Genomic DNA, 144,179 nt, shown 5'->3' with positions numbered 1-144,179 from the left:
TCACGTTCTGGAGAAAGCTGCAGAAAGAGATGAAAACATACTTATACTTTAGACCATATTTTAGTATGAATATGTGAATGAAAAAGTTTAACGTTGCTACACCATGAACAATACATATAGGACATTGAATGGGCCCTAATAATGGCAATCTAGCAATAGAATTTAAAAAGTTATAGCCCTGCAAAGAAGGGGAACTTCTCCATGTTAAATAGAGCTGGCAAGGGATGGTATATCATGAATTTAACCTCGGCAGTTAAAGTGATAATCAGGTATTTTTAATGATAATTTTTACATTATTACATCATTATTGTTATTATTAACAATATTATTATGATGGTTGTATCAACCCTAAATCTGAGTTAGGGGGGGGGAATGCAATGCAGACAAACGGCTGCATACAGTGCGACCATTTCACTCACATTTGCCCATTCATTTTTGGACACATCACACACCATCGGTGTGTGTACTGTACGTGTGCTGTCATAGCTCCACCTACAGGCCTAATGGAGAACACCAGGAGAACACCAGGATGTGAATGGAGGGTGAATGTGAGGTATATCGTGTAAATAAGTTTTGATTGATCGCAAGACTACACTGTAAAAAAAGTATCATAATAAGTTACCAGAACTTAAAAATATTGAGTTCAGTTACTGTTTTCAGTTTTCAATCCATAATAAGTTAACAGAAAAATAAGTACACAACCACATTATTTCAACCTAATAAAACTATGTTTATTGTCATTGTTTTAAGAACACAAGTTGACTTGGTAATACTCACATTTTGAGTAAAAAAAATGGCTTTTAACATGTGCAATGTTCAATGAAATAGAAAAATAAATAATAAAATGTGTTGATTAATCCCACTGGTCACAATGGTGACCGTAATAATGTTTTTGTTATAAGGCTCTGCAAATGTTACTGAATGATGTAGCAATGTATTTCCATCTAAATTTAAATAATAAACAAATAAAGGGTCTCAATTAAATGTGGTAGTAAAAAGAACCTGTGGGAGGATTTCAACAAGATAAATGCGACAACAGTGCAAAATATTTCACTATAATATTTCAAAGCAAAAAAATATATATATATATATATATTTTTTTTTTACTGCTGCCCCCTGTGCCTATGAAAATGCCCCCGCCTAGGGTTGCCTACCCCTGCTTTATAGTATTGCTATCTGTCCATTCTCATTGTCAATTGAGACCATAAACCGTCCCTTCAAAATGGCTTAAAGAAATAATTTTTTCATCAATACGTTCTCATTTTATAGCGTCTTGAATATAATTTTATAGCGTCTTGAATATAAGCGTTATACGGGATTTGGTCTAGTATATTTCCTGGAAGGCTGGATAAAGGGCTAATAGCTACTAACGTTATATCCAATGGCATTTCGGTTATACAGAAGCTACAGTTAAAACTCAAACTGCATATGATCGGTACGATCCTCAAGCATGAATGCATGAAAGGGGGGGGGGGGGGGGGGGGGGGGGCGGGGGACGTCGTTTCGGATGATTGATTACCATATATAATTTTTCTTTTTTATCAATTTTTTTTATTATTACTTACATGAAACAAGACAACACATTAATCACAATCACAATACACATAACTTCACAGGAAAATAACAAAAACAATAATAATACAGAATATAACAATTTATAAATTATAAAGACAAAAAGAAAAGAAAACAGAGTTCAACCTTTTTAAATTTTAAATTCAAAATTCCAGGGGTACTATCTAATAGATGACCAACTAGCTAAATAGCTGCCCCCCAATAAAATCCCTAGTTAAATTCAAGACATCACAAAAGACAAGACAGACAAGACATTTCCTCCTCCCCCTCCCACGAGACCGCCGAACAAGCACCCCAACCCTGCTCAGCCGCACACGGCGGTCCTGACCTTCTCAGCTGCTGCGAACCATAGGTCAATCCCAGCCTGCCCCACCCCAATCACCCGCGCCGTGGATATCTCAAGATAAATCACATCCAACAGTGTTAGGGACCAGTTAATCACTGTGAGCTTCTCAGGCTCCTTCCATCTCATTGCTATTAGCTTCTTCGCCGCTGTGACGCCCGCTAGGACAACCCTTTTCAGTTGTACGGACGCGGGTAGTGTTGTTATATCGTTCAGGAGTAGCGTAACAGCTGTGAATGGGATAGTTAAGCCACACAGATCTGAAAGTTTGTCCGCTATTGACCTCCAGAAGCGGGCCACTGGTGGGCAATCCCAATACATATGCATATAAGTGCCAGTGGCCTTTTGAGAGCACAAAGTGCACCGAGAGTCGGTTATCAGTCCCATAGCAAATAGCTTCCTAGGTGTAAGATAGGTCCTATGAATATAATTAAAATTAATTTGCTGGTGATTGGGGTTGCGGGAAGACAATGCCACATTTGCCCAAACATCATCCCAGTCAAACTCGGGGTCCAACTCCGGGATATCCACACGCCAGATTGTATCCAATGATAAATTTTTATACGTGGACTGAATTAAGAGCGTATAAAAGTCTGAGACAAACCCTCTGGAGGTCGTCCTGTCCACTATGAGCCTGAGGAAGGGGTGTGGTTGCAAAGCTTGAGCCCACGGCACGCCATGCGCCCTCAGCGCTGACCTTAGTTGAAGGTAAAGAAAGAAGGACTCGCCGGGAAAATCATAAAATTCTCTTAAGTCCTATCATAAATATCCTCCAGAGTATGAACCCCCCTCCTTTGCCATTGAGGAATATTAACCGGCTTGTGCCCAACAAGTAATTGCTGGTTATTAAAAATTGGAGAGTCCAGGTGCCATGGGCATTTAACCCCACACGACTTCTGTACATTACGCCACGTCTGGATCACGTGAGTTATGATCGGTCCATACCTCAGTCGGCATTTCGAAATAGGGACAGTGGAGTACACCACATCCTGCAATCTTAGCGGTGAGACCGCCGCCGCTTCTAAGGAGCGCCAAGATACAGCATCTACAGGGTCTAGCCAGCACATCAGAGGTCTCAGTGAAAAGGACCAGAAATAAAGCTTAAAATCAGGGATTGCGAGGCCCCCATCTTGTTTCCTACGTTGAGTAGTAGCTCTTTTGATTCTCGGGCGTTTGTTATTCCAGATAAACTTAGATACCATCGATTGTACCTTGCGCCAGTGGTCTATTGGAGGGGGCAGGGGGAGCATTGAGCTAACAAAATTTATCCTAGGCAGGACGTTCATTTTGATTATGGAAGCTCGGGCTTGTAAGGAGTTAGGAAGGGACGACCATCTGTCTAGATCCTGGCGTATTTTATCATAAGTACCCGTGAAGTTGTACTTAGTAGTTTGACTCAGCGTGGGGAATATCTCTATGCCTAAGTATTTAAAATGTTCCACTATGGGGATATCAGCTGGTAGTCGCACTGCCTTGGCCAGCTCATTAAGAGGTAGGCAGGCTGATTTGTTCCAGTTAATCTTAAAGCCTGACAATTTACCAAAGTCGTCGATTATTCCCAATAATTTTGTGGCCGACCGGGAAGGGTCATCCATAAAAATCAGTAGGTCATCCGCATAGAGAGCAATTTTGTGTGGTGTATTATTGATCATTATGGGGACGATGTCCTCCGATTGCCTAATAAATTGGGCCAATGGTTCGAGGGAAAGCGCGAATAGTCCTGGGCTCAGAGGACAACCCTGTCTAGAAGATCTGGAGACTGGGAAAAGTTTTTGCCTGTCAGTATCATTGCCGACGGCGAGGCATACAGGACTTTAATCATATGAATAAAATTCTTTCCAAGACCCATGACCTCAAGTACCTTCCACAGGTATGACCATTCTAGTCTGTCAAACGCCTTCATGGCATCCAAAGACAGAACTGTGGACGGAGCTGTATTGTCTTTACTGTTATCGACTACATGCAACAGCCTCCTAAGATTATCTGCAGCCAGGCGCCCCGGGATAAAACCAGTTTGATCGCAGTGTACCAATACCGTCATAAATCTCTGCAGGCGGCGGGCCAGCACCTTGGCAAACACTTTTAAATCGGCCCGAGAAGACTCAAGGGCCTATAGCTACCACAATCATTGGGATCTTTGTCCTTCTTGAGAAGTAAAGAAATCAATGCCATGTTGACATCTCTTGAGAACTCCCCTTGTTCGATAGCGTAATTGATCATATCGAGCATCAATGGACCCAGTTGGTCCCAGAAAGCTAAATACACCTCGGGTGGAATACCATCCCAGCCTGGTGCCTTACCCCTCTGCATTTCAGCAATCGTCTCCCTTAGTTCCATAAGAGTGATCGGTTTCCCCAGTTCCTTAGCCTCTTCCTCAGAAATGTGGGGTATCTAAAGCCCGCCAATGAACGATTCAAATTTAGAGTCGTCGAGATTAACCTCTGAGCTATATAACTGTGAGTAAAACTCTTTAAAAGTGTCGTTGATCTTTTTCGAATCAGTAGTGACTGTACCCTGTCGCGTCTTGATCGAGGGGATATCCGAGAAATGATCATTCGAGCGTATTTTCATTGCCAATAGATGGCTAGGCCTGGAGCCGTGAAAGTAGTAATTTTGCCTTGTCCTATGTATCAAGAACTCAGACTGTTGTTTAAGTATGGAGTTTCTTTCTTTCTTGACTATCTTACGGATTACCATATATAATATATACCATATATAAATATATGTCTAGACAACACATCTGTGAAAGAGCTGGCCAAAATACTTCCAACACTCATCAGACCGGGCATAACAAAAATTGTCATTCACTCTGGATCGTTTGACATCCTGCGAAAGAAGAGGGGCACAGAGACATTGAAAGAGGATTTCACACGTTTAATGAACACACTAGACAAACATCAGTCTGTGTACTGTGGTGGATTTTTGACGTCTCCAGGGATGGTTAAATGAAATACAGAGACAAGAGATTGGCCTTAAATCAGAGTGCAAACCACCAGGTTCTCCACGGACATCCAGCAGCCTAAAACAGTGTCACACTGCGAATTAGGCATTCTGAAATAATCAAACAGGAGCAGAAAGAGACAGCCGGATTACTCAGATTAACAATACAATACAGGTTTATTGGAAAAGAAAATATATACAGTACGCCCATACGGACGGACTTTCAGTCTGTCAGAGTGTATATTCACAGGTCTGTCAGAGTGAAAGTGAAGACAAAGCAATATTGTAATGGCTTAACACAGTGAGATAGAGACGCCTCCTTCGATGCATTCTTGGGAGGCTCCAAAAAGGGCTTCTAGCCGGCGCTGACCTTGACAAACTTATCAGGCCAGATGAATGGGTGCCCTGTCTTTAAACAGAAATCATGACTTCACAAAGAGAGAAGGGGGAGGAGGAGGTGGAGGGGGGGGGGAGGAGGAGGAGGAGGGGGTGGAGGAGGAGGAGGAGGAGGAGGAGGAGGAGGATGTGAAATTACCCTTCACAGTACATAGACACTGATGTGTTCATCAGTGGACCAATTGCATGCTTTCGCAGAGGACAAGAAGCCTTTAGTCGACTCCTAAATTTTTATTCATGGTTAGGGTCTGCCTGTCTCATACACGGCCTGAAATTCATTGACAATTTCAATGTTTTCTGGAATAACCCAGAACGCTTTCAAAGAAATGGCTTCTTCCAAAATCGCTTAGGTTCGAGGCTTCTAGCAGCAAACATGCGTCATGCCTTAACACTTTGAGAGCCAGTCCGTGTTTTCCTTTTTACCCCCTTGAATGCCCAAATCCACTCCAATGTTAACGTTAATATCGCCTAATCTATGTTTTAAATTATGTGTCTAATCTGCCCGTCGCTTATCAAAGACTCATTTTCCAGTCAACATTGTCAAAGCAGATTGTTTTTTTATCGCTTCATTTCCGTTTGATAGCATTTTGAAAATCACTCGTTTTCGCGGAAACAAACACACATTATATGATAATCGCCTTTTACTGGAATATTCTAGAACGTTGTCATTTGTCGGCCTATTTATGAATCGTTTTCAAATAAACGCTAGATAATCAATAGTATATGTGTGCGCACGCACGCTCATGCCGCGCGCTGATAATCGCTGCTCTTATTTCCTGATGGCTTTTACAGTCAAAACAGCCATATCACATATAGTGGAAACGCTTATATATCCGTGAAAACGAGTCTGATTATCCTAAGACTGATAACATAGATTCCTTACCTGAGATCAGATGGTATCCAAATGGATTATTCCAATTCCTGATCACCATTAGAAAAAATCGATCATTGTATTGATCAACCGTGTATACAGTAGAACACATAATCCCTGCTGCTCTTCAGGCTCCGGAGTGATGCCGGTCGATGCCGGCTGCGTGAGTGAGACGTAAAATGTGGAGTCAGAAATCCTTTCTCCCATTCACTTTCATTGAGTCCAATCCAAAAGGGTGATTTACCATCTGGGAGACGATAGGGGGCGCTTTTTTCACATCTGAGCGCCTGGGGTGACTGGATCTCCAACGGTAGGCTTGCTTAATGCAATATGATTTCAGATCGCTAATAAAAAAAACGAATAAAACGAATATTCTCGTGAGTGGGCATTCAACCCGGGGGGTAATAACACGAGAAAACTCGTGGGTGGCGTTCAAAGTATGAATGGCCTCCAAGGATATCAAACTCATACCAGCACGAGAGATAATCACGTAGGACACAATCTCGCCACAAGGTGCAGCAGCAGCACAAGGCGTCTCCCCCCCCCCCCCCCCCCCCCCCATATCACACAAGGCCATCTCGTCTGATCAAATGTCCCCGAAAGCACTAGAGTACAGTACAGTATAGTACAACCACTATGCCATCTCTCAAAACATACCGGTAATCATAACCAGCCAATGGCATGGTAAAAACTATACACCATCAATGCGTTTACCGGCTATTAACCTCAGGGCCATCAAGGTCAAGCCAAAGCAGACCTCCTCTAAAGAAGTCCAACTAATAAAATTAGCCCTCCTAAATGTCAGATCACTGAATAATAGTAGAGACATGGCTAAATAATGACACAGCTACATCAATAATGATAGAAGCTTGTCAACCAGACTATAATTTTCTTCAAATACCCAGAAAAAATAGGAGGAGGAGTTGCAGCAATTTTCTCCTCAAAACTCTTGTTTAGAATCACAGAACTAGGCGAGTTCATGTCGATGGAATATCTTGCCATTGAGCTCAAAACAGAATCAACCATTATCGTCACAATATACCGCCCGCCCAGACACTCACCAATATTTATACAGGAGCTCTCTGAACTGATTTCACTATGTGTTACCGGATATGATAAGGTGATCCTAAATGGAGACTTGAACATCCATTTTAATAATAAAACAGACTCCAAAACTATAGAACTAAAAAATCTACTGGATAGCTTTGACCTAACACAGCATATAACAAATGCAACTCACAGGCTTGGGAATCCATTAGACTTAGTTATAACAACAACTGGGCTAAGCATAACAAATATCTCAATAACTGAATTACCTCTCTCCGACCATCACTGTATATTTTTTGATACTCAAATAACCCTTACTAAAACAAAAAAATAAATAATAGTTCAAAAGAGGCTCCTAAACGACAAGGCTGAATCCAAGTTCATTGATCTTATCAGACTACATGAATCACACAATCATGACAGCTCTCTAAATGAAATGGTAGAAAATCTCAATGATGCACTGTCATCTATATTAAATTCTGTCGCCCCACTAAAAACGAAAAAGAAGAAAACCAGAGCCTCGCCCTGGTTGAACTATAATACGGTCAACAAAGAAAAAAGGAAATGTCGTGCAGCGGAGCGAAAATGGAGAAAAACAAAAACCACCATATGCTGTGATATATACAAAGGTGCTTTAACTGCTTATAATAAAACCATCCGCTTAGCAAGGAAAGACTACTTCTCTAAACTCATTACAGAAAATGCTGGAAACTCCAGAATCCTTTTTTCCACTATTAATGTACTACTCAACACTGCCCCTACACCTCCCCAGTCATCAACGGTTAAGTGTGAAGAACTTGCACTATTCTTTAACAACAAAATAACCTTGATCAGGGCCAGCATTACTCATGATGGAAATAAAGCTGATTGCAGCAAACCGCGCAATGTAACCATGAGAAAATTCACATGCATCACATTAGATGTACTCTGCAAAACTGTCTCAGAATCTAAGGTCGCTTTCACATATAGTTTTGGTGGACTCGGTGCGGTTCTGGGGGTGAAGTTGCAACATTGTTGCATTCTTCATTTGGTTCGCCTGCGTTCACATAGAGAAATCTGTCAGCGGACCGAGACCTTCTGAACAATGTCACGCGGTCGAAAAGGGCGCTTGTCTATTGGACAGTGGAAATGTGTGTGTGGCTGCAAGCCTGTGTGCGCGCGCGCGTGTGTGTGTCTGTGTGTGCTGTCTGCGAGCCGTCCAGATCAGCGGAGCGAGTTTTGACATGGCATTGATCCATTGTTCTATTGAAGCACATTACCACCATCCTCTCGCTAAACAACTTTAATAATAATATAATAATAATAATAGTATTGACGTGGCATTGATCCATTATATGCCGTGCGCCTCGGTAATAATAATAAGCCGCGTGTTTCTTCCTTCTTCCCAAGATGCACAGTTAGATATATAGATATATAGATAGATAGAGAGATTAGATGCAGTGTGCTTGTTTTGCAGTGAGTGCTGCAAGCAGTGGTAATAATAATCACTTCCTATATTTGGTCCGCGTTTGGTCCGCTGAAGCCGAACCGAGACCTACGTTTTCAGGCGGACTAGAGTTTGCCTGCTTGGTCCGCGGACCGAGTTCGACGCGCATTCACACAGACCCGAAAAACCGGACTATCGAATTCTGGTCCGAAAGTCCGGACCAAACAGCCCCTGTGTGAAAGCGACCCAACTCCTCCACCTCAGACATTGACCCTATACCTACAGCTTTCTTCAAACGGGTGTTTAACACTTTGGCGACCGGCGGGGCTCTGCGATTTAGGCCTCAGAGGACAGCGGATTGTAAACAAACCGATGTACTTTCTAAGAGCTTTATATATCATTTATAGTATTGCTATCTGTCCATTCTCATTGTCACTTGAGTGCATAAACCGTGCCTTCCTAATGGCTTAAAGAAAATAAAAATCCATCGGTTGGTTGTCATTTTATAGTGTCGTGAATATAAGGTATATTGCGCGTTTAGTCTAGGCTTTTCTGCAGGAGGCTGCAAAATAGGCTAAACGTTGGCGCCGTTATATCAAACGCCATTTCTGCTATGAATGAAATAAAAAAACTGCGTAGCATCCGGACTATTACAGAGCATCTATGGATGAAATGGGGGCTGCGGGGAACGCCGATTACTATTATTGATTAGCAATACAGTGTGCGTTCAATATAGCATTTTCATTGACCGATCACGTTACGTTATAAAACAATGTCCAATCCAGCTGTAGTTTGGGGTAATATTATCCTACCGTCAGGCCATGTGATAGCCGGCAGCATTTCCTCACCAGTCACTCTCTTCGGTTCAAATAACAAACTCAGCAAGACCGACGGCTTCTCAGTTACAGTGGGTGACAATATTGTCACAAGGAAAGAAGATATTACCTACCTGGGTTCCATCCTAGAGGCAAATCTTTCCTGTGACAAAATGGCATCCAATGTAATAAAAAAAGTCAACCAACGAACTCGATTCTTGTACCGGATCTCCTCACTGGTAAACAAGAATACCCTGAAGACTCTAGCAGGAGCACTCATTCAAGGGTACTACGACTATGCTTGCACCTCATGGTACCAAAGCACCTCAAAGGCGCTAAAAACAAAATTACAAACATCTCAAAACAAACTGGTCAGACTACTGCTTGACCTTACTCCTAGAACCCACCTCACCCCTGCCCACTTTGACAACCTAGGATGGCTTAGAGTAGACGACAGAGTACAGCAACTTGCAATGGGCCTGGTCTACAAGATACACTACACGATCCAAGGTACCCATGTACATGACAAAATACTTCCCAAAGGTCAGTGAATACCACAATCACAACACCAGAGGGAGCTCCACAAATCATGTTAAACCCAGATTCGGCTCAAACAAGGGACTAAACACGTTTCGCAATTATGCCACATCAATGTGGAACGCCCTACCCAAAGCTGTAAAGGAATGTGAATCACTACCCACTTTCAAAAACACTCTCAAAAAACACCTAAGGGAGACTGCAACTCGAAACTGGCCCCTGTAAATGTCCGAACACAACCCCCTCCAATGTACAGTAAATTACCAAGTATGGTCTTGTCAATAATCCAATGTACAGTTTTGTTTGTACAGTTGTACAGTGTCCCCCCACCCCCCCCCCTCCTACCCAACCCCCCCCCCCCCCACTCCTACCCACCCCCCACCCACCCAACCACCTCCAATGTACAGTCCCCCCCACCCCCACCTACCCAATCCAATGTACAGTTTCTACGTCAAATGTATATACTATTTTTTTTTTTTTTTTACTCTTTTTGTATCACAAACAGTACTGTAATTGCAAATCTGGTATGTCATAAATGTATAGATGTAGCAGTACTGTCTATCTGTATGTCATGTATGTCATATATGTTACGATGAATTGAAAATGGGGGACCCTGATGTAAACAAGACGAAAGTCTTTCTCTGGTCTGCATCCCCTTAACAATTGTATGTATTGAGCTGTACTGTACCCATTCTGCAATCTGTTAATAAAGTTTTCAATCAATCAATCAATCATCGGATTCTGGTAGATCGATATGCACATTGGCTAATCATAAATCCCATTATTCCACGCTGAAAAAACGCTCAGCAAGCTGATCCAAGATGGAGGATGTTCGGCTGGGATCAAGGATCTATGATCCGCCCACAGAACTGTACTTGTATTTTTTTTTTATTCACATAATGATACTGCAGTGGAGCGATGGCGCCCCTAAGCGGGTCTGGCCGGTACTGCATGTTTCGAAAATCAAATATGTGAAAAGATGCTGGTAGTGGATCGGGTACCTAAGAAGCGTTATAAATATGGAATAAAACAATAACAACTCGTCACGTATATACTCGTGGCTCTGGTCCACAACGCTCTTTTTCGAAACACGTATATACTCGTTCTCGGACGCCATAGTGTTAATAGTGTTTCAAGCCCCGTGCTAGATATCATAAAAACTTCCCTTAGAACTGGTATTTTCCAGATGCCTTTAAAACAGCAGTTGTAAAACCATTACTAAAAAAAACCTAACTTGGATAGTAATGAAATGGCAAATTATCGTCCAATATCCAACCTACCATTCATGAGTAAAGTACTTGAAAAGATAGTTTCAGTTCAAATAATTTTTTTTTTTTTTTTGCGATCTGAAATCATTGCATCACGCGAGCCTACCCTAGCCTACCCAAGGGCCGCCGGCGATCAGATGTGAAAAAAGCGCCCCCTATCGTCTCCCAGATGGTAAATCACCCTTTTGGAATGGACTCAATGAAAATGGATGGGGGAAAAAAATATTCCAGTCCACATTTCACTTCTCACCCATGCAGCCGGAGTACTGAGTTCATTCAGGGGGCTCTGAGCCCTGCGGATCATGAGTTCTACTGTATACACTAGATCTATACACTTATCGATTTTTTCGAATGGTCATCAGGAATTGGAATATACCAGTTGGATACCATCTGATGTCAGGTAAGGAATCTATGTTATCAGTGTTAGGATAATCAGACTCGTTTTGATGAAGATATAAGCTTTTTTGTGATATGTGCTCCAGCGGTTTCACTGTAAAATCGACGAGGAAATGAAAGCAGCTATTATCAGCGCGCGCCTCGAACGTGCGTGCACGTATACTATTGATCATCTAGCGTTTATTTGAAAACGATTCATAAATAGGCCGACAAATATCAACGTTCTGGAATATTCCAGTAAAAGGCAATTATCACAGAATGGGCTGTTTTTCACCTCAAAACGGGTGCTTTTCAAAATGCTCTCAAACGGAAATGAAGCGATAAAAAACCAATCTGCCTTGACAACACTGACTGGAAAATGATTCTTTGATAAGCGACGGGCAGATTAGACACATAATTTAAAACATAGATTAGGCGATATTAACGTTAACATTGGCGCCGATGGTGGCATTCTAGCACTAAGTCGTGCGCCCCCTGGTAGCACTGTGTTAACATGAAACTAGACAAACAATACACTAACAGTAATAATCAATGATAAACACAGGACAATGCCAGAAATAATAATAACAATAATGACAGTCCAGTAATGAAATCAAAATTAATGTAGATTAAAAGACATAAAAATAATAAATACAATACATGTGCTCTTGCTCGCTCTTCTTTCCTTCCCCTCCCCCCCCCCCCTCAGGACCCCCACTTGGACTATACATCCACTATTTCATTTAACATCAGAAAATTAGAAGTTTATATGCTTCCCTTTATCTTCTCCATTATAAATAAATTCCTTTCTTGAAGAAAACAACATCTTAGAAGAATTTCAGTCGGGATTCAGAAAAAATCATAGCACTGAAACTGCCCTCACCAAAATAATCAGTGACCTCAGGCTAAACTCTGACGAGAATAAGATCTCCATCCTTATCCTGCTAGATCTCAGTGCAGCATTTGATACAATCGATCACGATATTCTAATCGATCGTCTTGAAAACCATGTCGGTTTCTCAGAACATGTGCTAGGCTGGTTTAAAACATACATCAGAGGGAGGAAATTCTATGTTAACACTTTCTTCGCCAGGCTTATGTACATCATTATACCCCTCTCTGCCAGCTCTATTTGTCTATGGGGAAGTTCCCCTTCTTTGCAAGGCTATAACTTTTTAAATTGTATTGCTAAATTGACATTACTATGGCCCATTCAACGTCAATTATCTATCGTTCAGGACGTAGGAACGTTATACTTTTTCATTCACATATTCATACTAAAATACGGTCTAAAGTATAAATATGTTTTTATCGTTTTCTGCAGCTTTCTCCAGAACGTGATTTATAGCCCTAAATGCATTATATTGATGATCAAATACAGTTTGATAGCGATCTGCGCGAGATAAAAAATGTCAAATGGACATGCTTCTAGAAGTTACTACTTATCATCTGATGTTGACCGGATGGGGGGGGGGGGGGGGGGGGGGGTCGTTTATAATTTCGTGGCCAACGTTAGATGATTCATCTAGTGTGGGTGATATGATCATTAGAGCAGTTTATATCGAACACGTTAAAAAAACCCGCTGAAACTCACCGTAGCTTCCTTGTAGCGTTGGGCGATGAGCAAAAATATTCCTATTATGGGATGTTGAAATATGCGATCCATCTCCAGGTTTTATAATAGTATATACGTCCAAATCATGTTGTTTATCGAGTTATTGGTAACGGATTGCTATCCATTGTGTCTAGCTCGAGTCCCGGGACTATTAGCGAGTGATCGGACCGAATTGGAATGAGCACCAGCTTCCGTTTCCGGTTTCCGGTTTGGGTGATCCGCCGATCGGCCACCAGATGGCGCTCTTGAACCGTTGGAGAGTTGAGAGGGGATCAACAGTAGATCTCAAGTCTCCGGGGGAGAAATGATTGCGATCACAGATTTTTGAAATATTGATCTCAATGACGTGTTACGGCGCATTGGCAGAATTAGCATGGAGGGGAATGACGAGTTTAGGCGTCCTTGGCAGAGAAAGTGTTAAACTAGGAGATCACATGTCTGATATATACGACAACAACTATGGAGTTGCACAAGGGAGTTGCTTAGGTCCTTTACTCTTCTCCCTTTACATGTTACCGCTGGGTGATATCATCAGAGAACATAATGTAGATTTCCATAGCTATGCGGATGATACACAATTGTACATATTTGCTGAACCAAATGATACAGCGATTAGCTCCATTACAGACTGCTTACTGGCAATAAATATGAGTAAGAACTTCCTGAAACTAAACGAGAAAAAAACCGAAATTCTAATTATCGGCCCCAAAACTAAAAAAGAAACATTAATAAAGAACTTGGGAGGACTAACCCCTTGGATAAAATCTGAGGTCACTAGTGTCGGGGGGGGGAGGGTCATCATAGATTCAGAACTGAACTTCAATTCTCATATTAGCAAAGTGACGAAAACATCGTTCTTCCATCTCAGAAATATAGCAAAAGTACGACCATTTATTAATCAGAACGATGCTGAGAAGCTAATTCATGCATTCATATCTAGCCGGTTAGACTACTGTAATGCACTTTTCACAGGTCTCCCTAAGAAAACCACAGAGAGGCTTCAGCTAATCCAAAACTCAGCAGCCCGACTGCTAACTAGAACCAAAAGGAGAGAGCACATTAGTCCAGTCTTAGCTGCTTTACACTGGCTTCCTGTAACATTTAGAATTGACTTTAAGGTCCTTCTCCTTACATACAAAGCTCTAAATGGACAGAGACCTAGCTACATCGCCAACACTAATAAATTACACACCATCAAGAACACTGCGATCATCAGCTGCTGGACTACTAGAGGCTCCCAGAAACAGTCAAAAGAGGATCGGTAATGCAGCCTTTATCAACTATGCCCCGAAACTGTGGAACAAACTACCCCAAAACATCAGAGAAGCCAACTCGCTAGACATCTTTAAACGAAATATTTTAAGATAGATATCTGCTACCACCTAGTGGCAAGGGGAAATATTATTATAGAAACATCAGGGATATCCTGACACAAATTGTACTTACCTGCACTATTCTTACCCTGCCTACTTGTATACACTGCCCATCAAATTCATGTGTCGGTTATCACACTTTTTACTTCTTACTGATGACTATTTTTAAACGGAATCATTTTAAACTATTTTTATTATTTGTATTACTGAATCAAACTGTAAACAGAGAGCCTATTGGGATGCTAGATCCTAATGTGAAACACTGTGCTGTTGTATGTTAAATACTAGGGATGCCCCGATCACGTTTTTTGCCACCGATACCGATCACCGATCGTTGTGAGCCATATCGGCCGATACCGATTGTTTTTGATTAAAAAGAAATTAAAAATTATTTTATATAAAAAGTTTTTTTTTTTTTTTTATAAAATATATATATTATATAATTAGACTTGTACTTGTATTATCTGCGAGACATCGCCACCACGTTTAAGTCAAAATGCTCGCTATCTGCAAACAGCTCCACTGTCTGTGTGTACTCTAGTAGCCTCCAGCTCCAAAAAGGATTCTCCGGCGCTGCAGCGGGACCCTATTGGTAACTTACTGTGCTTTGGTCATTTCACATTCAGCAAGCCCTCAGCTCGAATACACATTAAATCAATGTTATAAGACATTGATATCAAGAGCTATCTGTAGCTACTGCTAGCCGGCTAGATGACGTTAAGACAGAACTTTAGTTAAATGGGACATTTCGTTTTGAACAGTAAACTAACGTCAGCTAACGCAAGCTAACGGAGGTATGAACATGGACTACTAGACTTTCTGGATCATTTGTTGATATCAGGAGCTATCGGTAGCTAGCCGGCTAAATACCGTTAGACAATGCCTACTAAACGTGAATAGTTGACTGGGTAATTTTGTTTAAACAGTAACGATAGCTAGGTAGCTAACGTTAGCGCAGGTCGAATGCACTACAGACTCGAGCAGGGGAGCCTCCTCTCAGTCCTCAGTGTTTACAAACTCTACACAGGGCGGGCGGGGCTAGGGAGGAGGAGCAGCGGCAGTTTGCAGGTCGTGTGTGTCTGAGACAGACAGCGAGTGAGAGCTTTGCTTGATCGGTTTCCGCTATCGGCGAATATGACTCATTATCGGAATTCACAGATTGCATATTTATACTGAGTATCGGCCGATAACGATCGGTGGCCGATCGATCGGGGCATCCCTATTAAATACCCTGTTGTATGTCCGTTCTATTTTATAATTTTTAGACTATTTTTAAACTGAATCATTTTAAACAATTTTTATTATTTGTATTACTGAAACTGTAAACAGAGAGCCTATTGGGATGCTAGATCCTAATGTGAAACACTGTGATTTACCATACCTTGCTACCTGTCTACCTTTTTTATGCTCGCTTATGTCTGTATTTTTTTACTATTGTGAAGCACTTTGAACTGCAACCTCTGTATGAAAAGTGCTATACAAATAAAGTTATTATAATTATTATTATTACCAATAACTGTGTTAGTCTCAGTAGCCACATACGCTGATCGGCTGGTTGAGTATCATAACAAGCCCTGATCAGCATGTAATTTACGGGAAAAAGATCTTACCATGAGCCGGTTGGATCCCCCAGACCATTTCCCAGTTATCGATCGCCATCTGGTAGATCGATATGTCCATTGGCTGATGATATATTCCCTTACTGCACACTGAAATCCGCGATCCAAAAGGTATTCCGTGCAACAGGCTATAGAAATCGCTTCAGGTGAGTAGAAAACTACATTGGAAATCCAGAAAAAAAAAAGACAACTTATGCCACAGGGAACACTGCATTATCGATACAGCGCCCCTAAGAGGATCTGGCCGGTAATGCACTTTTTCGAATTCAAAGAGTAGGGTACATCTGCAGTGCCGCTCTGCGACCTTGAATAGGTTATTAAAATGGAATAAAAGACAAAACAACCTTGCCACGGACATATCAACCGGTGGATTCGAAACACGGATATATACGTTGTTGGGCGGGAATGTGTTAACAGGTACGTTGTGACAAGGGAGCAGCTTTATCAACTCAGAGAAACTGGGATGTCTTGGACATCAATTGCTGTGTGCCTCGGCGTGAGCAGCAGAAGACGACTAGAATTTGGAATGATGGAGAATTTTGACCAAATCACCAACAAACAGCTGGATGTGTTGATCAGGTCCATTATAATTCAAACACCAAATGCTGGTGGAACACTTGTCGAATGTCCGGTACAGCATACAAATCCCAGTTGTTTTCAACTTGAATTATTATATTATTATAATTATTATTATTGTTTGTGAGTTGTAAGTTGTGAGTTTGAATAAGACTATCCATCATCACAATGAAGTAAATGTATCACTATACTTTACATTTGAGAGGAAAACAACTATATTCTCTCTATTCGAAACTGGCCCCTACAAATGTCCTAACCTAGTTGTACAGTAAATGACCAAGTAAGGCTTTGTCAGTATTCCAATGTACAGTGTAAAATGTGTGTGTGTCCCCTACCCAACCCCCCCCCCCCCCCCCATTGAATGACGTGACTCAGGCCTTCAAATCAGGATGGACTAATTTACTGGAGCAGGAAATTATCTGAGCTGAATCAGAGCAATCCGCCAATATGGTATTTAGAGACTAAAACACATTGATACTAACTCCTATTACTATAATACAATGCTAGAGACTGAAAAATGACATTTATAGTACATGTCCCCTTTAACACATTGACGACCACGGCTTGCAGTGTAATATATGGCTGGAGGACAACGCTTTGTCAACAAACCGATGTACTTTCTAACAGCTATATATATTTACATTTACATTTAGCAATACTTTGCTATCTGTCCATTCTCATTGTCACTTGAGTGGATAAACCGTGCCTTCATAATGGCTTAAAGAAAATAAAAATCCATCGGTTGGTTGTCATTTTATAGCGCCGTGAATATAAGGTTTATCGCAGTTTTCGCCTAGTCTTTTTTCTGGGGTGCTAGATAATAGGCTAAAGGCTAGTCACGTTATATCAAACGCCATTTCTGCTGTATATATACGAATGAAATAAAACAAACTGCGTAGCATCCGGACTATTACAGAGCATCTATGGATGAAATGGGGGCGGCGGGGAACGCCGATTACTATTATTGATTAGCAATACAGTGTGCGTTCAATATACCATTTTCACTGATCGATCACGTTGCGTTTTAAAACAATGTCCAATCCAGCTGTAATTTGGGGGAATAGTATCCTACCGTCAGGCCATGTGATCGCCGGCAGCATTTCGTCATTAGTCATCGGAATCTGGTAGATCGATATGTCCATTGGCTAATCATAAATCCCATTATTCCAGGCTGAAATATGCGTTCGGTAACGGGATCAAAGATGGAGTATGTTCGGCTTGGATTTTTTCAATCGCCCTCAATGATACTGCAGTGGAGCGATGGCGCCCCTAAGCGGATCTGGCCGATATTGCATGTTTCGAAAATCAAATATGTGGGTAGGTCCTGCAATTCGATCGCGGACGTTAATAGCGTTATTAATATGGAATAAAACAATAACAACTCGCCACGAGTGGTCCTCAACGGGTGGAATCGAAACACAAGTTAACTCGTGGCTGGTCCCTATAGTGTTAACACTTTGGGAGCCAGCCGTGTTTTCCTTTTTACCCCCTTGAATGCCCAAACCCACTCCAATGTTAACTTAATATCGCCTAATCTATGTTTTAAATTATGGCTATGTGTCTAATCTGCCCGTCGCTTATCAAAGACTCATTTTACAGTCAACATTGTCAAGGCAGATTGTTTTTTTATCGCTTCATTTACGTTTGATAGCATTTTGAAAATCACTCATTTTCGCGGAAAAAACAACCCATTCTATGATAATCGTCTTTTACTGGAATATTCCAGAACGGTGTCATTTGTCTGCCTATTTATGAATCGTTTTCAAATAAACGCTAGATGATCGATAGTATATGTGTGCGCACGCTCGTGCCGCACGCTGATAATCGCTGCTCTTATTTCCTGATGGCTTTTACAGTCAAAACAGCTATATCACATATAGGGGAAACGCTTATATATCCGTCAAAACGAGTCTGATTATCCTAAGACTGATAACATAGATTCCTTACCTGAGGTCAGATGGTATCCAAATGGTTTATTCCAATTTCCGATCGCCATTCGAAAAAATCGCTCATTTGATTGATCCATCGTGTATACAGTAAAACACATATTCGCCGCGGCACCAAGGCTCCAGAATGAACTCTGGTAGACCCCGGTTACATCAGTGAGAAGTAAAATGTGGAGTCAGAAATCCTTTCTCCCATTCACTTTCATTGAGTCCAATCCAAAAGGGTGATTTACCATCTGGGAGACGATAGGGGGCGCTTTTTTCACATCTGAGCGCCGGCGGTGCCTGGATCTCCAACGGTAGGCTCGCTTGATGCAATATGATTTCAGATCGCTAAAAAAATCTCGTGATGGCCATTCAACGGTCGGGGGGTAAACCCGAGAAAAGCCGTGAGTGGCATTCAAAGTGTTAAAAATTGTGTTTATTGAGCCGTACTGTATTGTACCCATTCTGCAATCTGTTAATAAAATGTTCAATCAATCAATCAATCGCTGGCGCTGAATGAGTTAACCCTTTATCTGCCAGGGATTATTCTGATCTTAATCCACTGTCTGCCAGTACTGTAAGTCTATGGAGATGTTCCCCTTCTTTGCAGGGCTATAACTTTTTAAATTATATTGCTAAATTGACATTACTATGGCCCATTCAACGTCCAGTATCTATCGTTTAGGATGTAGCAACGTTCTACTTTTTCATTCACATATTCATACTAAAATACGGTCTAAAGTATAAATATGTTTTTATCGTTTTCTGCAGCATTCTGCAGAACGTGATTTATAGCCACAAATAAATTAGATCATCAAATGTAGTTTGATACCGATTGACGTCAGATAATTCAATTGTACAAGGTCCTAAGCGTCATGCCTCATCATCTGCTGGTGACCGGAGGGGGGGGGGGGGGGGGGGGGGGGTTTATAAGTCCGTGGCCGACGTTAAATCATTTATGTAGTATGGGCGATACATAGATCACAGCAGTTTATATGGATCATAATATTCAAACACGCTGAAACTTACCGCAGCTTCCTCTCTGACCGTTGGGTGGTCAGCGTGGAGCAGAAAGTTCGCGATTATGGGATGTTGATATATGCAATCCATTTCCAGGTTGTGTAATAATATATACGTCCAAATCATGTTGTTTATCGAGTTATTGGCAACGGATCGCTGTCCAGTGTGTCGAGCTGGAGTCCCGCTAACGATAGCGAGTGCCCGGACCGAATATGGATGAGCACCACTTCCGGCGCGTCACTTCCTGTTTGGGCGGCGTGTATCACTTCCGCAACGGATTTAGTCGGATTTCGGTTTCCGGGTTGGCCTGATTGGCCACTACGCCCACGTGACCCTACGCTAGCATACCCCCCTTACGCCTGAGAGCCACACACAGCTAGCGCTAACAGCACTATTGCTCCGTGATCATAGCCATCCATCTCTAAAGCTAACCACTAGTTGGCCGGCATGAGTGCCCGATTTGGGGTGGTTCTCTCTTTGTGTGCCTTTGTCCTTGCGGGTGTTCTGCCGGAGGAGCTTGTGGACGCGACAATAGTGGTGGTTGTAGGGTGTTTGAGCTTGTAGTGTTAGTTAGCTCATAGCTATCGTTAGCTTCTAACGGTGTATACACAATATGTACAACGACACAATGATCAAACACCTTATAAATACTATTGTCATGTCCATAAGTTCCCTGGCAGAATACTTGTGAGGACGCGGGTATACAAGGAGGAGAGAACCATTTTAAATCGGGTATTCATGCTGGCTAACAAGCTGGGTGTCGGGATGTTGTTAGCACTTGAGCTTGTAGCGTTAGTTAGCTCATAGCTATCGTTAGCTTCTAAACGGTGTATACACAATATGTACAACGACACAATGATCAAACACCTTATAAATACTATTGTCATGTCCATAAGTTCCCTGGCAGAATACTTGTGAGGATGCGGGTATACAAGGAGGAGAGAAGCACAACAATAGCTACCAAGCTAAGCTACGTTAGCTTCTAACGGTGTATACACAATATGTACAACGACACAATGATTTACATTATTACATATGGTAACGTGGTTGTGGCTTTTACAAATAGTGGTTAGCTTTAGAGATGGATGGCTATGATCACGGAGCAATAGTGCTGTTAGGTGCAAACAGATACAGCTTCATTCACCACTCGGCTAGTAGTAGCAAGGCTCTCTGCCTGCCGGCTGCCACTAGCTGTGTGTGACTCTCAGGCGTAAGCGGGGTAAGGGGGGCGTGCTAGCGTAGGGTCACGCGGGCGTAGTGGCCAATCAGGCCAACCCGGAAACCGAAATCCGACTAAATCCGTTGCAGAAGTGATACACGCGTTTGGGCGATCCGCCGATCGGCCACCAGATGGCGCTCTTGAACAGTTGGAGAGTTGAGAGGAGATCAACAGGAGATCTCAAGTCTCCGTGGGTGAAATATGATTGCCATCACAGATTTTTGAAATATTGATCTCAAAGACACTGTAGGCGCCGTAATGGAGGTCTCTTTATTATGATTCAGTATTCTAGTTTTGTTGTATTATTAGTTGTACTGTCACTTTAGGTGGTGGGCGTGCTCACGGGGGTGTGGCGCTAATGGGAGCGTCTTATGGAATTTCATTCACCTTTTCACGTTGACAGTTCACAGAGGTTGACAGCTCACGGAGAGAGGGGGTGAGAGTTAGGAGAGCATATTTTCTTTTGACCGCAATAACGCAATACCGCAAAGTGCAAATCGTATTTTGTTTGTCTCATGATGAAGCGAAAGAATAAATGCCTTAAAAGTATTTCCTGGAGGGGAGCTCCAGTAGCTCACCACGTACCGCGAGCGCTATTTCAGCGCCGTGAACAACCGTGCTCGTCACGGATCTGGGGCTTAGCGAGTTCGAATCCCGACTGCAGCCGTGCCTTTCCCAGAGTGTCTTCCCCCCCATCTGAACCCTTTCAGCCTGTTTCTGTCGGTCATCCTTGACCAGTATAAATGTGTTAAACACATAAAAAAAGAGCCAGGGGAATGGCCAAAGTTTAAAAAAAAAAAAAAAGTATTTCCTGGACGTGGAACGGAGTTATTTCATGTCGCGCGTCAATTGTTTGAACTCCATCGCTCAGCCCCTCGGCACTATCTGTCTATGACAGTCTACTGCCGCAACATAGTCAAAAGAAAATTAAGCAAGCAAACAAAAGCGTTGATAAAAGGAAATCAACAATATTGACATTACGGATTCCTCAAGTTGCCTCGGGGCGCTGATCTTGAGGGCATCACTGAGACGCTTGGATCATCGCTGCATTGGAGGAGCGCGCCATCACTTCTGAATGCCTGACACGCAGACCAGCAATAAGAAGCTAAGTAAATTGTTTTATTCAACTGTGAAGCCTTTCGTGTTAAAGAACACAGTGTGAATTAGTTACTTTACTTGTCCATTGGGGATCGGTTTGTTGACTGGCTGCGTCGTCTTGCGCTCATGGACGTTGCGCGGCCTAAGCGGCAGCTAATTGATTGATGGATTGATTGTTCATTAAAGAGGACTGTGGATTATTGAATAATTGCACCTGAGCACATTGAAAAATGGCATCGGGAGGATCAATTGTTGATACTAATGGCTCATCAAAAACGGATGGGAAGAAAAGAGAAATTAAACTCACTGCCAAAGGCATGGCCTATAAATTGGAGACACTTCATAGTGAACGTCACGCAAATGTTCGCAAAATGAAAGGTCTTATGAAGGTATTAAAGCAGCTTATGGACGATAACGACAATGCTTCACAGGTGCAGTCTGAATTGGACAATTTGAACCAAATGGTTGAAGATACCACTCTGTTACACAAATCCGTAATCTCTTTAATTTCTGAAGAGGAACATGAAAAGCAAAACGAATGGTTTGAAACAATATTAAAATGCAAAAAGGGATTCATGGATGATGTAAGGCAGTGGCTTTCTGAAACTGGGAGACAAAAATACAGTACAAGTGCCAATGTTTGTGTACATTCCCCCATACCTGTAACACAGCAAGTAACTCCTGTTGAAATACCTGATGAACACTGTGATGTAATTAAAGCTGATGATGATGAAATCAAACCAAGTGACAGTGTGTCAAATTCTGGAAGCAGAGGTTCAGCCTATCGAAGCTCCGTTGGGCCTAGGTCTAACATCTCAACCACGTCTTCTGCACGCAAAGCTGAATCTGACATGGCCGCTCTAATTGCAAAACAAAGGCTATTAAAAGATAAGCACGCAATAGAGCAAGAGGAAGAAGAAGAAGAGGAGCTGCTAAGGAAGAAAAGGGTACAATTAAGAACGCAGGAAGAAGAGCAAGAGGAACAGCTAAGGAAGCAAAAGGAGCAAAGAAGGAAAGAGGAAGAAGAGCAAGAGGAACAGCTAAGGAAGCAAAAGGAGCAAAGAAGGAAAGAGGAAGAAGAGCAAGAGGAACAGCTAAGGAAGAAAAAGGAGGAACTAAGAAAGAAGAAGGAGCAACTTGAACTTGACATGGAAATAGCCTCAGCAGCGGCTAAAGTCAATGTGCTAAGAGGCTCTGGAGGATCTCGTATTTCAACTAATATGTCTGTTGTATCTGATGGCATGAGCTCTTATTTCCGAAGAGGACAAATGAATGTTCAGACACTCAGTACTGAAGCACAAACCGCTACAACCACAGATCAGAATCTACAACCACAACCCGAATTGTCAAGACACACAGGGGTCAAGGGACAAAGGACGTTACAGTGCCCTCAAGCACAGCCACGGATTCAGCACCAAAGCGTTCACCCTGCACCACAACAAGCAATCAGCAGCAGCAACATAATCACTGTTTTAGAGAAACAGAATGAAATAACAGCTTTGCTAGTCCAACAACAGTCTCTTTCATTCTTGCCTAAAAGAGACATTCAAATTTACGATGGTGACCCTTTACATTTTCACACCTTCATAAAGTCATTCGAGCACAGCATTGAACAGAAGACTGACAACCATATGGACTGCCTGTACTTCCTTGAACAGTTCACTAGGGGGCAGCCTCGTGAGCTTGTCAGAAGCTGTCAGCATATGGCTCATGACCGAGGGTATGTGAAAGCTAAGGCTTTGCTACATGAGCACTTTGGGAATGGGCATAGAATTGCTTCTGCCTACATGGGAAAGGCTCTTTCATGGCCACCAATAAAATCAGAAGACGTCAGAGCTCTGCAAGCATACAGTCTCTTTTTGAGAGGATGCTGCAACGCCATGGAAGAAGTGGAAATGATGTACGAGTTGGACATGTCTGCCAACATGCTAGCCATCATTAGAAAATTACCTTACAAGCACAGGGACATATGGAGAACTGTGGCCTGTGACCTGCAGGAAAGGCGTGGCCATAGAGCTAGATTTCCTGACATTGTTGACTTCGTTGAACGACAGGTGAAAATTGCAAGTGATCCAGTGTTTGGCAATATACAGGACACACCATCAGCAGCAGCACCTAAGGATGTGAGGAAGTCCAGCAATCAACCATATACAAGGGCAAAGGAAAGTAGCTATGCTACCACCATTGCAACAATTGAAAGGAAAGAGGAACCTGGAACAAAGATGGAGAGAAGTTCATCTGGTACAAGGTCTTGTTGGTTCTGTGGAGGTGGACACACATTGGATATGTGCTTTCTATTGGAAAGGAAGGCGCATAGCGAGAAGATTGACTTCTTGAGGGATCATAATTTGTGTTTTGGCTGTTTGTGCATTGGGCACATAAGTAAAGAATGTAGGCAACGCCTCTATTGCAAAATATGCAATCTCAGACACCCTAGCATACTTCACATCTACCAAAGAGAGAAAGGAACAGATCAAAGGCCAGCCAAAAGAGAATCGGAGACAGCAATGGGCAGTGCTCCGATCTCTGTACAATCCAGTGGTCTTACAGGGGCCGGTGAGCAGGACTGTACACTCTCTTAGTCTATAGTACCAGTACAGGTCAAATCTAAAAAGGGACATGTTACAATGATTACCTATGCCTTCCTGGATCCCGGTAGCTCAGCATCTTTCTGCACTGAGCGGCTGATGAACAAGCTGAACGTCACCGGAAGAAGAACAAGCATTCTCCTTCGGACTATGGGCCAGGAGAAAGTGGTTAGAAGCCACGTTGTTTCTGATCTGGAAGTGGCTGCACTAGACAGTGACTTGTTTTGTGAGCTGCCTGACATTTACACACAGGAAAGCATGCCAGTCCACAGAGGCAACATTCCAAGACAGAAAGACCTTCAAAGATGGCCTCACTTGGAACATGTTTACATTCCTGAGATTGACTCTGGGATAGACCTGTTGATAGGAACCAACGTTCCCAAGGCATTGGAGCCATGGCAAGTTGTTCGGAGTGTGGACAAGGGTCCATACGCAGTCAAGACTGTGTTAGGTTGGACTGTGAACGGACCCCTCAGAGGAAGTGGAAATAATGAAACAACTTGTGGACAGCCAGATATCACAGTCAACAGGATCTCAGTTGCGAGCCTTGATGAACTATGGAGGCGGCAGCTAACGGTTGACTTCCCTGAATGCAGTCAGGATGAGCAGACAGGGTTGTCAAGAGAAGACTGTCACTTCATGGAGTGCGTTACAAAGTCTGCTAAATTGATGAACGGCCATTACAGTATTGGCTTACCTTTGAGGGAAAAGGATGTAAAGATGCCAAACAACAGGAAAGTGGCAGAACAGCGTACCCTAAGCCTCAAAAGGAGATTTGATAAAGATGCTTTATTTCATGCCGATTACACTGCCTTCATGAATGACATAATTTCCAAGGGCTACGCAGAGGAGGTGCCGGCTGAGGATCTGGAACGCAGCGACTCCAAGGTATGGTACATACCACACCATGGTGTATACCACCCAAAAAAGAAAAGGATCAGGGTCGTATTCGACTGTGGAGCAACATTCCAGGGAACAACGTTGAATGCACAGCTCCTACAGGGACCAGATCTTACCAGCACACTGATTGGAGTCATGACCCGATTCAGAAAGGAGCCTGTTGTACTCATGGCAGACATTGAGGCCATGTTTCACCAGGTCAAAGTACCAGCTGAGGATGCAGATCTATTGAGGTTCCTCTGGTGGCCGAATGGAGACCACAATCAGAACCTTGTAGAGCACAGAATGGTCGCACATTTATTCTGAGCTACATCCTCGCCAAGCTGTGCAAACTTTGCCCTCAGGAAGTGTGCAGAAGATCAACGGGAGCAATTCAGCCCTGAAGTAATTGACACTGTTCTGCACAACTTCTATGTTGATGATTGCCTTGTATCAGTGGCTTCTGATGAGGAAGCAGTAGCACTCTATCAAAACCTTCGTGCCCTTTGTGCTAAAGGGGGCTTTCAGCTCACAAAATGGATCAGCAACAGACGGACAGTGTTGGCTGCTATACCCACCCAAGATAGAGGGAAGGAAGTGAAAGATCTGGACTTGGACACAGACGCACTCCCCATGGAGAGAGCACTTGGCGTGCAGTGGTGCGTTCAGTCTGACACCTTTAAGTTCAAGATCATGATCAAAGACAGACCCTTAACCAGAAGAGGGATCCTCTCCACAGTCAGTTCAATTTATGACCCCTTAGGAATCTTGGCACCCGTGGTCTTATCCGCCAAAAAGATCCTTCAGGAGTTGTGCAGGAAAGAACTTGGCTGGGATGATGCTATACCAGCTTCAGCCGCACAGGAGTGGACATGTTGGCTGAAGGATCTCCATCTGCTTGAGGATTTTAAAGTTGACAGATGCCTGAAACCGCTGGATTTCGGGGAAGTGACCTCTGCTCAGTTACACCACTTTGCAGATGCAAGCGAAAATGGCTATGGAACAGTGACTTACCTGTTATTGCATAACGGCCGCAGACAAACACACTGTGCTTTCATAATGGGGAAAGCCAGAGTGGCCCCACTGAAAACGATCACTATCCCTCGCATGGAGCTGACTGCAGCCACGGTTGCAGGTCGTATGGACAAGATGTGGAGGAAGGAGCTGCAAATGCCACTTCAGGACTCAATCTTTTGGACAGATAGTACTTCGGTACTGAAGTACATCAGGAATGAGACCTCCAGGTTTCGAACTTTCATAGCCAACAGGGTTTCAGAGATACTCAATGTATCAAAACAGTCTCAATGGAACTATGTGAACACCTCAAGCAATCCCGCAGATTCAGCCTCCAGGGGACTCAAAGTGGAGTCGTTTCTGAAAGATGACACCTGGTTGTCTGGGCCTCCGTTTCTCATTGGGCCTGAAGAGGACTGGCCTGTAAGCCCAGATGACTCTGGAAGTATCTCCTCAGATGACCCTGAGGTCAAGATAAGTTTGATGGTGAATGCCGTGCAGGCCGAAGAGGAGATTGATTCAGTAACCCGCTTGATTAATCACTTCTCCTCTTGGATTCATCTGAAGAAGATTGTTGGTTGGCTCCTTAAGTTTAAGAGCCTGCTACTGTGTCTTAGTAGGAAGAGGAAGCAATTAAACGAGACTCTTGCCCAGTCTGGCTTGGATAAAGTCCAACAGGAAAGAGAGATGAAGAAAGAAATGCAGAGTATCAAGACTCATGCCGTCAGTGAATCTCTCTCAATTGAGGAACTCAGGGGAGCAGAGATGGAGATTATCCGCTTCTGTCAAAGGAAGAGGTTTCCAGATGAGTTCAACAGCTTACGAAGAGGAGACACTGTGAGAAGGACAAGCCACATCTACAAGCTCAATCCATTTCTTGAAGACAGTGTTCTGAGAGTTGGAGGACGACTTAGTAGATCATGTATGCCTGAAGAGTCTAAGCATCCTGCCATATTGGCAAAAGATCTTCATATTTCGGATCTCATTCTTCGGCACATACATCAAGAAGTGGGACATGGTGGTCGTAACCACATGTTATCTAACCTGCGCCAAAGATATTGGATCCCTGGTGCTAGCGCAGCTATAAGGAAAGTCCTGTCTAAGTGTGTTGCTTGTCGGCGACTGCATGCAGCTCCAGGGCGCCAGCAGATGGCAGACTTACCGCTGGACAGAGTTTCTCCAGATGAACCTCCATTCACTCGTGTAGGAGTTGATTATTTTGGACCCTTCGAAGTTAAGCGAGGAAGGAGTGTAGTGAAGAAGTATGGAGTTCTCTTCACATGTTTATCCATAAGAGCCATCCACATTGAAGTGGCATCATCATTGGATACAGACTCCTTTATCAATGCTCTTCGACGCTTCATAGCAAGACGTGGACAAGTCCTGGAATTACGCTCAGACAACGGAACCAACTTTGTTGGAGCTGAGCGTCAGTTGAAGGAGGCAATGGAACATTGGAATCTTGCTCAAATTAACAACACTCTCCTTCAGAAAGGCATCAAGTGGGTTTTCAATCCCCCTACTGGATCACATCATGGAGGAGTATGGGAGAGACTGATAAGGTCTGTGAGGAAGGTCCTGAACTCTTGCCTGAAGGTGCAAAACCTCGATGAAGAAGGTCTTCACACAGTCCTTTGCGAAACAGAAGCTATCATCAACAGCCGTCCCATCACTAAAGCATCTACTGACCCAAACGATTTGGAAGCCCTTACTCCTAACCACCTTCTGCTGCTTAAAACCGTGCCATCTTTGCCACCAGGACAGTTTCAGAAGGAGGATATATATGCTCGTCGCAGATGGAAACAAGTGCAGTATATTTCTAACTTATTCTGGAAAAGATGGGTCAAGGAATACCTACCTCTACTGCAGGAACGTCAGAAGTGGTCAAGTGTCGAGCGCAACTTCATTGTTGGCGATATTGTGCTCATAATTGATGACTCGGCACCTCGCAACTCATGGCTTACAGGAAGGATTGTGAAAGCTATCCCAGATAGAAGAGGACTTGTCCGTCAAGTACAGATAAAGACGAAGACCAGCTATCTGGACAGGCCTATCACCAAGGTTTGCCTTCTACAGGAAGCGGAAGAGCCATGAGGACATCAGATGTTCATATTCATTGAACCCCATAGACTGACACATAGATACACACCCATAGACTGATACATAGACATACACCCATAGACTGATGCATAGATATACACCCATAGACTGATACATGGAGACGTGCACCCATAGACTGACACATGGAGATATACACTCATAAACTGACTTTGCCACTTTGGATTACAGTTTTTTGTTTTTTCTGACTTGACTGACCTAGCGATCATAAAGATCCCTCCTTAAGGCTATGTGCTAGTAACCTCTGGCCCTAGGATACGATTAAGAAAGAAGAAAAGGACATTTGCGAGAAAATTATAAAAAAAAATCGAAAAAAAAGAAAAACTTGTCAATAATTGTGCCTTATATTTAATGTTTTTCTTATATGCTCCTACATAATTTACAATTGTGTAGTTATTACATGTGAATAATTAGGGGCCGGTAACCAAAGAAGCTATTGTTTGAGTAATTAGGGGCCGGTAACGAAAAATAACTATTGTTTGAATAATTTAATGTTTTTTCTTGTAGGCACCTACATATTTTACAATTGTGTAATTATTATATTTGAATAATTAGGGGCCGGCATGTAGGCGCCGTAATGGAGGTCTCTTTATTATGATTCAGTATTCTAGTTTTGTTGTATTATTAGTTGTACTGTCACTTTAGGTGGTGGGCGTGCTCACGGGGGTGTGGCGCTAATGGGAGCGTCTTATGGAATTTCATTCACCTTTTCACGTTGACAGTTCACAGAGGTTGACAGCTCACGGAGAGAGGGGGTGAGAGTTAGGAGAGCATATTTTCTTTTGACCGCAATAACGCAATACCGGAAAAGGATTCATCGATATGATTAAAGTATTATACAAAGACCCATCGGCCATGATTACAACAGGCACAATCATCTCCCAAATATTTCCGGTATCACGCTCTGCCAGACAGGGTTGTCCTCTTAGTCCCGGACTGTTCAATCTATCATTAGAGCCTTTAGCACAATATATAAGACAATCCCAATCCATAGAACCAATCGTAATCAAGGGCACACAACAAAAAATTTGTTTATATGCGGACGATGTAATATTGTTCATGCAAAACCCCAACACCACATTGCCTCATCTGCTCAAGTTGATTGAGGACTTTGGTGATTTATCGGGATTTAAGATAAATTGGCCGAAGTCGGCTTTCCTTCCACTTAACACCCCTGCAAAAAAAGATACAACCCTCCCAGGACAGATACCGATGGTAAAACATTTCAGATGCTTGGGAGTGGAAATATTCCCTACCATAAGACAAACGGTGAAGCACAACTACACAAAAATCCAAAACAAAATCAAAGACGACCTTGATAGATGGGCAAAACTTAAAAACACAGTACAAGCACGGATATCAATAGTTAAGATGGATGTACTACCTAAAATCAACTTCTTCAGTTCAATGCTACCGTTACCCCCTCCAGAGGGTTACTGGAAAAGATTACACTCCTCCACATACAAATTTATTTGGAATAACAAACCACGTATAAAAAGATCCACCGCACAGAGAAATAAAGCAGATGGTGGCATGGCATTTCCAGATTTTTTCCTATATTTTAAGGCGTACACATTAAGTCCATTGACAACATGGTTTGACTCCCAAGCATTAGCATCCTGGAGAAAAATAGAAGAAAACATAGTAGCCCCACATAGACTGAAGGACATAGCATACACTAAACTACCAATCAAGCACTGTGAACGAAAATTTGGCCCCATAATTACTCATGCGATCCGGATATGGCGTGAATCACAAAAAAAAAATCCTAACCCACAAAAATGGCACAATCATACTCCCTTATTCAATAACAATGCACTCTTAATTGGTAAACGACCTATAAGATTCCCTATATGGGAAGAGCATGGCATACACTCATTAGGGGATGTTTTTAACAAACAAGGTTTTTGTAGTGATAAAGAAATACGCAAAAAATTTAATCTCACCAAGTCCACATGGCTTTTTCACAAACAGTTAGAGCTATGTTTGAAGTCTCACGGTGTTCCATTAGACAGACCAATTGAACACCACAGATACCACAAATTCTTCTACGCAAGAGAGACATCGAGAGGTTTTGTTTCAGAATTTTATCATCAATTACTAACGTCCTCGTATGAAACCCTCCAACTTGACTCTGTCTGGAGGAGGGATATACCAGACCTGGGAAATGACTTTGATTGGCAAGGAGCCTGGGCAAATGTCCGACTTACATCAAGGAACCCGGATCATCAACAAATCAATCTTAACTATATTCACAGGACATACTTGACTCCTATAAGACTGTGCCGAATGGGGCTTAAACAAGATTCCAAATGCACCCAATGTACAAATGGGGACGAAGGGACATTTATGCACATGTATTGGGACTGCTCACCAGTTAAGGCATTCTGGAAAGATGTGACCCAACAAATATCAAAACTCGTATCTTGGAATATACCTGTACACCCCTCTGTATTACTATTGAATGATGTTTTTGAGTTTGCAGTGAATCCACAGCTAAAGAGATTGGTTTTATCGGGTATCACAGTAGCCAAGAAGCTGATCGCATCACGCTGGTTTCAACTGGAAAAAATGTGCCGTAAAGTTTGGTTTCTTACATATCTCGATGTAATTTACCATGAAATATCTACAGCAAGAATTCTGGGTCTCAATCAATCCAAAATGTCAATGTGGTTAGAAGTGGTGGAGAGAATAAAAGCTAGCTTATAATGGTAGTGTCTGGTTAGGTGCGAGGGATAGTGGAGGTACTTCTCAAGGTGGGGTCCGGGAGGGGGGGGTTCGAGCTGAGCATATGTATGTAGGTTTTTTTAGATAACAGGTATTAGGGGTATATCTTATATAAGACAACTAACTAAAATGTGATCTCATTGGATGTGCCCTGACAATGCTTGTATATCTTATCGTGTGTTGTCATGTTTGTTTATATGTTTGTTTAAAAAATAATAAAAAAATAAAATACAATAACGCAATACCGCAAAGTGCAAATCGTATTTTGTTTGTCTCATGATGAAGCGAAAGAATAAATGCCTTAAAAGTATTTCCTGGACGTGGAACGGAGTTATTTCATGTCGCGCGTCAATTGTTTGAACTCCATCGCTCAGCCCCTCGGCACTATCTGTCTATGACAGTCTACTGCCGCAACAGACACCTTACGGCGTCTTTGGCAGATTACGCATGGCGGAGAATGACGTGGTAACACGTCATTGGCGAATAAGGGGTTAACAGGATGTTACACCCCTCCCCCACACCCCACAAACAACAAGAGCGTTGCTCCCCTCCCCCCACAAACATCACAACCACACAGAGAGGGGCAGAGGAGATAAACGTTATTAAATGAGAATCAAAAGGAAACACAAAGTTGAATAACGCTGAATAATGCAAGAGTACAAGCAGTACTCGATCAGGGAACTCTCATCTGCAGGGGTCAGATAGGTGCATAGTACAAGCAGTAGTCCATCAGGGAACTTTCATCTTCAGGGGTCAGATAGGTGCATAGTACAAGCAGTAGTCCACCAGGGAACCTTCATCTTCAGGGGTCAGATAGGTGCAGAATACAAGCAGTACTCCACCAGGGAACTCTCATCTGCTCAGCTTCTTCAACCAGGCCATCAGAGTCTTGAACACTAAACTCTCCACACACAAGCACACATGAGCACACACACAACACATATACTGTATACGCTCACACACTAACAGTCACTTTAGCACGAACACACACACACACACACCTGCTGCACACGCTCACACTCAACGGTCACTTTACACAATGAAAAGGTCACGCAGGACCTTAGCATGTCTTTTACCATGCTTTTTGTAAACTTTATGTACATTATACCTGTTATGTCTTATTCTTATTACTTGTATTATTGCACAAATGTCTTATTCTTATTACTTGTATTATTGCACAATCGCTGCGGGCATGACCACCCGCATTTCACTGTATGCTTGTATGCCGTGACAAATAAAACTCTTGACTTGACTTGCAGGGATCAGATAAGATAATGCCTACTGTGGAATACTGTATGAATACTGTAAGCTAGAGACGCAACTATGAACATTTGAACAATGTGTTGCAGGAGGTCTCTCCCCCAGCTGCGCCTAGAACATTAACAACATTATTGACTATTGATACATGACACGATGCAGCTGGGGATACTCGAATATGCCGAGAGGAGATCTGGCGATTGGCTGTCAGTCAGCCCTGGGCACCTACCCCCCAACCCTTTACCCGTTTTTCCATAGGTGCGTGATGAGGCCATGGAGATGCACATGGGCTTTGTAATGGAAGCCCACAGTTAAGATGACAGTCCTTCCTTCCGGTGGAGACTCCGAACCCGAGTGCGCAGACCTACTACGACGGTGGCTTCAGTTGCATCCTCCAACCTCGTCCTCTACTCTTCCACCGCTTCCTCCATGGCGAGCGCAAGCAGGGTTCCCACGGTACCTGGAAAACATTGAAAATATGGGATTAATTTTTTCATTTTCCAGGTATGGAAAGGCATGGAAACTGAGCAAAAGTGACCAATTACATGGAAATAGAAACAGTTGTCCTGGAAAATTTTATTGGATGATGTGTAATAAAATTTAACTATTGAGCACAGAATTAACATGAGTTTATAAAAACCCTTTACATGTGAACAGCTTTTACTGTAGATAGAAATGGATGATCCCATGTTGTAGAGCATGCTCTTGGCATCCTATATGGTATATTGGATGTTGGAATTTGATGCAGGCAACTTGGTGAGCCAAGGGAGCCTTGGCATCTACAGTGAAACTTGAGTGAAAGTTCTTATGCAAGTTTATCCTCAAATGTAAGTAGCTGTGTTTTAACTGTGTGGTAAACCTGGGTTTATCAACATTAGTTAGTAAGCAGTGCAATCTTGCTAACTAGCTAGCCAACGTTAGCTCTCATAACGAGCCAGGTACAGTAGCTAGCCAACGTTAGCTCTCATAACGAGCCAGTTAGCCAGCGCCAGGTACAGTAGCTACCAACGTTAGCTCTCATAACGAGGCAGTTAGCCAGCGCCAGGTACACTAGCTACCAACGTTAGCTCTCATAACGAGCCAGTTAGCCAGCGCCAGGTACAGTAGCTAGCCAACGTTAGCTCTCATAACGAGCCAGTTAGCCAGCGCCAGGTACAGTAGCTAGCCAACGTTAGCTCTCATAACGAGCCAGTTAGCCAGCGCCAGGTACAGTAGCTAGCCAACGTTAGCTCTCATAACGAGCCAGTTAGCCAGCACCAGGTACAGTAGCTAGCCAATGTTAGCTCTCATAACGAGCCAATTAGCCAGCACCAGGTACAGTAGCTACCAACGTTAGCTCTCATAACGAGTCAGTTAGCCAGCGCCGGGTACAGTAGCTACCAACGTTAGCTCTCATAACGAGCCAGTTAGCCAGCGCCAGGTACAGTAGCTAGCCAACGTTAGCTCTCATAACGAGCCAGTTAGCCACCGCCAGGTACAGTAGCTAGCCAACGTTAGCTCTCATAACGAGCCAGTTAGCCAGCGCCAGGTACAGTAGCTAGCCAACATTAGCTCTCATAACGAGCCAGTTAGCCACCGCCAGGTACAGTAGCTAGCCAACGTTAGCTCTCATAACGAGCCAGTTAGCCAGCGCCAGGTACAGTAGCTAGCCAACATTAGCTCTCATAACGAGCCAGTTAGCCAGCGCCAGGTACAGTAGCTAGCCAACGTTAGCTCTCATAACGAGCCAGTTAGCCAGCGCCAGGTACAGTAGCTACCAACATTAGCTCTCATAACGATAGCCAGTTAGCCAGAGCCGGGTACAGTAGCTAGCCAACGTTAGCTCTCATAACGAGCCAGTTAGCCAGCGCCAGGTACAGTAGCTACCAATGTTAGCTCTCATAACGAGCCAGTTAGCCAGCGCCAGGTACAGTAGCTAGCCAACGTTAGCTCTCATAACGAGCCAGTTAGCCAGCGCCAGGTACAGTAGCTACCAATGTTAGCTCTCATAACGAGGCAGTTAGCCAGCGCCAGGTACACTAGCTACCAACGTTAGCTCTCATAACGAGCCAGTTAGCCAGCGCCAGGTACAGTAGCTAGCCAACGTTAGCTCTCATAACGAGCCAGTTAGCCAGCGCCAGGTACAGTAGCTAGCCAACGTTAGCTCTCATAACGAGCCAGTTAGCCAGCGCCAGGTACAGTAGCTAGCCAACGTTAGCTCTCATAACGAGCCAGTTAGCCAGCGCCGGGTACAGTAGCTACCAACGTTAGCGCTCATAACGAGCCAGTTAGCCAGCGCCAGTTACAGTAGCTAGCCAACGTTAGCTCTCATAACGAGCCAGTTAGCCACCGCCAGGTACAGTAGCTAGCCAACGTTAGCTCTCATAACGAGCCAGTTAGCCAGCGCCAGGTACAGTAGCTAGCCAACGTTAGCTTTCATAACGAGCCAGTTAGCCAGCACCAGGTACAGTAGCTAGCCAACGTTAGCTCTCATAACGAGCCAGTTAGCCAGCGCCAGGTACAGTAGCTACCAACGTTAGCTCTCATAACGATAGCCAGTTAGCCAGCGCCGGGTACAGTAGCTAGCCAACGTTAGCTCTCATAACGAGCCAGTTAGTCAGCGCCAGGTACAGTAGCTACCAACGTTAGCTCTCATAACGAGCCAGTTAGCCAGCGCCAGGTACAGTAGCTAGCCAATGTTAGCTCTCATAACGAGCCAGTTAGCCAGCGCCAGGTACAGTAGCTACCAACGTTGGCTCTCATAACGATAACCAGTTTGATTTACAAAAGCTTTTACAGAGTAAGAGTAGTAGGGGTGAAACGATGCAACTTCACAACGATTAATTTTGATTACGATTACGAGAGGAGTTGAGAAGAGTAGGAAGAGAAGACAGGAGCGGACACGAGGGGAGGTGTGGAGAGAAGAGGACAGGATGAGAGAGGAGAGGAGTGGAAGAGAGAACATATATCAATCCCAGTGCTCATGTGTTCCAGTTCAATAAATTGTTGTTCATCTACAGCTTGTTGCATTATTTCATGCATTGATATTATCAATAAGACATAATCTCTAAGCATTTACAAATCTAGTCTTGACTGGCACATCTTTTAAATCAAGTAAGTAGTCAAGTGTCCTAGGGGGTTGTGTGTGTGTGAGGGGAGGGGGCGCGGATGGGGGCGGAACACTTCAGGGGCCTATAGATCATCACTTAATATGGTACCTGGAAAATCAGGAGGTAGTATGGAAAAAAATGTCAAGGCAAGCGTGGGAACCCTGGCAAGGGCTACTGAGCCTGGGGTCCCTCAACCTACCATGTTACCTGGGGTCCCTCAACCTACCATGTTACCTGGGGTCCCTTAACCTACCATGTCACCTGGGGTCCCTCAACCTACCATGTCACCTGGGGTCCCTCAACCTACCATGTCACCTGGGGTCCATCAACCTACCATGTTACATGGGGTCCCTCAACCTACCATGTTACATGGGGTCCCTCAACCTACCATGTCACCTGGGGTCCCTCAACCTATCATGTTACCTCGCTGTGTTTGGTTGGATGATATACTGGAAACAGCAAACCACTGATAGCAATTTTCATTCTTGGTGTAATTCAATGGAATCGGCCAGACGTGGAAAGAGCCAACGGAGAACTCATCTGAGCTTTATTTAAATTTGTATGCACGCTTGCGCCTGGGAATTTAGTTAGGTCAATGGGACAGTGTTGACCCCAGCTAGCTTCATGGGCAGTGGCAAGCATTGTTCACTGTTATATTGTTTGTGTGTGCATGCTGCTGTGTAACCACAGGCATTAGATTGTATGCATGTTTAACACTGTGACGATTATAAGCGTAAATCTAAATTCTAAATTCCTTTTGTGTGCAACATTTGGGCATCCACGTGTACGACTGGGTTTATGATTTTTGCTTTGCTTGTTTTCCAATTGGTTATGATTTAGCAGCTTTCCCGGTTTGTTTTTTATTATTAATCCAAATTTTCAAGCCCGGCATACATCTGACTGGCTGCTGCGGTCACATGGGTCCATCAGAGCTGCACTGCGTTCAGGTCACCAGAAAGCGGCTTCTCTTATTAGATTTCCTACCCCTAAATTCCCCATTGTTTTATTTTGAATTGTATTAGAATTTCCAAATAAATATTTACCTCTGTTACACTTCCTACCTTCATCTGTTGTCCTGCTGTGTTACTGTGTTGGGAATTGAAACTAACCGAATCCAGGTTGATTGCCTCCACCTGTACAGTAACATAAGAAAAATCATAATAGAAAGTTAAGAGTTTTTTGAAGGATTCACTAACAAAGCTTATTAATTTAATTCCTTGTCAGTTCACTTATACAAAAACAAAGACTGAAATGTATATATATATATATATGTTCAGAGGGTCTCCATTTATTCAACTCAACAACACAGACAACAGTCTGAGTCTCCTAATATCCATAATTATATTTAGTCCAACACTTCAACTTCGGGGACAGAGGCTCATCCAGCCAGGGCGGGCACATGTGACTCAGTGGGCAGGCCTGGACCCACAATGCCCGTCCATGCTGCTGGGACTGTGCATCACTGGCAGCCCCAGGTTAGAGGAAGGCATTTCCAGGTAAAACCAGCCCCCATGCAGTGGTTTCAGCCAGCACACCAATCCTCCCTGCTAGCCGAACGTCTGTAATGCAACTTAATCCGCTATGGCCCAGAAAGGCATTTTCCCATAGATAGCCCATAGAAAAGCCATAGCTCTTAAAGATTTAAGAAGATACATTCAACATGGAATATGTCGTCTAATAACTTTGTTAATTATGTACTTTTTTTTTTATCATGAAGACGCTATTCTATTCAGACTATGGATTTACTCCGTTTACAAACTGGATTATTATGCGGATTACCCATTTTTCTGCCATAGAATATGTGCTGGCCCTAGAGACTAAAGACGTGACTGTGTAATGGTGCAAATGAACAGCTGTAAGGAATATTAACTAATCAAGGGGGAGACCTAACCTGAGATGCATGCTTTTTGTCGTGTTGTGGAATGTTCATATTCCACAATCTCTTTTTTTTTTTATCCACTTTTTTCTCCCATTTTCTATATTTTCTCCCATCCCAATTTCGTATCATCCAATTCAACCCTCCCCTGTCACGGACGCTGTTTCTTGCCTCCCACAAGCCGGCTGCAATGTGGACTAAGTCATACATAGCACAAGTCCCCTCCGGTACTTGAGGTAACAGCAGTCGCATCTTTTCACCTGCGCAGCTCGATCTCTCAGTGGCGAGGAGTAACGCGTGGGAGGCTCACGCTGCCCCCGACACTTCCTGATTCTACTGCGCAGGCGCACCAACCGACCTGTAGGAGTCGCTGTCCACAACGCCCGATCCCCACCCATCAGTTTCCCACCCCCTAATACGGCCAATGTGTATTAGTACGGACGACCAGCTAAACTGAAAGCAAATGTGGAGCGCTGGGCTCGAACTGACGAGCCCAGCGTCTCCAGCATTTCGTGGCGAGCGCCTTGCCCACTACGCCACGTAGCCGCCCCCATATTCCACAATCTCATAGCAATACTAATTAACAACATTCGTCTACGGGCACTCAAGCAACATTCACGCAATGCTAGCTTTGTTGCCTTGTAGTCTGAACACCCAGTAAGCCCATCCGTATGACAACCTCAGGCTGTACAACCTGGGCTAGATGTTTTATGATACAGTTCACCTGAATGAATGAATGTATAATGGGCCTGACCTTTGAATGTACAACATTTTAATTAAGTGGTTGATTTGCATGTAGTCCTAGGCTACTGTGGAAACCAACAAGTTAAAAAAATAACAACGTGAAAATCCAACCATATCAACTGTAGTTGGTCAATGCAAACATTTCACTCCACATAATTAGCATAATTCCCTGTATTTTCTTGCACAGCACATAGGAGGCTATAGCAAAAAGGCATTGCAGAAAGTGCAACCTCTCACCCACAGAAATAATGACTGGAGCACGGACATCAACAGTTATCCCTCTCCGGAACAACAGGAGTTTGGAATGAACTTAATCACTGAAGGTCATTTTTGAGGTAATGATTCTAGAAACTTGAGTATGGTATTCATTTTGTAATTAGACAAAGGTCATTAGCTTTGCTCCTATTCTTTGATTGCACCGCCAATGTCAAACAGATGGCCCAGGTTCTCAGTAAATGTTTACAATCATCCACCAGGGGGTGCTGCCCACCCTGCTTACCGTATGCCCTTTTTGGAAGAGAGGCTGGGAGATTTAGTGAGAACATCTGGAGTGAGCCTGAACTACTGGCACTTGAATCTGGCCTTGGTCTCTACTCTTATCTCAGAGTTGGACCACAATAGCAACACATGTGTTTGTGTTAAATTTTATATTTCCAGCCTATACAAATCATTTCTAAGAATTGGACTATAAACCACAAGATAATGCAGCCTGTCTGTGGCTCTGTCATGCATTATAACCTGGAGAAGAAGCCCTGCTGAGCATCATCACTATATCATTATTTTAATAGATCACAATGTTTATACAGTAGTCTTGTATCTCAGAGCAAGTTTCCCTTTGGACTTGGTCTTAACTCGACCCAGACTTGGTCTTGAACTTGACTAAGATGGTCTCTTGACTACAGGCTTGGGTTAAACATTACATTTTGTGGATTAACAGTTTCTACAATAACACACCCTGCCACTTGGTGGCAGTATAGACCACGGGGAAGCATTAACAACAAAGTGGTTCAAATTCCACCTAGCAACAGGGCTACTGCTTGTTCATTCACACACCTACATAGTTACACGTGATCCACGTTCACATGGACAAACAATTCATCACAAGTACAAGCAAGATAGCTCAGGCATAACTGGCTACATGTGTGCATAGGCTGATGATACCCCCCACACACGCAAAGTCGCATTCATGTACAAACACACACACACACACAGGGTATACAAATGCACACATAAACAAACAATGAAATTTGCACATGTAAAAACATCAGCATTATAGAGTGAGAGAGCCAGTAATGGTGCCTAGTGAGCTGTGTCTGTCTGTGTGACACCAAGGCTCTGTCATGCGGCCCAGTCAGCCCACATAAAGCCACTTTCAATGTGAATGGAGACGCTTTGAGTTGGCTTTCAGACCACGGTCAGAGTCAATGCAACAGGCTCCAATAGTGGAGTTACACACCCCCTCCCTCATCTCTCTCTCTCCAACGTCTCTCTCTCTCTCCCTCATCTCTCCCTCGTCTCTCTCTCATCTCTCTCTCTTGTCTCTCTCTCACCTCCCTTCTCTTTTTCTCTTCTTTGTCTTCCTCATATTCTCTGTCTCTTCCACCGTCTTCCTCTTCCAAACAAACAGGCCGGACTCTGTTTATTTGTCTCATTTGAGAAAACAAACCCTGAGATCCTGGTTGCGACGCAAAAAATCAATTGGCTGTGCGAGTCTCCAGACTGCATGCAGCAAACTGCCCCTGAATAAAGGCCCTGTGTGGGGACTGTCTTTTTATAGCTGCCTCTTTACAAAATAAAACTCATCTTTGGGGAGAGAGAGAAAAAAAAGAGGAGTGCAACCTTGTTCTCCTTAAAACCTTCATTGGAATCGTGTCAAGGGACTTTTTTCATTTAAAAGCATGTGACTAGTTTCGTGGTACTTTTCAATACACAATGTCCACCCCTTATTCACAGTCCCGACCTGACCTGACCTCATTTACAACAACCCAACTTCAATGTTTTTTGATAACCCCTAAGGGAGTAAATAATAGTTATGTTACGTTGAATAGAATCTCTTTTTTTGCTGGACAAATACACACAGACATCTTCTCATAGTTTTTGGCCCAGAATCCCACAAGACCCTACAGGCCCTGCGCAGAACTGAACTTTGTCGAGATAATCAAATCTGTCAGGACCCTAAAACTCCCCCCATCGCCGTAGGAAACGGACTAATTACTCCTGATCAATTAAGAGGCCTAGTTTTCCAGTTTGCGTGCGTGCTGGTGGGTGACAGCCTTATAAACTATAGAGACCGACTTCCCCCAGACTTCCTGGGCCCTTTAATTAACTCTTTGATCTGGGTGGTGCGTAGCGAGCTCGGGCCAGAGGGGGCTCCTAGGGCCAAGGAAAGGATGGGACGGTGGAACGTAGCACACACACACAGCACACCGTGGCAAGGAAAGGAGAGGAAAAGTAAAACGCTGACATCCTCTCTTTTTTGTATTTCAAAAAGAAATTCCTATCCACTTTCGTTCACTTTGAAAATATGTTTTGACGTTAACCTTCGTTTATCGAACCACGGGAGAATGTTTTTTTTTTTTTTTATATTATTTTTGTGGCGTTTTATCGCTTTATTTCTACTGGGCAGTCCAGCAGGGAGAGACAGAGGAGGAATGGGAGACAGAGTGGGGAGAAGACATTCGGCAAATAACGACGGGTTCGGGAGTCGAACCCGGGTCGGCCGTGTCGCGGCTGAGCGCGCTATGTGGTTCGCCACTGGGGCGCCCCAGGAGAATGTTTAAAGGTGCCATAGATAAACATTTGATGTAGAGTAATCATTCAAAAATATATATATAATAATAATAATAATACATCCACAGAGCTTTTAGAAATGTGCAGAACAACGTGAGGTGATGATGTGTTTATGAGTTGTGCGCCGGGGTCTCGCGGACACACAGACACGCACACACACGCAATCTGCTAAAGTGACACTGAACAGACTTCTTAGATGTTGTGTGTTGAGGACCAGACATGGAGGAAAGAGGATCTGAAGGGAACGGGGGGTTTAGGTGGAAGGGGGCAGCAGATCTGGCAGATTTTAAAAGGAGCAGTAAGCTGACTTTGTTGGCTGGAATTTGCAGCACCATGGAACGACTTAATAACAATGCGTGAAGCAATGAAAATTACACACACAGCTCCTGCTCCAAAGGAAAAATTAATTGCTCTCTTGGAGAAGTTTCTTCATCCAAACACACACACACACACACACACACACACACACACACACACACACACACACACACACACACACAGAGGAAGCACATTCAACCAAGCGCACATACAAGAACACACACCTCACAGAGTCAAGAACACACACACACACACACACATGCACAGGCACAGAGGAAGCACGTTCAACCAAGCGCACATACAAGAACACACACATCACAGAGTCAAGCACACATGCACAGGCAGGCAGAGGAAGTACATTCAGCCAAGTGCACGCACAAGAACACACACATCACAGACTCAAACACACACACAGACTCACTCTCACATACACATACACAGGTGCACATGGAACCTTGGCTGCTGGCTGAACCAGGCCTACAGTAAGTACTAAGCAACTTGGAGGAAGTGCAATCGTGTGTGTGTGTGTGTGCACATACTCATGTGTGCGAGTGTGTGTGTTAGTCTGAACCTGCAGCTCTCCTGTGCTGTGCACTGGAAAGAAGAATAGAGCCTGGGCCACATTCCAGCCCTGCCTCCCTGGGCGAGAGACAGCATTCAGCATTCCACTGGCTGCCTGTCAGGCCAGGTGCATTCCAGAACACACACACACACACACACACACACACACACACACACACACACACACACACACACACACACACACACACACACACAGACAGACAGACAGACAGACAGACAGACAGACAGACAGACAGACAGACAGACAGACAGACAGACAGACAGACAGACAGACAGACAGACAGACAGACAGACAGACAGACAGACACAGACACACACACACAGACAGACAGACAGACAGACAGACAGACAGAAGAGACAGACAGACAGACAGACAGACAGACAGACAGACAGACAGACAGACAGACAGACAGACAGACAGACAGACACACACACACACACACATAGTATATATACACATGCACACTCCCATGCGGGCACATAGACACACACCATGCCATACATACATGTATGTTTATGCTCTATCACACCTGGAGCATGTACAGGCATGAACGTCTACACAAGCGTTTACAGGTGATCATTGCACCCATGTGCACTAACATATACGTTCATGAAGAACACTAAAAGGCAACATAAAAAGCACAATATTCTGAAACATACCTCATAAAGCATCTCATACACCCACCTACCTACATCCATATAGAGAATACACACCCCAACATGCTATCCTACTCCTATGAAAACACAAAACATATGTAGGATTAGGAAGCTAAGCAAAAAAAGGCTTGTGTGTGCTGCTGAGTTGTTTGAAAAGACTGTCTCTTCAATTCATGTATGATTCAGTAATTTTTAATGCATGGATTTCCCAGTTTGGAGGAGGCTGAGCTATTTAAAGAGCAGGGGTTGAATACATGGTGAATGTACAGCCAGCCTCTTTTTGAAGTTCTTACGGCGCTGAGATGCACTGTGAGTCACACAGGACAGTGTGGACGGGGGTGGAGAGAGAGAGAGTGTTTGTGTCGCTCCATCCGGGTCCTTTCTTTTATCACCAGATTTGCTTAGTTTCTGAGCCCGATGGGAATCGGATAGAAAAGGCCAGGTATCTCTCTCCCATCCTCTCCTCTCCTCTCCTCTCCTCTCCTCTCCTCTCCTCTCCTCTCCTCTCCTCTCCTCTCCTCTCCTCTCCTCTCCTCTCCTCTCCTCTCCTCTCCTCTCCTCTCCCATCCTCTCCTTTCCCATCCTCTCCTCTCCTCTCGTCAATGTTCTCTGATCTCCCTGTACTTTTATGGATAAACACATCAACAGTCTGGAGAGCTTGATGGCACTCATCTCTTCTCAAGGTTGAGGCAGATAAGAAGCAGGGGTAAAAAGGGGGAATGGGGGGTGGAGAAATAGATGGATGGGAGGAGAGAGAGGGAGAAAGAGAGAGCGAGAGCGAACTCATTTTAATCCTCCCCTCATGCAGAGCCAGTTGTATCTGCAGACTTGGTCGAATGTAAAAAAGCCACAACAGCCCCCTGGAACAAAAGCTCCATTCAGTGTGAACGCGCTGCTTCCCTTCCACACCGCTCTGCCATCGGACACAGAGAGAAAAGGCTGCTGGTTACATGCTCTTTGACAGGCATGGGACTCCATGCTTGAGAAGCCCTGAATCAGTCCCATTATTCTGTGGCATGCGGGACTCCCTATACCTTTTCCCTTACCGTTCCGCTCACTTCCTCCTGTTCCTGCCCTCCACCCTCCCCACTATCCTTATCCTCCTTCCTCCTCCTCCTTGCGTTCTTCCCCTCCCACCATTCCCGTTCATGTCTGCTGGTAGCGCCAGCCAACTCCCGCCCTGCTCCCACACACCCCTCAGCCCACTACTCATCCATTTCCATGTGGCCACTTTTCATCAGTGAAGTGCTTCCCTGGCCCCTCCACCCCCACCCCCACCTACTCCCTTTGCCACTCACTGAATGGATGCGGCGTTAGGGAGAGAGAGAGAGAGAGAGAGAGAGACACACACATGAACTAGCTCTCCTTCCTTCCGCCAGAAAAGAAATCACCCCTTTAGCTGCCACAACAGTGGTACGTTCCGCAGCGAAGACTGTAGAAGTTGAGAGAGCACATTGTTTGTAATCTGGCATCGCAGGGGTCACTTCCTGACTCGTGTGTCCGCTCCCTGAGCCCCGCGCCGATCCCCTTCTTCTCCTCCACCCAATCCCCCCAACTCCCTGTCTGTCCATCCATTGGCCAGGCGGCCCGGGGCTTTCGGACAGACCCTGTTCTTCATCTTTTGTGTAGGAAAAGCTCCAACATCTGAAAACAATCAAATAATCTGGGCACAATGCGCCTCTTTATGGAGGGGTGCTGGTGGTTCCCAGATGAGCGGGGAGGATTAAGGGGAGATGGAGGAGGCTGGAGGGGGAAGAGGCCTGGTGGATGTGGGGGTGGGAGGGGGGTGGGTGGGTACACAGCTGAATTGGGGAGGGCTCCATATTGTCACTGGGTTTTCATGGCAGAACATGTGTGTGTGTAGGCGGCTCTAGTAGAGGGATGCTTTGGAAACAGGAAAAATATCTGAATTCTCTCTTAAAGAGTAAGAGGGGGTAGTCATGTCTGACTCTGTGCTTTTCGGTCAGCGATTCCTCGTCATTCGATGCAGAATGGAAACGTCTTTAGGTCACACACTGAAAATGTATCCTTTTCTTTCTTTTCTTTCTCTCTTAAATTCAGTCAGCGGTGGTCCAGTTGCTTCGACAAATACATGGGAGTACAGTACAGTTAGTGTTCCCTTATGATATAATAATTACAAGTCGGAGGAAGAGGCCTGATGTTGAGTAATGTATTAGTGGATTGACTAGCCATGTTGGTCAATCAATTTGTCTCAACGGTGACAGAGAGTACAGTTATAAGGTGACGCAATGAGTATGTGTATTTGGCCTTATTCAAAGAGAATTACTTAAATGAATACTGAAAAGCAGGATCAAGAATGACTGTAATCGGGAAAAAAATATATATATATATATCTGTTTCCATCCTCGACTCTCTTACTCATCCATTTCACACTCTTGATACATGAAAACACACGTCTTCGCACCACACACACCACGTAAACTCCTTCTTCCCCTCTGTCTCGTTCTGCTCTCTGTCATCCCCATGAGAATGGTAAACAGTCATCTGTAACTTCCTCTCCAACATATTCATTAATCCCCCCCTATCCTGTGGGGCTGGGTGATGATTACAGGGAAGCCGACTGAAGCCGCCCCAAATAAACACCCCTCAGGCAGCATCAAGGGCCTGTCCACCTCAACCCTAAACAGGGCTCCTCCGGCTGGGCTCAGGTTTCAATCAAGCCCACACGTTACACACACACAAACAACAGGAAGTAACCCAGTCCAGAGCAGAGAGAAAAGGCCAACTGTGGCTGAAACAATTTTTTTTTTTTTTTCCTATTTTTTCTATCTTGAAACATCAGTACGAATTTACTGTACGGTAACTCTCAGGGCGTTGACTGTGATCTCTGTGAGAGTTTTTTTTCTTTCTTTTTTACCTCGTCACACAGCGAATACATTTCCATGGTAGAGTGAATTACTGTCTTTTCCCTTATTAAGCTTTATAACAGCCAATATACACATTATATAAACTATTGAAAGGCTTCCCTTCATCTGCCATTAACTTTTGTAATGTAGAATCTCTGAAACGAGTTTAACATCTTAGAGCGAAAGCTCTGTACATGACTTGTCGTTCTCTGAGTGGAAAATGAAAACACCCAAGTGTGCTTTAAGGAGGCTCACATAGTTAACATTCTGTCCGTTTCGACCAGCTGAGGCGATCACAGAGAAGTGTGTTTCTCCCAAGAGCTTCACAGCCACCATGACCTTCCATCTGAACCAACATCCTTATGCACGGTCACAAGACCAGGCTGTCTCTCTCCCAAGCATGTCACACTTTACTCGTCTAGTTATCCCCATCTGTCTCTCTTCTGAGTCATTCCTGGACTCCCCAAAAAAAGAAAAAGAAACCTCATGCTGCTTCGGATGACATCAAGGTGAACCAGTATTCCAGGAAAGTTTTCAAAAGAATAACATAGTACGTTTAGTTATATATACAGTATATTTATTCCCACCGCATATATACCTATCCTCACCTGTCTGTACTTACCTGCACATAGTCCTTTACTAAATCTATATCTGTACATATCCTACTCTTACTAGTTACACTGGTGGCCAGTAGTAATCATACTGTCTCTATTTATATAATACAACTCTGTACGTACATCTGATTAGCACTACACTCAGTAGTACTAATTTGTATATTTTGTACCCAGTTTAACCATCTATACATTGTATATTGCTGTTGCACTTTATTGCTACATTTGCACTCTGGTTGGATGCCAAACTTATTTTCGTTGTACTGTACTAATAAATTTGAATCTTATCTAATCTAATATATACAGTACCGTAGGTCGTAGGCACACAACAGAGAGAGAGAGAGAGAGACAGAGACAGCACACACAGCACATACTCCAAACATGCCTAAAGGGCTGCACACTTCCTCTCCCTCCAGCCGCTACACCTTTCCAGCCTGCCACCCTGCAATTAGCATGCCTAACAGTCGCAGGCTTCCGAGGCCGGGCAACACACTAATCATAGGTCTGCATTGTTGTGTTCAGCTGCCAGGCCTTCAAAATCAGCACCTCTTGTTCAAGCCCCACCTCTTGGCCCAGATGGCCTAAAAAAGTCCCTCTCTGACTGCATTGTCCCGCGGGCCTCGCCAGGCAAGCCTTCTCAAGATGAGTGTCTTCTCCGCTGACTCCTCAGGTGTTTATTTAAAGAATGGATAGAAATGATGTTTCACGGTTATGCTTGCCGAGGAGAATGAGAGAAAAGGCCCTACCTGAATGTGGTTTTTAAAACCAAATAGTTGAGAAAAGGGGAGGTATGTAAAACAAATAAAAGGCAGAGGATCCTCAGATTAGATTATTTACAGAGGGCTGTCATCAGTCATCTGCCGTGTCTCTCGCTGGGCGCCCCACGGTCTCTGCAGACTGTATGGCTGCAGCTACACAGACATTGAATTTCCTCTCCATAATGGCTGTACAAAGAGAAGCCTTCACTTCCCTTCTCTTGTGACCGGAGGTTGCCTGTTCTGCTGGGAGCCTGTGATCAGATCACCTGCATTTTGAGGTCATCACCTGACTGTAGTCATGGTCCAATCTAAGGAAATAGGTCCTCCTATAGCTATAGCTTTGAATGAGATGTGACTGGAGCGGCGATGTTTCCTTTTTGTCCTTGGGAAGGACTTGTTTGTCCATCCTCATTCTGTCTTTATGGAAAAACATTCATTTGTTTTCACTGAATCTTTCCTTCACGCATTATGCTAATATTTATGTTGTTTGGTATGACTTGCAAAGTCAAATCTCGAGTCCCAAGTCAGTCAAACTCAAAATGTTATTTTGCTCTGTGCCAAGTTAAGTCTCAATTAAGTTGCTCAATTTGTGACTTCAGCACTGTATAAGTAATTTCACTTGAATTCCCACTCCTGGATGGGGGTTGAGTTGAATAGAACAAATGTCTAATGGTGGAATTTTGGCAAAACCGTAATTTTAGCTTGTTTATGATCATAAAGAGAACAGTGATGACCCTGACTGAGCTTAGTGAAGGAAGTCAAGGAGGCTAAACATCCTGTTGTCTTGTGCTTTACTACATGTATGGTGTGTGTGTGTGGGTGTGCGCGTGCAAGCGTGCAGTTGTGTGTGTGGTTGTGTGAAAAACACAGGAAATGCACTCAACTATCCATATTTGTGAGATGAGAAGGCAGGCTGACTTCCTGAACTCTGAATACTCCAAAGGATAGAAGCATGTTAGTGGGAAAGTTCAAAGATGGTCATTGTTTTTCTGCTCAATTTGAAACAAGGGGCACTTTATTTGGACTCATAAGCTTAATCATGAGGATAGTAAACTCTTTAAAAAAATGAAGGAGAAGAGACTAGTGGCCCACAGCTTTTTGGGTAAAGTTACTTCATTAATCTCAGTAAGACTTGTTAAGAAACATAGGCTTTTTTTTTTATTAAATAAGGATGCACAATTTTTTTAAGAAGTATAACTGTGAGATCCACTTTTTTGATGAAATGGGAATAGGAAATGCACCTTTGCTCTAAGGCAGCCGTTAAAGTCCATTGCATCAGAGGACAGGGCTATATATTCATTGTTCCCCGATTGTGCCACACTGATAAGCCCCACCTCCCATTGTCAGAGCAGAAAGAAAATCTAATCAAACACCTGAGGAGCTTTACAAAGTGTGAATATGGTGAGGGTCATGCATGTAGGGCTATCTATACACACAAACACAGAGGGGTGTTTTATATGGCTGCAATATAAGGCTGTGGCACAAGCAGTGAAATACAAAGAAACTTCTCACACAACATACTGTCACTATGACAACCGAGCAGAATCATTTAGCCCGATGTCTCGCCATTCCACACAGCACAGAAATCCAATAGCGTTTAAGTCTTACGCAACCAACCCATGGATCCGTTCTGCGTGCATGGCATTTAACACATCCTGTCAAGAGTGAACAAGATTCACAGCTATTGCTATGGATCTTCCTGCTAACTTGTCAATTGGTTGTTATTTTTTTGGGGGGGGGGGTGTCTGCCCAGTTCAATCTACATAATATGGAATATAGCTTAGTTTACATTTGCTAGGGGCTACTGTAAAATTCATCCAGCAACTGAACAGAGACATCTGTGTGTGTGTGTGTGTGTGTGTGTGTGGGGGGGGGGGGCTGTTAGTAATCACGTCCAGACCTGTTTATTTTCTACCTATTTTTTAACTACTCAAAATCAAGGTTAGGCTATTCCTATCCTTCCAATCACACCTAAATATTTAGTAAAATATTATTTCTACTATACCTATACCATATTCTACCCTATCAGCAACCTTACATGATAACTAGTAATCACGTTTTTTTTTATTTTTTTTTTTTAATCTTTTTCCCCCTCCTTTTTCCTCCGATTTTCTCCCATCCCAATGTTAGTCGTTATGCCAATTCCCAATCCCCTTCCTGATCGCTGCGCATTTACCCCCCACAGTCGGTCTGGGAGAGTGGAGGCTATCACGTGCTTCCTCCGACACACGTCTAGCCAATCAACCGCTTCTTTTTTTTCACCTGGCAGCGCGGACTCTCACTGAGAGGGTGTAACGTGTGGAAGGATCACACTACCCCCCTTAGATCCTATCCGCGCTGAGCAGGCGCCCCGACCGAACTGTAGGAGTCGCTGTTTACAACGACCCGGACCCACCCCGCCAGCTTTTTCCCACCCTCTAATACTGCCAATTGTATTAGTGTGAACGGCCAGCCAAGCTGGTGACAACGCCGGAGCTGTGAGCTGGATTCGAACAGGCGAATCCAGCGTCTCCGGCGTTTGGTGACGAACGCAATCTCCGCTACGCCACCTGACCGCCCCAGTAATCACGTTTTCTGAATTGAATTATGCATTTCATGGTGTGCATATATATATATTTAAAAAAAATTATAATAATTAAAAAAAAATCATAATCTTTAGCATTCATACTTTTTTTTTTAGGTAAGCCCCATTGCCACATTGGCCACGCCAGTGCGTAGGCATTGTATAGCTGACCAATGCATGAAAAGCCGACAGCAATACAAATGTAACCTCGGCCTTTGCTACATAAATCATGAAGAGGAATCTGATGTAATTCCACGTGCTACACCAGTCAGGCAGTAAGGCATGTATAGTGTTGAGCTGTTGACCCACCATTTCACATCTGAATAAAAGAAATACAATGAGGTAGTTCACGTTTGTAAAGCTGCATAATGAAAGTAAACAACGCAATTTATTAATGGTGGTGTGTCTCTCTCTCTCTCACACACATACACACAGTCACGCACGCACACACACACGCACACGCGCACACACACATTCACACTGACTGAATCCTTCCTCTAGATTATGTTCTACTTTGCGTGCTATCACACAGACGCTTCCCTCTTCAATGTATCAATGCGTGATTGAAGGGAAACTTCTTTTGGGAAGTGCAGGGACTACTTTAGATCAACTTAGGAGGGGGAACAATCCACGTTTGCACCGTAATGCCCCAGTGCAGTGCGAAATTATAGACAATACATCACCGTTCATGTGAATATGACAAATTTTACGAGTGTGGAAATGATTTTGACGTAACCATTTTGTGTTTTCGCTAAACTCGCGGAAGGATCTCGTTTTCTCTTGCGAGAGGGGTCGACACATCCGCCCAGTTTTCCGACGTTTCATTGCCCCCGAGTTGAAAATGGAGTTCGATTAAAAAGCAGATGTCCAACAACTTCTCTTGGGGGACATTTTAACACTACGCTCCGCTCCCTTTTCACATCTCAATATCAATATTGAAATCCGCTGGAACATTCTCCCCGCGTTTGATGGCTTTTTACCGCAAGATACTCGGGACACGTTGACGGAGCTTTTCAAGTGTCGTCCTGACTGTGGACCCGAAGTTGTGGAGAATGGATGCTCGACACAGCCAGCCATAAATAACCTGCCAAACGTTGTGTACACTTTGTACATTCTCTAAGGATCCGTACGTGTTTCTGAATACCCGGGATTCGCGTCGCTGAAGGGGGATGATGCAGATGTGCAATTTGTTGTGGTCGGATTTTACTTCCAGGGGAGATAAACTGAACCATCGCTTGTCATTCCTCCTCTTGATTTAGTCCCAGCAGCGAGCTAGTCGAGGCTACAGCTACTGGGGTTCCAGAGCTCCCGTTGTAAAGACCGTTTACTTTGTTTAAAATCCAAGTTAGGGTTGATTTTTTGATGTGAAAGAAGAAACATGGTGATATTTGTGGTCACTGCGTCGTCGATGCTATTGCTAGGCTTTGGATCCCCGTGAGAGAAAATGAGCGAAGATCCGACAAATCCAAACAACGAGTGAGTTACTTTCTGCTCCATTCTGCTCCATTCTCATCAAATGCTGCAATGATATCATGTGTATCAACGCTGTACATGGTGCTCTGTGTGCATCGCTGCTTTCCACCTCTTATTCGAGATCAAGTCAAGAAACCTGCACAAATCGACCAAACAAACCCGATACTACACCGCTATAGTCAGTGTGTAGTATCTGTGTTTTGTTTAGACTATTTGTGGAGGTTTCTGAATGACCTGATAAGAATAGAAATACAATCTGACAGGCCCATACTAAAATGTGCTTTGGTTATGTATTCATTGTCCTTTTGCTTAATACAAATGTAGCTACATTTCATAGATCTGCTATACTTTGATTTGATGGAAAAGTAGTTAAACTAGTTAATGCTATTCGAAACAGTTACATTGATTCTGCTGAATTATCTATTCTACAAAAGGACACTTGTGTCCCAGAGATATTGCTGTACATGTTGTATTCAAAATGTTCTTGTTATTAAGGCCATGGCCTCTCATTCATTCATAGCTAACAATTTGTATCGATAATTTTATATGCACACACGCTCAGTACTTTATGTACAAATAGCGTTATCTTGACATTTTAGATCCGTATTAAAATAAACAATTTACCATGATATCCGGTTGAATAACGTGATATAATTCTGGGGGAAATATGTATTACGTTTGAATCGTTCTTAAATGTAAATGTGCTTTCAGGCTGATCGCTGCAATGTCAGCTTCCAAAGGCTGAAGATGCCATATTTTTTTCTCAATCACACTCATTTGCATATCACAATCTCCATTCATAAAAATGTTAAAAAAGGGCACGCCGACATCCAAATATGTCGACCCTGTACGCGGAAGGCAACGCAGATGTAATTGCAATCTATACGTGTGGTGTTTGGTGCACGTTTCACTCGTGTTCGCGGTGAAATGGTATTGTTTTAATGGGCTGATCCCTCTGCGTGCGCGCTTGTTGACAGTCAGTGAGAAATATCTGCTCGGGAGGTGCTGCGGTCACGTGATCCCCTCCATTCATAAAGTACCTGCCTGCCCATTCACAGCACAGCACTGTTTCGCATTGCACTGACGATCACACAAAGATCATATTCTCATTGAATAGAATGGAGAAAACCGATCCAGTTAATTGTTAACTTGAAATAAATTACATTGTTTTGTTGGCAATCCAAACATGACTTGCCTTAGGCCTAGTCTGTATATATATTATTTAGGTTTATATATATATTTGAGGAAGTGATATGCGTTTATAAACGTTCACACATGTCTCATGTCATGGTTTAATGTCCGAAACACCCTTGTCCTTTTCTCTGTTGCATTATCTGGAGCACATAGCGTTGATTGCTTTTAATGCAGGGACACTTTGTCCTAGCATTTTACAGTCTGTCATTTTACATAACATACCTCCACATCAGCTGCAGATCCACAGTGTGTGTGTGTGTAGGCTGTATGGTGCTCTCCTTCAAGACTAGGCCTACATGATGACAGCAGCTAAGATGGCTAACATTATGATAAAAATATCCTGGCTACGGTTTCACCGCCTCTTTGCGTATATTGTATGAATCATATACTTGGAGTGAATAGAAGACCAAGCATGGCCAGAGCTATTACCTATTTTGAATAGCTTGTGTCTGATGGTGACAAAGGCAGTCAGTCACAAAGGATCCAGTTATTTTGATGGTCCTTGACTGGACGCCATTTTGACTCCTCAGATTTGATGTGACACCTGTAGGGAGGGTGGGCGTGGGCCTATCAGTCTTTTTTTTATTGGATGAAGAACGTTAGTGTTTCTTAAACGTTGAGCTACTCTGTCTGCCTGACATCACCATCAGAGATCTGGAGCCATTTTCTAATTTTCCTTTTTCATTATGAAATCTCCAGCTTTTTTGTTTTGCAATTAGGTCCACTAAGTGTAATCATATTTAATACGTTACACTTGTGAGAAATCACGAGAAGTATCCTTTTCTGTTTCACCAAAGAAAATAGTTTGTATTTGCCTGGGCTTAATATTTAGTTATTCCACATTCATAGACATATCATGAAATGTATTTGTCACTTAAGTAGCATCTGTCACAAGATAACCCTTAAGTGGTTTGTCCTAATTGATAGGTGGTTAAGCCAAGTCCGTGTGCACACAGCACGCCCTGCTCCGAGAACATGCAGCGTGGCCATTGCAAGCTTATAACTGTACCACATCCGGACATCCATGGCAGACCGAATCGGTATGAAAGAAAATGTGGTTATAACTTTGAATTGGGTGTATACAGAGTATCACAAATAACCAAACATTAAGCTTGTCTGAACATTTCTGAGTTATGCAGTGATGTGGTTATCAGAAAAGTAGACAGACTATCTTTTATGCGCGAGGAATGGCTCCGTTCATCGTCGTTTCCATGGACACAGTGAATAAACAAGGCCGCACAGATGCTGTGAAATTTAATTATTTAACTTTTTTCAACTCATTTTTGGTTCTTATTTATAAAAGAGACATATTGGGGCGGGGGAGGAAACAATAATATAATATTATTCATTCAATATGTTAAAGGGAAATAATACGAGGTATAGGAATCGCAGGTTAGTTTACTTGCTCTTTGGGTCGATGTGTTCGACTGTGGAACGTCGTCCAACTCTGCGTAGGAGTGCAGTGTGTTGGTGTGAGGAGTGTGGTGTGATGTAAGCCTAATGGTAGTTTTGAAAAACAAGCAGTATGATCATGCAGAGACACAAGTGAGTGTTTGATTTATTGGGGGATATGCACTCTGCTGTATTTCAGTAAATTTTTCTCTTCTGGCATTTGTCTCAGCAAGTGCAAAGTAGTCTGTTGCCATTTGTCTCAGTGTGTTTGGATGTTTTGCAGTGTGAGCACCACCAGTGTGTTTTGTTGTTTTGCAGTGTGAGCACCAGTGTGTTTTGTTGTTTTGCGGTGTAAGCCCCAGTGTGTTTTGTTCTTTTGTAGTGTGAGTGAGCACCAGTCCACCAAGTGAAAGTGTCAGTAGCCTCAATGTACTTTGTAGGACTGTCCTCAACAATAAATTAAAATTCTTGGTTGACTAATATAATAGTCATAGGACTTTGTTGTCTCTGCTAATTGATTAGCCTAATCAATAGGTTTGATTGACAAATCTGTAAAGAGTTGTGTTTCCCACATGCAATCATCCGGTAGGAGGACCCATCTAAATCATTTTTCAGAAAATAGCCAATCAATTCTGCATGGACACCCCCCCTCATAACAAAACGACTAACAAAGTCACAAGTCAACTAAGACCAACCCAACTGATCAATCGACTGAGAGAGGGTAGGCCTAGGCCTAGAGCTTTTCAATAAAGATGATTCTGGTTCACATTTTGATTCTGAAGCTTGTGTTATTACATTTGTTCCTACATCACAGCTTTTATATTCTCAAATATAATTCAGGTTACTGTTACTTCAGGGCCCCCTCTCAATCGTCCAAGTAATTACAAATTGGACATGAAGCCTTGCCTAATTAGTCATTATAAGCCTACAGAGTGACTTGGCTTAAAATTGCTATGAGGCCTCATACATTTAGTTGATAAAGGTTGATTGCCTCCATAGTTCATTCATTAAGGCTAGGTCCCTCTATTTTAAACTACTGTAGTACTCTTGTATTGTCGGCTGCCAGTCAGGTGATTTTTCTCTCTTTCTCTCTCTCTTTCTTTCTCTCTCTTTCTCTGTCCTCTTCCTATCTACGTGATTGATTTGACAGCTCAGCGTTTTGTCTGCCAATCTGGGTGTTGTGATCTTATCACCTAAGGGCTGTTTTGTTCACTCCTCATTCCTCCTGGTGAGCTTCCCAAACACATTCCACCCAAACAACCCCCATCCTGTCCTGAAACGACAAAAGGGGAGAGACAGCTACTTCAGCTGTTATTAAAGACGAGTGCTTTACAGCTCAGATAATTGCCTGTGTCCTGTCCTATGGCCCTTATGTTAGGCTAAATCATTTCCTGGACCTCTTTTATGGATAGTGTTTATTATTATTATTATTATAATTTTTTGCCAATTGTTGAACATGACCAAAACAAATATTGGCTTTATTGCTGCACTTAGTACATATCTTTAGGCGTATGTTATCTTGTCAAAGCCTGCCGAGCCAAGTTTGGCTTCTGTATTCCTTTTGGGGGAATTGTTACTTGCAACGGTAATGGCCTGTGTGGACTGTATTGGAATTTCTGTTATCTAATTTCGGACGGCGTGTTTTTGAATGAAGTCGCAGTAATAGACAACCCGTTTGATTGTAGGCAAAGCATGGTCTTTATGTTAGTTGCAATTTATTCACAAACTTTTGGTGTATAATGAGGTACGGGGGCTTGGATTCAGATCTGAATAAATTTGTACTGACGTCGCTTAACCGTAGATCTTGTGGAGAGACCTAACATTTCACAGTCTCTCCACAATGAACATTTACCGCACTGGCTTTCCCTTCAGACATTCACAGTGATGACAATTAGACTATGCAGGATGATATCAGTTGCATAATCGTTGAAATCACTTTGTGTACAGACACTTTATGATCCGGCGTCTGTTTGTCCTATTTAGAGGCCGGCGTATTGTTCTGCAGGACGAGTGACAATAACGCTCTATATAACCCGACGTCTCGGGACAGCCTGTAACCGTGGACATGGCCAGCGAGCCCGACAGGCCCCTGTTATGAATGTGGTGGACTGTTCCATTCTCATCGCCAGATTTGGACCTGGATCCTGTGTATTTTAAACCCGAGCCAATTCCCTCTAGTAATTTTCATTTCCTCTTCAAGTATTTTAGGACCAGACACAAACTGGCGAAAATGTCAACCACATGCAGTGGTGTAGTCTAGCTTTCTGCTGGGGGTACACTGTGACTATTGGGGGCGGGGCGTGGCCCAAGCAGCATTGGGGGTGTGGCCTAAGCCAGGTAGGGCGGCAGCCGCGGCACTATTTCTGACAGAAAGCCAGGGAGACTTATCCCTTTTGTCTAATCATAATAATAATAATAATAATAATAATAATAATAGATATATAATAATATATGCATCCACACATAACTGAGAGTCTGAGAGCATTCAGTAACGGGTATATGAAAGCCAATTACATTTACAGCTTTTACAGCTGGGGGAGATTGAAATGCAGAGAGTATACATAATCTTTTACATTTAGCAAATGTACCCAGTGTACCCCTAGACTACACTACTGAGCCAGTGCTTAGAGCGTGTTCCTATCCATTTATCTCATTCCTAAGGCGATGGGGTGGTAGTGTGAGGCCCCGCTCTGCCCCGCCGGGCCGTGTGTATGCAGGCTATTAGACCCAGGGTAGAACCTTCCCCGGTTCCCCCCTCTTCTATCTCACCACCAGATAGCGTGTCTCTTTTTTTTTTTTTTTTTTCTCTTCCTCGAGGAGGGCCTCTGATGTTGTTCATGGACCGTATCTCAATGCCTCTAAGAAGTGCTTTTAGCAGTAAGTGTCTGAATTGTGGATATTGTTTTCAGTCGTGCTGCATGCGGGAGCATGAAGGCTGGGCCTTGTGGAGCTCTAGGCTGCTGCAGCTGGGCTGAGACGGGTCTTTCCTGCGAGCCCACAGACATAAAAGGGCACAGATGTAAATCCTAAACCTTGTGTCTTTGATTGAGTTTCCAAACTCTTTGAAAAACAGGAAGGGTTTTTGTGTGTCCGTGTGCACGCTTGTGCTTCTTTTCTCTGGGAACCCTTGTCATGCGGGTTTGTTTTCTATAAAAGCTAGGCCCCGGACGGCCGGACCGCTACATCAGTGGATTTACGTAAATGACAACTTTGTCTTATTAAAAAGGGAACCATTTTATAAGCCAGACTTTTCATCCAGCAAAGTAAATAACCTATTAGATGTAAAAAGGCTTATCTGTGCTCAGTCGTTTTGATCTGACTGGTGGAATATCTTTTAGAACTTGAATAAAAAAATTAGGGATGCATCGATATGGAAATTTGCCACCGATACCGATTGTTCAACTAACACAATCGGCCGAACCGATATTTGTGGCACATTTTTCTTTTTAAATATTTTTTAATTTAAATTTTTTTTGTAATATATATATATATATATTTTTTATGAAACTACTGTATATTTGTCTTACAAATTGTGCTCACCGATATGAACATAGGCCTCTTTACTTACTTAAAAAAAGGAAACATCAAGAAATAGCACTATCTCTCTCCCAGTATGTTCTGCAGGGCTGCAGCTAGATACTTGTTCTCCCAGCATGGTCTACCTGCTGGGCTGCAGCTAGATACTATTGTCTCAACCAATGAAATTTTGATTGACAGTCGATTCTGCCAATTACGTCACACCGCTTGCACCCGCCTCTGCTGTTACCACCAATCGGCAAGCGCGTATACATTTTTTACTTCTGCTTTTGTCCGCCATTGATTTTGACGAGAGAGGTTTTCTAGAACAACACGTTTAGCTTTTAGCTCCGCAGGATGACTTAAATGAGGCATAATGATTTTACTGCAACTAATGTTATAATAAAACAAAGCCTTTCTATACATGTGTCTGATTGAAAACGTTATTAACAGATTGCAGAATGGGTAAAACTCGGGCTCTGTGAGCAACGGAAGGAACTGAGCTAGTATGAACACGTGCTTGCTACGTTCGGGTAAATAATATGCTGATGTTATTGAACGTGTAACACTAACTATATAACGTTAATGCCACAAAACGAATGCCTTGTTAATCATAAGTAGTAACTTTGATGCAGTAGCGTGTGTGTGTGGGGGGACTGGGGACGCCGTTGTGCAGGTCGCGAGTGAACTTTTTTTTGTCTTGACGCTACACAAATTGATGGATATTTATCGGCTACTGCCATCGGCACATTCGAGTTTATCGGCCGATAGGCCGATTGCAGTCAACAAGGCACTTATCGGCCGATACCGATACCCGACCGATACATCTGTGCACCCCTACCAAAAATCGTATCGGTTGGAACTTGGAAAATGCTTCATCGTTACTCCTGAGTTGTAGAGTTGGGCCCTGGACAGACTCAGAGGACAAGCCAGTGTAGCTTTGCTGGTTTAAAAAGTGAACTTGACTGACTGACTCTGAAGACAAGCCAGTGTAGCTTTGCTGGTTTAAAAAGTGAACTTGACTGACTGACTCTGAAGACAAGCCAGTGTAACTTTGCTGGTTTGCCATGCCTTTCTGTTTTACAGCTCACCAGAATGTGGTGGTGACGATGCTGATGAGGATGATGATGTTACTGTTTCGCCAGCTTTGTGATGATGTGGGCTTTCTCAACAACGGGGCCACACTGTGATAGTTTACAACTTGTTTCATAGCTGTTTCTCTTAACAGCCACAACGGACCGTCATCATGGTTTGGTGGTCTCTTCTTTCCAGTGTGCTCCCGAGATGTTTGGATGGTTTCTCCCACAGACGACCCCCACCCCCTCCAAGTCCCACCAGTCTCAGAGTCTCTGCAGTAACTATGACGATTAGAAGCCGGGTCCCTGGAGACTACTTTCACATCAAAGCAGACCAGAGACGCCGCAGCAGTCCAAATTTGCGGTTCCTCTTTTTTTTTCTTTTTTTTTGTAATGGCAAGCGCAAGGTTTTAATTTTCTAAATGCTTGTGGTTCAAATTAAGATCATCTCAATATGTGACTCTGATTGATGTTTGAGAATAGTTTTTCTGCTTTTGATAAGTGGGGGGGTTCTCTTTTTTTAAATTTGTGTGATTTATCGCGGCGCTGCCCGGAACGTTGTCGTTGTGGGCTGCGGGGCCCAAGCCGGTAATGGAGGGGTTGGTTAGCTTCGGCGCGAGGCAGAAAATCAATGTTACAAAAATTTTGTCTCGAGAGCAGGCGGGTGTGACATTCATGATACTGGTCAAAGGGCTCATCTTTGATTTGGGCTTCTAGCTGTTGTCAATGATGGATGCTAACAGAAAAGTGTCCTGCTAATTCCTCTCTGTTGGCTTGTATTTCCTATAGAGGGAGCTGGTTATGTCGAAGGAGAAGGGGAGATTGGCTGTGTGGGGCGCAGCAGTAGAGCAGGCTGGCTTTTCTCTTTTTTTCTGAGTGTGGTGGTAGCTAAGCTGAATGTTCTTGTGAGAGAGATGACTCACTTGTCAGCCCGAGGTGTTGAGGGGAGATACAGCAAATTTCTATTTCACTTCTCTTTCTGTAGCCGACATATTGGTTTTCACTGTGGCTTTAATACAGCAGCTTGTGATGTCGGCTCTCTTTAGCGTTTCCTGTCTGCCTTTTTTCCCACGAGCGGAATTAGCACCTGACAGACAGAGCTCCGTCAGAGCGGTCTCTTGGTGTGGCCCTTCATGACGGTCTCTTGGTGTGGCCCTTCAGGAGGGTGTCTTGGTGTGGCCCTTCAGGAGGGTCTCTTGGTGTGGCCCTTCAGGAGGGTCTCTTGGTGTGGCCCTTCAGGAGGGTGTCTTGGTGTGGCCCTTCAGGAGGGTGTCTTGGTGTGGCCCTTCAGGAGAGTGTCTTGGTGTGGCCCTTCAGGAGGGTTTCTTGGTGTGGCCCTTCAGGAGGGTCTCTTGGTGTGGCCCTTCAGGATGGTGTCTTGGTGTGGCCCTTCAGGAGGGTGTCTTGGTGTGGCCCTTCAGGAGGGTCTCTTGGTGTGGCCCTTGAGGATGGTCTCTTGGTGTGGCCCTTCAGGATGGTCTCTTGGTGTGGCCCTTCATGACGGTCTCTTGGTGTGGCCCTTCAGGAGGGTGTCTTGGTGTGGCCCTTCAGGAGGGTCTCTTGGTGTGGCCCTTGAGGATGGTCTCTTGGTGTGGCCCTTCAGGATGGTCTCTTGGTGTGGCCCTTCAGGAGGGTCTCTTGGTGTGGCCCTTGAGGATTGTCTCTTGGTGTGGCCCTTCAGGACGGTCTCTTGGTGTGGCCCTTCATGATGGTCTCTTGGTGTGGCCCTTCAGGATGGTCTCTTGGTGTGGCCCTTCATGGCGGTCTCTTGGTGTGGCCCTTCAGGATGGTCTCTTGGTGTGGCCCTTCAGGACGGTCTCTTGGTGTGGCCCTTCATGGCGGTCTCTTGGTGTGGCCCTTCAGGATGGTCTCTTGGTGTGGCCCTTCAGGACGGTCTCTTGGTGTGGCCCTTCATGACGGTCTCTTGGTGTGGCCCTTCAGGATGGTGTCTTGGTGTGGCCCTTCAGGAGGGTCTCTTGGTGTGGCCCTTGAGGATTGTCTCTTGGTGTGGCCCTTCAGGACGGTCTCTTGGTGTGGCCCTTCAGGATGGTCTCTTGGTGTGGCCCTTCAGGATGGTCTCTTGGTGTGGCCCTTCATGGCGGTCTCTTGGTGTGGCCCTTCAGGATGGTCTCTTGGTGTGGCCCTTCAGGACGGTCTCTTGGTGTGGCCCTTCATGGCGGTCTCTTGGTGTGGCCCTTCAGGATGGTCTCTTGGTGTGGCCCTTCATGATGGTCTCTTGGTGTGGCCCTTCAGGATGGTCTCTTGGTGTGGCCCTTCATGATGGTCTCTTGGTGTGGCCCTTCAGGACGGTCTCTTGGTGTGGCCCTTCATGACGGTCTCTTGGTGTGGCCCTTCATGGCGGTCTCTTGGTGTGGCCCTTCAGGACGGTCTCTTGGTGTGGCCCTTCAGGACGGTCTCTTGGTGTGGCCCTTCAGGATGGTCTCTTGGTGTGGCCCTTCATGGCGGTCTCTTGGTGTGGCCCTTCAGGACGGTCTCTTGGTGTGGCCCTTCAGGACGGTCTCTTGGTGTGGCCCTTCAGGACGGTCTCTTGGTGTGGCCCTTCATGACGTTCTCTTGGTGTGGCCCTTCATGACGGTCTCTTGGGATGGCCCTTCATGACGGTCTCTTGGGGTGGCCCTTCTGTTTTCGTCTGCACTGCGTCCATGTTAGGTCATCGTCTGTGTTTTGTTTCTGTTGTGTCTGTATCCTTGAGTTTGCCTCTAGGTTATTGAAGGGATTTGAACCGTGGCTAATTGGCCAGCTAGTTTGCACCGCGCAGATTAGATGCACTGTCGGAATCAACTGTCGAGTTCATGGTATTTATTTCCTCCAATGAGGCACAAACTAGGGATGTCCCGATCACGTTTTTTTGCTCCCGATCCGATTCCGATCATGTGATTTTGAGTATCTACCGATACCGATATTTCCCGATCCGATAATTTTCTTTTTCTTTTTCTTTTATATATTCTTTTTTAATTCAACAAACATGACCATGTTCACGTCTTAAACTCATACTGAGGCCTTAGTTTTGGTTTTAAATTGCATATCATCATTCATTTATTTATTGTCACACAGAGCAGAAGAATTTTGCCAAAACAAACCAATAGTATCCAGCTGCAGAACGGCAGACCAGCCACACTCTCAGACCCAAACGCATTTCCTTTGATTTAATTATACATCAAATGATTTATGAAGTTAACTTTTCACCTGGATAACGTCAACATTCAGGGTGAATGTAATGTGAGAAATTGGGATAAAAAGAAAAATGTAATTTGGGTCTGAGAGTGTGGCTGGTCTGCCGTTCTGCAGCTGGATACTATTGGTTTGTTTTGGCAAAATTCTTCTGCTCTGTGTGACAATAAATAAATTAATGATGATATGCAATTTAAAACCAAAACTAAGGCCTCAGTATGAGTTTAAGACGTGAACATGGTCATGTTTGTTGAATAAAAAAAAGATTTTTTTTTGCCGATCGCGTGATCGGATCGGGACATCCCTAGCACAAACGCATCATAGAAATGTCAAGGCTGTTGCTTCGAATTACTAGCTATTCTTTCTGTTAACACATTGTGCGCCATAAACGGCGTAAGTCGTTATTGCCCGCCATGCGTTGAACGCCAACAACTGCGTAAATCGTTTTTGGGATCAATATTTCATTTTTTCCGCCATGGCATTCATAATTCATCCAGCCTCCCTCCGGACTGCAGCGGCACCCTGTCTGAGATTGCAACGCCTCAATACCACCGCCTGGTGGATGGTCGGGCGAGTTACACTCACGCTAAACTGGAAGTGGCGATCGGTGCATCAAGGAAATTCCTCCGGCAGTAATATCTTGTTACGTGGGTCCAGACAAACACTCGAGTGCATTTGGATCGCTTTCGAAACGCAATAATCAATATGATTTCGCCGTTTATTGCGCCATACAAACCGGAAATGGATCTAGGAGATCGGCATCAAATAATTGGGATCTTTTTCCTCCAGTCTCATCGGCGAACGGTAAGAGGACACTAACGTTATTTTCAGCCCGATTGTCCATTTCTTTGCTTGCAATCAGTCTGATCAATATATCAACCCATACTAAATAAAGCCGTTACTGACGATCAAGGAATTATAAACGACCCCCCCCCCTTTCCTTCACGCATGATGAAGCATAATGTATACCGATCATATACATTTGAATTTTTTAATATAGCGTGTATAGGAAAGAAACGCCAATCGATAATCTATCATATAACCTATAACTAGCGTTTTTGGAATTACAGCAAAAAAGCTTAAAAACATACTTATATTCTAGACTGTATTAACACAACAATGTATGAATGAAAAAATATAACGTTCCCACATCCGGAACGATAGATAATCGATGTTGAATGGGCCATAGTAATGCAGATATAGCTATAATATTTAAAAAGTTATAGCCCTGCAAAGAAGGTAAACATCTATAGGCTTACATCGTTCCGGATGTGGGAACGTTATATTTTTTCATTCATACATTGTTGTGTTAATACCGTTGAATATAAGTATGTTTATAAGCTTTTCTGCTGTAATTCCAAAAACGCTAGTTATAGGCCCAAACTCATATGATAGATTATCGAGTGCCGTTTCTTTCCTATACACGCTATATTAAAAAATTCAAATGTATATGATCGGTATACATTATGCTTCATCATGCGTGGAGGAAAGGGGGGACGTGGATCGTCTATAATTCCTTTATCGTCAGTAATGGCTTTATGTAGTATGGGTTGATATATTGATCAGACTGTTTGCAAACAAAGAAACGCACAATCGGGCTGAAAATAACGTTACTGTCCTCTTACCGTTCGCCGATGAGACTGGAAGAAAAAGATCCCAATTATTTGACGCCGATCGCCTAGATCCATTTCCGGTTTGTATGGCGCAATAAACGCCGAAATCATATCGATTATTGCGTTATGGAAGCGATCCAAATGCACGCCAGTGTTTGTCTGTAGTCCCGTAGCAAGATATTACTGCCGGAGGGATTTCCTCGACGCACCGATCACAACTTCCGGTTTAAGAGTGTAACTTGCCCGACCATCCACCAGGCGGCGGTATTGAGGCGTTGCAATCTCATTCAGGGTCCCGCTGCAGTCCCGGAGGTTGGGTGGATGAATTATGAATGCCATGGTGAAAAAATTGAATATTGATTTCAAAAACGGCTTTCGCCGTTCTTGGCGTTCAACGCATGGCAGGCAAACACGTCGTAAGTTGTTTTTGGCGACCAATGTGTTAAGGTTTGGCTTATTTATATATATATTTAGATTATTTACTATTTGTTCGCCTCTATAGGCCTATTTAGAGAACAGTGGATGTACGACTAATAATTCCCTTTTTAAATGGGTAGCCTAAAATCGATTTGCACTTTTTTGATTTTGATTTGATAAATTCCACAGTCATTGCCGCTGGACACATCATAGAACCACACACAGGCCCACAGTATGAACTCAAAGGCCTAAGACTATTGTATTTGAAGTCAGGCTGAGGCTGTTTTAGAGAAAGCGTGATGTATTTTATCTTTGATAGCAGCTGTGGAGCAGAATGGAAGGTAACCAGACGTTTCAAGCGAGAGTGAGTCACCACCCGAGTAGCAGTTTTTTTTTCTTTTTTTCCCTCCCTCCCTCTCTCTCTCTCTCTCTCTCTCCTTTGCTAGCGGTTCCTTTCCTCTCCAAGGATAATCTATAGAATCCGATTGGGTTTAAGTAGCTTGTGTTTATTTTCTCAATGATTCTTTAATGATTTTCTACACACAAAATCCTAGAACCCAAAGTGGTCTAGCGGAGCCTGACGGAGCTCGACGGGCCTTTCCTCTGGTTTTGATACGGGGGGGGGGGGGATGGAAAGAGGAGGGAGGGGGGGGCTTTTCTCCCCTTTCTGATGCTAATGAAAAGAGGAATGGTTTTCCAGCCTTTAGCTTGCAGAGTGTGTCCTCCTGCAGCATGCTCCACTGCCTGGACATTGTGAGAGCACAAAACTCCCAGCCCGGGATCCAATAACGTGAAATTTCTGCAGAGAAGCGGCCATTGTGTAGAGAGAGGCAGCCGGGGGGGGATAGGGAGGGAGGGAGGGAGGGAGGGTGACTTGGCGAGCACCCAGGCTCAGGCCACATCCTTTCTCTTCTACTCTCCCCCTCCGCCCCCCCCCCCCCCCCCCCCCCCCCCCCCCCCCTCCTGTCTTTCTTTCGCTCCCCCCTCCCCTCCCTCCCCTGTCCTCCCCTCAGGGTCTGGAAGCCTGGGGCAGAGGCAGGAGCAAGGCATGATGGCATGCTGGAGCCCAGTGAGCTCCAGGCCGGTGCAGCAGACAGGACACTTTGTCAGCTCAGGAAATGGTTGTCCCAGGATCCCCCTTCACCACCACACACTGGAGCAGCCTGCCTCAGGGCCCCGAGCCTGCCTGGCCTGGCCCGCACGTGCTCCCGTTACCCCCACCCCTCTCTTTCCCTTGCTCTCTCTGTTTCTCTCCTCTGTTTCGGCCTCTCTCTGTCAATCTGTCTCTGTTTCTCTCGTCTCCTATGTGTTTCTATCTCTCCTCTTCACATACAGCCTGTTACCATGTGCGTTGACCGCATCTGCGGCGCGGCGCGCTTGTGCGCTTCACTTTTCCGTGTATTTACGTTATATTTATCTCTATAACCTAGCTTATGATTCCAGTGGTGGTGTCAAAACGGCATGGCCTTAAGCGTTTAAAGCGATTATGAATTCCTTGATGAAATCACGCCAGATGTTGTCAAAATTCCTCCGAAGCGAGAATACTGACAGATGCAGGCTAAAGTCTTGTCTGTGTGTGTCCTTTTTCTGAATAGAGAGAACCATGTTTAAATCCGGATGAGAGCTGTCGACTGTCACCCCAGCCCCCCCCCCCCTCCTCGTCCTCTCTCTCACCCCTCCCTCCTTTTTTTTCTCTCCTGCTTTTGGTCGGAAATGAAGTCAGTCATCCAGCAGAATAACTTGGAATAATTTGGAATGGGGGCTCCTCTCCCTCTCGCTCGCTCTCTCTGTCTGTCTGTCTGTCTGTCTCTCTCCTCTCTCTCTCTCTCTCTCTCTCTCTCTCTCTCTCTCTCTCTGTCTCTCCCTCGCTTGTGGGCCCAGGCCAGCTGATCTGCTTCCGTTCTCAATTGTGTGTCCAGTGGACTGTGTGCTCCCAGCAAGGGGCGTGGAGACCACCCTTTGTCTCCATAGACCAGGGAGGGGCAACTGGCGGCCCGCGGGCCGCATGCGGCCCTCACCGACGTTCCATGCGGCCCCAGGCCAATATTAAAAAAAAAATAAAAAAAATTATAATATTTTTTTATTTTTTTATTTTTTTTATTTTTTTATTTTTTTATTTTTTTGTATTGTATTCGACTAAGAAGAGTTGGCAGTCAACTATGACTCCTTTCGATCGATTAGTCGACTATTTGACTAATAGGGGTCAGCCCTAGTGTGCACATATTCAACGCTGTTGAAAGTGCCGTGCAGCAATATGGGGGTTTTGATAAACTGTCGGCTGTTGTTACCGATGGATTCGCCGGGCTTCTAAGGCAGAGTGGCGTTGAGTGTCCAATGCTGCACTGCATTATACATCAGGTAAGTTCGCTAACATAATTTCCATCTATTGTGCGTCACTATAATGACCAATGCGAGTCGAGTGTAGTCAAATTATATGCGAGAGTCGTTAAATCGTTTTTCTTTTTTTTTATCTGATATAGGAGGCTCTCTGTGCCAAGAAGCTTGAATACAGCCAAGTTATGGATTTGGTTACCAAGGTTACCAATCTAATTCGTGGAGGCAACAGGTCACTAAACCATAGAAAGTTTGTCTCCTTTTTGGAAGAGATGGACACTGATTATGGCGACTTGCAGCTACACACAGAAATCCGATGGCTGAGCCGTCGGAAAGTACAGGAGTGACATTGAAACACTGCAAATGCAATTCAATGATCGGTTTGAAGATTTCAACGGCATGCAGTCACGGATAGCGCTGTTTGCCGGCCCCCTCACCGCTACGGTGTCAGAGCAGCCCCCACCGTTGCAGCTTGAACTGTGCAAGCTACAGTCAGATCCTTTTTTTCAAGCAAAGAGAAATGAGAGGGGAATTTCGTTTTGGAAACTGCTACCTGAGCCCCGCTTCCCACTCCTCAGGGACTTTGCCCTCTCTATGGCCAGTATGTTTGGGAGCACATACATACGTGAGAGCAATTTCTCAAACATGAAGCACATCAAGTCAAAGGAGAGAAACAGGCTGTCGGATGAAACATTATTTCATCTGATACAGATTGCATGCACAAACATTGAAGTTGACATTCCTGCTATTGTGCGCCAAATGGAGAGACCACAAGTGTCTCATTAAAGACAGGGGGGGGAGGAGATGATGAAGAGGTGTAGAGAGGGGGAAGGAGATGATGAAGAGGTGTAGAGAGGGGGGGGAGAGATGATGAAGAGGTGTAGAGAGGGGGGGGGGATGATGGAGAGGTGTAGAGAGGGGACCATTATTATTATTATTATTATAACCATTATTGACCCACTGTGGGGCGAGGGTGAATGTCATGCCAGTTTGATTAAGGGTCAATGGGAGGCATGTAGTATTGCACTTTACTTTACTTGCACTTTACTTGTTTACTTTTGTAGTGTTCAGATAACACTAATAACACAAACACAAAGCAGCATTCCTGCTGCATTTCACTACAACAGTAAATCAAAAGTGCAATAATAAATGATTTTGTTAAATGTATAAACTTGTATCCTGCTACTAAACAAAACATTCCTGAGTGCTTCATATCCATAACATGCATTTCAGTGTTATAATGTTTTGTTTAGTAGCAGGATAAAAGTTTATACATTTAACAAAATAATTTATTATTGCACTTTTGATTTACTGTTGTAGTGAAATGCAGCAGGAATGCTGCTTTGTGTTTGTTGAGCAGTGGGCTTTAAAGTGGAAATGAAGCAGTGAGCATAAATACATATTCATAGCATCACATTAGTATTTAGATAAGCCACAGAAGAAGTCACGTTATAAAAATAAGCAGTTTCTAAGAAAAAACGATTTGTTGTGTACATTTCTGAAGCATTTAGCATTATGGGCGCGGCCATTTTGTTGCTGACGTCATACCGTGGCTTGGGTGTATACACTCTGGTTAGCTGCCTATATTGAATGGGTCGGTCAGCAAATAAAATGTTGCCTACAAAACAACGGGACCGCGGTGGTTCTGTTTGTATTGCTCCTGGCTGTTCAAACTAATTTTACCATGTGAGAGAGAGGAAAGTTGGTTAATTTCCACAAACTACCAGTGAAAAAAACAGTGTTGTTGACATGTTGGCTCGGGCTGCCTGCACCCAGACGGCGCGACCAGCCTGTTGTACAGGGAAGGAGGATCTGCAGCGAACACTTCATTGCCTCGGATTATGTTGTTGGGGTGGGATGTTTGTCCAGAAGACCACTAATCAGCTGAAGCCGGACGCGGTTCCCTCGGTCTTCGACAGACAGACCGGCGTTAGCTCTCGGGAGCTAGTTGGCACCAGCCGGGGCCAGGCGTTAGCTCTCGCTAGCTAGCGTTAGCAACCGGAGCGTCGCGGAGCATTCAGCCTGCTGGCTACACAGCTTGTGTAGCCAGCAGGCTGAATGCTCCGCGACGCTGGTTGAAGTGGGTCTAGGTAGCCAGCAGGCTGAATGCTCCGCGCTGGTTGAAGTGGGTCTAGGTAGCCAGCAGGCTGAATGCTCCGCGACGCTCCGGTTGCTAACGCTAGCTAGCGAGAGCTAACGCCTGGCCCCGGCTGGTGCCAACTAGCTCCCGAGAGCTAACGCCGGTCTGTCTATCGAAGACCGAGGGAACCGCGTCCGGCTTCAGCTGATTAGTGGTCTTCTGGACAAACATCCCACCCCAACAACATAATCCGAGGCAATGAAGTGTTCGCTGCAGATCCTCCTTCCCTGTACAACAGGCTGGTCGCGCCGTCTGGGTGCAGGCAGCCCGAGCCAACATGTCAACAACACTGTTTTTTTCACTGGTAGTTTGTGGAAATTAACCAACTTTCCTCTCTCTCACATGGTAAAATTAGTTTGAACAGCCAGGAGCAATACAAACAGAACCACCGCGGTCCCGTTGTTTTGTAGGCAACATTTTATTTGCTGACCGACCCATTCAATATAGGCAGCTAACCAGAGTGTATACACCCAAGCCACGGTATGACGTCAGCAACAAAATGGCGGCGCCCATGTTGAAAACAGGGATATTATATTATATTTTTCAGACAAATAAGATAGATTTCACATTTGATTATAGAACCCTGTCTTACACAAGGTACACAACAAACAAACTAGGATCACATTGCTCACTGCTTCATTTCCACTTTAAGTTCATACATTTATTTTATTAGAAGATATACAAAGATAATTGATCATTTTTGTATATATTTGGGGTTACAGCAATACTTTTAAATTCAGCTGTTTATAAATTCATAAAGTTGAAATTGCATTACTAAATGCATTTGAAATGGAATAAAAACAAAGTTACAACAAATTATAATTGTTTATATACCTTATTTATCACATCTGTGACTATTATGGGCTATTTGAGTGATGGGGTACTACTGGCGGGACTGCCGATAAACAATGCGGCCCCCCAGATTGATTGTGGACATTTTGTGGCCCTCACCATATACAAAGTTGCCCACCCCTGCCATAGACCATCCCGCTATGGACTGTGTGGGTGTGCGTGCGCGTATGTGTGCACATGTGTATGTGTGTTCTTTTTTATCTGTGTGTGTTTAGCAGGTTGTATCTTTTTGGATAACTTGGTGGAGGAGTCGTTCGCCCCAAGAGAGGAAAGAATGTGAATCCTAGCGAGAGGAGGGGCAGACAGGACTGTGTGTCCAGCAGAGCAGGACAGATCGTCAAGTTGATTCTGTTCAGAGCCATTTCGTTTTTTGTTGTCATAGTTGGCAGAATGTCGTGTGTGTGTGTGTGTGTGTGTGTGTGTGTGTGTGTGTGTGTGTGTGTGTGTGTGTGTGTGTGTGTGTGTGTGTGTGTGTGTGTGTGTGTGTGTGTGTGTGTGTGTGTGTGTGTGTGTGTGTGTGTGTGTGTGTGTGTGTGTGTGTGTGTGTGTGTGTGTGTGTGTGTGTGTGTGTGTGTGTGTGTGTGTGTGTGTGTGTGTGTGTGTGTGTGTGGACTCATAGGGCCACATTTATAAAAAATAATCATAATAATTTTAAAACCTTCTCTTGGTTTTGTACTTACTTTCTACCAAATCCAAGCCACAATTATCATGTATACTAAGTCACCTTGATCAGAGGTTTAGCCTATATTAAATCTCTCCCGATTCTCTGTGATGCAGTGAAAACCTGAACTAATTTCTCATCATTACCCAAACTATGCCACGTAAGTAGGGGTGTCACCGTCCCGCCACCTCACGGTATGGACGTCGCGGTTCGGTGTGGATTCACACGATGAATACATGTAGCTTTGTTTAGTTATTCTGGTCCTGGTTTAATGTGCATTTATCACCACCAGATGGTACTAAGTGATCATAACACATGTCTGAGAGGCGTGATTTTTTTTCCGTAGCCGCAGTTTGCGAAGACGCTCTCTGATTGGCTAGCCCGCGTACAGCAAAGGCCCTCTCTGATTGGTTTAGCTCCGAAGGGCTCTGGGATAGAAATGTCCGCCTTGTACATATATATTCTCTGCTTGGAAGTGGTTATGCTTTGGCCCTCTTTCGAAGTGGGTTATGCTTAGAGTTTGGAATCGGGGCTGGTGGTCCATCGCCCTGCTCTAAAGATAAACTCTAAACATAACCCACTTCGAAAGAGGGCCAAAGCATAACCACTTCGAAGCAGAGAATATATATGTACAAGGCGGAAGAGCCCTTCGGAGCTAAACCAATCAGAGAGGGTCTTCGCTGTACGTGGGCTAGCCAATCAGAGAGCGGCAAACTGCGGCTACGAAAAAAAATCACGAGTCTGAGAGTGCGACCCTGGTCAGGAGTTGGAAGTGTCAAAATGTACGCAACAAAATAGCATCCGTAAAAACGATCAATCATTATCATACTAACGTTATAGTTCAAAACAGTCAAAGTTATCTTTGCGTCTGTTCTTATGCTACATGCAACAAGATGCAAAAATGCAAAGCTGGTAATTTTGGATCATTAGCGTTATTATGTCATGAGCAAGAACATGTCATAAAATGTGGATTTATTTTTTAGTACTAACTTTCTTGGCAAGGATTAGATGGAATATGTGTCACGGTCAGGTAGCACCACAGAGAAGGTAAGACACAAAGTTTTGTTTTGACAACTTGTAATAAGCAACCTTGAAAACGGTGCAGTTTGGATCTGTTGTCTCAAAGGGACGACAAGGTTCTGGTCCGTTATATCTCATGCGTGGGTTCGGAGCTCAGCTGTCTTTAAAATCGCTACATGAGTAGTCATACAAATGTTTAAATATTCTCACTTCTTCTGATCATCTTTATTGTAATTGGTTCATGGTACAAATTCAATGTAACTATCAAATTCAATGTAACAATCAATATCGATAACGTTAGCTAGCTATTTTTGGATCTCGATGGCTAATTTTAGATATTGTTAGCATCCTGATGTGCTAATCACCGGAGTCCAGCACAGAAAAAGGGGGCAACAACTATGAACTACTAACCCGCTGCTTTTAAGCCTCTAGATACCATGGCAGACGGGGCCAAAACCATTGTGTATGTTCACTGTTATGTTTACTGCTTAATACACTACAGGGCGAGGCTTTACCAACTATCTCATGAGGGACCACTATATGACACTAGGTGGAACTAAGTATAACTTGCACTACTGTCTGTTCAAAAGAAATGTAAATAAAAAACTCGTACCGAACCGTGGCTTCTGTGTACCGTTACACCCCTACATATGAGGTATGATTTTCTATTCTATATTCTTCAAAATGACCGTACGGCAAAATCTAGGACCAAATCAAAGGACATTTTGATGAACAAGGCCCATTGTGCTTTGCAGCAGAGTTTGTGTATAACTTGGGCACCCAGTAAGTAAATGTGGACTTGTGTATTGCAACTTAAAACCCTGTAAGCATCCTCTTTTTCTCCCTGCATTTCTCTTTTTTATTTAGAAAGGGTTTGACATGGGTATGAGATTAGTTGCACAAATACACACACACACACACACACAGACTCACTTCCTCTTGACTGGCCCCCCTCCCTGTGAGCGTCATGGCTGCTGGCATGTGTGTGTGACGGTGGGTCTTTGGGGTCAGGCCCTGGTCATTGTGGCCTGGTCATGGCTGAGCGACGCCACCGCCTGCCTTCTGTTGGCCCCCAGGGACCCCTGCCTGACTGACAGCCCCTCCTGCACCCAGCACCCGCTGCCTTTATTGGGGGCCGTTGAGGGGTACAACAGTGGCAATATCGCCTTCTTTACTGCCCATAACTGCAGCTTTTGTGTGTGTGTGTGTGGGGGGAGAGGTTCTGGTGTCGGGCTACATTTTACTTCTGTGGTGGTTTTTTAAGGTGGAACCAGGAAGGGCGCTGGGAGGTCGCCGGGAGGAAGCTAGTCATGGTCGTTGTTTCTGATTTTCTTCCCAGGACCAGCTGTCCTTTACTAGGCCAGGGGACAGGATGCAGGAGACGCAACTGTCCTCGAGTAAAAGACCAAATGTATTCATCATAAAACATGCCCTGACCTAGCCCCCCACCGTCAGTCTTGTTTGCAAGTTATCTGTGTCTATTGCTCTGTCTACACTGCAGAGTAAGCCTTCGTCCTACTGCTGCTTCTTGTTTGCCTAGCCAGATGTTTGCTCTTGTGTGTAAAAAGCTGTTTTCTTTTCTTAATAAAGGCACCACCAAGAAGGATTGCCACCTATGATTAGGGCGACCAAGAGATGAGAAATCTCACTGCGTTTGAGTGTTTGTGTGCGTGTCCTACAGCCGGGTTTGAATTAGGCCAACAGTGTTTTTTTTTTATTTTTTTTAAACGGCAGTCTGTTTTGTTGGTTGATCTATTTTGGAGTTATTTACCATGGTCATCAATCTTCGGAAGGAACTTTGGTCAACTATTACCAGGAAGCCAGGATATCTGGCCTCGTAAGGCCTGGATGTGTACAAAAATACCCTTTAGGTTTAATGCTTGATGGCTCAGATGGATTAATTGCTAACCAGAAACCTGGGCATTGAGGTTTGCTAAGGGCGTTGACGATAGGAGAGCAAAGGTTGCCTATCGGGAGTCGGCTTGGATTTAGACCTGTGAGACGGTAGGCCTGGACGTAGACCTGAGAGAGTATAAACCTAAATTTAGACCTGAGAGATGGTAGGCCTAGATTTAGACCTGAGAGACAATAGGGTTGATATAAATGGTGGTGACAGTACATTGATTTGGATCGATACATTGACTCAAAAGGCAGAAAGCCAATTCAACCAATTCACTGAACTGATCGTTAACAGAGTAAAAATTATTTGAACGCTTATTTGCTTTCCCTTTTTGTCCAGATTTGTAGGAATCGGGTTTTCGGGTTGTTCAGGTGTTGAGCATAGCTTAATAGTGGTATTCTTTTTTAGCCAATAAGACCCTTTGGGGGCATTTAACTGTAGCCTGTTACGGTATATCTTAGGAATCGGACCACCAAGTCTTTTGAATTAGACCTATTCTATCACCTACACCGGCCTGCCTCTCGGTTACACGGTGACAGTTTGGCCCACATAAAGTAAGAACATTCTAACTAAATATTCCAAGCCCTGTGTGATGTCATCACCGTTACCAATCCCAGATGTTGACCGGAGTGCAACGTTGTGTCACAGGAAAAGACATATCACGGTCAAGTCAACCCCCTCTACTTCTCTCGTTCTCTCCCACGTCTTCCTGGTTCTTTAATATGTTACCAGGAGGAGGACCTGTGAAGTGCTGCCCTCAGCACACCTTGACCTGGTCGTTTCCGGTGGCCCAGTGGAATGTCTCGTTATCTAATCTCGGGGCAGCATCAGACCGGGGGTGGAGGGAGGGAGGAGTGGACCTATCTCAAGCCCCACCGCCCTCTTTTCTTGATCCTCCAATCGTAACGGTTTCTTCCCTCAGACAAGTTCATTGAGGATCGAGTAAAAGAGGGCAGGGCTTAGAGAGAGAGAGAGAGAGAGCATTTTAAGAAAGGAACAAGGGTTTAGTCGGGGTTTAGTAGGATATACAGACCCTTTTCACTGTTTGTAAACAATGATTGCGTTTTGGCCAAAGTCTCCGGGGGACAGTCTGGTTGGAACCGTGTCACGTCTGTGTCTGACGTGCGTTTGGGTTACCCAGTCAAATGCTTTCATCCCAAAAGGTCCCCGGAGGACATGTGGAAAGACAGCAGACTGCTAATTCTAGTCCAACCAGGTATGCAAGGACATTAGACACTACAGAGACCTGACCCAGCTCTGACGCTCAGTGTAGCAGAGAACCAGAGCCGTGTTGGTGACTAGAACTACATTCAGCGACTTCGGGTCCTTGAGAAGCGCTATATAAATAAAGTGAATTATTATTATTACATTGCACGTTTTGAGAGATAATTCCTAGATTCCAATGCCCCAATAGATGCGCATACATATTTTGGACACTGAAGCAGAGTTTTGCCTTCAGGGCGACGCTGAGGGTTTGTGGCCTAGTTGAAAGCCACCTGCTCTGGGGTAAAGGTTAGGAGCCGGTGCCTGAGCTCGGCCACGTGGTCACTCACCCACCGGTCAGGGTTAAACATACACGAGGCCTGGATCGGTCACAAATAGTAGCGTATATATACTCTGTTACTTCATGCACAACAAACACTACGTTGAGCCTCTCTGGTCGTTGGCGGTACCTTTTTTTTGGGTTGCTACTTGCTAGTATTTACGCTTGCTCTCTTTTCATTTTTAAATGTACTCTAAACTCTCTCTCCTTCCGCATCTAAGAGTCGCACCAAATTAAATGGATTGTTTTGGCATCGAAGCCGGCAGAGGTTTGTGATGTGTTGTGCATTTGTTTGTTGTATTAGCATATAGATTGACAAGAAATCAAATGTCTAATGCATGTGACATCTTGCAGATTATAGGGTTGACGATAGCCGGTTAAGATTAGCTTAGTGGTACGCCACGGAGCTGACTACCAGTGTCCTACTCACTCTCTCCAAGCTACTTGCCGTCATCAAACGGCCTCATTGTGGGCTAACGTTTCATGTCTGTGGTTGCGGTGGTCTCTTTCTCATAACAGGCAAACTTTGACGAGCTAAAGAGCAACAAATGTCACTGATTAATATGGTCTCTAATGGAATCCCCGCCCTGTCCCCTCCCTCCCTCTCCAGTGACAGTTATGCGCGTGTGAGAGCAGTGGTCATGACTCGGGACGACTCCAGCGGCGGGTGGCTCCCCCTGGGGGGCGGAGGCCTTAGCTGTGTGACCGTCTATAAGGTCAGCCGGGCGGAGGACAGCGTCAGCACCCACAGTGGAGGCAGCAGCAGCCCCTGCAGCCCCAGCCCCAGCCCCAGCCCCACCAACGTGGAGTTCCTCATCAAGGGGGAGCGGCTCAAAGACAAGTCGGTAAGGAACACACGCTCTCACTTGGTATGTTTTCTTTATTACAGTAGAGGAGACAGATCCCAGGTCAGCACAGGTACACACGGCTCCGGAGAGTCGGGGGGGTCTTAATTAGGGATGCACTGATCCGAGTACCTATCCGATCTATTGCTTTTAATGAACAGTATAGACTTGAACCGTCATTTTGTTGTCATTGATTGGACAAAGATTATTGAGATGTAATACATTGTCCCCATTGGAGAGAGTTAACGTGTCAAAAATGCAGCAAATCAAGTAACTTTGCTTTGATTTCTGGCACGTTAGACGTGTTTCTTGGTATCTTATTTTAGTATTCTCCCAAATTCTCAGATACCCATATTCTATTTTAGCCTGGTATCGGACCAATATCCAATTCCAGTGTCTGTATCGGTGCATCCCTAGTCTTAATCACTAAACCCCGTTCCTGGGAACGCATACTCTTCTCATTTTAATCGAATCTAGGTTACCTATGTAAGGAAGTGAGCGGCACGCCAGACACGTAACTAAGTCGATTCATTTTCTTGCTTCCTTGCTCACTCAACCTAGTTCTCTCTCTTTCTCTCTCTCTCTCTCTCTCTCTCTCTCTCTCTCTCTCTCTCTCTCACATTCTTTCTTCAACACGCACATGAGACACACACACTGGAGAGATGCTGCATTCTGTGGGATGAGATCACAGTGAGCCCCCCCTTCCCAGCCCTCTCTCTCTGCCTCACACACACACACACACACACACACACACACACACACACACACACACACACACACACACACACACACAGGAAGTGATCGTTTGGCTTCCCTCCATGGTGCAGGTATCTGAAAATAGGAGCGAGCTGCGTGACGCTGTGATGCACGATGACATCATCAGGGAGAAGGGCAGATTGCTCAGGAGAAGGGCAGATTGCTCAGGAGCGGGGAATGTGGGAAGAGGGACGTGGGAAACATGCAGAGAGATGGGAAGTGGCTGAAGGAATGACTTGGAATTGGAGTTCTGGGAATTCACGCTCTTATTTGGTTTTTCATCCTGTATTGGATGGATTTGGAAGGTGAAGACGTTAAAGGATGAATTCTACAAATTGTGACACGAGCATCAATTTTCAAATGAATCGGGATTCGATGGCGTGGTTTCAACTTTGAATCATGAATCATTTGCTTGCTAAATCCCACAGATCACCAGCATTAGCCAACCAGAAACTCAACACAATATACAGGCTTTTGTTAACATGAATGTCAATAACTAAAGAATAGAATAATAAACTGATAATCTGTCGAATTGCGTAGAAAGCCGGGATGAAAATCCAAAATTGGTTTTAAATGTTTGGTTTTGAATTGTGACCTTGAGAATGGAATTAAATAAAGATCCCCACCCGTACTATCAAGTGGAATCTAAAGGGTTGGGATTCTTATAATGCGTTCTCAAGCTACCTTTGAGTTTATGGGACTTTCTTTTAATCAGGAAATCAATTCAGATCAATTGTATGGTCTTTGTTGAGCTCCTAGTTTGTTTGAGCCATTACATCCTAATGAATTTTATTTAAATCACAGCTCTGAATTGGAAAATGTACCCATGTCCCAGTGAAACCACCATGGGTACTGCCAGAGTTTCCTAGGAAGAGTTCATAATGCTACGGAGGAGCTCTAGGATTTATCTCTTGATGACATCATCACTAGAGTAATTTGTCTTAGCTTAAGAAGACACTTGTTCATATTCATAAATCGAAAACGGAGCTGTACAATATCAATTAACATAAGTGAATTCTGTTTTAGGGTGGATTCATTGATGATTACAGTTGATTTTGATATTGTATAACCTGTTCCCACACCAGAAACCCTGTTCTCACACCAGAAACCCTGTTCTCACACCAGAAACCCTGTTCAGACACCAGAAACCCTGTTCAGACACCAGAAACCCTGTTCTCACACCAGAAACCCTGTTCTCACACCAGACACCAGAAACCCTGTTCTCACACCAGAAACCCTGTTCTCACACCAGAAACCCTGTTCTCACACCAGAAACCCTGTTCTCACACCAGACACCATAAACCCTGTTCTCACACCAGAAACCCTGTTCTCACACACGCATCTTGAATCATCTCGTCTCCCCGTGTGACAGAATCCAGTGTAATAATACAGACCCAGTAGATCCTCTGGGATAATCCCCGGCTTCTGGTGATAAGAGAGGAGTGTAAATCTGCTTGTCGGGAGGAGACGGAACGGGCCACCATGCTACACACAGCCTGATGATGTCACTGACCCCGGCGGCTTGTAAAAAAGCACTGTGCTACACACAGTCTGATGATGTCACTGACCCCGCTGGCTTGTAAAAGCAGGAGGTCCCATCTACTGCGTGTCTTCTTCCGTCTTTTTTATTTTTATATATATATTTTTTACTTCACAGTCACAGAGTGTGATCCATGCCTGTTTACTCTGTGTTTGTGTTTGTTTGCTTGGTGGTATCCAAGTGTGTGTGTGGCACGGTGTAACGGGCCGTGACAGGTGATGATATTGTTGGAGACAGGGTATTGTTCAGTGAGATGTTGCTAGAGAGTAGAATGTGGTTAAACACCCCTCACCCCTTCACCCCAACCACCACATAAAACACTGGACCAGATGTACTTCTTTTGGGAGATGCCACCAAGTGACAAGGTGCAGGTGCCGACTGCAGTGCCACCAATGGGCTTCAGGAAGTCAAGAGAGCGAGGGAGACTGGAAGAGACTCGGAAGAATGACACGAGGGAAGCAACAAGATCAACAAACAAAAACAAGGCTGTAGTTAGCATTCGCACTAAATCATACTGCGGGCCGTGACTATGACTTAAAGGAAAACTCAAATTTTTGGAAATTAGCTTATTTAACATCTTCCCTGGAGTTAGACAAGAAGATACATACCTTTTTTGTCTCTGTGCATGCATTAGGCTTAGGGAACAGCCGCTCCGTTAGCGTAGCTTAGCTTCATCACTGGAAGTGGGTCAGACTTGTACCCTGACGTTCCCTACAGTCACGAAATACACTCCAAATACAACTCCAAAACGTTCCTGTAAACATGTTGTGACCTGTGTATTTACCACGTGGAGAAATAAAAAATAATTTAATTCGACAATTACGTTTTCTAAGCAAATATACTCGGAACTATTTTTTGCCTAACCACTCCTTTCTGGGCGCAGTGATTTCAGTGCTACTTTCTAACGTGACACCGTGTTTGTTTACATTCTCATTTCATTCAAATGATCCGAACCGATTGAAGTTTATGGATACCATGACTTAAAATTCCAAAGTTCCAAAATAAAAGAGCGACGTCTATAGCAGCGGAAATACGTTTATTTTGTACATTATCTAACGTTAACACGAACCTAAACTAAGGTTACAACTAACCTAAAGTTAGTTTAGGTTCGTGTTAACGTTAGATAATGTACAAAATAAACGTATTTCCGCTGCTATAGACGTCGCTCTTTTACTTTGGAACTCCCCGACCGGAAGTTACTACCCTCTTTATCTGCTTGAGTGTCCGGTTGCTGGTTAGCTCCGTTAGCGTGCAGCTGCAGCATATCAAGACCAGCCATGGGAATACTGTTTTCTAAATTGGGGAGGCTTTTAATCGTCAAGGTAAGAGGATTTTAAGTCATGGTATCCATAAACTTCAATTTGGAGTGTATTTCGTGACTGTAGGGAACGTCAGGATACAAGTCTGACCCACTTCCAGTGATGAAGCTAAGCTATGCTAACGGAGCGGCTGTTCCCTAAGCCTAATGCATGCACAGAGACAAAAAAGGTATGTATCTTCTTGTCTAACTCCAGGGAAGATGTTAAATAAGCTAATTTCCCAAAATGTTGGAGTTTTCCTTTAAGACTAGGGGTATCCGGTTAGCTGGTTAAAATCGTTGTTTTAAATTAACCGGATATTCTCAAATGGTTAAATTAGCATTTTTTTTTATGTATTACTTTTTAGACTTCGATTCAGAGCGAAGTAAATAATTTCTGTTTTATCGCCGCCCCAGAAAATATTTCCATCTATTCCCACTCGAGTTTAGCTCCATTTTTCATTGGCTTACATGCCGTGCCGCCTGCGGATTGGCTTTTGTGCTTTTACTGGTTGTCAAGCCCCTGGCGGACTGCAGAGCTAACGTTAGCGCTGTTCCCTGGTACCTACGTTATTCCTAGTCCTAGGGCTGGGCGATAAAACGATAACGATAATTATCGCGATATATTTTAATAATCTATCGATTGATTTTTTTTTGTGACCTGCAACAGGGCAGTTTTAAAACCAGAGACAGTGGACAGACTTGTCTTTCTTGCCTGCAACTTAAAGTAATGGCTTTGCTTGTCCAAATGACAATACTGACCAAATTGAGATTTCTTTTTCTCTTGTCCATTTATTTTGTTTGCTTTCTAATTTAAAATACAGTTTGAAACCGTCTGTACACAGTAGGCTATGTGTGCTAGCAGCGCTAGTCTCCAGTCACGAGTCACGGTGCACATGTGCAGTGGTTTGTCCACCAAAAAAGCACCAAAAGATAGAAAAAAAACTAGCAGAGCCAGAACTATTCAACTCCCCTGGAGCCACAGCCAGCAGAGAAGCCCGTTTACTTTCACTTTCAAACCAGCTGCAGCCTGAGAACTGGAGTGTGAGGGGCTGTAACACTAAAGATGGCGGCAACAACAAAGAATAGCTGCAAAATAAACATACATCTGTTGTTTAAAAAAATATATATACATTTAATACTTATATCGAGTGATTATCGTAACATTATCATATCATTATCGTGATATAATTTTTGGCCATATCGCCCAGCCCTACGACAGTATGAAATATAATCATTCAAAATATGAAAACATTCCCACATTTTTGATGAACAGCGATATTTCAGTAGGCTAATAATAGGGATTTTTATTCCTCATTTAAAAAATAACTTATGCACATCCCTACTTAAGACTGTTCTATTAAATGCTATTAAGAAAGCAAAGTCCTGAAAGAGTCAAAGTTATTTAATTGTATCTAATAATCGATTCATACATTTCTGTATAAGAGATTTTTATGTTTAGAAAAACATAGCTTGCACAGTATTTATTCAAAGTACTTGATTGCAGGTCTGGCTGGATAGTGTAGAACTCTCCTACCACCACAGAGACCCGGGTTCAATTCCCGCCAGCGGTATCTCCGGCTTGGTCAGTCGTCCCTACGGACACAATTGGCAGTGTTTGCGGGTAGAAGGCCGTTGGAATACGAGTCCTGGTCGTTGCAACGGAGACTCCTACTGGTCGGTCGGGGAGCCTGTTCAGCAGGGAGGGGATCTGGGGGAGATAGTGTGAACCTCTGCATGCGTTACATTCTCTACTTTCCAGTGAAACTCCTCGCTGTCAGGTGAAAAGAAGTGGCTGGCGACTCCACATGTATCGGAGGAGAAATGTGGTAGTGGCTATACCCTCCCCAGACCATCAGTAGGGCAGCATGTGGTAGTCTACACCCTCCCCAGACCATAAGTAGGGCAGCATGTGGTAGTCTACACCCTCCCCAGACCATCAGTAGGGCAGCATGTGGTAGTCTACACCCTCCCCAGACCATCAGTAGGGCAGCATGTGGTAGTCTACACCCTCCCCAGACCATAAGTAGGGCAGCATGTGGTAGTCTACATGCTCCCCAGACCATCAGTAGGGCAGCATGTGGTAGTCTACACCAGGGCTATTCAACTGGCGGCCCGCGGGCCAGATCCGGCCCGCGGGATGATTCTGACCGGCCCGCCAAAGATTACATGATGATAATAATTTTTTTTTAAAAAAAATTATTATTATTATTTTTTTTTTTTTTTTTTTTTTTTTTTCATGTTAACGTTAACACGCACAATTGAGCCAAACGTCACTCAATTAATGACAGATTTCATTGATAAATTGAGGGAAAACTTTGCAAGTCGATTTGATGAATTTGACATGTCCAGAGAATTGATGCATTTTGTGAGCAAACCATTTGCCAATGTAGCTGCTATTTCCACAAAAGGACAAGAGTTCCTTGCATCACTTCACATTGATGAAGGTCTCCTGCAACTTGAAATAATTGACATGCAAGCATCATCTGCTCTGAAGCAGGCACTTGAGAATGAATCCACCACAACATTTTGGATAAAGTGTATTCATGTCAAGACATTCCCCAAAATAAAAACGCTGGCAATATCTGTGCTAACAATGTTTGGCTCAACATACACCTGTGAATCCAGTTTCTCTCACATGAATGCCATTAAAACAAGCAACGTGCCTCCTTGACAAATGAGCATTTGCATCACTGTTTGCGGGTAGCCCTCACTTCCTATGAACCCTCTTTCTCTGCCATTGCCCAGTCAAAGAAGTGCAATCACTCTCATTAGATGTGTGTATGTAGGCTAGGCCTGTCTGCCCCCCACCCCCCTGATGTTTGAGAGTTAAGAGTGGACAATAAGTGCTAATAAGATGCTGTGATTTGCTGTTGTTGCACAGACATGAAGCACTTTTTCATAAGCTCAGCTGCACTATAAATGTGTTTTTTTGTTCAAGTGTTGATGTTAGAATGTTCAGATGCACATCATGCCCTTGTTTGTTTTTTATTTTATTTTTATATTGAAATGTTGAAGAGGAGATGTTGCAGTTGTTGCACAGTCATAAATGAAGCACTTTCTGCAGGAGATGTTGCAGATGTGGCACATAAATGAAGCACTTTTTTTGAAAAGTATACTACTTTTGCAATGTAGTTAAATAAAAGTTGTGAAAATGTGGTTGCGTGTTGTGTCAAGTGTACATATATTATTCATAGCACGGGGAGGCGCCGTGGCAGTCCGGCCCCTGGCCCCTTGGGTTTCTGACAATGTGGCCCCCTGAACAATTTAGTTGAATAGCCCTGGTCTACACCCTCCCCAGACCATCAGTAGGGCAGCATGTGGTAGTCTACACCCTCCCCAGACCATCAGTAGGGCAGCACAACGACCAGGAGGGAACAACACAATTGGGAGATGGAAAAGAAAAGATGGAAAGATAAAAAAAAAAATAAAAAAAAGGACTTCATTGCAATTGTAATACTAGTGATTTGGAAAACATTGAGAATCGCAATGTATATTATTGTGTCACGACCATAATACGGATATGGTTTTGGCAGCTCTCTGGCAATTCCCACTTCTCGCTGGAAACTGTAGAGGAGGAACTATAACTAGACAGAGTAGAAGAGATCAGAGAGGTGAATTAGATCTGTTTGTTAGATCTTAGATTTTAGATTTTTTTTAGCGGGTGCAGATAATGATGGTGTTTTTAGTATACGGCCAAAGGGGATTTAGCATGGGGAGACTAATATATGAAAGGAAAGACTAAATATGGAGAGAGAAAGAGAGAGAGATGGATGATGGGAGACAGAAGACGAGAGGTGGTGGAGGGGATCTGTCTATAAGCGCAGTGATGCGGCACAGAGTGTGCTGGTGATGACTCAGCGGGCTCTCCATATAGCTACCAATCTCTCTCTCTCTCTCTCTCTCTCTCTCTCTCTCTCTCTCTCTCTCTCTCTCTCTCTCTCTCTCTGTCTGTGTTAAAAACTACAGCTCTAATTGGCTGAATACTTAACTGTACCAGCTCTCAGATTATAACAGATCTCTTCTGCCTCTTTAGTTCTCCTACCACTCTCTACTCTCTACTTGTCACTCTTGTCTTTTGGGATTCTCTAAAAACCAGGCATCTCTTGTGTATCATGTCCTATGGACGGTTAAGTTAAAGGGGTGGCTTTGACGCTGTGTCTGAGATGCCTCTTTCATAGTCTCTAAAGGCCAGGAATGTATACCATGTATTTAATCTTATTTTAATCACTGATTTGCTTTTGTTTTGAAGTTTCATTTACAAAATGTCTATATTGTAGCCTTTGTCGTGCAGATATTACATTGTTTCATTTTGCGACAGTGATGCATTTGATACATTGTCTGTGGTGGCTTTTACATTTATCAATTACTGATGCCCTGTGGTTTCAATTGAAGTTTTCTCACTTTTTAGTTTTTATTTTATTTGATAAATTTGCTGGTGCTATATTAACACTTTGATAGCCACTCACGGCTAAACTCGTGTTTACGATAGTTACGTTGAAAGTCACTCACGAGATTTCTCTGAATTTTATTTATTTTTTAGCTATCTGAAATCATATTTCATCACGCGAGCCTACCCTAGCCTACCCAAGGGCCGCCGGCGATCAGATGTGAAAAAAGCGCCCCCTATCGTCTCCCAGATGGTAAATCACCCTTTTGGAATGGACTCAATGAAAATGGATGGGGAAAAAAAAGATTCCAGTCCACATTTCACTTCTCACCCATGCAGCCGGAGTACCAGAGTTCATTCAGGGGGCTCTGAGCCCCGCGGATCATGAGTTCTACTGTATACACGTTAGATCTATACACTTATCGATTTTTTCGAATGGTGATCAGGAATTGGAATATACCAGTTGGATACCATCTGATGTCAGGTAAGGAATCTATGTTATCAGTGTTAGGATAATCAGACTAGTTTTGATGAAGATATAAGCTTTTTTGTGATATGTGCTCCAGCGGTTTCACTGTAAAATCGAAGAGGAAATGAAAGCAGCTATTATCAGTGCGCACCTCGAACGTGCGTGCGTGCACGTATACTATTGATCATCTAGCGTTTATTTGAAAACTATTCATAAATAGGCCGACAAATATCAACGTTCTGGAATATTCCAGTAAAAGGCGATTATCACAGAATGGGCTGTTTTTCACCTCAAAACGGGTGCTTTTCAAAATGCTCTCAAACGGAAATGAAGCGATAAAAAACCAATCTGCCTTGACAACACTGACTGGAAAATGATTCTTTGATAAGCGACGGGCAGATTAGACACATAGCCATCATTTAAAATATAGATTAGGCGATATTAACGTTAACATTGGCGCCGATGGTGGCATTCAAGCACTAAGTCGTGCGCCCCCTGGTGGCACTGAAAGTGTTAAGAACTGCTTTAAATATGTTCCGTGTAAATCCGTAGACTTGTTGTGGCACAGCCTGTTCCTTTGAGAGTATTTGCTGAAGCCTTCTGCATTTCAATGGATAGGCTGATTTATTATTATATATATTTCTTTATATACAGTCGGTTCCTAATCCATAAATGCATAAAGATTAATGATTATAGGAGTAAAAGAGGGACTTTGGCCTGATTACAGTAAGAGCATCGGAAGTTGTTTTTGGGGAATTGGTATTAGATAAGCTTCCTGCTGGCCAGATAGCTGGATTGATTGATGGTGGATGTAAAGTTCAACTCCCAGTGGTTCTCCCTGTGTGTGTGTGTGTGTGTGTGTGTGCGTGTGTGTGTGTGGCTGTGTATGTGTGTGTGTGTGTGTGTGTGTGTGTGTGGCTGTGCGTGTGTCTGCTCACTCTGCTGTCACACAAAGAAACAGGCCTGTCTTCCTGATTACCAGACCCTCTTCTCACAAAAGCCAGAGTGCAACTCTAAACTCCTCAGTCTGTTTAGACTCCCTCACAGCTCCATTCATCCTCTCTCTCTCTCTCTCTCTCTCTCTCTCTCTCTCTCTCTCTCTCTCACTATCTCTCTCACTATCTCTCTACGTCCCACCTCTGTATGTCTCTTTTCCTCCCTCATCTTCTCCGCCTCCACCCCTCTCTCCTTTCCTTCTCTCTTACCCCCCTCCTTTTCTCTCTGTTAAGGAGGATTCTCTCTCCCTCTCTCTCTCTCTCTCTCTCTCTCTGTGTGGAATGCGGTATTGAGTGTCGTCCTTCCTCGTAACGGTGATACTTCCTCCTTCGCTGGCCTTGCCGCGCGCTCACCTTACCTGCTCCGGCTCCGTTCAGTCTCGCTCTCACAATCAGCCCCAGACCCCCAACCCCTCCCTCCCATCCATCCCTCCCTCTCTCTCTATATCCCTCCCTCCATCCCCTCTTCATCCGTGGGTTCTGTGTAAACACACAGGCTTAACCCTTTGCTCCTCTTCCTCTCTGGGAGACATGCAATAAGCTGCGTGATTGCAGATACTGAGACACATGTCACTCACTCACACACGTGCGTGCACACACACGAACTTGTGTACAACAACTCTGGTAGTTTGTGTGTGTGCCCGTATCACCATATCAGCCCATATCATTGGCAACTGTCACCTAGATGTTCATAATGTAATGTTCTGTCTGGTTTACTCATATGACTGCCCTCTCTCTGACATACAGACACACACACACACACACACACACCATATCGCATATCCATGCGCTCTCGTACATCTGCCACGTATCACACAGTAACGTGCACGTGTTGACTGTGGTCCAGATACAGGCCAGTAATGGTACAAAGCTGCTCTAGAGTCGGAGTTTGAAAAAGGTTTGATCGCATCTGCCCATCGAATCCAAATCCTTTTCTAAAACCCTTATCAAACCTTTTTTTTAAGTCGTTATTTGCTTTTTACTGACAAAATATTTGTTCAGCAAGGTTGTAAATAACACAGCCATAGTAGAGAGAGAGAGGGAGAGCGGGAGGGAAGGAGAGAGGGAGAGAGGGATGTTGGACCCACAGCATAACGCATCTGGCTATTTTACTCATTTGGAACCGGTTCCAAAAAACGGAACCGGCTAACGGAACCCAACCCGACGAGCTGCTTTGGTTTGTTCGGCGTTGATTTGTGTCTCCTGTCTGCCTTCCGTCGATAAGACATTTACGGCCCGGAGACGCACCGTGCAACACTTAGGTCCGTGTTGGCGTTGCATCCTAACCAGCAGCTACACGCTTAACACGCGCCTCTCGCTCCCATTTCCTCGTGCACACTCGCACATTCACACTCTCCACTAAGCCGCCCCTCGTGCGCGCTCACACATTCACACGCCTAAGCCTCTCTCTCTCTCTCGCTCTTGTGCACGCTCGCAGAAAACCTCAAACACTGTAATGGCCGTCTCTCATTTCATTTAATCTGCCCAGAGGAAGGGCTGGAGGCCCAGCAGGCCTGATTAATAATAGGCTTGGAAACGCTGTCTGTCTGTCTGTCTGTCTGTCTGTCTGTCTGTCTGTCTCTGTCTGTCTGTCTGTCTCTGTCTGTCTGTCTGTCTGCCTGCCTGCCTGCCTGGCTCCAAAACATACCCCCCCCCCCCCCAAACTCCAGCATTATCATCATCTGTAATGAAAACCCCACCATTTAGAATGTGTTTTACAAATGATCTAGAAAAGAATGTGAAATGATGGCTTGGAGCGTTTCTTAAATGTTCTTGTTTTTTTTGTTTTGAGTGAGAAAAAGTCTCAAGTTGTGTCTAGTTTCAGTGGTGTGTGTTTCTCTCTCTCTCTCTCTCTTGCACTTGCACTTGTGTTGTTGTAGAGCCAATTGAAAGTGACACATTTAAACAGCTTAGGGGGAGTAGTAAGACATGGGTTTTAAATCTGTGTTCCTCCCCGGATCTCTTCCTCAGACCTCAAGTGACATGGTTTCCATTTGGCATAATAACACGGCACACACCCTGGCAGGTTCTACTACAACAGGGTTTTCAATCCACCTATCTCAAACCCGCCCTCTTTTCTTGATCGAGGGAAGCAACGGTTGTGATTGGGGGAATCGAGAAAAGAGGGCGGGTTGAGAGATTGCATGCTGGATCTGGAGAGATGTTGAGGACTGTGCTTTTAGGGCTGGGTGGTATAATCAATATTTATCTTGAATATGTGTGTCATCGTATTTCTTTTAGATGCGAAGCACCTCTTGAACCGGCAGTGTCACCAACTGACTCTGAGGCATTTCACACTGGCAGGGCTCCGTGCCGGTTCCCGAACCTAATCTTGAACCGGCCGGCATGTTCACACCGGAAATAATTGGTTCGGAACGTGAAAAGTCGGTGCTCAGCTGGAACCGGAAAAAAATATTTTTCCTTGCAAACCGTGACATCATCAGTGGGCGTGTCATATTCTAGGATGTCAAGACGAGCGAAAACGGCAGAGGTTCGGCATTGCACTCAATCGATCCATTCAACAGAAAGCGATTTGTGACTGATCTCAAAATGAGATTAGATTCAAATGTGTTATTATACAGCACAAGTACAATACACCATCCAACCAGAGTGGATAAATGCTCCAGAATTAAATATGCGTGGAGAAAGGCTTAGTGAGCCTCAACACACACACGATCGTTCCAGCAAAGTAGGCTTCTATTATTTGAATTACTTGTTTTATTGGGTATCATAGTAGTAAGTCCTACTGTAGAACATGACATATTAGCATGACATCTAATTTATTAATGCCAATACTGAACGACTGCGCAATTGGCAAGTGTAAACTATGGATTAGTCGGTCGCAGTCAACGTCGGACCCTTTAGCTCAACTGGTTAGTGCGGCTGCCTGTGGATCTTATGGTCACAGGTTCAAATCTCTCGGTTACACAATTAAATTTTATTCATTTATGCATTTATTTATCCACTTTGGTTGGATGGTGTATTGTACTTGTGCTGTATAATGATGACAATACATTTTGATCTAATCTCATTCTGAGATCAGTCGTTTCACTCTACCAGTTGTGCAATACCGAACCTTTGAAGCTGTTTTGCACATGGCACATTTTGCCACTGGTGTGTTCATATGGTTGTGTTTACTTCAGCCTGAGTAACGTTCCCCATTGATGACGGAGGGCGGTGGAACGTTGGTTCTGCTTAAATAGGTGTAAATGCGGGCTGGTTTGCCAGAAAGCACCAAGGTTCAGACGCTCCAGAATGGAGCCGGAGCTTGAACCTGAGCCCTGCCGGTGTGAAAGCGCCCTCATTGATTAATTCACTCACTCACACTTAGCTACTCTGCCCCTAGTGAAGGCTCACTGCCAAGGCACTTTGTTGTACGACCAGTTCACCCTGAGAGAATGCTTTTCATCTGACACTGTGTCCTTGTTTGTTATTGTGACACACCAATTGTGTTGTCTAAAATAATTACAGTTTCAGTCTGTATCACACTTGACCATGACCACCAGTCTCTTATGATCATCCAAATATATTATCTAACATGTGATGATAACATGGTGATTATCCACACATAAGCAGATATCCTGATATGTACAGTATATCAATATTTATCAATATTGTGATATTCCACCCCACCCCCACCCCATTCTAGTAAACATGCTAACATGTGTTGAAGAATCTCTTTTGGTTTCCCCAAATAATAGCTTAGTTCACACCTAGCTGAGAGGCCAAAGGCTACAGCCTCACCCCTCTCTATACTTAAGATAAATTGTCCCCGCCTCTTCCTCAGTGTCTCCTAGCTGGCCAGAGGAGAGCACTCCTCTCAGCCAAATAGGGCTGCAACTAACGATTATTTTGGTAATCGACTAATCTGTCGATTATTTTTTCGATTAGTCGACTAATCTAACGATTATTTTTGTCACACCCTCAATCTCTGCTTCCTGTGGGCATGGCTCCTTCTCCAATGCATGTTTTACCTCACATGCTCAAGTCTGCACACCTGTGAATGTCACCCTGTTATCCAGTCCCTCTGCCTTAACAGTTAACTTAACATAACATGATGATCCCATAGCAAATTAAAATAATGACTCATGAAACATTTGAATTTGGATCTTAAGCAACTTTCAATCAAAATGTATTTGAACAATACAACAAGCACTCATAACAAGATAAATAAATTAAATAATACAAATTAAAGTGGAAGTGTTTAAATAACTAAAAATATATATATAGCAGACTTCTTAGCTTAACATCCCAGGGAACTAATGGGATAACTGGGGATGTTGTTTGCTCCTGACGAGAGTCTCAAAGTCTGGGGTGATGGTAGACAAAGCAACTCTGAGGTCATGCTCAATGTCCAATCTGTTCCTCTGCTTTGTCTTCAGCTGGACTAGAGCTGAGAAGCCACTTTCACAAAGATAGATAGTAAAAAAAAAAATTGTATAATTTTTTTTTATGACTAATCGACGCAAACATTCTGCGTCGACGAGTTTTTATGATCGACGTCGTCGATTATGTCGACTAATCGTTGCAGCCCTACAGCCAAAGCTCATTTAACCCACATCATGTAATTTGTATTAATTGTTTTTACTACTAAACCTATTTTGATCAGAAGATCTATCTATGAATCGATGAGTCCGGTTTCCACAACACCTGACCTGTGTGTGTGTTTTGTCAGGTGGTGCTGGAATGCCTCCTGCAGAAGGACCTAGTTTACAACAAGGTGAATCCCATCTTCCACCACTGGAGGATCCGGGAGAAGAAGTTTGGCCTGACCTTCCAGAGTCCGGCCGATGCTCGTGCCTTTGACAGGGGCGTCCGCCGGGCCATCGAAGACATCAACCAAGGTTAGACTTGTGTGTGTGTGTTTGTGTGTACCGTGGGGTGTGTTAAGGTTGTGTGTGTGTACGTGTGTGTTTTCCAGTGCTGGAGGTAGGTATGGGAGATAATGACGGCGGTTTCAACTTGGCGGAACTCTCCTTAACTCGGGCATCTAAGCACCAGCATCGTCCATTGTTTTACTATCGCGAGAATCGGTGCAGCCCACATTTTTCTTTTTCCTTTTCTTGCACCCTCAGCCTCGCAACCGGTTTGTTTGGTGTAGTGCCCTGCAAGAGTTTGAGGCATTTTTGTGCTGGCAGCCGTCCTAATATGTGCGTGTGTCTGTGTGTGTGTTATGATATGCGTGTGTCCGCATGGGAACTGGCACGCCTTGTGTTTCACCCCTGGCGTGGTGTGTCTGCAGCTTATGTTCCCATCTGTATGTCGGTGGCGTGTAATGGTTGACCTAGCATCTGTTGTAGCGGAGATGCATGGCGTTGATGACTCCCACAGACCCCCCACCCCCGCTACCTGCCCACTCACCCGAGCGTAACCCCCCTGCTTTATCTTATCAGTGCCAGCTGCCCTGATGAACACTTGACTTCCTGTAGAGACTAGCTGGGTAGAGCTGTGGCCCAGACAGTGGCTGATAGTGCAGGGGGGGGGGGGGTTGCAGAGTGACATGGGCGGGAGGGGAGATGCGTGGGGTGGGCAGGAATCCACGATAGGGGTAGATGAGGATTGGTTGGAAAAAGGCCAAAATAAAATGTTACCGGGTTTGCGTAACCTAGTCCGGCGTAAACCTATGCGTTTGAAAAACGGGCCAGGTTTAGGTCGACCTAAGACTAGGTCATGTTTAGGATAGTTTTGGCCTAACTAGGCATCAGGACACAAAGGTGGAGTTATGTCTTGAGAGCAGCTTTGGGGCCCTGATAAGCATTATTTTTCTGCACAGTGCCAGAGGTTGCAAAGTCATCCAATTAGCAGGGGAACCGCCAGCTCAGCAATCTGCCACCCAGCCCCGTGTTACACAAGAGGCTGGCTGGGGCCGCAGGCTGTAATCTCCCTTCCTCTCCCAGCCTGGCAGCCCTGGGGAGCGGAGAGGAGCTACAGCAGAATGGATCATGTTGGGCCTATCGGTGCACGGCATCTGTAGCTTTTGGCCTGCTGCAATTTATCTTGGCTTTTAACTTCTCCGACATGAGTCCGCATAGGAACACCTCGGAAGATCACAATCGTGGGCAATAACTAGAGGGACAGCTTTTAAACATCTAACCCTAACTAACCTTACTGTCATGCACTTGTCGGATACTAACCTACACTGTAGCACGCAACACGTTGATGAACATTGTTACTCAGCTGATAGAGTTGTGCCCTGTCTGATGACTTGTCGTACAGAACTTGTAAGTTGCTTTGGATAAAAGCGTCAGATAAATGTAAATGAGAGCTTGTCGGCTGTGGGAACATCAGAGCTGATGAGTGAGAGCTTGTCGGCTGTGGGAACATCAGAGCTGATGAGTGAGAGCTTGTCGGCTGTGGGAACATCAGAGCTGATGAGTGAGAGCTTGTCGGCTGTGGGAACATCAGAGCTGATGAGTGAGAGCTTGTCGGCTGTGGGAACATCAGAGCTGATGAGTGAGAGCTTGTCGGCTGTGGGAACATCAGAGCTGATGAGTGAGAGCGAGAGCTTGTCGGCTGTGGGAACATCAGAGCTGATGAGAGTGAGAGCTTGTCGGCTGTGGGAACATCAGAGCTGATGAGAGAGAGCTTGTCGGCTGTGGGAACATCAGAGCTGATGAGAGAGAGCTTGTCGGCTGTGGGAACATCAGAGCTGCCCAGTGATCGTAAAGAAGTTGAGCTGAATATATCTCAGTATATATATCATATATATATATATATCAGCCTGATGATTCACGTTAAGCTGTACAGGTCGCTTGAAGCCTTTTTACAACGCATCTGCGTTTCCGGGTTCCCGTTTTGTGCTCTGATTGGCCAGGTCATGTGCCATGAGCGCCAATCGTGGGACGGCAATTTTCTACACTGGTTAAGCTTAGGCACTCTTCGAAGTTGGTTAAGGTTAGAGTTTGTCTTAGAGCGTGATGGCAAGTTCTTTCGCCGGTTAAGCTTAGGCACTCTTTCGAAGTTGGTTAAGGTTAGAGTTTGTCTTAGAGCATGGCGATAGAACGCCAGGTAGTTTGCAGGCTGTTCGACGCGGAAATGGGCAAACACGCTATTGGGTGCACATGTCACATGACCTGGCCAATCAGAGCGCCGGAAACGCGGATGCGTTGTAAAAAGGCTACACGCGTACAGGTCCTGTCTTCAAGTAGATTCTGTAGCTCTTGTGAATTCCAACCCCAGCTTGCCTATGGTGAGTTCAGTCTCCAAGCACCTGTTCTGTGCTCTCCTCCTCTCACCTCTGTTCTCCTCTTCCCTCTGCTCCTCTGTTCTCCCGACATACTCTGTTCTCCTCTCCTCTGCTCTCTTCTCTCCTCTCTCTGCTCTCCACTCTCCTCTCCCCTCTCTCCTCTGCTCTCCTCTCTCCTCTGCTCTCCTTTCTCCTCTGTTCTCCTCTGCTCTCCTCTGTTCTCCTCTGCTCTCCTCCCTCTGCTCTCCTCTCTCCTCTGCTCTCCTCTGCTCTCCTCTGCTCTCCTTTCTCCTCTGCTCTCCTCCCTCTGCTCTCCTCTCTCCTCTGCTCTCCTTTCTCCTCTGCTCTCCTCTGCTCTCCGCTTTCCTCTGCTCTCCTCTGCTCTCCTCCCTCCTCTGCTCTCCTTTCTCCTCTGCTCTCCTTTCTCCTCTGCTCTCCTCCCTCTGCTCTCCTCTCTCCTCTGCTCTCCTCTCTCCTCTGCTCTCCTTTCTCCTCTGCTCTCCTCCCTCTGCTCTCCTCTCTCCTCTGCTCTCCTCTGCTCTCCACTTTCCTCTGCTCTCCTCTGCTCTCCTCCCTCCTCTGCTCTCCTTTCTCCTCTGCTCTCCTTTCTCCTCTGCTCTCCTCCCTCCTCTGCTCTCCTCTCTCCTCTGCTCTCCTCTCTCCTCTCTCCTCTGCTCTCCTCTCCCCTCTCTCCTCTGCTCTCCTCTCTCCTCTGCTCTCCTCTGCTCTCCTCTCCCCTCTCTCCTCTCCCCTCTCTGTTCTCCTCCCTCCTCTGTTGTCATCGGTCCTCTCCTATATTCTCTCTCTTCTCCTCTGGCTTCCTCTGTATTGCTCCAGTGTTGTGTAATGCCTCTCCCAGCACAGGCAGGCAGGTTCCTCTGTATTCCTGTTGCATCGCTCTGCTGCCGGACTGTTGAGAGAGAGAGAGAGGAGAGAGAGAGAGAAGAGAGAGAGAGAGAGAGAGAGAATATGTTTGGCTGTATGTATGTGCGTGCGTGTCTGTGCGCCGCGCACACGCGTGTGTCAGCCTTGCAGTCCTCTGTTGCCATGGCAACGCCGGGCACATGGCTCAGGCAGCTCCGTGGCCCAGTGCTGCTGGAGTCGTGCTGCAGGAAGCCTCCTTCTCACTGTGGTGAAGGAACACACACACACACCTCTATCTTCCTCCATGTGATTCACAGACCGACGGACAAGAGTCCAACTTGAGCACACAGTGAATTACCTTCCCCCGTGGCAGCTAAGACGCGTCCCCCTGCCTCGCTGACGATGCCGTCGACAGACTGACTGACTGACTGACGATACTTGGGCTGCTTTAAATGAGGCTTCAGTGACCCTAATTAAGTGAACTCCATTCTTATAAAAAAAATAATAATAAAAAGCCCTGGGTACAAACAGTTTCCCCTTCATCCCAGTGGAAATGACTTGCTCGCTGTTTTCCACTGCGCTACCAGGATCTCCGGCGTCCTCTCTCCCAGACGTCTTGTTTTTAACCACAAGTTACGCCGCCACTCGCAAGTCAGGTGCCGGCTTGTTTGCCTCACGCAGACGGTAGCCTTGTGTTTTTTCAGTTTTCTATTTATTTTTTTACCTTGTTGGCCTATCAAGTGAAACATTAGCTCTGGCCAGAGTCCGTAAGACGAGGTGCACATGACGTTTTATAGCCCGGGTCAGGGTTGTGCCATTACAGGCATGCATATTTCATTAGACTCTTACGTGCCCCACTGACACAGAGCAGCTTTCAGTTCCCCATTAGGCCGCGGAGGAAAGCAGAACTCCTCCTCTATTCTCCCTCGTCGATGCGAGCCAACGTTCTGACACGGGTTCTGCCGGTCCCCCTGCCCTCGTCCACGCTCACAAGGCCTGGCCTGTCCTTCCGCTGGACGAGAGGATCTCAACAGAAACGTCTGCTTGTTGAGTACAGAGGACACAGGGAAAGGAAAGGGAACAGGAGAGACACCCGTCGGTACCCAGGATGGTTGTGTGTCCAGCTCAGCTGTGTCCTGTAGCTTGCTGCTCTGAATGACTGTACACCCCTGACCCCTGTGCCTTTTGGGCCCCTGAGCATCTTAAAATGTTTTAATAATGTAGCAGGCAGCGAAACAATTGAACTACCGATGTTATTTTTTGGGGTGGTGGTTCAGAAATGGACCTTTCATTGCTTTTATTGATTGTATTTAGCTTTGATATGTGCCAGTAATTGGCCATTCTATTCCATATGTCTGCACCCCCTTGGTATGATGTAATTCATCCTCTGGGTCTACCCACAATGCACTGCAGCACAGTGTCCTGCTCAGTCTGCTGGGTTTTAGCTATGTGGTCTGTGTGTGTGTGTGTGTCCCTGGGTCCTCTTATTAGCTGTGTGTGTGTGTCCCTGGGTCCTCTTATTAGCTGTGTGTGTGTGTGTGACTGTGTGTGTGGTTCCTTCCTCTTCTTAGCTATATGGTCGGTGAGTGTGTCCCTGGGTCTAATCTTGCTCTTCTCCCTCTTCTCCTCCTCAGGTTGCCCGTCGTTTGGGGACTCGGAGGCTCTGGAGGATGGTCTGCAGGTGAGTGTGGCAGGAGTTGGAACAGGAGGCCAAATAACAAAGTTATCAGCAGCAGGGAAGCAGTCTCGTCTCTGCAGCAGGGGGCAGAAGGGAATCTTGATTCAATCTCCACCACCTGCTGAATGTCGTTTGTCTCTCTGTGTATGTGCACTGTGTATGTGTGTATGTGCACTGTGTATGTGTGTATGTGCACTGTATGTGTGTATGTGCACTGTGTATGTGTGTATGTGCACTGTGTATGTGTGTATGTGCACTGTGTATGTGTGCACTGTGTATGTGTGTATGTGCACACATGCGTAATGTCTTGGTGACGTCGCCCTTTCACCCTGTTTCAATGTGTCCTTGTTCATCTAGAAACGTCAAGCCTTGGCTTTGGCGTTAATTGGGAAACGAGACGGATCGTGATGTTCGTTAGCGTTCTGGTTCCGAGCCTAAGATGAGATGCTTCACCTCCTCCCCGTTGGCCCCCATTAATGTCTGGGTTCCTCCACTGTTTACAGGAGGCCTGGAACCTGAGCCCCATGTCTCAGCCCTGCTCGGGGTCCAGCCCCGCCAGCAGCTTAGTCAGCAGTTGTTTTTAGGCATTTTCAGGCATTGGGCCGGGGCCAGCCAGTACCTGACCTGAAGCTGGGTGTGGGCCGGGGCCAGCCAGTACCTGACCGGAAGCTGGGTGTGGGCCGGGGCCCGGGGCCAGCCAGTACCTGACCTGGAGCTGGGTGTGGGCCGGGGCCAGCCAGTACCTGACCTGAAGCTGGGTGTGGGCCGGGGCCAGCCAGTACCTGACCTGGAGCTGGGTGTGGGCCGGGGCCAGCCAGTACCTGACCTGAAGCTGGGTGTGGGCCGGGGCCAGCCAGTACCTGACCTGGAGCTGGGTGTGGGCCGGGGCCAGCCAGTACCTGACTGAAGCTGGGTGTGGGCCGGGGCCAGCCAGTACCTGACCTGGAGCTGGGTGTGGGCCGGGGCCCGGGGCCAGCCAGTACCTGACTGAAGCTGGGTGTGGGCCGGGGCCAGCCAGTACCTGACCTGGAGCTGGGTGTGGGCCGGGGCCCGGGGCCAGCCAGTACCTGACTGAAGCTGTGTGTGGGCCGGGGCCAGCCAGTACCTGACCTGGAGCTGGGTGTGGGCCTGCAGGTCTGCTGCTGGAGCACCGGTTCCCACCCGCTTCCATGTCATGGACCCTCCAGAGGAAACACGTCCTCAGGCCAAGGGCCCCACTGTCCCAGCGACCCCCGTCTCTGCAGACTTTTGTTGGTAGATGTGATTTTAGTATGAAGTTTCATTACTGTCTCTACTGTAGACGGATAACAATATAGAGAGTGAAGCCTCTATTGAAGTTATATGAATATTCATTGTTATCGTCTACATTCTCTTCGTTGCGCTAACTTCTCATGAATGAAATAACAGTGGGATTATGCTGTTCCTTCTTATTGTACTGGGACCCCTTTAGACCCCCCCCCCCCCCCCCCCCAAGCGATAGCCAGGTCCGGTCAGAAAGGGATCCGATTAATCACTGGCCCGGGAATAAAGGCAGTATGTTGAAATATGTTGTGTGATTTCAGTGTTCTCCAAGCCTGCTGGTGCTCCTACCACATGTTGTCCAGCTATTGATAGGTGGAGTTCTGCAGAGGCATAATATGTTGGTAAAGTGTAATTATGTTGGTAAGCTGATAAAGCCAGCGTATCTCTTTGCCCCCCCCCCCCTCGCCTGAGCCTGGAGTAGGCACGCTACAGGCCCCTTGTGCCTCTCTGTGTCGCCTGTCTGGCGAGGTGTGTGTGTGTCTGTGTGGTGTGGTATACATACAGGCACTCTGTGTCCCAGAGAGAAGGCTAGTCAGGATGTAGCCGAGGTCTTAACACGCCCATGTTTAATCTGTTCTAGGAAGGAGCCCTGGTGCAGGAGTGTGAAGCAGACGCATCACATCCTCCTGCCGGGCTCACTGAGACCAAAACCTCCCTCTGTGCTTTTGTTGTTTTTTGACGACACACAATATCGCTCCATGACACGGGGGCCTTATAGCTGACCAATGACTGGTCGTCACCTTTGACCCCATACCCCCCCCCCCGGGTATCGGAGCTCATTCACTGAGTGCGGCGGAGGAGGTCAGAGGGCGAGGGAGTAAAGGAGCCGTGTTCCTCTTCCTGTGGCGATGTTCCTCTTTAAGGAATCACCCTGAACATACAGGAAATCCAATGGCACCTCTGTTGCTAGGCAGCAGAGGAGCGAGGGAGGGGTGGGGGGGGGCTGTGCAGAGGGAGGGGGTAGAAGGGTGGGGGAGGGGGTGTTCGGGAGGTTCAGCGAGTGAGCCACCGAGGGTGTCGCCATGGTGATTTGGCATCCGAATGTTGCGGTCGGAGACCTGGGCTACGGAGAGAGACAGAGAGAGGGAGAGAGAGAGAGAGAGGGAGGAGTGGACGGGCGGCAAGGCTAGTCACTCTTCTCACACACAAAGCGCCGCAGCCAGAGAACTTGCACATTGCTCCTCTTAAATGCCACCACACACAAGGTGTGACAGTAGCTGTGGCTCTTCATACTGTCATCATCCAGCACAGCTCTCCCTTCCCACTGATTCCCTCCTAGAGGCGCTGTCCCTCATAGCCATCTTGGACCTATGAAGAAAGATAAGAGACTTTTTTTTATTTAATTTTTTTTTATCCACTTTTTCTCCCATTTTCTACATTTTCTCTCATCCCAATTTCGTATCATCCAATTCAACCCTCCCCTGTCACGAACGCTGTTTCTTGCCTCCCACAAGCCGGCTGCAATGTGGACTAAGTCATACATAGCACAAGTCCCCTCCGGTACTTGAGGTAACAGCAGTCGCATCTTTTCACCTGCGCAGCTCGATCTCTCAGTGGCGAGGAGTAACGCGTGGGAGGCTCACGCTGCCCCCGACACTTCCTGATTCTACTGCGCAGGCGCACCAACCGACCTGTAGGAGTCGCTGTCCACAACGCCCGATCCCCACCCATCAGTTTCCCACCCCCTAATTCGGCCAATGTGTATTAGTATGAACGACCAGCTAAACTGAAAGCAATGTGGAGCGCTGGGCTCGAACAGGCGAGCCCAGCGTCTCCGCATTTGTGGCGAGCGCCTTGCCCACTACGCCACGTAGCCGCCCAAGAAAGATAAGAGACTTAAGACTCTGCCTGTTGTTGTTGTTTTGTTTTGTCTGTTATTAATGGCCCTTCAGATGGAGCAGTGTCCTTGTCTAGCAACATCAAACCTTCTTCACTTCCTTCATTACATTCAGACATCTTTAATCTCTCTGGGTCTTCAAATCTACCCAGGTTCCTGATGGCCTTGTATGGCCTCACAGTTGTGTGTGGTCAGGACGGTCTTATCAGCCCACATCCTGTACAGTGACGTTCAGAACCCACTAGTATGCACCAGCAGACCACACTCTTCCTCTCTCACCCTGACACCACACACACACACACACACACACACGCACACACACACACACACACACACACACACACACACACACACACACACACACACACACACACACACACACACACACACACACACACACACAAGCACCTGTACACATCCTAATGTCCACACAGACACACAAAGTGCTTGCACAACACCAGCCACACACACACACACACACAACACAACACAACACAACACAACACACACACACCACTCAGCTGTGATAAGGAGCCACTGCCAGGAATGATGTTTTTCCTGGCTCAAAATTAGGCGGAGGTGGTACCTCATAGTTTTAACATCATGTGTATGTGTGTCGCTTTCTGGCCCCTGCTCAGTTGTCGTAGTCGGTTAGCTTGGTAAAAGTGGCCTAAATAAAGGTATTCATTAGGGCTGCACGATTAATCGGAAAAAAATCGCGATCTCGATTCATAGACCTATGCGATCTCATTTCAGACGATTTCTTTTTATTAAATATTTTTTTAATAAATATTTTTTTCATGTTATGTTGTCTGTTTAACTCATTCAGCGCCTTAAATGGTAATTTTCGTGGTGTTTCACGATGTTTGCAGAGCTGTGTGTATTCTGTATTATAGCTGTGGAGACAATGGTGTGGCTCATTTGACAGACACTACTTTTAGTCCAACATGGAAAAAAGAGTTTGTTTCTACACACTGTAGTTTGTAGTTTATTACACGCTAAACATTGCGCATTTCCAAGATAATCCAGTCTTTTTCCATAGATCGTGAGATAAAACGTGTTATGTGCAATAAGCCCAAACCGTTCTGGTTGATCCCCTGAAACCCCAAATACTCCCAAATCAAAGGTATATACCATATACACATGAACCTTCACAAAATCATCAAGGGGGGAGGTTGTTTTAACTAAAAACCGTGATTGTGTTTGTCGAGCATTTTTTACGTCCGGTAAAACACAAAACTGTGATCGTTAGAAAAACATGTTTCAACGGGCGGTCAGGTGGCGTAGCGGAGATTGCGTTCGTCACCAACGCTGGAGACGCTGGGTTCGCGTGTTCGAATCCAGCTCCCGGCGTTGTCACCAGCTTGGCTGGCCGTTCACACTAATACAATTGGCAGTATTAGGGGGTGGGGAAAGCTGGCGGGTGGGTCCTGGGTGTTGTGGACAGCGACCCCTACAGTTCGGTCGGGGTGCCTGCTCAGCGAGGGTAGGATCTGGAGAGAGGTAGTGCGGCCTCCCACACGTTACACTCTCCCAGTGAGAATCTGCGCGGCCAGGCTGGCTGCCGGCTGGCTGCACATGCGTCGGAGGAAAGCATGTGACAGTCTCCGGCCTCTCGGACCAACAGTAGGGGAAAGTGCGCAACAACCAGGAAGGGGGTTGGGAATTGGCATAACGACTAACAGTGGGATGGGAGAAAAATCGGGGAAAAAGCAGGGGGAAAAAGATAATAAAAAAAAAAACATGTTTGAGGTTCGGTAAAATAGACATAGCATATACCTTACCTTAGCCAGAAGGTATTCCAAAAAGAATTATTCCAATGATTGCATTGCCATCGCGATTACCAGTGTATATGTCTATACATGTTTCGATGGGAAATACGCTTGGGCAACGGAAATCTCTGTTCAAGCAGGAGTAGGAGGCGCCCTTACCAAAAAAAGGAAAACGTGTATCCACGCCAAGCCATTCCAGTTCAAAGGTAGGCCATACTGCCACCTGGTGATATTCGATCGGCATTGCAATTCCAACGTAGGCAAACGAGCCAGTAAGTAAGTAAAGTTTATTTATATAGCACTTTTCACAGAGACAACTCACAAAGTGCTTTACATACAGCAGAAATAAAATAAAATATAAAAATAAAAAGCAAGAACCATTCAAGAGATAAGAGACAGAACAAAAACACAATGCATCACAGAGAAACAAAACAAAACAAAAACAAAAGACATATTTTATACCTGGAGGAGAAGCGCAAACATTACCCAAAGGCCTGTTTAAACAGTAATGTCTTTAGCAGATTTTTTAAAATGTCAACAAGTTTCAAGTTTCTTTATTAGTTGTCATACAGAAGTACAGAATACTTTTATACAAAATGCTTCTTTCTGTTACGCTCCAGAGACTGTGCTAGACAAAAAGATAAGTATAAAATAAAAAAAGTATAGCAGTATAAAATAGAAGTCACGTACGTAGACACAAGTGTTCAATATGTACAATGTTCAATGCAAAGTAGAAGTAACTGAGTTACCATACAATATACTATACAATATACTAATATACAATATACTATATAGTGCAAAGCAGAAATGGGATGAGGTACAATTTAGGTACAATTTACAGTAAGGTTTACTGAGGTATGGGTTGTAGTGCAAATTCTTTGCCGATAAATATAAAGTGTGTTTAGAGGGGCGGTCAGGTGGCGTAGCGGAGATTGCGTTCGTCACCAACGCTGGATTCGCCTGTTCGAATCCAGCTCCCGGCGTTGTCACCAGCTTGGCTGGCCGTTCACACTAATACAATTGGCAGTATTAAAGGGTGGGAAAGCTGGAGGGGTGGGTCCGGGTCGTTGTAAACAGCGACTCCTACAGTTCGGTCGGGGCGCCTGCTCAGCGCGGATAGGATCTAAGGGGGGTAGTGTGATCCTTCCACACGTTACACCCTCTCAGTGAGAGTCCGCGCTGCCAGGTGAAAAGAAGCGGTTGATTGGCTAGACGTGTGTCGGAGGAAGCACGTGATAGCCTCCACTCTCCCAGACCGACTGTGGGGGGTAAGTGCGCAGCGACCAGGAAGGGGATTGGGAATTGGCATAACGACTAACATTGGGATGGGAGAAAATCGGAGGAAAAAGGAGGGGGAAAAAGATTAAAAAAAAATTTGTTTAGGTGTTCTAAAGTGTGTAAGTGGGTGCTGCATTGAGTTGTTTGTTTAAAGTGAGTGTGTGCGTGTGGATGTGTGTGCTGTGAGTGCATCTGACGCTACAGCTCTTAGGCCACGAGGAAGGGCATTCCAGAGTCTAGGCGCTACAGATTGAAAGGCTCTGTCACCTTTGGTGATCAACCTGGTGCGCGGAATGACCAACAGATCCTGGTCAGCTGTCCTCAGGGTCCTGCTGGGCACATATGGTTCCAGCAGGTCGGTTAAATATTCTGGTGCCTGGCCATGCAAAGCTCTAAAAGTGAGCACCAAGACCTTGAAATTAATTCTAAAATGTATAGGAAGCCAGTGCAAGGAGGCTAGAACTGGAGTGATGTGACACCTTCTGCTTGATCTGGTTAGCAGTCTTGCAGCAGTATTTTGGATGAACTGGAGGCGGTCTATGGATGATTTATTGAGGCAGGTGAGAACCGAATTGCAGTAGTCTAGACGAGAAGAAACGAAGGCATGGATGATCAACTCTAGGTCAGAATGGGAAACAATCGACCTGAGCTTAGCAATATTCCTGAGATCGAAAAAAACAGGTGCGGGTCACCGACTTGATAAGGGACGGCTAGAACGATCCAAATGATTTAGAATGGGGATCAGAAGATCAAATTATCTAAAAACTAGTTTACTCGTTATTGGCGCTCAACGCTTGGCGGTTATTGGCGCTGAATGAGTTAAGAAAAATTCTCAATTCTTAGAGAGAGAGAGAAATCGTGATTCACATTTTAGCAAGAATCGTGCAGCCCTAGTATTCATAATGATCTTCGATCCAACAAATTGTCACTTTTATGCAAATATCAATGAAAACAAAACAAAAATAACTTATGTATTAATAAATAATAGGGAAAAGCCTGAATAAAATAGGGCTACCTTTTAAATTATCATGATTTGTAGACGTTAGCTTCCACTACAGGCCCCTTCCTATTGGGTATACACCTACAGTACTTTCCCTAACCAACCTCATCTCCTTACCAGTAGAAATACACAATGTATCTCTCTCTCTCTCTCTCTCTCTGACCGTATCTTGTTCATCTGCTGTCAGCCTTGCGCATTCTCTTCCTAAGGTAGACTATTATCTAGTCAGCTATGAAAAACATTTGTGTCAACGTTAGTGAATTAAATGTTCATCTGTGAACAACGTATGGTTGTTGCTAGGGGTGGAACGGTTCACAAAATCGACGGTTCGGTTCGTATCACGGTTTTCGGTTCGGTATACGTTTAAAAAAATAAAAATAATACTCTTTCTCCCCATTTTTCAATTTTTCTCCCATCCCAATTTCGTATTTCCAATTCTTCCCTCCCCTGTCTTGAACGTTGCTAGACTATGCCTCCCACTGGTCGGCTGTAGTGAGGATAGAAGCCGTGCGATACCAGCATCTCCTGGGTTATCCTACTGCGCCACTCAGCCGCCCACGTTGTTTTTTATTTAAAAGAAAAATGTAACACTCCATAAATACCATATATCAACATAAGATATATAGCCTAAAAATAATCCAACTTTTCAGTTATTCTCAAGGACGTAGTCATGCAAAAACTGAAAGAATGAGGCCATTTGACATCAGGCACATTATTTTGACAGTGACGGTTAGAGCTAGGAGAGATTTTGGTAGAGCAAGAGGGGAGGCATTGCTGATTTAAACATGTTTCTCATTTATTTGGTAAAAAAAAAGTTTACCTTTTAATAATGTTTGGCACACAAAAACCGAACTGACTGAAAAATATAGGCAACATTTGTGAAAGTATTAACTCGTCAATATACCACCCTTCCCCACTAATCGAACTGGTATCGTGGAGTCACTTCTCTGTGAGCGTTTCCACGGTTAGCTTTCGGCTAACATTAGTTAGCTTGTGGCTAAAGTTAGTTAGCTCGTAGCTAACGTAACGTTATATAACCGAACAATACACACATGCCCCGAATGCGTACCGTTCGGTACGACCTCCACGGTTTGGGCCATGTGTGTATTGTTCGGTACACGGTTCGAATGCGTACCGTTCCACCCCTAGTTGTTGCTGTTACTCTCGTGAACTGTCTACCTTTAGCATTCCTCTGCAGCCTCGAATCGTGACTACCGGTCCGGGTTTAGGGATAATATCTCTGTGGTGATAATCTGATGCTGTTAGTTCCCGTCTTTAACCAGAGTAGGAGCAACTCTATCAATTGCTTTCTTTGGTGCACTGTTCTTGTCTTTAATAGTTCTTGACGCCTAGACTGAGTGGCAGGCCGCAGCAGTGCTGGCTACGATACTCCCTGAGTCATATACTAGGCTACGATACTTCCTGAGTCAGATACTAGGCTATGATACTTCCCAACTAGTCAGATACTAGGCTACGATACTTCCCAACTAGTCAGATACTATGCTACGATACTTTACAACTACTCAGATACTAGGCTACGATACTTCCTGAGTCCGATGAAGTTGCAGCAGCGCTGGCAACGATGCTTCCCAACTAGTTGGATAAAGCTGCAGCGCCACACACTGGGCTACTACCATCATTGTATCTTATTCAAATAAAAGTAATCACTGGTTGGGAGTCGTATAGTGTTGGCATTTTTGACAATGTCGGGCATATTCTGACGAGAGGCGACGGCCCAAGGATTGACGGAGGCAGGCGCCTCGAGGATTCTCTACGCAGGAAAAACTCTGCACAGTCATCCCTCTTCTTCTAGAGTACAAAGTGAAATATGTCCCTGAAGGCCACAAGCTAAATGTCCTTCACTAATCTGTGTCTCATTTGGTAGGGGAAGGAAGTCTTCTGTTATCGCTTTAGTTGCCAGAGTTGACTTCACAGCCTCTTGGCTCACCGGGCTAGGAACTTCAGACTGGTTTGGTGTGGTTTGATAGCGTTCCATAAAGCACCGCAGAGCCAGGAAGAGGCCAGTTTCTGGGGGGGGGGGGGGGGGGGGCGTACCCGAGTAGGGGTGGGGAGGTACCCGAGTAGGGGTGGGGAGGTGGTGGTTGGGGGGGGGGTTCCTAAGTCTTAAGTTAAACAAGAAACAGCGTCTGGAGTTAAACAACCGCTTGTGATTTGCCTGATTCTGGCTGAAGCTCTTGTTTATAGCGACGCCTCATCTGGGCTTGAAATTGAAAGGACATCCTGACATTCCGGGGGACGGTGAGCACAAAACACATTTAGACGTAGACAGTGGGCTGAATTAATTTGCCACCAAATCCTTTTCCGTTTTGGGTACAAATAGAACAGAATTTGGCACGGTTGTGTAATTATTTTTTCCATTTACAAGCCATTGGTCGTGTCTTCACTTCACAGACGTAAACCATGATGATAATAATGAGTAATAATAGGAAACTGTAACTCACTCGCTCAGTTTTCTCCTCCTCTGTCTTGTGCTTGAGACACATGTACAGTAACGCACACCTACGCTCGCTGGGTTTCCAGTTAGTGGGCCCACCTTCCCCGACCCAGCCCGGCCCTCCCCGGTCCTGAGCCCCTGGGCCTTTTGAGGGGCGGAACCCCCCCCCCCCCCCATACACACACACACACCCCTCCCCTCCCCCTCCCTCACCCGGCCACATCTCTGGGGTCAGATCAGATCCAGATTGGCCCCACGCATGCCTTTGAATGGTGAAGCTCAGGCTAGCGCTTTAAAAGGAAGCCCACGTCTGTTTCCCATTTCAACCCCCCCCCCCTCACTCTTTCTCTCTTCTCTCTCTCGTTCTTTCTCCCTCCTCTTTCTCTCTCTCTCTCTCTCTCTCTCTCTCTCTCTCTCTCTCTCTCTCTCTCTCTCTCTCTCCTCTCTCTCTCTCTCTCTCTCTCTCTCTCTCTCTCTCTCTCTCTCTCTCTCTCTCTCTCTCTCTCTCTCTCTCTCTCTCTCTCTCTCTCTCTCTCTCCTCTCTCTCTCTCTCTCCCTCTCTCACATACACACACAGCTGTCATCTGGCTTTTTAAGTTCTGGGCTGCATTTCTCCAGCTGGGGCTGGTTTATGACATTCCCTCTGCAGACTCTCTGGCCGCTCTCTGTCTTTCTTTCTCTCTCCTATCTCTCTTTCTCCCCCCTCTCTCCCTCCTTCTTTCTCTCACACACAGTCACACACACACACACACACACACACACACACACACACACACACACACATGAACGCAACACAAATTTTTTTCCTGCTCTGTTTTCTCTCTTCTTTCCTTCCTCTTGTCTCCTCCTTCCATTCTTCTTCAGACGCTGGATGTGTGTCACACACACCTGGTATGTTCTGAGACACAAGACACACACTCATACGGACCCACACACTCACCATGTGTTAGCAGTCTTGAGGGGGAGAGAGAGAGAGAGAGAAAAGGAGAGAGAGAGGGGAAAAAATAAGTCAAAGGAAGCATCTCTTAGCAACCACAGGACAGTAATTACTGTAGCAGCAGCTGGGAGCAAACCAGATTTCCGCTGTGCGCTAAAACACTGGCGTGGGTTAACATTACTTTACACACTGCACTGACCAACGAGAGAGAGAGATGTGGGAGAGAGCGGAGAGCTAGCTTGTGTGTGTGCTTGCTTGTTTTCCTCTGAATGTAACCGCGTGTGTACGTGCACATGTGTCCACTTTGTGTGTTTTACAGCGAGAGAATAAAACAATAGCCTAGAAGCCCTCTGAATGTTTTGTTTCCTGCCTTCTCCTTGTGTTGGGATTGAGTGTGAACACATTGAACATTCTGGCGGTTGTACAGATGGGAACTAGTCCGTGATCCCGTGTACAGATGGGAACTAGTCCGTGATCCCGTTAGCGTTGAAATATGCCGACCATGGTTAGAACCAAGAAACCAACAGAATGTCTGCATGTAAAATAAATGTATTTCAAACACTGAGACAGTACCGATTGAGGCCAGCAGGTGCCAGAAATCAACATTGTCACTTTAGCCTTTAAAAAAAATATATATATTTTTTTAGGCAATTTTTTGTGCTTTTTTTTTATTGATAGGACAGTCAGAGAGAGAGAGAAATTGGGAGAGAGATGGGGGAGGACATGGAACACATGTCCCTGGGCCGGATTCGAACCCAGGATGTTGCGATTACCAGCTCCTCTCTGCTCCTCCTCCTGCTCCTCTCTGTTCCTCTGGCCTGTTCTCTCTCTGTTCCTCTCTCTGTTCCTCTCTCTGCTCCTCTCTGTTCCTCTCTCTGTTCCTCTCTCTGCTCCTCTCTGTTCCTCCTCTCTGCTCCTCTCTGTTCCTCCTCTCTGTTCCTCTCTCTGCTCCTCTCTCTGTTCCTCCTCTCTGTTCCTCCTCTCTGCTCCTCTCTCTGCTCCTCTCTCTGTTCCTCCTCTCTGTTCCTCCTCTCTGTTCCTCCTTTCTGTTCCTCTCTCTGTTCCTCTCTGTTCCTCTCTCTGCTCCTCTCTGTTCCTCCTCTCTGTTCCTCTCTCTGCTCCTCTCTCTGTTCCTCCTCTCTGTTCCTCCTCTCTGTTCCTCTCTCTGCTCCTCTCTGTTCTCCTCTCTGTTCCTCTCTGTTCCCCTCTCTGTTCCCCTCTCTGTTCCTCCTCTCTGTTCCTCTCTCTGCTCCTCTCTCTGTTCCTCCTCTCTGTTCCTCCTCTCTGTTCCTCTCTGTTCCTCCTCCTGCTCCTCCTCTCTGTTCCTCCTCTCTGTTCCTCCTCTCTGTTCCTCCTCTCTGTTCCTCTGTTCCTCCTCTCTGTTCCTCCTCTCTGTTCCTCCTCTCTGTTCCTCTGTTCCTCCTCTCTGTTCCTCTGTTCCTCCTCTCTGTTCCTCCTCTCTGTTCCTCCTCTCTGTTCCCTCCTCTCTGTTCCTCCTCTCTGTTCCTCCTCTCTGTTCCTCCTCTCTGTCTCACCTCCCATGTCTCACCCCCCGTGTCTCACCTCCCATGTCTCACCTCCGTGTCTCACCTCCATGTCTCACCTCCGTGTCTCACCCCCCGTGTCTCACCTCCGTGTCTCACCCCCCGTGTCTCACCTCCGTGTCTCACCCCCGTGTCTCACCCCCCGTGTCTCACCTCCGTGTCTCACCTCCGTGTCTCACCCTCACCTCCGTGTCTCACCTCCGTGTCTCACCCCCATGTCTCACCTCCGTGTCTCACCTCCGTGTCCTCACCTCCGTGTCTCACCTCTGTGTCTCACCTCCGTGTCTCACCTCCGTGTCTCACCCCCCGTGTCTCACCTCCGTGTCTCACCCTCCGTGTCTCACCCTCCGTGTCTCACCCTCCGTGTCTCACCTCCGTGTCCTCACCCCCGTGTCTCACCCTCCGTGTCTCACCCTCCGTGTCTCACCCCCGGTGTCTCACCTTCCGTGTCTCACCTCCGTGTCTCACCCTCCGTGTCCTCACCCCCCGTGTCTCACCTCCGTGTCTCACCTCCCGTGTCTCACCTCCGTGTCTCACCCTCCGTGTCTCACCCTCCGTGTCTCACCCCCCGTGTCTCACCTCGTGTCTCACCTCCCGTGTCTCACCTCCGTGTCCTCAACCCTCCGTGTCTCACCCCCCGTGTCTCACCTTCCGTGTCTCACCTCCGTGTCTCACCTCTGTGTCTCACCCTCTGTGTCCTCACCCTCCGTGTCTCACCCTCCGTGTCTCACCCCCCGTGTCTCACCCTCCGTGTCTCACCTCCCGTGTCTCACCTCTGTGTCTCACCTCCGTGTCTCACCCTCCGTGTCTCACCTCCGTGTCTCACCTTCCGTGTCTCACCTCCCGTGTCTCACCTCTGTGTCTCACCTCCGTGTCTCACCCTCCGTGTCTCACCTCCGTGTCTCACCTCCGTGTCTCACCTCCGTGTCTCACCTCCCGTGTCTCACCTCCCGTGTCTCACCTCCGTGTCTCACCCTCCGTGTCTCACCTCCCGTGTCTCACCTCCCGTGTCTCACCTCCGTGTCTCACCTCCGTGTCTCACCTCCGTGTCTCACCTCCGTGTCTCACCTCCCGTGTCTCACCTCCGTGTCTCACCTCCGTGTCCTCACCTCCGTGTCTCACCTCCCGTGTCTCACCTCCGTGTCTCACCTCCGTGTCTCACCTCCGTGTCTCAACCCTCCGTGTCTCACCCTCCGTGTCTCACCTCCGTGTCTCACCTCCGTGTCTCACCTCCGTGTCTCACCATATTCACAACAGAAGTGTCTCTTGAGTTTTCAAATCTAGGGCCTATTATGAAATCATGGACTATTCCATCTATTGCTGTTGATCTCTGTTTTGTGGGAATGTGTCCGGCACATGTTTCATTGTTAGTCTTGTTTGATGTAGGCCGAGGCTAGAAATGTGGCATTAATAAAAAGGCAATTTATAGACATCTCATCTGGCCTGGTGTCAACAACAGCCTTCTTGTGATGATGAGATTGTTTGGCGTAAACTGGAGGGAACGCTCCCTCTCTGTTGGAAAGACTGGATTCCAGCTTTTTTCTTTTTCTTTTCTTTTTTTCAGCACATGGTCACAACTCACAAGTGCCTCTGTGTTTATCAGACCCATGTTTGTAGATTTCTCACCAATCAAAATGCTTGTGGGAACACATGCGAGGCTGATAGGAACTCTTGAGTTCTCACCAGAAAGGCCTTGAGTCATCACCACCACCACACAGAGCTGTTGTGTTCTATACATGTGGGCACAGGGTGCCCCCTGGTGGTCGGGAGTGGAACATTGCCTACTCACCCTGAGTCACAGTGGTGGTGACGATGACAGCGGCATTGATGGACCTCAGTGTTTGTAACAGAGACGTGAGACTTATTACAAGAGCAATGGGGTTTGACTGGAGAGGATATATTACAGGCAGGCAAACTCAGCCTGCTCAGAATGATTATAGTGGTTCTGTATGATGTAGTGATGCATAACAATAATTGTCTGCCGCCTTTGGGTTTCTGGAAGGATGCGTTACTGCACCTTCAGATGCAGACGTTAGTCTGTGATATGGTCAACTGACCTGCGTGTTGTCTCTCTCTCTGTGCTTGTCCAGGTGTGTGGAGAGCCCCCCTCCATCTGCACCCCCATGAGAGAGGCCTTCTCCCCCCTGAACAGCGTGGTCTCCACCGAGCCCTTCAGAGGCTGCTACGTCCGCGCCCAGCCCTTTGACGAGTTTCCCTCCAGCAACCGCCGCTATCTGCCGCCACAGGTCTGTCTCTCTCTCTCTCTCTCTCTCTCTCTCTCTCTCTCTCTCTCTCTCTCTCTCTCTCTCTCTCTCTCTCTCTCTCTCTCTCTCTCTCTCTCTCTCTCTCTCTCTCTCTCCTCTCTCTCTGACATATCCATATCATCTATATTTAACATTTGGCTTGGCATAAATGCCTTGATGATTGAGAAGTTTTTCCTGTGATTATTGATATACAGTATATACATATAGAGGCCATTTTCAAATGGAATATACCTCCTGTTTCAGCACAAGCTAGTTGAGGCTTTAAAGAACTTAATGCCACGCTCAGAAATGTTGCACCCAACCCCTAAATGTTACACCAACTCAAACGGCACATGGAAGCGTTCGCCTGTGTCATCCACCACCTGGAAACACTGCCGTCTCGGCTTCCTTTTTTTGGAGCAAGGGGGATGGAATGATTTGATGTCGCCTCCTTGTGGTTGCCCAGTTGCATTACATGCAAATGGAAACATTTATGAATGGGAAACGATTCATGTTTTCACATGATTTCAGTACATTGATGTGTAAAAAAGCAAATCTAGTCTTGATATGTAAATCAAGTGTGTAAATCCAGTCTTGATGTGTAAATCTTGTCTTGATGTGTAAAAAATCTATTGATCATTAAGTATTTGCACACACAGCAATAATTAATATTTTATGGCATCCCTAGTCGAGGTTACATCTTTCAGATTTTGATCATACATTCCTCATAACTATCTCTGGAGGTTAGAAATGCTGGACATGGAACTTGGTGTAAGACAGTAAGTGATGGTACTAGGGATGTTTTACATTTCTTCTTTTTAAATAATGATGTTTTCAAAAAGACCCATCATTTAGAGGATAATGCAGTGTTCTTGATTTGTCTTTAAAAAAAAAAAAAGACCCACAGGCTACATGACGTAAGTAATTAAGCTGATTCTAAACGTCTCTTGGAAACAGGTCTCCTTCAAGTCGACGCGCCACGTGAGTTTCCACATGGACGAGGAGGAGATCGTCCGCATCAACCCGCGCAGGGACGTGCTCATCCGCGGCTACGAGGACTACCGCCACCCCGTCATGTGGAAGCACGAGGCGGAGCGAGACGACCTCCACTTCCCCGCCGCCTTCCACAAACTGGACAGTAAGAAGTGCGAGTACCTCTTCCCCGACGGCCCCGGCAGCGAGCGCCACTCCGACTCCGGCGTGGGCCTCGGCACGGGCGTGGGCCTGGGGCTGGGCAAGGACACGTCCGTCAAGACGCAGCCCTCGCCGCTGCTCAAGACCAAGAAGGGGCGCCGGCGGCGGGAGGACGGCGAGCGCTCACGCTGCATCTACTGCCGGGAGATGTTCAACCACGAGGACAACCGGCGGGGCCAGTGCCAGGACGCGCCCGACCCCATCAAGCAGTGCATCTACAAGGTCAGCTGCATGCTGTGCGCCGAGAGCATGCTGTACCACTGCATGTCCGACTCCGAGGGGGACTTCTCGGACCCGTGCTCGTGCGACACCTCAGACGAGCAGTTCTGCCTGCGCTGGCTGGCCCTGGTGGCGCTCTCCTTCATCGCCCCGTGCATGTGCTGCTACCTGCCGCTCCGCGCCTGCCACCACTGCGGCGAGGCGTGCCGCTGCTGCGGGGGCAAGCACAAGGCGGCGGGGTGACCCCGGGGCGTGCGGTCGGGACGCCGGGAACACACAACCCACCGAGCTAGCTTAACACGGGAAGCCGGATAAAAATCGGAGATTTAAAAAAAAGCCGACATCCTTGTTTTCATTCCGTTTTTCTCAAGACGGGGTGATGGTGTTGTTGATCCCCCGCCTCTGAGGGCTTTTGGAGATTTCAGTTTGTGTTTGTCGCCGACATGCAGCAGTGGAGGACAAACCATGTGCTTTGCGGGGAGATCGGGGAGGCCTCTCGAGTGTGACGTTGAGTTCAGAAGCTTAACCCGGAGGAGGAAGAAGAGGAGGAGGAGGAGGAGTCGTTGAGATTAATAGACTCTGGAGATATTACTAAACACACACGCACATGTACACACACCTCTCACACTCACTCACACATAGACAACACCAGACCACCTGTGTCAGGACTCTACTACAAGTAACGTGTAACTTTTAATGAAGGAAAATTGACTTTTGTACAGAGAGCAAAAACTAAACAACGTCGAAAAGAAAACAAAACTATAATGCGTACAGAAAATATACTTGCTGTTTTGAGTATGCTAAAAGGGATATGTTCTTGTTTATTTTCTTTGTGGATTTGCAGTTGGGTAACAGTGGCCTTTCCTTCATGGCTCGAGCATTCGCTGACGATGTAATTATTAGACAGAGAAAGTGCACTAGAAATTGTATCCCCCCCCCATAAAAGTAACCCCTCTCTGAAATTCTAGTGGTACATTAACCACCATATTTTAGTGTAATTTAACATTTGAGAGATGTTGGTGGATGTATAGCCTATGTGATTTTTCTCTCTCCTTGCTTTCACTTTCATTGAATGTTAAAGAAAGAGCTCAGCGGCCGGTCTGTCGTTCTGGAGGTATGGTCTGACGCCGCTCCCCCGGCCCCCAACTTAGAAGATGTTAGAAAGAAAAAGGAGACTTCCTTTGTCTTGCTAAGGCAATTTGGACCATTTGATTGCATTCCAACATAAAAGGGATCGATTCCATGACTAGAAGGGAATAATGGTAACTACTTTATCATCCTCAATCCCCCCCCCCCCCAAAATAAAAGAGAGCCTATTTTTCCATGTAAAGAAATAACATTGGAGCCTTCCTGAACCACCTTAATTGTGACCAATACATCACAATTTCACATACTTTCAACAAATTTCAGACCCCCCCCCCCCCCACCTCCAGTTTTATTAGCTTCATATCGAAACTGGTGATATATTTCATTATTGTTATTTTTCTGTTGATTTTAAGATTATTTTGAACCTAAAAGCTGAACTTTTGCTCAACCAGCAAGTTTTGTTTCTGGTGAGTGCTCCTTGGTTGAATGAATGAATGAGGCACTTAAATTACCCCCCCCCCCCCCCCCCTCGGTACAGAATCCCCCTCCCAGATTTGAGAATCACATTCTAGTGTGAGTCTAAAACCCACCTTAAAAGCACTGGTCTACAAGCTTTGGTTACAGCACTCTCTACAAATTTCCAAAAGTACTGTTATGTTTGTCCTGTTTCAAATTTATTTAAATTTTTCTTTGGAGTATGTGAATCTGGTGTTGCTTGTAGTGCTGTCCCCCAGTCTTTCCTAGACAGCTACTCCTCGTGATCAATAACCATTTACCATGTCCTGAATGAATGGCTGTCCTCGAGTCTTTCCTAGACAGCTAGTCCTCTGGATCACTAACCATTTACCATGTCCTGAATGAATGGGTGCATAGTTTTCAATTACTTATGAACGTATAGCTATGGAACAGCACACAGCTATAGTGTGTGCATAGGTCTTCATATACAATGGCAATGAGATGTCATGAAATGTTACCATTGACAATGTGATGTGTGTGTGTGTGTGTGTGTGTATATATATATATATATATATATATATATATACATATATATACACACACACACACACACCTAACAATACTGACCTGCAACATATTTCCCAGAAGCGTATGGACACTAAGATCATCCATATCCATTGGCTCACAGTGGAGCAAAGACGGGATGTTGGTGTCTAAAATACTTGTGAGATATCCAGGCCAAGAAAGAGTGATAGGCAGAGATGAAGGGTTTGTTAAAACCCCATTTCCTACCCAAAGGAACACAGCCAATTCTAACCGTGCAGAATGACAGTAGGGACATCACTTTGGTTGAATAGCTTTTGTTTCGACTATTCTGAGTAACACTGATGTTAGAATATTACACAGGGACACTTTTTTTTATTAACCCCCAACAAAACTATTAAGTACATTTTGGACATCTAGTGTTTTGCTAACAAAGACAATGGTCCCTTTTTTCAAAATGTTTTGCTCATCATAATGAAATAGACCTCAATTTTCAACAGAACTTGGTACTATAGCCATGTTACTGTTGCATACAGATATGCACCCCCCCCCCCCCTCTCCTGTCTCCTGGTTTAGGATAGTGGCACCTTAGTCTACAAGACTGGACTAGAGGGGAGAGGAAACCATTTCTTCCAAATTCCACTCCGGGTTATGCCCAGCGACATCAACATCTCCTTACTTTCTATGCAATCTTTTAACATGGGAAAACATATTGACCTCTCTTTCTCCCTCTCTCCCCCCCCCCCCTCTCTCTCTATCTCTCTCTCTCGAGACTGAGTCAGTGACGGGACAGGACACTTTATCGCTCTAGGGTAGACGACAAGACCCTCCCCTGCTACCAAACTCCAAAACACCTGTAAATACTTAACATTATATTTAAATACTGATAATAATCCTTTTCTTTTTTTTTCTCTCTTCTCTCTCCTCTCCTTGAAATGTTAAATATAGAGCTGTATTTATGGCTGCTGTCAGCATATACTGTAGCTTCAATTGACAGCATTATGTACATAGGTCACCTTTTAGTATTATTTCACATTGAAAAGTAGAGGGCGTTTGCGATGGAAATTACTATTGAGCTTCTAATAGTCTCTCTCTAGTTTCGTACGGTGGAAAGGAAGGAAGGAAAGATATATAGCGCTAACACGGTACCGTAGTGGCAGTCCACTTATTTCAAACGTTTGATATATAAAGCTGCTAGATACAATCACTAATTTTATTGTGTTGAGAGAGAATCAGCTATGAAAGACTGTTAAAAAAACAATACCTAGTTCTCCCGACGGCATATAACCATGACCATGAGTGTTTTGTGTTTGTTTGATTATGCTGTGTGTGTGTTTGTGTACTGTACAGCGCGAGTGTGTACTGTACAGCGTGAGTGTGTACGTGTACTGCACATTGAGTGAATGAGTGTGTGTACTGTACAGCGCGAGTGAGTGTGTGTACGTGTGTACTGTACAGCGAGAGTGAGTGTGTGTACGTGTGTACTGCACAGCACGAGCGTGTGGCTGTTATTTGTGTGCTTGTGGGTCCGCAGGGACGCGCACGTGAGTCAGTTCCTCATGCGTTGACCCGCACGGGTGTGTTAAAAAACGTGTGTTTCGTCTGTTTCGTTTTTGTTTTAACTCCCATTGCAATTGGATTGCCCTGCATATCGCAAGCTGAACCAAGGTTTGATGAACCTGATTTAAAACTTGCTGGCTGAGAAGCAAAGTGTAGGACGTGCGTTTATACAAAAGGTTTTAGAAAAGAAATACTGAGATACAATTTTTTTCATTCTGCATTAACCAGCACAGTGCAACTTCCTGTCACGTACTGTATTATATGCAACATGTGTCTGTCCCGCTTTCATATATATATTTTTTATTTTTACCTGCATTATGTAAGACTTCAGTTTTTTTAACCACTTTTGCTGCTAGTCTTTTATCTTCTTTTGATCTTGGAAAATTGTGCATATCTTTGGGAATGCATACGAGTTGTACATTCTTGACTTTGTGTAGATAAAAAAGGACAGAAAAAGGCTATATTATAAACCTGTTTCTCTTCAGTGTATTGTTTTAAAGAAAAAAGAAAAAAATTGTTACTTTTCACAGCAGTTTATGAGTGGTTACTTTTCGATTCTCCAATGCTTTTGGTGCACTGATGATTATATGTACGTTTTTTTTTTTTTTTTTTTTATCTTACAGCGCTTGATGATGTAACATGTGATTAGTTAAATAGTGGAAAACATTTTGTGTTTTTTGAGAATTGCAGTATAAATGGTCTTTTAACTATTCTATAAACACTGCCCGCTTTTTCCTTTTCTTCCTCTTCCTCTCTTTCTCGTGCATCTTTTGAGTTTCTTAGTGCCATCATCAGCTTTTCACACCCTGACAACCTCGAAAAAGTGCCTCACGTCCATCCATCCTCGTCTCCCACCTTACAAACTTAACAAAAACTCTTCGTTCTGGTTCTCTTGGTTTATATGCGTCTAGGTATTTCCATCATGGTTTGAGAATACCAAGTATATGATGTAAAATGTATAGTCCCAATAACTCATGTCATAGTTGTGTTTTCTTTTTACAGATGTAGCTCGTTACTTTTCATAAATATATAATGTAAATATGCATACATATGTTTGTAACTGTTTTTATGTTACATCATACACTTGTAATTTGACATATCAAATAACATTATCATAATAAAATGGTGAGTTTTAATCTGGTGTCCTGTGTTCTTTCTTGTATTCACTACTGTAGGATTCCCTCCCCAGTTTAGATTGTAAGCTACCTCAATTGGCAATAAGGGGTTTGTTGTTGTGGTGTGTGTGTGTGTGAGTATAAACCTATATCCAATCCTATTTGATAGAGCACACTTGCTCATTTTATGTAATGCCCTGCTTCACACATGCAGTTATACACACACCTTGCAGTGTTGGCAACAGAATGGTTCCAGTGGAGATGGTTCCAATGATGCTCAAAGGCACCCTGTAACAAAGAAGGACTTTATAATGTAATACATCCGGATAAAGTAATAAATGTGGAACGGATGACATAACAACTTTTTCAAGACAATGTAATAACTTGTGTATAACATAATAACTTAAAAATGTGATGGTTAATAAAAGAAAAGTGTCACATTTTGCATGGATTAACTTGTAGAGAGGGAGAGCAGTGAACTGCAGTGAACTGAGTATAAAAGTATAGTCAGTTAATGACAGATTACCTTTATGTGGCAAATACTAATGTATAATCTTGTTCAAAAAGCATTCTTTGTTTTATGTCATTCATATCAACTGTCTCACTTTGCTACATGCAGAGCTAAAATTAAAACACGCACTCTTTAGTCTAGCTTTAGAGGAATAACATTCTATTCTTAAATGCTTCAGCTCCATGAACAAACTGCAACTTTACATTATTGAATAATTGTGTTCAATAAGTATTCTCCGTCACAAACAAAGGTCTATAAATGTTGTATATAATTGTGTATATGTTTTATAGACGTATGAATTTACACTATTATGGTAGTTAGACCGGGTTGCTGTGAATATCAACCCGTCCAGCAGGTGCTTTTAAGCACAGGTCCCGGCAGGAAATAAAGAAAGCGTTTTCCAAAAGTAAATTTAGTATTTTATTGTATCAAAATGGGGAATGAAACCCACAACACAAATTGACACAAGGGAAGGGGAGAACAAGACAGGAATAACAATAAACACGAACAAACAGGGTAAATGATACCCCTACACTAATAACCCCATCTAAAAAAAAATGGGGAAAACAAGGGGAAACACTAAAACAACACAAGTGACCTAGTGTCACTGGACACAACCACAGGCCACCACAGGTTGGCAATCTGGGAACCACCCAGCAATAATAGTGCAACACAATACGGCTATTAAGAATAGCCAAATAGCAACAGTCACACTTACAATCTGGGAACCACCCAGCAATAAAAAGGCCAACACAATATATACAGACACATGCAATCAGCATGGCAAAAAGGCTGACACAACCCACTATGCACAGTCTGGTGATAATGGCACAAGGCCATGAGTGTGTGCAGGAAAGAGGGGGAACTGGGTTTTAGGAAAGGGCAGCTGACAGTAGAGGAGGTACAGGAGGAGAAGAGGAGGGTGTGGAGGGAGAAGTTGGATATAGTGGCCTTTGTGGCAGGTGTAGTGATTACAACGGCGACGGTTAGTGGTAGGACAGCTAGGACCAAGTTGGTAGTGCAAGCAGCAGTGGGACACTTGGGTATGGAGGGGTTGACAGTGGAGGATGTTATAAGGGAGTTAAAGAGGGTGGCTGATCTAGTAGAGTTAGAGAAGGGGGGTGTGAGTGAGCGGGTAGTTCAGAGCCAGGCCACGGGAGGTGAAGCATGTATTGTGGAGGGGGACTCAGTCAGGGGGAAGCAGCGTTAGCTGCACTCCAGGATGGTGAACGCAGAAGGGACAGTATGGGAGGTGCCCTTCCTGATGGCTTGTCGTACAGAACTTGTAAGTCGCTTTGGATAAAAGCGTCAGCTAAATGACTAAATGTAAATGTAAATGTAAGGGGGCCAGAAGATGGCGGTATTGTGAAGTTACGATCGTGTCAAACTAGAGGAAGTGGCGGTAATGCACCCTGAAGGATGTGCCAACTGCCAATAAATCAAACGAAGAAGAAGAAGAAGAAGAAGAAGAAGTGTGTGCAGGATCTCAGGTTTTATCCACCCGCCCCTTAATGCGTGATTGCCCTCAGCTGCCGTCATCCTCGGGCAATCAACACACTCTAAAAGGAAGGGGCGGGCGGCACCTGAGAAGGGGAGAAACACAAGAGGGAATTCATTATAGGTGAAAATACACATACAAATACAACAATAAGGAGGATGACGAACCTACCTACGTCACAGAAGGGTTTTTGAAAGATTTAACACATTTCCAGAAATTCTCTCTTTGAAACAAATAACCTTTATTGTCCCTCTCCAGACCACTGTAGTAGACCTAGCAGTAAAATAAATATACAAACGTCCCAGAATGCCTTAGTTCGCTGGACTACCGCAGGCCCACACTGTACTTTATTAAATATATATATATATTTGACCTTATATTGTCTGTAACCACCAAACATAAAATGATAGTCTCTTACTGAAAGGTAAATTAACATAAAGTGGACTGCCTTACAAAACTGTTGCTGCCCATTTTCATTAAACAAAAAAAAGATACAGAACTCTATTTCCAAAAGACATCTTTGACCTTATAATATTGCCCTGTGTGCTATGTGTCTAGCACAATCCAAATGGTAAACAGATGTTGTAGTTCAAAACAAAAAATAACATCCTGAAACATGTAACTTGACAACAAACAACATACCTCAATTAATTGTATTACCTTCAATGTGTAGCATTACCATCATCAACCAACTAAATGTGAATATTACTGTAAATGCCAAAAATAAAAGTAGTGTATCTTACAGAAAATCTAAAGGAATCAACATTCCAACAAGTGGAATGCCATGCAAAACTGTTGTTGCCCATTTCTTTCAAGACATTCAGCCAAAGAATCTCTCACATAGATCCAGGGTCGTTATGGCTTAGAATGGTCTCTGAAAATATGTGAAACCTTATTGAATGTTCCAATCATAGACATGTCCTGTTCAAAGGTTAACTTGATTATTATTGACAATAATGTTTTAACAATAATTGTTGCTTTGGCAACATTGTAACAAATGCAGTCATGCCAATGCAGCATTATTGAATTGAACTGAACTGAACGAGAGAGAGAGAGGGGGGGGGGGGCATGTGCATTATGCATATACATTCATGTGTGTGACACTTTTTCCCCCTCTACTATTCTCATTTAAATAAAACATGAATACAGTCATTTTGATATGCTATTACTTATGATATATATATAATTATTTTTAAACACCGGTTTTATTACATTATAAAATATTTCTAATGAAAAAAAGTATTACATTATGAAAAGTTATTACATTATCAGGTATTATTACAGTGTTACACATCCTAACGGTACTGTTGAAAAAGGGGAGAGTGATCCATGTTCACTACCTCCACTCAAATTGTCCTAGCTGGTTGAAGGATTTAAACCAGGGGTCCCCAAACTTTTTCCTGTGAGGGGCTAAGGGCCACATAACTTTTCCCTTCTCTGGTGGGGGCCGGGGTCAGTTTGTAACAGAAAAAGTGTGACGATCGCAGGGGTGCCTAAACGTAAACATTTATTGTTTTCCAGAAAGCCACACATAACCAAATATTAATAACCCTTTCCGGGATCTTCACAGAAAAAAAAGTCAGGAAATAAATAATAACACTATTAATGAAATAAATAACACTATTCATGAAATAACTATACAGTACCTACAGACCACCTAGCTCTATCTCTGTACTATTTAAAAGCACAGTGCAGGACATCGTCTCCAACATGGGGTTGGTGTCAGTGACACTGCACTAGCATGGTTCTCCTCCTATCTCACAAATAGAAGCTTTTTTTTTTTTTTTTTTCCTTGTGCATCCCTAGCAATGGCTGAGCTCACTGGGCTTAAGAGATGAAATGATGGCTCATGTTTAAAGCCATATAATTTTAACTGTTTACTATTTAAAAAAAAAATTTACCCATGATTAACAGTAATAGCATAATCTCAATATATCTCTCAACAGATTACTCATATTTATGAATTATAACCACTCAAACCTGTGTTTGTTTGATACAACGTGTTTTTTCATCAAAAAAACGGATAAATGTTGTTTTTTACCATATTTCTCATATTTCTTTTTAAAACATTACATTTAGAAATATCTCGACGAAATACCTCTGAATACGAATCAAAAAAAATATTAAAGATTCGATGACTAGTTCGGCCAGAAACGGCGTTGAGGCGAAACGTTACAACGTTTTTTTTCATCGAAAAAAACTGATAAATGTTGTTTTTTTCTACCATATTTCTCATATTTATTTTTAAAACATTACATTTAGAAATATCTCGACGAAATACCTCTGAATACGAATCAAAAACGATATTAAAGATTCGATGACTAGTTCGGCCAGAAACGGCGTTGAGGCGAAACGTTACAACGTTTTTTTTCATCGAAAGAAACGGATAAATGTTGTTTTTTACCATATTTCTCATATTTTTTTTAAAACATTACATTTAGAAGTATCTCGACGAAATACCTCTGAATACGCATCAAAAAAAATATTAAAGATTCGATGACTAGTTCGGCCAGAAACGGCTTTGAGGCGAAACGTTACTAAGCGCTCAACTTACCCAAATCTGGTGCGGGCGGTTCCAAGTTGTTCTGCGGCAGAAATCTTGGGCTCGCCTCGCTGTTGGGAAGAGAACCAGACCTGCTCCGTGCGTGACACTTCCTCGTTGGCGCGCGCCAGCGATGGGGGGCTTGTATTTCGGCGTGTGGCGCGCTGTCGACTGCGCGGTCCGGTTCGTCTCTGGTTCTGTCTCAGAAAATCCACTCGCTCCCTCCCCCCACCACCCCAAACCATGTCTCCGGAGTTTCAATCACTGGCAAACCGGTACAGCCTGGTACAGCCTATCTCACCTCCCTTGAATTGTGGCAAAGTTATCTGTAGAGCGATTACGCCTACATGTGTTTTACATCGGTAACAGCACATCCTAACCTAGACGGGGTTCTTAGCTCGTGGAATATGCAATGGTTTGGTAAATATATCGAGAATTGAACGAATGAGAGTAGATTTAAAAATGGTTAAAAATGCCGTTTTAACATGGGAGCGGATGGGAGTAGAAAAAGGGACCAGGGGTAAAGAAGGCACTAAACACTATAACTATTGTTTTAGAGTGTTTCATATTATAAGCTTTTCACACAATGAACATATATGTAAAATTAAGATATTTACCCAATTTCATGAAATAATAATAAACACAGACACCGCTGTGCTCACACACACACTCAAAATATTTCAAAAAAGTAGAAAAAGAGACCAGGGGTACACAAGGGTTAAACTTCATTTTTTAGCGTTTATCGCTTTTCTGGTCAAGCATGACCGACAGATGCAGGGTGAAACGGGAGGGAGAACAGGGGAAGACATTCGGCAAATGACGGCGGGTCCGGGAATCGAACTCGGAGTCAACCAGATCCGTGACGCAGCACGGTATTCCCCGACGCTTTCGCGTCGAGGTACATGGTGAGCTACTGGAGCTCCCCACAAACAAATAGAAGCTTTGCTGTCAACATTGCCAACTGCTCCTCCCCCTCAACCTCCCTCTCCTGTGGAGTCCCACAAGGGTCCATCCTTGGCCCAATCCTGTTCTCCCTTTACATGCTACCCCTTGGTCCAATCATTCAGAAGCACAACATCTCTTTTCACTGTTATGCTGACGACACACAGCTTTATGTTTCCCTGAAACCCAACAACCAGTCTCTACTTAACAGTCTCATATCCTGCCTGGATGATGTTAAATGTTGGATGGCACAAAACTCTCTACAACTAAATCAAAACAAATCCGAAATAATCCTCTTCGGTCCCCCAGACGCTGTCACCACCCTTACCAACAGCCTTGGCAACCTGTCCTCCCTGGTCAAGCCGTATGTCAAGAACCTAGGTGTCATTTTTGATCCACAATTTAAATTTGACAGACAAGTGAACTCAGTGGTAAAGGCATGTTTTTTCCAACTACGCACCATTGCCAAACTCAAAGCCCTTCTCTCCCCTGCAGACCTTCAGAGAGTCATCCACGCCTTCATTTCATCTAGATTAGACTACTGCAACTCCCTCTATATAGGCATTAACCAGTCTTCCCTGTCCCGCTTACAACTGGTACAAAACGCTGCTGCCAGACTGTTGACCGGAACCCGCAAGAGAGACCACATCACCCCTGTCCTTGCCTCCCTTCATTGGCTCCCAGTACGCTACAGGATAGATTTTAAGGTTCTCCTATTTGTTTTTAAAGCCCTTAATGGTCACACCCCCTCCTACATCTCAGACCTCCTATCCCCCTATTCCAACACCAGGTCCCTCAGGTCAGCCGATCAGAGGCTCCTGACAGTCCGGAGGTCTAACCTCAAGCTCAGGGGGGGCCGTGCCTTTGCTGTCGCAGCCCCTGAACTGTGGAACAGCATCCCCACCTCCATTAGGCTCGCCCCCTCGATAGATGCCTTCAAATCGAGGCTCAAAACCCACTTCTATCTATTAGCCTTTCCCGTTCACTGACTCATGCCCTGTTTTTCTATGTGTTTGCCTGTGTGCCCTCCCATAAAACGGAGTGTGATTGTTGTCTATATGTATCTTGTGTATCTACCCTCTGTACAGCACTTTGGTTGACACGCGTCATGTGAAATGTGCTATATAAATAAATCTGATTGATTGATTGATTGAGAGATGGCAAAGGCCATATGTAATTGATTGATTGATTGAAAACTTTATTAACAGATTGCAGAATGTGGCCTTGGGATTGAGGAACATACTACCAGCCAAAGGAGGAAGCAGAAAAGGATGGACGAGTATAGTTGAGTCATCTTGTGGCACAAGCTCAGACCTCAGCTCAGGAGATCAGCTGAGACTGTTCTATCCAGTCCTCGACTGAATGCTGCAAGAGCTTGAGAGCAGGTTCTCATGAGTTGGAGAACAACTTATGAGAGGCATACAGGCATGTTATCCAGCCTCAGACCAGTTTCTCTCAGTGGAATTGCTGCAACCCCTCGCCACACATTACAATATCCAACTACTGCCAGTGGAGATCACATGTTGCAAAGTGTGTCCTGGCCAGGACGCGTAAAGATTTTGCCCAACCCACTTTCAGTTCCGCGTTCGGGATCTGCAATCTGATTGGCCACTGACGTTTCTCTCAGCACCAATCGCGTTACGCCTAGTTCTCAGTGCTGTACGTTTTCAGTCACTTTCAACTGGGTTAGGGTTAGGGTTAGGGTTGGGTTAGGGTTAGAGGCAGAACTAGGCGTAACGCGATTGGCGCTGAGAGAAACTTCAGTGGCCAATCAGATTGCGGATCCCGAACGCGGAACTGAAAGTGGGTTGGGCAAAATCTTTACGCGGCCAGGACAGGCAGAGATGCAGTCCCTACTATCCAAAGTGTATTTTCCCTCCTGGATGATGATAATAATAATAATAATAATAATAATAATAATAATAATAATAATAATAATAATAATAATAATAATAATAATAATAATAATAATAATGCATTTTATTTATAAGGCGCCTTTCAGGACACTAAAAAAAAAGTCCACAAATCGGTGAATGAAAAAATTATAGCATCAAATGAAAACTACTACTTACTAAAAATGGATGTTTAAAAGTACTAAAAACCAACAAAAAATATCAAACACTAACAAACATTCAGCACAGACAATGGGGATGCTGCCATGCTGGAAAAAAAAGATAAAATCTGTTTGGGGACCACTGATTTAAACCATCAAGCCTTCAGTCACAAGGGTTCTCTAACCATTTGGCTACCATTGTCCCCAAGGTGATTCCAGCAGGCATCAAGACCAGTCTAACCACTATTCAGCAGTGGAAAGCAGGTCAACGCATTCACTCAATTAAGTTACTTCTTCCATCCGTATCTTTGGCTACATCTTTGGCTATAAAGTGTACCTTATCAGAAATTGGCATTGTGCAAAATAGATCCATTTGTAACAGGTCCATTTCTTATTCCAGTTGTCTTGTAGAAAGGGGGCAGACGGCCACAACTATTAATGACATAATGTTTCAGTCACAAAACATAACTAATTATCAATAACATGGTTGTTAATATTATATAATTTTTTTTATTTATATATATTTTTTTTCTTATGTATGTCACATCTACTCAATGTTTGTTAGGAATGGAGGACATTTATTAAAGAGGGGTTTTGCTTTGTAAATATTTTAGGACTAAGTAAGTACAATGGCAACGTATAGGCTACTTGTATATTTAGTTTCAAACATGGACACATTTTCAGTTTGTCCAGCTGTATCAATACAATCTTCACATTGCATTGGGTTTAAAATATTAGACAACCAGTAGAGAACCCCTCCAGGGTATATGTTTATATAAACAAGAACAGCCTACAGTTGTTGACTGCGACAGACTAATCCATAGTTTACTTTACAGTATCAATTATGTACTGCATTGGTAGATGCATAGCAGGGCTCCATCGCTTAATACATTTTATTTTTGTAGTTGCAATTAATATGTTATTTGCTCTATTTGGTAGATATCCCACACCTTCTGAATATGGCAGTTAAAGATGGGGGGGTTCTGGTTTCAACCATTGAATGGTGATGGAATCAAATGGACTAACTACATTGGAGTGTGTACAGACGAGGCGTGATATGACAGGCAGACGTGTTATCATGTTTCCCCTGGGGGGGGGGGGGGGGGGGGGGATAATTCCTTAGACTGGGGGCCCTTGGGGGCAAAAAGGTTGAGAACCACTGTAGCTATACCGTTATGTGGCAATTCTCAATATCAGAGACATTTAGTAAAGTCCAAGATATATATATTGCTCAACCCTCAATAAGCCCCGTAACAGTACTGTATACCCCCCCCCCCCTACCCAACCCCCCCACCTCCAATGTACAGCCCCCCACCCACCCACCCCACTCCACCTACCCAACCTCCTCCAATGTACAGTTTCTACGTCAAATGTATATACACTCTTTTTCTGGACACTTTTTGTATCACAAACAGTACTGTATTTGCAAATCTGGTATGTCATAAATGTATAGATGTAGCAGTACCGTCTATCTGTATGTCATGTATGTCATATATGTTATGATGAATTGAAAATGGGGGACCCTGATGTAAACAAGACGAAAGTCTTTCTCTGGTCTGCATCCCCTTAACAATTGTATGTATTGAGCTGTACTGTACTGTGCCCATTCTGCAATCTGTTAATAAACTTTTCAATCAATCAATCAAACCTGTATGTCATGTATTGCTAGGCTACCACCTAGTGGCAAGAGGAAACATCAGGGATATCCTGACACAACTTGTATTTACCTGCACTATTCTTACCCTGCCTACTCTTGTACACTGCCTATCAAATTCATGTGTCGGTTATTGCACTTTTTACTTCTTACTGATGACTATTTTTAAACTGAATCATTTTAAACTATTTTTATTATTAGCTAGATCCAAATGTGAAACACTGTGATTATTTGTATTACTGAATATAGAGCCTATTAGGATGCTAGATCCTAATGTGAAACACTGTGATTTGCCATACCTTGCTATGCTCGCTCATGCCTGTATTTTTTATGTCCGTTCTATTTTATAATTTTTTGACTATTTTTAAACTGAATCATTTTAAACTATTTTTACTATTTGTGTTACTGAAAACTGTAAGCGGAGAGCCTATTTTGATGCTAGATCCTAATGTGAAACACTGTGATTTGCCATACCTTGCTACCAGTCTATCTTTTTATGCTCGCTTATGCCTGTATTTTTTACTGTTGTGAAGCACTTTGAACTGCAACCTCTGTATGAAAAGTGCTATACAAATAAAGTTATTATTATTATTATTATTGTCATACATGTCATGATATATCTGTATATCTGTATGGCCCCCGTAAATGTCGAAACCCCCCCTCCCACGACCCACCCCCTCCTAATGTACAGTTTCCTCCCCCTGACCCCCTCGTATGTATATATTTTCTGTTAGGATCTCTGTTTAACAGTACTGTATTTTGCATATCTTGTATGTCACAAATATAACAGTACTGTGCCTGTATGTCATGTATGTCATAAATGCCATGATATAGCTATATCTGTATGTTGCGTATGGCATTAATGTCATTATGAATTGAAAATGGGGGATTGATTGATTGAAAACTTTATTAACAGATTGCAGAATGGGTACAGTACATCTATACATTTATGACATACCAGATTTGCAAATACAGTACTGTTTGTGATATGAAAAGAGTCCAAAAAAAAAAGTATATACATTTGACGTTGAAACCGTACATTGGAGGAGGTTGGGACCCTGATGTAAACACATGTTAACGCCGTACTGTATTGTACCCATTCTGCAATCTGTTAATAAAGTTTTCAATCAATCAAGCAATCAAAACACAGAAGAAGAAGAAGAAGAAGACGGAATGGGGATGGGTGACTCCGGGGTTTACCCATAGGGCGGAACGACAGTGCGGTGGACTAGATCACACGTTTCACTACGGAGTACATAGCTAGATGAACTCCATTCTATAGCATGTATAGACAATGGAAATATATCGGCATTGAATAAATATGGTTTATCTAGTTCAAATGAATATTTACGCGTAAAGTTTGGCTGTTAAACTTTGTATAGTCCTCCACAATGGCATCTGATATTTTGGATTCGTTAGAACAACTTGGGTAAGTAAATAATAAGAGGTAGCTAACATTACTGCAGTCAGCTGCGTAGCAGCCAGCAGGGCATCACATAGACATACATACACTACGGCTAATGTATGTAGGTGTAGCTACGCTGGCGTGACGTATTTAGTAAATATTCAAGTTTACTTAAGTAGCGCTTGCTAGCTAGGTTGACGTCTTTAGTTTTGTTGCTCAACTGATGACTGTTTTCTGTAACATTACACAGCTACGATGGCCCTCTACTGGAGGAATCTGCACTTGACAAAGCTGCAGAGGGGGGCCTGTCTTCTCCTGAGTACGTGAACCTATGTATGTGGCTTGCATCCAGATTAAAACCGTTATGCGATCTGGAGGAGAGCATTTCTTCTGGTTCCGGTTAGTTTCATCCATACCACTTCCTTGCAAAACAAGAATGCATGTTGCTATGATGTTGATGTAAAGTGTGATCTTTGTTATGCTTGATCTCTCTCTCTCCCCCCCCCTCCTCCTCCCCCCTCCTCCTCCCCATCTAGATGACACTGACTGCCTGCAGTTTGAGATGAGTGGTTTGCTGAAGGAGTTGCACTGTCCTCATGAAGGAGTCGTTTCAGGGATTCTTCAAGGCAGCCTGCAGAATAAGAAGGATTATCTAAAGCTTGTCTGTAGGTAGCCATTTGTTTAGTTTATTTTTGTGGGGACAGATACAAACACGTCAACATATTATGTAGGCATATACAATATTATACCATACATGATAAAAACACAATGGCCCAGTGCCTTGTGTCACAGCACTGTATGTAGCTATAGAGTGTTTTCAAACGTCATCAAACCGGAAGTCGGCCATTTGGGAGATACTGAACGTATCCAACGCAAGCAAACTAGCAACGGTTCCTGGTCATTGTTGCTCAAAATGGTAAATTATTGCTGTGTTTTTGGCTGTACTAATCGGTCGGACCGGGAAAAGCATTTTGAGTACTTCAGATTAGGGCTGGGCGATATGGCCTCTAAATGATATCACGATATTTTTTGGCTCTATCACGATACACGATATATATCGCAATATTTTGATATTTCCAGTCTAAAGCACTTAAAAATGCTTGATTTAACCCTTTGATGGATACGGTCACGCAAAAATGATGATGATAATAATCCCTGCAACATATGTCTGCATTAAACCATGAAGATGCTTTCAAAAATAATTAAATGAAAAGTTTCTAAAAATGCAAAAGAGTAGTCTACTGACACACTAATACAGAATTTATTTTATTAACATCTAAGACAATTTAGATAAAAACTCTTGTGCCTAAGACTTTTGCACAGTACTGTGTTTTCTATCCACTTTAGCCAAAAATACACACACATATATATATATATACTGTATGGATGAGGGTTTGTGCAAAACATCACGATGTCCACGATACGTTTAAAAAGTGTATCGTTAATGAACTGTACCCGATATTTATTTAATATCGTCATATTGCCCACCCCTACTTCAGATTGCCAAAAGCTATTACAAATCAGGGAGAAGAGTGCAAAAAAGGAGGCAAACACCCCTCTCCTCTCATCTGTCCTCTCCCATCTGAACGAACTACCAAAGTACCGATCAGCATTTCGATAAAAAAATTTCTGTACTAGTAGACTTAAAAAAAAAATCAAATGTAATGATCAGTTGATCTAGTAATATTATTGAATCACCTAACCTTGGCTTTCACAATACACATGTGACATGTCATTAATGAGCTGATACTGTGCCTCGCTCACCCATCCACACGCCATCTGATTGTAGGCAATAGGCATCCAAACCTTTGTAAGATTTAAGGTCTGTGTATGGGCTTGGTGAAAAAATGAGGTAGTTCACTATGTCGGGATAGGCAATAGAAGGCAGAATTGTCGGGTTGTAACTCCAAGATGAAGGAGCCAGCTTGTACGGATCTTCACCACCTATTAGTCTGAGTTTATCAGGATATCGCGCCCTTTCCTGCCGACTAAGTCCTTCTCTGTAGGTTCTAGCAGCTTCCACACGTTTTCCTGAACTTTTCTGTGGTGTAGAAATCCTAAAATCCTAAAAAGTCAACTTAAATCAAACATTCAGCGTGCAATCCATTCTGATGTTTAAATCCTAGTATCTCCGCAATGTCCGCGCATCCGGGTTACTGACCAAATCGTGACGTCGGTGCAAACAAACTATACTGCCCTACAAAGGCAAAAAGACATAACTTCAGTTACTGCCTTTGCATTTGTACAGAAGAGTACCCCTCTACACGTGTATTCATACCACTATATCTGTACCCCTCTACACGTGTATGAATACCACTACATCTGTATCCCTCAAAATCTATATGTACTAATACTACTATATCACTACTGCCCTACAAAGGCAAACTATAGTAACTGAAGTTAAGGCTTTTTGCCTTTGTAGGGCAGCATAGCTCTAACCTAGCTCTCTGAGTGAACATGTAATGTTAATGTTTTATCATATTTTCTTCTGTAAAAGTGTTTCTGAGCTCGGAGCTTCAAGCAGCCCAGATAGTGAAGAGCAGACCGGTCTCTAATAAACAGCCAGGAAATAGTCCAGTACAGCAGGAGCTCCAGGTCATCTGTGAAACTCTGAAGCTCCCACAGCCAAGTGAACAAGGTTTAGAAGATGTATTCTCTGAAGTGGAAAGTAAGGTATGCTTCAACGCATGTTATTTGTCTTGTGGTGGAATATGATTTTCTTTAAACATTTATTATTATTATTTCATCTTTGTTAACCTGGATACAAATGGGATTATTCTTGTACACATGGTACAGTAAGTTATATACAGTAGTACTAACAGAATGTGAAAAATGTGTAAATGAGCTACTTGCCTTTGGATTACGCTGATGCGTTTTATTGCGTGTCACCTTAGATAAACCAGGTACTTAAAGATCTCCCAGAGGGCCACGTTGGAAAGCCAGTGTTGAGGAACTCTCTCAACACTGAACAGTGGGTAAGCAAATAACACCTTTGAATTCAGCGATTTATTGCTCTACTCTTTTTGGTTTTCATACCTCTGTGTAGAAGTTGTCAGTACATAATGTTAAATGGCAGTGGGGTGGTAGCTAGAGTCTTGAATCGTCCGTCTCAGAACCTTTGCTTCATATCTTCTGACGAGGAGTGAAGAGATTAACAATGTGTTGAAGGGATTAACAACGTGTCTATCTGAACCAACGGAACCATGTGGGCTTCTGTCTCCACAGGAGAAGCTGCACAACATCAACACAGTGCTGTCCTCCCAGTATGAGTGTCGGCGCCGGATGCTGATCAAGAGACTGGACGTGACGGTACAGTCGTTCGGCTGGTCAGACAGAGCCAAGGCGAGTTTACCCACCGGTTAGTCTGACCTACAGGATGTTAGTCTGACCTACAGGATGTGAGTCTGACCTACAGAATGTGAGTCTGACCTACAGGATGTCACACATCGGTGCAGCTCTCCCGTTGGCCGACTCCCTCTGCACGGCTCGACATTTCCTGGTGCGGCTTCATGTCGTTTCCACACTAGACATTTTCCCAGCGTGCATCTGGTGTAAATAGCAGGGTGTTCCCTGACCTTCCTGGCCAAGTTCCCAAATGCAAGCAAGACTATGCAGATCTAACTTAACCCCTGAAGCCCGACGAGCCCGGTACTGGGCCGAAATTAATATTGCGTCATAAATAGATCAATACAGTCCGTATTAATTAATGTTGCGTTTCTTTCAAATGTAGCCAAGAGTAAAGACCCTAATCCTATCAAAACAGCAGTAAACGTTTATATTTTCAGCATTATGCTTGTTTATCAATGATTTTAAGTGTTATTAGCTAAATATATATATATTTTTTTTATCCACTTTTTCTCCTCCTTTGTTACATTTTTCTCCCATCCCAATTTAGCCGTGCCAATTCTCCCCTCCCCCGTCTTGAATGTTGCTCGCATGTGCCCCCCACTGGCCGGTTGTAGGGAGGATAGAAGCCTTGCATCACATGTCCCCTCCGCGTGAATACTTTCGACAACAAATGTTTGTTTCCGCGTTCGAGTTTTGCGCTCTGATTGGCCAGGTCATGTGACATGTGCGCCAATCGCGGGACAGCAAGTTCTGCGCCTATTTCCGGGTCTAACAGCCTGCAAACTACCTGGCGTTCTATCGCCATGCTCTAAGACAAACTCTAACCTTAACCAACTTTGAAAGAGTGCCTAAGCTTAACCGTCGGAATCAGGGCAGGCGTTCTATCGCCATGCTCTAAGACAAACTCTAACCTTAACCAACTTCGAAAGAGCGCCTAAGCTTAACCAGTGTAGAAGCTTGCGGTCCCACGATTGGGCGTACATAAGATAAGATAAGATATTCCTTTATTGATCCCCTTGGGGAAATTCAGGCATCATAGCAGCATGGGGGGGGGGAGGGGGGGGGTACAGGTAGTAAAACAACACAGTGTACAGGTAGTAAAAACAACACAGGCAGTGTAAACAATTTGGTCAATATGGTCAATATAATTTACTATCTGACTAGCTGAAGAAATATTCACATTATTCACAGTGTCACAAATTCACATGTCACATGACCAGAAATGACCTGGCCAATCAGAGACGCGGAAACAAACATTTGTTGTCTAAAGTATTCAGGCGTCCCCTCCGATACATGTGGAGGCAGCCAGTCACATCTTTTCACCTGCCAGCGCGGACTCTCATTTGGCGAGGAGTAACGTGTAGGAGGCTCAGACTGCCCCCGCCATTTTCCTGTCTCTGCTGTGCAGGTGCCCCAACTGACCTGTAGGAGTCGCTGTCCACAACGTCCAGATTACCACCCATCGACTTCCACCTGCTAACTCTGCCAATTGAGTTAGTATGACGGCTGGCCCAAGCCGGAGGCAACGCCGACAGCCGGAGTTGAACCCGGTGTCTCTTGCGTTGGTGACGAGTGCAATGTCCGCTGCGCCCCGCATTTTCAAAAAATTCTGACGTTATTTTCGTAATTATATCTCATGGGCCGAACAAAAAAACGCATCTCAATCTGATTAAAAATGGCGAGTTATAGGCCCTGACGTATGATAGATTATCGATTGATGTTTCTTTCCTATACACGCTATATTAAAAAATTCAAATGTATATGATCGGTATACATTATGCTTTATCATGCGTGAAGGAAAGGGGGGGGGGGTCGTTTATAATTCCTTGATCGTCAGTAGCGTCTGCTTTTACTATGGGTTGATACGTTGATCAGATGGATTGCCGTGAAATAAATAAACAATCGGGCTGAAAATAACGTTAGATTCCTCTTACCGTTCGCAGATGAGACTGGAGGAAAAATATTCCAATTATTTGATGTCGATCTGCTAGATCCATTTCCTGTTTGTATGACGCAATAAACGCCGAAATCATATTGATTATTGCGTTTAGAAAGCGATCCCAATGCACTCAAGTGTGTATCTAGATCCATGCTACAAGATATTACTGCCGGAGGATTCTCCCAGATGCACCGAGCGCCACTTCCGGTTTGGCTTGGAGTGTAACTCGCCCGACATCCACCAGGCGGCGGTATTGAGGCGTTGCAATATCAGAACAGGGTCCAGCTGCGTCCCGGAGGGAGGCTGGATGAATTATGAATGCCATGGCGAAAAAATGAAATATTTATCCCAAAAACGAGTTAACTCGTTTATGGCGCACAACGCATGGCGGGCAATAACGAGTTTACTCGTTTTTGGCGGACAAAGTGTTAAACTGTGATGAAACAAAGGAGAATATGAATTATGATTTTTCTTTGAGAGTGAATAACACCATGCTAATAATGACCAGACATGAAAGACTACAACTGATCTCATACAGTACCTTCTTGAGATCATGTGTACAAGAATTCTAAGGAAATTAATAAAGGGAAGATGATTACAGATAACAGATAATGAAATCTACTGTATGTACAGTAGCTTTTTTATTTTTATCAGGGTGCAACCGTTTTGAAACAAATTTCAACTCTAATTGTTGCTACATGCTAAAAATAGGGAAGCGAAACTAACTGTGCTTCAATATATGTCAATAATGTTAAGTGTTGTGGTTTATTATCCCGAATAATAAGAGATATTAAAAAAATTCATAGTAATGTGCTTGAAACCCCATAGAGGCTTTTGGGAAGTGTCGTTTGAAAAAATTCGAAAGCTCTCACAATTCCTGACGTTCAAATTTTCCAAAATGGTCGACATTCGCGAACTATTCAACACAAATGAAAATCTATCTAATAACACTTTAACCTATTGGTAAACTAACGTATTGATGATAATATACATTATAAATGCTGTTGTGACATGGTTATGATGTTTATACTTGAATATGTTTGAAAAATAAAACGATACTTTTGTCAAACAGTCTGGAGAGCTTGATTTATGACGTGATGTCATTTTGGGACCGGTACCGGTCCTGTCGGGTGGAAGAGGTTAAGAGGTTCAAGCAAGGCTATATGCACATCTAACTTAAAGCAAGGCTATATGCACATCTAACTTAAAGCAAGGCTATATGCACATCTAACTTAAAGCAAGGCTATATGCACATATAACTTAAAGGATATAGTTCTGTTCTTCTGGAACCCTAGCTCTATTTGCTACTTACCGATGACGTTGTTGATCGTTAGAGTTCTTTTCCCAGACATACCCCATGCGAAGGTAAGTAAGAACTCACTAAAAACCTAGCAATAGGAAAAAAGCACCACAGGCAATGTGGAGGGGAGAAACCTTAGAAGGGCCGTTCAAGGAGGGATCTCCCTTCTTAGATGAAATCTCATTAGTAGCCCCGTAAACCAATGCAAAGTCAACGGGCTCGAGCGTGTCTGTACAAGTTGACCGCAAACAACTGAAATCTACTTTGTGCACTGCAGAGTAGATTTCACTCAGTCTTCTGGTCAGCTTGTACAGACATGATCTTGAACCTGTTGACTTGGCATTGGTTTGTGGCTAATTAACCAGAGCTAGTATGAGGAACAGCATGGATTGTGCTGAAAAAGGACTCTTCCAATCAACAACATTATTGGTAAGTTGCCAATAGGGCTAGGGTTCCAAAAAACAGAACTCTCCCTATAGTAACTGAAGTTAAGGCATTTTGCCTTTGTAGGGCAGTTAGCTTTAACCTAATTTGCAATACCAGGCAGTCATGCAACAGTTATACCATTCTTGTGATGAACTAGCTGGTGCAGGATAAGAATAAACTGAGTTGATCTGCACAGTGGCATGTCACTCTAAGACATAGTCATTGATTACCCATGGTCATATTGCTGCCCCTTGTGGTTGATATTTTCACCCTGCTGCTCACTCTGCCCCCCTCTGCTCCTCTCTGCCTCTCTTTTATTTCCTAGACAGACTTTGATAGTACTTCCAAGGAGACGCTGACATCACAGATTGGGGGCGGGGCAGAGTGTGCAGCAGTACTCTGACATCACAGATTGGGGGCGGGGCACCATGTGCTGCATGGTGAAAATCTCTACCACTAGGGCAGCAAAATGACCATGCGTGTAGTTACTCTTTAATGTGCAAAATGTTTTGACCTCACTTTTGAAGCGCTTGCACGTTACATGTCTAGGAGCAGTATGCCATTGTGTGGATCTATCTTTATTTCACTCAAATTCCCAAATCAGGTCTCTGACATCAAGGCCACCTAGTTGCCTCTCTCCTTGATTGGCTGATATCAACCCTTGTCTCCCGAGCCTTTCAGCCATTATGTGTGTGTGTTGTGTGCCTGGTGCCGGTGTATGGCAGCCATTGAGCCCGCATAGCCCATGGTTGGGTGCTACACATTGGTGGTGGCCTTTCATATACGCCTTTCAATAACAGGCCTTTCATAAACTGACTACAGCTGATTTCTGGTCAGCTGTCACAACAGCGTGGAAGTTGTCTTGATTGACAACCCAATATTATCTTGGACTTACAGATAGTGAAAAGGAGCGTAGTTTGGCCTAACTGTATAATAACTGTTCATGTGTGTGTGTGTGTGTGCGTGCGTTGGCAGGTGAAGGTTGACAGCATGGCCAAAGCCTACCAGCCCAGGAGACACATTCTCAGGCCACAGACGTGTGTGGGTATGGCTGAGCTGCTGGCCGCCAGGGAGGACGTCTGTAACGTAGTGAAGACCAGCAGTGGCTCCTCCAGGGAGAAGACTGCCTGTGCCGTCAACAAGGTACCGTAGCTCTTTGGATCCACGCCTGTGTTGAGTTGCAACCTGAGTAGAATAGGAACCTACAGGGTTCCTTCAGGGTCTTAAAAAGTCTTGAATTTAATAATTCCCAGCAAAAAACTCGTATGGAATTACTTCTTTCATAGTCATTTTCCTTCATAAGTTTTGGCTGTGAAATAGGTATTAAATTCTATTCAAAGTGGTCAAATCTTAAATTTAACTTGTTGAGACCTGCAGGAACCCTGACCTATCACATTTATAGAAATGTACTGATTAATTAATTTCTTTCTCCCCAAGAGCTTCTAATATGCTGTATTGTTTCTTTCCTACCTTACTTAGATTGTTTGAGTACCTGCAGTACATCAGCATTTGTTATTTCTTAAAGTTGTTTTGATCACACACACTTTACACACTTTACACCAACCAACATGTGGAAAATATTTTGTGTTGCTTTTCTATTCTATCCAACCGTACAAGTGGAGAAGGTGTTCCAGTCTAAAACATCTCTTCCCTCTGCTTGTGGTCCACAGATTCTAATGGGCAGAGTACCAGACCGGGGAGGCCGTCCTTCTGAGATACACGCCCCGCCTCCTGAGATGCCACCCTGGCAGAAGAGACAGGACGGTGGGGGTGGCTGGGGAGGCCGGGGTGGGCGAGGAGGAGGAGGAGGGGGGGGTGGTTGGGGCGGAGGAGGAGGAGGTAGCTGGGGTCAAGGAGGTGGCAGTGGTCGGGGAGGAGGAGGAGGTGGTGGTGGTGGTGGTGGTTGGAGAGGAGGAGGAGGAGGAGGAGGATGGAACCAAGGTGGACATGGAGGAAAGAGGGGACGCTATTATTGATTTGTATTATTTTGTTGGGATTACATTTTTTGTTGGGATTACATTTTTTAGGTGTTGTATTCTTTCCTATTATTAGGCCAGACAGTGTTGCATAATGAATTTACTTCACTCTATCTCCAGACCTTTTGTCTGTAACGGCAAGAAAATACTAAGACATTTTTATATATTATTTTGATCAGGTGATGATTTTCAGAATTCTATGAAGTATCTCTCCTGTAGGGCGGCTAAGTGGCGCAGTGGGCATGGCGCTCGCCACTAATGCAGGAGATGCTGGGTTCGAGCCCAGCTCTCGGCATTGCTACCAGCTTGGCTGGTCGTTCATACTAATACAATTGGCAGTATTAGGGGGTGGGAAGCTGGTGGGTGGGGATCGGACGTTGTGGACAGCGACTCCTACAGGTCGGTTGGTGCGCCTGCGCAGCAGAATCAGGAAGCAACGAGGGCGGCGTGCCCCTCCCACGCAGACCCTCGCCGCTGAGAGATCGCGCTGTGCAGGTGAAAAGATGCGACAGCTGCCTCCTCGTGTACCGGAGGGGACACGTGATGCAAGGCTTGGTCCACATTGCAGCCGACCTGTGGGAGGCATGGCCTAACAGCGTTCGAGACAGGGGAGGGTAGAATTGGACAATACGAAAATAGAAAATGGGAGAAAAAGTAGAAAAATAAAGTATCTCTCCTGTTTGACCAGTTTCTAATGCTTGTAGTCAGTTCCTTCTATCACCCATCACACTGTCTGTGAGGTCTATGATTTCTGTGTCCGTAAACCAGATTTCCCCGAGATACTCCAATCTCTTTACATTTAACGTACAAGTTTACATTTTTTAACAATACTGTTGTCACTGATATTTTATAATAATAAATCCAATGTATATAAAAATGTCATATGGCAGCAGTATTATGAAGTATTTGGGATGGAATATAGATGAGAATTGACAACTCTGAAAGGAAACAGCACCATATATATTTTTTATTAACCCATTCAGTGCCAATTCAAAACGGTATAAAACGGAAATGTACCAATGGAAAAACAATCCGTTTCGTACATGTTGACTGCAAGCAAGTCATTGATAAGCGACGGGTGTATTAGAATCTACCATAGCCATAATTTAAGATATAGTTTAAGCGTTCACAAATTTCCCCGTCCTCCCATTGACTTCAGTGTTGGCACGCTAGCCCTAATATGGTCATAAGGGCGTGGCTCTGAATGAGTTAAATAAATGTTGTGGCCGATGCTTGAAGAGCGGGGCACTCTTTATCACTCTTGATTTAGAATTGACAAGTCGAAGTAGATAATTTATACTTTTCACTTGAATGAATAATAGAAATTCAATTTCCATATTATTTCATAACATTGCACCATTTTAATTGACTGAAGGTATTATTCCATTGCATGAGTTTCATTAGGTTGCAGTAACATTTAGCTCTATCAGTGGTTGGGTTGGCCCGGGGAATAAAGGTTTTACTCATGCACGGGCAATTTATTGTTTCATTTATATGTACATTTAACATGTGTGTATAACGCACTTAATTTTTTTTGTCTTTTTATGAAATCTTATACATTTGATTACAATGTTATTAAGTAGAATTGAATGATGATATTGATATGAGTAAAACTGTTTACCCGCAATTAATTCACTCTTGACATTATTTAACAAAATACTGAGGAAACAAAGAGATAGTTTTTGCAGGGTTTTCTACCAAATTTGGTCATTTGAATTTGGGACAAACAATGTCTTATTGAAAGGAGGTTTTTCAATTGGTAATTTAGGTCAGATACATACTTTAAAATATATATATTTCAGCTCAGGTCTGGTGTACTAACAATCTATTATGATTATCTCATGTACATAAAAGGAAAATGATATATCCAGCTTAAGTAAATGAGGCAGTGGTGAAGACCAATAACCAACAAAAATTCAGCATTGCAAAGTATTCCTTGAAGTGAAGTGTATTATTACACTTTATAAACCATTCCTACATTATATATATTTTAATAACTTGAAAGATTGCCTCTAGAGCCCTCTATTGCAATTCCAAACCCATTTTCTATAATAGAATGTTCAGAAAAAGTTATATTCTTCAAAGTACAAAACATCAAGCTTTTAAAAAGCGTATGTATTCAAATAATCATCCTATACTGCATCTACCAACCGAGGTGCCCTTGAACAAGGTACTAGTCCCAAATAGGCTCCAGTGGAAGAGCTTGTGTATTGACATAACAACATATATATATATCTTTTATTGTACTAAATAAAAGCAGATGTAGCTAAGGTCAAATATATTTAAAATTCCTATTTGAATATTTGTCTTGTACATGGACAGTTAAGGTATACTTCACTTATGCATCGCTGCATCTCCTATAACCTGCAGCCTTTCTGAGTTCCTTCTTTGACACCCCGCCAAGGTCTAAATTACTACCACTAGGTGGCATGAAATACTGAAACAGGCAATGAGAAGGTCTACCTGAATGACTGAAAACAAACATGGCAAACATATTTCCAAATATTTATTCTTAGCTAAAAAGATTCCCTACAGTTTTTTTTCAATGGAATACCATTTTGTTAATTAGATAGTTTATACACAAGTTTGTACAATAAACACCATTACGCTTTAAAGCTGATCATTTTACAATGTTTACATCATGAACTACAACATATTGACAACAGTTTTACCTTATTGGCCACAAGAACCTTCTTGTGCAGCAATCCTCACACAGTAAGACTCAAATCAGTATCATCAGCATAATCTTGAACAAAATCCACACAAAACTTAAAGCAGCTTGTAGGGGCTGTAGAAGATCCTGTCCTGTTATAAGCTAACCATCTACGCTGGGGTATGATTTTCTTTCTCCCTCCAGTTAAATAAATAAGGCCAATGCCAACACATAACTAGAACAAATAAAACTCATTCAATGAACAAACCAAACGTATGGATAGGGGGGAATGAGGAAACGACAATCCGAATGATGAATTAATTTGGCTCCTTACTTCGAAAAGGGACAAATCTATGCCAAACATTTCCTATTGGGACACTTGATATCTATGGAAATTGTTGACTCCAAGAAATCATGTACTGTTTGCATTACATGTAAAGCACTGTTTCTAAACAGGCGTCTGGTCATAGCAGTTCTATATCAACCATGTGGGTGGAAAAGGGAAACAGCCACTGATTGTGTCAAGCTGCATGTGTTAAGAACATCCAATCGCGGTCAAACACGTGGGCAGAAAGTGGTCACTAGTGGTCAGAAGCCAACAACAGGATATGTCTCTTTGTAGAGGGGTATGTCTAAATATCTCACTGTGGTGAAAAAAAGAGTGGTGGCCACAAATGACCCATCTCAAACCCCACCCTCTTTTCCTCCAACCGTTGTGATTGGAGGATCAAGAAAAGGAAACGGGTATGAGATAGGTCAATACTGTAGAGAGATGGTCTGACCCTCACACAACCCACTCCTACAGAATGTCAGGCGTGCCAATACGTTTCCTCTCAAGTGTGCATAACATGTAGTTTTTATACTGCACAGGATTGATTTATACAGATGCAAACATGTCCAGATTACAAATAGAACCCTGCACATATGCTATGACCAATCACAGCAAAAATGTTAAGAATTTGTTTATATCGTATTCATGATGCCCTTACATGGGTCACTGACACACAAGCTACATTCGCATAGATAGTATGTGCTTATCAAATGTCTGTAGACAAGACAAGCACATATACAGCCAGTGTTGAGAGACGAACACAGGAGATGCTGAATATATGCAAATCATTCCATTGGCATTCTGGACACCCATATACTTCATCTGCATTTGTACAAGGCAATTGACCCATCTCAAATCCCACCCTCTTTTCTTGATCCTCCAATCACAACTGTTGCTCACCGAAGCAACACTTGTAATTGGAGGATCAAGAAAAGAGGGCAGGTTTGAACTAGGTAAATTCTTGCTGTGTGTTTTAAGATATGTTCTGCATAAGAGGATACATGGACACACCTGGCATTCCATACACTACCTCCCACTGTGCCTCGGCTCTAAGACATACTGCTTTACACTAACAGGCTTTATTTATCAGTTTAACATAGATGTGGACTCTGTGGTCCTACTTATTCTATGGACCTCTACACGAGATAACAAACCTATGAGCCTTTCTATCTTTTGAATAGCAATACCTTTTAAAATTCCCTGCTCATGGAGACCAGAGGAAGAAAGGAATTAATTTAGAACCAGGACACTAGGGGGAGTCCTTCATCTGCAGGTGTGTTGCTCAAATGTACAATTACTTTTAACACAGAGATCACTGCAATCGTAACCAATGAAAAGATACATATTCATTGAAAAAAAGATTCTCAGCATCAATTCTTTCATATACTTTCCTTCATATTATGCAAAAATACATACAGAACCCTTATACATTGCAGATAATATGTAGGCACTTTGGACACAAAATTAGAAATGAGAAGTAAGATATTGTTCTTGCTCAATAAATACAGCACTAATTTTCAAAAGAGCATGTTTTGTTTAACTCGTCAACAAAAATCAAGTCGATAGAAAAAAAAAGTATATAAAATTTGACTTCCAGTTGCACCCCAAATTCAAAACCCTGTTTTGTTACTTTGAGGTAAAAGCAAGCAAAACAAACAAAACTTCACTGTCTATTCCCCCGACCCCACCCCCCCCCAGATTTTGTTTGTAGTCAGTGTCAGGTTTTCATTCAGATCATCAGTACCTGTGCAACATTTCAATAATCCGCATACTAAAAATGTATTCCACCTCGCGCCCCTCAGCCTCATGGATTAGGTCTAAGGATAAGGCACAAAAAGACAGACACAACCTGCACTGAAACAAATTTTTTTTTTTTTTACAGGTGTCTTTTTCAGTAACATGTCAGGGACGCTAATCCAAAAAGTCCTTTAGGTTCACAGTATGTCAAATGTAATTTAAAACTGAATGGCTATTACAAGAATTTAGCAAGTAAAAATTATATATATATATTTCTTCTTTTTACTATGACCCAGTGTTAGGATCTCCAAGCCTGATTGTTAAAGGTGAGCAGATACGTGGGGCAGTAAAGATTCTTTGGTGAACACCTGAGGACAATGCAATGCCAATGAAACACTAAAAAAATATCATCTTTCTTACTACAAAATAAAATGGAATATTCTCTTGACAACCATACAGTCGAGGCCAAGTGGCTCTTTGGTGGCACTACAATCTCACAATGATTTTATGGTACAAACTGGGGGATTTCAGACCTACCCAAGATTCAATAGAAATATTCTGAAGTTTTACATAAATGTGTATTATTATTATTACTGACAACAATTTGTTAAGTTAATGTAGGGCCAAAGGACAAGTCCCCATCTGTACCACTAGGGGGCCACATGGCATAATTTACACGGCTCATAGGCCTGTGCTCTGTACTCAAGATCACCTCTGTTTGAAACACAATTCTTAAATACTTGCCCGGGTCGAATGTCCACTTTCATACTGTAGCTCTCTCAATGAAAAGGAGGGGGGGGATTTAAAATAAGTAATCATATCCTTCATCGTCCGAACCATCCAAAATAATAAGCCAGTATCCAAACACATTCATCCAAAATAAACAAAACATAATCAAAAGATAATAAGATCAATCGCTTTTGATACGCAATAATCATAATATAGATTTCTTTTTTTCCTTTTTTTTTTTACTGCAGCTTTACCATGGTTCATTTATGTACAGCAAGGTACTGTAAAAGTGCTGGGCTTCATATAGTAATAATGTAGTGTGTAAAATATAATACTGTTAAGAGGCAGATGTCTTTGTGCTCCTTTTCTTCAGGTGGCAAAGGCTACTTTGTTGCTGTACATCCACACATGGAGGTCCCAACAGTCTCTCCTCCTTTAATACTTCATAGCAGTGGCCAAGCCAGGACCCAACCTTCGCTGACCACCTTGTTGGATCTCAAAAACAGTTTCACCATCAAAATGTAGTTTGGCGTATGCCTCGAGAGGAAACCCCACGGCGTTGTCTGTGACCACAGTGTCTAGAGAGGTTGTGGGGGGTTATAGCTGAGCTCAGATGAGCCTGGAGTTGCGGAGGAACTGGATGAGGACCTTGTAGATGAAGACGTACTGGAGGATGGTCTGGACCATCATCATCCTCTGCTGACGGAGCATGCTCAGCACCGTCGGCACGTCCAACATCTGAGAGACAGAAGGTAAGACGCGTTAGTAAGCGGTAGTAGATGTTGGCCTCATTTCTCCACAAACATGGAGAGCTTTTTAAATATACACCAATCGGATTTCCGCTTACAATTAGATAACGAGTCCTTAGAAACAGTTGGCAGGCATATTTTGTGTTTTAAAGGGTCTATAGATAACATTCAGCCACTAGATGTCGCACTAGAGCACCAGCATGTCATTTATCCAATAAGGTGCATTCCACATGGGGAAATGGGAAGTAGGGGGGGATACATGCATGCAACATGTATCAACATGTAACAACAACATTAAGTTTGGACCTGCCACATTTCTTTATGATAAATTCAATAATCAATATTTGGGGGGGGCAAGACTTATTCCGCACCTTTCTAAAAGCTCTGTGGATGTATTTAATGGAAAAAAAGATTACTCTACATAGAAATATTATCTATAGCACCATTAAGTCAATTGTGGCACAGTATTTGATCAACCTTCAACCCTTTACACATACAGTATGGAAATAATGATATATGAGGCTTATTCAGTGTTGAAAAGCAGCAGGGGGAGGATTTGAGATACAACCAACCATAGTCAACTGAAATCAAAGCACAAAAAAAAAACACATAAAAAAAAACACAAGAATAAATTAAAGGTCCCATGTTTTGCTATTCCTTTCACTATTTGGGCACGTTTAAACAATTCCTGTGAGTCTATGGAACACATTTTAAAAAATTCATTGTTTTGTATTTCTAACCAAGTACTCTAAAGCAGCATTTTTCCACTTCAAGATTTCAAGCTGTTTTGGGCTGGGCTCTGCCCATAAGCGCTTTGAGTGACAGTCACTCACACAGCGTGATACATACGAGAGAGAAGATAGATCGCTCCGTGCACACTGTGTGAGCAGCTCCTCGCGATTGTGTGTAAAATGCAGGTGGAGAGAGAGAGAGGATAGATCGCTCCGTGTGTGCGTGTGCTGTGTGAGCGGCTCTTCGCGATTGTGTGTAAAATGCAGGTGGAGAGAGAGGGAGAGAGAGAGGGGATAGATCGCTCCGTGCGCGTGTGTGCGGCTCCTCGCGATTGTGTGTAAAATGCAGGTGGAGAGAGAGAGAGAGAGAGAGAGAGAGAGAGAGAGAGAGGGAGTCGGGGACAGGGAGAACGCTTCCGCATTATTCCCACTGCTCCGTTGAGCAAATTGTTGATTGTGGGCGGTGACTACAACCAGATCAGCGCCTTGCTACGTAGGATAGCGAGTCAATTCTGAATGGCTTGGTTCAGTGGGGGAGGTTCTTGTCTGAGCTGAGCTGAAGAAACGGGAGTAGCTAGAGATTTCACATCAAATCAGTGTTGGTACAACCCCACATTGCTAGAAAACAATGCTAAACACTGAAAAAGGCAATTTATAAGACAGGGGACCATTAATAAAAATGTAATGTAGCTACACATTATTCTCATTTCAGTTGCCCCCCCAAAAAAAGAAATACACAGAACTAGCCGATGCAATCATATCTACTTTTAACAATTTACAAGCCTGCTTTTTAAAAGATTCTGACTTGACATCATGTAGACATTACCTCATTGTGCTCTATGCAGGCTATCATGACCTCAGACAGCACGACCACCCCAGTCCTTCCCACACCAGCGCTGCAGTGAACCAGCACAGGTAGGTTGGTGCTCTTTGGGTCACTGATGCTGTTGGTGTGCCTCCTCACTGACTGGATCTCCTCAAGGTACGCTAGACATAATATAAGCATAGGATAGGATTAGTCTCAATTCAAATTTGTTGGCGTGAATGCAATTCTGTTTCAGGAGATACAGGTTCTAGTATCTTGATCTTCTTGGATGAACTAACCATAAATGGTTTGTTCCTCACATTCAACCATTCACTCAAACACCGACGGCGGAGGCAACCATGCAAGGTGCCAACCTGCTCATCAGAAGCAGTTAGAGGTTAAGTGTCTTGCTCAAGGACACTTCGACCCGCTGCCCGGGAGGAGCTAGAATTACCAGATGACTGCTCTACCTCCTGAGCCACTGTCACACATTAGTCAACTTTGTGTCACCATAAGGAAGGGTAGCCTAGTAAAAGTGATACAAGTTACAACCCAGTTTACTGAAGCTATCTAGCAGGTGAATAACTGGCACAATAGAATCCACTCACAAAGGAAACCCTTGAAGTCCTCTGGGCAGCCGTGGTCTGGCCAGTCTGTGTACTGCAGGTGCCACACGGTCCTCTCTTGGCCCGTCAGCAGGTGTTTGATCTTCAGCCCCGTGGTGGCGTAGCAGCCGGAGTCGGTACGGAAGCGTGTGGTGATCTTGAAGCGTCCGTAGGTCACTGTGTTGTGTCTGGAGCCGAGACGGGGCCAGTAGCGGAAGCTCTTCTCCCGACCACCTTCCTGAGAACGACGTAGAGGAGGTTAGCGGCTTGGTAGGGTTTCTACTGGGTTCCACTTTTAAAAAAACAGCTCAAAACCTACCCTTTTAAAATAGCTTTTAAATAAATTATTATCTTTATTGTCTTATTTTTCTTTATATCTATTATTTTTTAAATATATTATTATCGTTTTTATCATTTTATTTGGAATTTATTTATGTCTTATTTTTCTGTAATTCTTTTTTCTTTCTTATTTTTTACAGTCTAATTTTGCTATAATTATTACATATCTTTATTATCCTTTTGTTTAGTTTTTTATTTAAAGCACTTTGAGTTGCAATCTGTATGAATGGTTCTATATTAATAAAGCTATTATTATTATTACTGTGGGAGCAACTGGGAATAAGTAGTGTAGTGGGGTCTGGGGACCCTTCAGGGGCAGTGTTTCCTTTCACTATCATTTCAGTCAGTATAGGGTACATGGCCTATGTGTGTCTATCTGAGTTTTTTTTTCTTTTTTGTAAAATATATATTTTTTTTTATTTCTCAATATTTATATATACATATAAACGTGATCTATAAACATTTACAGCAAATCCAAATAACCAACTAAAGCCTTCACAAACATAGAAAAGGGGGAACCAAAACTAGACAATGCAAGAAAGACAAAAGTTAATAAATAAAAAACAAGTTAAATAAATAAATAGTAGCAATGATCAAATGTCAGTGGCTGTGCGTGTTCTATTCATACACTACATTTCCATAAATGCACCTAAAGGCCTTACCTGAGGGAAAAGATTGGGAACCTCTCCATTAGGCTGCGCTGTTGTCATAAGCCTTACTTTGTTGGCATTTTTGCCAAATTGACACAAAAAAATAAACGAATACACACCTCTTCAGCGGTAACCATGGCGATGATGGCGACACCCTGTTCCCACACCATCTGCCAGAAGTCCTGACAGGTGTTTGACAGCGGGCCCTGCGAGGCGATGTAGCTCCACTCGTGTCCACCCACTTTCACCTAAGGACATAAGAGAGAGAGACACATTGTTTGGACTCGCCATAGTCATGCGATCTCATCAGGAATGTTATTGAGACCTTGTGAATCAGGAGAGAGGGAAATGGAATTCAGGCTCAGCATAGTTCCAATTCTCATGTGTGGATGGGGGGGGGGGGGTGAGAGTGGCTGTGACTAAAAAGGGTGGAATTAGTGGAATTAGGCCTGAATAGCGATCGTGAAATCCTCCCCTGCCTTGCTCACCAGTTATTTTTAACCTGTGTTCACCACCTAAAGGCCCCAGCAGGTATGCATGCCGCTCATCGGCAGCTTACAGCCCAGGGGAACGTGTTGCGTGGTTAGCAAGGATAACATAACTACATGGAACACTGACAGTCATCTGTTGTTTCCAAATGACACATCTCTCAAGGCAGTAGAGAGTGACTTCAGACGCTCCAGAACTGCCAATCATCCGCTGATGGCGAAAATGATTGGTCAGCGTTGTAGCCTATGAGTGTACCTTTCCAATGATAACCTACGTGGGGGGGGGGGGGGGGGGGGGTGAATAAGGGATCTAGGTGAAAGTTGACGAGAGAAAACCAGAAGTGAATCACAGTTCAGAATGTATGGCCGTGGATGAGGATATGGATTTGTGATTTTTTGTTGTTG

At 44.2% G+C, this 144,179-nt stretch overlaps 3 protein-coding genes across 3 annotated transcripts in view; 2 read left to right on the top strand and 1 right to left on the bottom strand.

The window, feature by feature from the left end:
- The first annotated feature begins 50,316 nt into the window (after positions 1 to 50,316).
- spred1 (sprouty related EVH1 domain containing 1) lies at positions 50,317 to 114,384 on the top strand. The gene is made up of 6 exons (XM_084310565.1): positions 50,317 to 50,955; positions 74,413 to 74,647; positions 88,770 to 88,938; positions 93,779 to 93,825; positions 108,038 to 108,193; positions 109,148 to 114,384. The coding sequence occupies exons 1-6, from the start codon at positions 50,924 to 50,926 to the stop codon at positions 109,844 to 109,846; spliced, it is 1,338 nt and encodes a 445-aa protein (XP_084166691.1). The 5' UTR covers positions 50,317 to 50,923; the 3' UTR covers positions 109,847 to 114,384.
- A 10,458-nt stretch (positions 114,385 to 124,842) lies between these two features.
- Positions 124,843 to 135,423, top strand: fam98b (family with sequence similarity 98 member B). Its single transcript, XM_084309835.1, has 8 exons — positions 124,843 to 124,992; positions 125,219 to 125,367; positions 125,505 to 125,633; positions 127,466 to 127,641; positions 127,863 to 127,943; positions 128,194 to 128,310; positions 132,957 to 133,124; positions 133,652 to 135,423. The coding sequence occupies exons 1-8, from the start codon at positions 124,955 to 124,957 to the stop codon at positions 133,955 to 133,957; spliced, it is 1,164 nt and encodes a 387-aa protein (XP_084165961.1). The 5' UTR covers positions 124,843 to 124,954; the 3' UTR covers positions 133,958 to 135,423.
- Positions 135,424 to 138,650: 3,227 nt separating this feature from the next.
- Positions 138,651 to 144,179, bottom strand: part of ptpn21 (protein tyrosine phosphatase non-receptor type 21) — an 85,501-nt gene continuing 79,972 nt past the window's right edge. The window contains exons 15-18 of the mRNA XM_084310470.1: positions 143,406 to 143,534; positions 142,301 to 142,535; positions 141,714 to 141,874; positions 138,651 to 140,145 (exon numbers count right to left, since the gene is read on the bottom strand). Coding sequence (XP_084166596.1) covers positions 140,017 to 140,145; positions 141,714 to 141,874; positions 142,301 to 142,535; positions 143,406 to 143,534 — 654 coding nt within the window. The 3' untranslated portion in view covers positions 138,651 to 140,016. The remainder of the gene's footprint in view (positions 140,146 to 141,713; positions 141,875 to 142,300; positions 142,536 to 143,405; positions 143,535 to 144,179) is intronic.

This window comes from Notolepis coatsorum, assembly GCF_963971535.1.
Source record: "Notolepis coatsorum genome assembly, chromosome: 3".
In the NCBI taxonomy this organism is placed as follows: Eukaryota; Metazoa; Chordata; class Actinopteri; order Aulopiformes; family Paralepididae; genus Notolepis; species Notolepis coatsorum.
The sequence above is the reverse complement of the archived record's forward strand: the minus strand, read 5'-3'. Positions and strand labels throughout refer to the sequence as shown.

Coding starts and splice junctions, on each gene's coding strand:
- spred1 (XM_084310565.1), top strand. CDS start 50,924: ATGAGCGAAGATCCGACAAATCCAAACAACGA. Junction 74,648..88,769: donor AGCGGCTCAAAGACAAGTCG/GTAAGGAACACA, acceptor GTGTTTTGTCAG/GTGGTGCTGGAATGCCTCCT. Junction 88,939..93,778: donor CATCGAAGACATCAACCAAG/GTTAGACTTGTG, acceptor TCTCCTCCTCAG/GTTGCCCGTCGTTTGGGGAC.
- fam98b (XM_084309835.1), top strand. CDS start 124,955: ATGGCATCTGATATTTTGGATTCGTTAGAACAACTTGG. Junction 125,368..125,504: donor GAGCATTTCTTCTGGTTCCG/GTTAGTTTCATC, acceptor CTCCCCATCTAG/ATGACACTGACTGCCTGCAG. Junction 125,634..127,465: donor GGATTATCTAAAGCTTGTCT/GTAGGTAGCCAT, acceptor CTTCTGTAAAAG/TGTTTCTGAGCTCGGAGCTT.